The 137093-nt window shown below is 40.4% G+C and overlaps 7 protein-coding genes and 1 pseudogene across 15 annotated transcripts in view; 3 read left to right on the forward strand and 5 right to left on the reverse strand.

The window, feature by feature from the left end:
* Window positions 1–6064: 6064 nt before the first annotated feature.
* On the reverse strand, window positions 6065–19057 carry LOC124880455 (annotated as a pseudogene).
* LOC124880456 (N-acylneuraminate cytidylyltransferase-like) lies at window positions 6065–36358 on the reverse strand. Of its 2 annotated transcripts, XM_047385575.1 has the most exons (9): window positions 35913–36358; window positions 33089–33231; window positions 32826–32981; window positions 32499–32635; window positions 31127–31221; window positions 30772–30931; window positions 30524–30689; window positions 28073–28321; window positions 6065–6576 (listed from the first exon to the last, which is right to left on the reverse strand). In XM_047385575.1, the coding sequence occupies exons 1-8, from the start codon at window positions 36155–36157 to the stop codon at window positions 28107–28109; spliced, it is 1317 nt and encodes a 438-aa protein (XP_047241531.1). In that variant the 5' UTR covers window positions 36158–36358; the 3' UTR covers window positions 6065–6576; window positions 28073–28106. The 2 variants fall into 2 exon arrangements, with proteins under 2 accessions (XP_047241531.1, XP_047241530.1); XM_047385574.1 differs by lacking the exon at window positions 6065–6576 and having other exon boundaries at window positions 26186–28321; window positions 35913–36356.
* A 9701-nt stretch (window positions 36359–46059) lies between these two features.
* Window positions 46060–65702, forward strand: ovol1a (ovo-like zinc finger 1a). Of its 3 annotated transcripts, none has more exons than XM_047385578.1 (5): window positions 46060–46096; window positions 60998–61221; window positions 61533–61745; window positions 64630–64774; window positions 64856–65702. In XM_047385578.1, the coding sequence occupies exons 1-5, from the start codon at window positions 46069–46071 to the stop codon at window positions 65197–65199; spliced, it is 954 nt and encodes a 317-aa protein (XP_047241534.1). In that variant the 5' UTR covers window positions 46060–46068; the 3' UTR covers window positions 65200–65702. The 3 variants fall into 3 exon arrangements, with proteins under 3 accessions (XP_047241534.1, XP_047241532.1, XP_047241533.1); XM_047385576.1 differs by lacking the exon at window positions 46060–46096 and adding an exon at window positions 53296–53852; XM_047385577.1 differs by lacking the exon at window positions 46060–46096 and adding an exon at window positions 53931–54060.
* A 3752-nt stretch (window positions 65703–69454) lies between these two features.
* Window positions 69455–81600, forward strand: mus81 (MUS81 structure-specific endonuclease subunit). Of its 2 annotated transcripts, none has more exons than XM_047385189.1 (16): window positions 69455–69550; window positions 69780–69922; window positions 70470–70599; window positions 71276–71373; window positions 71965–72096; window positions 72182–72262; window positions 72355–72443; window positions 73471–73821; window positions 73907–74034; window positions 75999–76111; window positions 76454–76573; window positions 77213–77308; window positions 77582–77710; window positions 77816–77919; window positions 78634–78717; window positions 81308–81600. In XM_047385189.1, the coding sequence occupies exons 2-16, from the start codon at window positions 69782–69784 to the stop codon at window positions 81372–81374; spliced, it is 1863 nt and encodes a 620-aa protein (XP_047241145.1). In that variant the 5' UTR covers window positions 69455–69550; window positions 69780–69781; the 3' UTR covers window positions 81375–81600. The 2 variants fall into 2 exon arrangements, with proteins under 2 accessions (XP_047241145.1, XP_047241146.1); XM_047385190.1 differs by having other exon boundaries at window positions 71276–71361.
* A 1674-nt stretch (window positions 81601–83274) lies between these two features.
* Window positions 83275–105624, forward strand: LOC124881102 (prostaglandin D2 receptor 2-like). Of its 4 annotated transcripts, XM_047386607.1 has the most exons (5): window positions 83742–83888; window positions 87357–87475; window positions 97864–97960; window positions 99479–99565; window positions 101611–105624. In XM_047386607.1, the coding sequence occupies exon 5, from the start codon at window positions 101636–101638 to the stop codon at window positions 102770–102772; it is 1137 nt and encodes a 378-aa protein (XP_047242563.1). In that variant the 5' UTR covers window positions 83742–83888; window positions 87357–87475; window positions 97864–97960; window positions 99479–99565; window positions 101611–101635; the 3' UTR covers window positions 102773–105624. The 4 variants fall into 4 exon arrangements, with proteins under 4 accessions (XP_047242562.1, XP_047242563.1, XP_047242560.1 ...); XM_047386606.1 differs by lacking the exons at window positions 83742–83888; window positions 97864–97960 and adding an exon at window positions 83275–83711; XM_047386604.1 differs by lacking the exon at window positions 97864–97960.
* A 1601-nt stretch (window positions 105625–107225) lies between these two features.
* On the reverse strand, window positions 107226–111117 carry si:dkey-165a24.9 (G-protein coupled receptor 4). Its single transcript, XM_047386608.1, has 3 exons — window positions 110764–111117; window positions 109913–110677; window positions 107226–107832 (listed from the first exon to the last, which is right to left on the reverse strand). The coding sequence occupies exons 2-3, from the start codon at window positions 110491–110493 to the stop codon at window positions 107427–107429; spliced, it is 987 nt and encodes a 328-aa protein (XP_047242564.1). The 5' UTR covers window positions 110494–110677; window positions 110764–111117; the 3' UTR covers window positions 107226–107426.
* A 12341-nt stretch (window positions 111118–123458) lies between these two features.
* Window positions 123459–128223, reverse strand: ugt5g1 (UDP glucuronosyltransferase 5 family, polypeptide G1). Its single transcript, XM_047386104.1, has 2 exons — window positions 128166–128223; window positions 123459–125351 (listed from the first exon to the last, which is right to left on the reverse strand). The coding sequence occupies exon 2, from the start codon at window positions 125347–125349 to the stop codon at window positions 123763–123765; it is 1587 nt and encodes a 528-aa protein (XP_047242060.1). The 5' UTR covers window positions 125350–125351; window positions 128166–128223; the 3' UTR covers window positions 123459–123762.
* A 4889-nt stretch (window positions 128224–133112) lies between these two features.
* The window catches only part of LOC124880766 (UDP-glucuronosyltransferase 2C1-like), a 10760-nt gene continuing 6779 nt past the window's right edge, over window positions 133113–137093 (reverse strand). For both annotated transcript variants that reach the window (XM_047386106.1, XM_047386105.1), the window contains exon 2: window positions 133113–135370. In XM_047386106.1, coding sequence (XP_047242062.1) covers window positions 133785–135368 — 1584 coding nt within the window. In that variant the 5' untranslated portion in view covers window positions 135369–135370 and the 3' untranslated portion in view covers window positions 133113–133784. The remainder of the gene's footprint in view (window positions 135371–137093) is intronic.

Consider the following 137093-nt stretch of genomic DNA (forward strand, 5'->3'; position numbering starts at 1 on the left):
GCATGATGCATTAGACAATGCAGCCCCCTTGAAAAAGAAGGTAATCATTAATAGGAGGCTAGCTCCTTGGTTTAATTCAGAGCTGCGTACTTTAAAGCACAATGTAAGAAAATTGGAGAGAAAATGGCGCTCTACACACCTAGAGGATTCCTACTTAATCTGGAAAAATAGCCTACAGTTGTATAAAAAGACACTTCGCCAAGCTAGAACAGCTTATTTCTCATCATTAATAGAAGAGAACAAGAATAATCCTAGGTTTCTCTGTAGTACAGTTGCTAAACTTACACAGAGTCATAGCTCTGTTGAACCATCCATTCCCTTAGCTCTCAGCAGTCATGACTTTATGGGATTCTTCTTAAATAAAATTGATTCTATTAAAAAGAAAATCTTTGACATACTCCTGAAGATGATTACTTCATCCTCAGCAAGTGAGACAACATTGGAAGTAACTGTAGAAGCTGATCGGTGTTTGGACTGCTTTGATCCTGTGGAGCTTCCTGAGTTATCAGAAATATTAGCTTAATCTAAACCTTCAACTTGTATGTTAGACCCAATCCCAACCAAATTATTTAAGGAAGTGTTCCCTCTGATTACCAGCCCCATTTTAGATGTGATTAATCTATCTTTAGTAAATGGATATGTACCGCAGGCTTTTAGGGTAGCTGTAATTAAACCTTTACTTAAGAAACCTTCGCTTGATCGAGATGACTTAATAAATTACAGACCTATATCCAATCTTCCATTCTTATCTAAAATTCTTGAGAAAATTGTTGCTAATCAAATGTGTGAGCATTTATACAGCAATGACCTGTTTGAAGAGTTTCAGTCAGGTTTCAGAGCTAATCATAGCACTGAAACAGCTCTGCTGAAAGTCACTAATGATATTCTTATGGTCTCAGATAATGGACTTGTGTCTGTACTGGTTCTGTTAGATCTCAGTGCTGCATTTGATACAGTCGATCACAAAATTCTCTTAGAAAGGCTGGAATATGCTGTAGGGATCAGGGGAACAACACTAGGCTGGTTTAAATCTTATCTGTCTGACAGATTCCAGTTTGTTCATGTAAATGATAAATCATCTTTAAACTCCAGGGTTAATTGTGAAGTATCACAGGGTTCAGTACTTGGGCCAATTCTCTTTACTATATATATGCTTCCAATAGGTCAAATTATCAGGCAGCATGGGATACATTTTCACTGTTACGCTGATGATACTCAGCTTTACGTATCCATAAATCCTGATGAGCCCAACCAGTTAGATAGACTACAAGCATGTCTTGAAGATATAAAAACTTGGATGGCTTTACATTTTTTGCTTCTAAATTCAGACAAGACAGAAGTTGTCGTCTTTGGACCGGGATCTTTAAAAAAGAAACTGCTTAGTCAATCACTTAACCTGGATGGCATTAAATTGACCTCCAGTAATAAAGTAAAAAACCTTGATGTTACTTTTGACCAGGACATGTCATTTAAATCCTATATTAAACAGGTTTCTAGGATTTCCTTCTTTCACCTCCAGAACATTGCCAAAATTAGAAATATCTTATCCAGGAGTGACGCTGAAAAACTAGTCCATGCATTTGTTACTTCAAGGCTGGACTATTCTAATTCGTTACTATCAGGATGTCCACAAAATGCAGTTAAAAGCCTTCAGCTGATTCAGAATGCTGCAGCAGGAGTTCTGATGAAAATTAAAAAGAGAGATCATATTTCTCCTATTTTAGCTACCCTTCATTGGTTCCCTGTTAAATCCGGAATAGAATTTAAAATTCTCCTCCTCACATATAAAGCCCTTAATGATCTAGCTCCATCAGACATCAGAGATCTGATTGGTCCATATGTTCCTAACAGAGCACTTCGTTCTCAGACTGCAGGTTTACTGGTGGTTCCTAGAGTCTCTAGAAGTAGAATGGGAGGCAGATCCTTTAGTTATCAGGCTCCTCTCCTGTGGAACCAGCTCCCGGTTTTAGTCAGTGAGGCAGACATCCTGTCTACTTTTAAGGCTAGGCTTAAAACTTTCCTTTTTGATAAAGCTTATAGTTAGAGTGGCTTAGGCTTTTTTACTTATTTTTTACCTCCGTCTTCTTCCCTCCCTGTTGGATGGAGTAAGGGGGAGTCAGGTTTAGCCTAAACCGGCTCAGTTATGGTTGAGGTGCAAACACACTCTCCATTTCTGCTACCTGTATGACCCCTTCTCTTTTCCAATGGTTATAATCAGTCTGACAGAGAGAGGTATCCCAATCCTTGTGGTTTTTAGTGTAACAATGACCATCAGTGGGACCCTTTGTGGGGTGCCTTGAGACGACATTGTTGTAAATAAGCGCCGTTTAACTAAATAATCTGAACTGAAACTATCTGTGTAGTTATGCTGCTATAGGCTTAGGCTGCTGGAGGACATAACGACCACTTTCACCCTCTTCGCTACATTCTCACACTACTCTCCAATTTTGCATTATTTGCTGTTATTTCAGTTTTTAACTTTGTCTCTCTGTTCTCTTCCTAGAAGCTACACCTGGCCTGACTCTGTGTCTACCTGTGACACCTTTCTGGAGAGGGGAATCGTCCGAGCTTCTGCTGGCAACAACTTAATGCTCACCCGCTACCGATGATCCACATAGCCCTGTTTTTCAGTGTTTAACCCTTTCTCTCTCCTAGACATGGCAATTGACTGAGCTTTCACTGTGAGTAATTATATGTGCTCTTTTTCAGACTCTAACCTTGAAAACTGGCTCAGAGTTTATCTGTTCTTTCTTTCTAGGTGAAACGACTAAAGGAGCTACATCCATTAACATTTACTTTTCCTTCCCATAGAAAGTACTCCTGGATCAGTGCTTCTGTGTTCTCTTTGTGTCTCTGCTCTGTTCTCTCAAACCCCCAGTCGGTCGTGGCAGATGGCCGCTCACACTGAGCCTGGTTCTGCTGGAGGTTTCTTCCTGTTAAAAGGGAGTTTTTCCTCTCCACTGTTGCTACATGCATGCTCAGTATGAGGGATTGCTGCAAAGTCAACGCCAGTGACTGTCCACTGTCTCTACATGCTCATCCAGGAGGAGGGAATGCTGCAAGTCACTGACTGGATGCAATCTGCTGGGTTTCCTTAGACAGAAAAACTTTTTATCCAATTTGAATAAATAACTGAATCTGACTGCACTGTTCAATGATTAGGATTAATTGGAATGTATGTACCTGACTTTTGTGAAGTGCCTTGAGACAACATGTGTTGTGAATTGGCGCTATATAAATAAACTGAATTGAATTAATATGTCATCAACATAGCTGTGCTCACGTAACACTTGACACTCATCTTTCATGTGGCTGAATTAAGGAAGGTTAGCTTTCTCCCTCATGGCGAGTTGCACTATACAACCTGCTGGTCTGTCCCCAATGTTTACCCGCGTAATTGCATACTTTTCCAACTCCTCATCCTCTGAATCACGCCACAAGAAGCAGTGCAGATGGACCTCTCGCTCCTCAAGCCAGACAGAATTGTAAATTCTTCTGATGTCTCCCAGAGCGGCAAAAGAGCCCTGGCGGAACTTGAGGAGGACTGCTCGGATGGAATTGAGAACATCAGGACCTTTCAACAGCAGATAATTTAGACTTTGACCTTTATACTTTTGACTGCTGTTCCAGACAAGTCTCACAGGGGTTGTAACAGAGTGCGGGTTGGGAGCAATGAGATGGCTTATGTACCAGACAGGTCCTTTCCAGGTATTTAAATCCTCTTCGGTCAGCTTTTTTGCAGCCTGCCGGTCAACCATTTCATGAACTTGAGCACTGTAAGCCTTTTTCCACAGGGGTTCCTTGGCCTGTTGTCTCTCTGTTCTGAGAAAGGTCACCTCCACTGCTTTTTTATTGTTTGGCAATGTGGAGGGGTCCTTGAGCCATGGATAGCTTGCATGCCAACGGGGACTGTCGCTGTGGTCATCAGCACCAACATATGTCAGTCCACTCTTCACCACTTCTAATTCTCTTTTTTCAGCCAAGGTCATTTCTTTGCCGCCGGGCTGGCAGTTGCCACAGCGGCAGCCTCCACATTTTGGGATGCAAGCAGCACCAATGCTGTCCCACTTCCACCATTCAAGGAAATCACGAGTGGTAGCCGCGAAGCTAAAATGCTTGATGGTAGATGAGGAGCATACATGCTCTTTATACATCACTGCAGCAGTTCTCGTTGACCTGGTGAAGTGGGTTCTGGATTGGTGCGCTGTGAATGTAGCCCCTTCAAACAGCCCAGGTTGTGTTCCTCCGACTGTCTTTCTCAATGGTCCATCCCATAATACAAGATATCCAACAGCATATATTTTCTGTGGAACCAGCTGGCCTTTGTGACTTATCGACAGCTGTATCTCTTTTGGTCTCACGAGTTCACAGAGGGGGATGTCTGGGAAGAACTTTTGAAGTGCTTTTTCAGTTACATGTTGATGGATAACAGCAATGCTGTCCAAACCATAGCAGAGGAGTTGGTGGGACCTGAAGTTTCCCCTTTCTGTTCTGACCCGGATCTTTAGGAGGTACCATCTTGTGGTAACTTGAACTTTCATTCCTCTCACACCGTGGACAACCAGGGTTATGGCTTCACTTCTCAAGTTTAATCGATCGGCTGCATCATATGTTATATAGTTGGTATCTGATGCTAGATCAATTAGAGTCCCAATCTTTTTGTCCTGCATTATCTGTGACCTCTAAGAGCATCGTGATGACAGGCCACTCCACCAAACCATTCTTTGCCAAAAGGTTGGGCTGATTGGACATAGATGTCTTAGCCACTGCGTTACAGAAGACATGACGACACTTCTCTGCCTGTTCAGGTGGAAGGCCTTTAATGAAATCTTCTTGTGCTTGGGTGTAGCTACCTGCTATGTCACCTCCCACTGTAGTGTCTTTGCGCCTCTGAATAAAATGCTCTCTGGACACATCGGCTTTTGGACAGAGATAATAATGCTGCTCTGCAGTGCGTTGATCCTTACAGTCTGGCCTTCTGCACAGAAATTCAGTTTTACAGTTCTCATACTCATTATGAGTCTCCAGACATTTTTTGCAGGCCCCCAGTTTCTTAACAGCTTCCTTCTTTTCTGACAGCTTGAGCATACAAAACTTTTTACAGAAGTACAGCCTTTTCTTATGCTTCCCGTCACATCACACCACACATCCTTGAGACATGTTTGTTGACTGAATAGAAGTTCTGGTCCGGGCTTGGCTTGTTTCAGACCTCGATTTTGACTCCTTGTCCTTCAATTGATCCAGCTTTTCATAAATTCCTTCTTGACCTTGAAGAAATTTCAGGAGGTAGACAAATCATTTGTCTTGTTCAGCCTCAGTCCCTTTGCTGGCTATATGGAAAAGCCATTCCTTCTTCAGGCTGTCTGGAAGTTTACTTTCTATTGCTTTTGTTATAAGGGGGTTCTTTATAGCACCAGTTGCACCAAGCTCTTCAAGATCTATCAGAGCTTTTTCTACCGTTTGAATTAGCTCAACAATCTTCCTGGGCTGGTTGCCTTTAACTGGTGGGACCTTTTGAAGCTCCTCCACTATTTCAAGGTGTATTTTTTTTCCTTTTACACGCTTGATTTCAATAATATTAAAATGTTCAACAATCACTCAGAGTCCATATGCTGCTCCACTGAGATTCAAGAAATGAACAACAGCATTGTGAGGCTTACCGGCTGTCCTTCACTGTTTGTAGAAACTTTCGCACAGTTCTCAATTTCCATATGCTACCAGCACTGCTTGCTTCTCATGCTGTGGCACTTCTTCAGAACAGGAGTGACAGGTCAGTCACACCAAATGTACCTGCACTCTCTGATTGCTAGGAGATTGAGTCCATCTGGTTCTCATCACTAACAAGCAGAGAAGCCACAGAAAGATGCAGCAGAGGGGAGTGGCTACCTAGCAGTTCAGCCAGATCAATGGGGTTTTAAGTTTTCTGTGGATAAAACTAAAATAATGTTTTTCACACAGAAAAGAGTTGATGAAAAAATCAAGTTGAAATGATTTGGTCAAGAGTTGGAAAGAATTGAACAATGACACGGGGTTTACACATTAAGACAATAATAGATAAATGTAGGAAGGTGTAATATATATATTTATATATCTTAATAGTTCAAGTACATTCTGTTGTCCACCAGGGTACCAATTTTCTTTCCATTTTCCCAGCTTTCATCCTTATAGCCTGACTAGCTGCTTCTAAAATAGCATTACAACAGAAAAATTTAAATCATTATAACTACCATTTATATCCACTTTTTGTATTTTTATTTCACTATTATTCCTAAAGGTTTCCCAATCTGCAGATCTAAAACACAATTTCTTCATCCCATTTTTGTAGCTTTACTTGGGTCAGAATAGGGTAATGATGACTTCCTGTAGTTGTTTTATTAATTACTTTCCATAAACAAACACCTGCTAGAGAATCTGAAACTAATGTTAAATCAGTTGCTGACGCCGTTTTATCTCTAAAATTAATTAATTATTGTTCCACTCCCATCATTCAAAACTACCAAATTGTTCACATTCATTATTTCTTCAATTACACCCCCATTTTAATCATTATAATTAAATTAATTAAATTAATTTAATGTGCCCTAATGACTGTCGTTCCTGTAGGCTGCTATCAGAAGTTGTTGCGGTCGATCCGGTCCTGCTTCATCTGGGCTTTGACCTGCTCCTTCTGCAGCAGCACGTGTTCGACGAAGTCTCTCACGGCCCCCCCCCCCTCCGGCGTTCTTGCAGGTGTACTTGGCTGCTTGAGCGGCTTCTGGTGGAGCGTCTGCAGGTACTGCGCTCACACCGGCCACTTTCAGACAGCTGGCGTCTGCCGTATCGTTTCCTGGGTGAGGACATTTAGGAAAATATTTACACTGAAACACTTTACTGCTCCACCAACAAAACACAACCATGAGAGAGACTGGTTTACTGCAGCTTTAGTTCACCAAACTAAAGACTTTTCCACAAGCTAATTTCCAAAGTTCCTTTTAGCCTATTTTAGACGAATAAATATAAAAGTTCAATGTGGATCTGTGGCAAATGTTTCCACACTGGTCAGGGTTTAAATGTAGAACCTGTAAAAAAAAAAATGGGCGGATGATCTGGCAGACTGATGGATGGACGAACGGATGGATGAATGGGTGGACAAATACAACCTTTAGGCAAAGGAATAGAAAGTGAAGCCATTAAATCCAAATAATTTTCCATTCTCTATCTTTCTTTTTCCACAGTTAGTTTAAAGTATTTTTGCTGCCTTGTTGTCAGATTTTGTTACTTTGTTGTCAGTTTATAGTTTGTTGCGTTTACATTTTGCTGAACATAAAATAATCCAAGAGTATTAGAAGAAATAAAGTATTCCACCTTAATGCTGAAAAACCAACAACATGACATTTTGACCCTTGGAAGCAATACGATCTGCTCTCTGGGAAAAGGATGGTCCAACCGCAAAGTGTGCTGAGGCTCGGCTGTGCTGGTTGCTGGGAGACCGAGGGGCGGCAAATCTGTACCCGTCTGGGAGCACAGCTCTGCCTTAAATCATGCTGACTTTAAAATGTGTTTTAGTGAGAAAATATCAAAATAATGATTATGTTTTTACTGAAGAAAATGCTTTAACTGGTTTAAATAAAGTTTAAATAACACTGGAGTGGAGGTTCAGCTCCCAGCAGGACAAGGATCCTAGACATACAGCCAGAGCTACAAGGGATCGGTTAAAATCCAATATGTCAGCCACAAGGCCCACAGGCCACATTCAGCAAAGATACTTTCATATATTTATTAATGCAAGTTTTCACCGGCAGTAAGGGACGCTGTCAAGCTGAAGATGGAATCCTGTCGGCGGTGGTTGGCTTGTGGGACTCTTGAGGTGGCTGACGGGTACCGCGAGGCCAAGCGTGCCGTGGCCCGGGCTGTGGCAGAGGCAAAAACTCGGGCATGGGAGGAGTTCGGTGAGGCCATGGAGAAGGACTACCTGTTGGCCTCGAAGCGATTCTGGCAAACTGTCCAGCGCCTCAGGAGGGGGAAGCAGTGCTTCGCAAACACTGTTTACAGTGGGGGTGGGAGGCTGTTGACCTCGACTGAGGACATTATTGGGCAGTGGAAGGAGTACTTCGAAGACCTCCTCAATCCTGCCATCACGCATTCCCTGGTGGAAACAGAGGCTGGAGACTCGGGGTTGGAATCTTTCATCACCCAGTCTGAAGTCACCGAGGTGGTTAAAAAGCTCCGTGGTGGCAGGGATTCGGGGGTGGATGAGATCCGCCTTGAGTACCTCAAGTCTCCGAATGTTGTGGGGCTGTCATGGTTAACTCGCCTCTTCAACATTGCGTGGCGGTCGGAGACAGTGCCTCTGGACTGGCAGGCTGGGGTGGTTGCCCCCCTTCATAAGAAGGGTGACCGGAGGCCTGGTAAGGCCTACGCCAGGGTATTGGAGAGGAGAGTCCGGCCGATAGTTGAACCTCGGCTTCAGGAGAAGCAGTGTGGTTTTCGTCCCCACTGGACCAGCTCTGTACCCTCTACAGGGTACTCGAGGGTTCATGGGAGTTTGCCCAACCAGTCCACATGTGTTTTGTGGACCTGGAGAAAGCATTCGACTGTGTCCCTCGTGATGCCCTGTGGGGGGTGCTCCAGGAGTATGGAATCGGGGGCCCTTTACTAGGGGCCATCCGGTCTCTATACAAGCGGAGCAGGAGTTTGGTTCGCATTGCCGGCACTACGTCGGACCTGTTCCCGTTGCATGTTGGACTCCGGCAGGGTTGCCCTTTGTCACCGGTCCTGTTCATAACTTTTATGGACAGGATTTCTAGGCGCAGCCAAGGGCCGGAGGGGGTCTGGTTTGGGGACCAGTGGATTTCGTCTCTTCTTTTTGCGGATGACGTGGTCCTGCTGGCCCCCTCTAGCCAAGACCTACAGCATGCGCTGGGGCGGTTCGCAGCCGAGTGTAAAGCGGCTGGGATGAAGATCAGCTCCTCCAAGTCAGAGGCCATGGTTCTCGACCGGAAAAGGGTGGCTTGTCCTCTTCAGGTTGGAGGGGAGTTCCTGCCTCAAGTGGAGGAGTTTAAGTATCTCGGGGTCTTGTTCACGAGTGAGGGAAGAATGGAGCGGGAGATCGACAGATGGATCGGTGCGGCTGCCGCAGTAATGGGGACGCTGTGCCGGTCCGTTGTGGTGAAGAGAGAGCTGAGCCGAAAAGCGAAGCTCTCGATTTACTGGTTTGTCTACGTTCCTACTCTCACCTATGGCCATGAACTTTGGGTCATGACCGAAAGAACGAGATCCCGCATACAAGCGGCTGAAATGAGCTTCCTCCGTAGGGTGGCTGGGCACTCCCTTAGAGATAGGGTGAGGAGCTCGGCCATCCGGGAGGGGCTCAGAGTAGAGCCGCTGCTCCTCCACATCGAGAGGAGCCAGTTGAGGTGGCTCGGGCATCTATACCGGATGCCTCCTGGACGCCTTCCTCGGGAGGTGTTCCAGGCACGTCCCACCGGGAGGAGGCCCAGGGGACGGCCCAGGACACGCTGGAGGGACTATGTCTCTCGGCTGGCATGGGAACACCTTGGGCTTCCACCGGAGGAGCTGGAGGAGGTGTCTGGGGAGAGGGACGTCTGGGCGTCTCTGCTGAGTCTGCTGCCCCCGCGACCCGGTCCCGGATAAAGCGGAAGACTACAAGTACGAGTAAGTTTTCAGTCTATTACGCACATTTCTTTAGTTTTAGCACCAGCAGCTTGTTTGATAAAAGACTATAGATAAATATTTAGTTTGACAGTTCAAACATTCATTTCCTTCAAAATATCCCAACATTTTAAGTGTTTTTTTAAGAAGCAACTTGACCAAATCAGAAATACTTTAAAAGTCCAGGTTTTTACCCATGTAGGCCACATCCTTCCAGTCCAGCTTATTTTTCTCCACTATCGACTGCACATCCTTCAGTGGATCCTTTCCGACCATTATGACCTCACAGCCAGTCATCGTCTTCAGTTTTGTAATCAGAGATTTCATCAGAAGGTCCTCCTTTGAGATCATCAGCACCACCTGGAGAACAGAGAAGATGTGATGCATTATGGGACACAGGTTAAAGCTTCATTACGCCGTTGATGAAGACGACAGAGCCGACCTTCACATCGTCTTTCTGCAGCATCCTGAGCCCTGCTGTGTCTCTAGTGTGGATAGAGACCGAGTCCTCTCCAGACACGGACAGAAAGACCTTTCCATCGGTCAAACATCCGGAGACCTTACAGAACATCATGGACACTCCCCGGCCGAAGTAACCGTACCTGTTGGAAGCACAGAACCCAAAAATAAATAGTAGAAAAAAGTACAGCAGGACCTCCTGACAGAAAAATGACTGAAATATAAAATGGAGAATCTAAATCAGAAGGTCTGAAGGTATAAGCTGAAGAATCTGAAATAATAATAATTTCTTTTAGGGGTTAAATCAGTCGAACCATTAAATACAGGTCTCAATTCACCTGAGGACCCTATGCTCTGCCACGGGCCAGTCGATGTCTATGTCGATGTCCACGCTGTGCTGCGGCTCCATCTCAAAGTAGGCGACCTTACCTCCCTGAAGAGAGTCCGACACCAACATCAGAGCAGCTGAATGTTTAAAACTGATCAACACAGTTCTGGTGAAACATCCGGTCGTCACGGAAGTGATTGCCATTCATGTTGAACATAATTTTATTGAACCATTATCAGGGAATTTCAACACCTTACTGCCTGAGCCTTTATTTTTTTCTGTCAAACGGATTCAAAGTTAAATAGAGATTGTTAATTTAACCGTAACAAACATGAATTTAGGTTTTCAGTGTAAAAATTGGTGAATCAGACATAACTGGGCATAACTCTGACCACTAGATGGCGGCAAAGTGTTTATAATAGATCCTTGGCATGTGTAGAATATCTATTAAGAGGCATTAGTGGTAAATAAACACCACCCTGGCTGTGTTGTGGTTTGATGCGAATTTGCAACAATAGTCTACAGGGGATGAAAAACAAAGTTTCAGCGTAACATTTGTTACTCCATGTAGCATTAATTATAAGCACAATTGAACCTTGAATTCTGGATCAATGTGTGTCCACTTTTTGGCAGAGTTCCTTTAAATTGGTTGGTTTCTGGCACAGACGTGGCTTTTAGGCATAGTCTATAAATTTAAAATAGATATAAATATCCGAGTGTTTGGGCTCATTGTCCTGCTGGAACATCCAAATGTGTCCAAGTTTCAACCAACTGACCCCAACTTAGGTGTAAGGAAACCGGTTGGCTTGATCAGGAGCAACCAAAGATCAAGCCTGCCATGAACCTGAAGATGCTGCAACATGAGAAGATAATTTTACGTCATAGACTGAGAAGGCGCTCACTACAATAAAAGCCTCGGCTCAAACACAAGTGAAAACGTGCTGCGGTCCACGTGGACAAGCCATTTGTCCTCCAGAGAAAAGTTTCATGGTCGGACGAGACGAAGACTGAGCTATTTAGCCACATTGAGAAGATGTATGTTTGGAGGAGTCACATTGAGGCCTTAAGAGCCCAAAAAGCTGCACCACCTGATTAGCATGGATGTGGCAGTACCATGGTTCTGATGTATAGCACAAAGTGGATGACATGATGATGGAGGAAGACCAAACTTCAACTCACTAACCACTGGATGCTGGAAACTTAGAAACAACGGAACAATGATTACAAACACACAACAGGGCAGGACTTGGAATCAATGAAGGAGACTCGATTAGGCTTGGAGAATGATTGCAACCTAAAACCAGATCAGAAATGTGTGGACTGATGAAAAGCTGAGTCCATGTCAGAACAAGGCTTCTAGATTAAAATGTGAGGGGCTGAGAGTTAACCTGCATGCTTCCCTTCTTCATGATGATGTCTGTGGTGGCGAAGTAAAACGAGCCGTTCTCATAGAGCTCTCCATCCCAGTCCTGACGCCGCGGACGATTCTTAGGGTCCAGATTCTCCGGCTGAGTGCATTGGTCACCTGGAAAGAAGGAGGAGAAACATCTTAGGTTGAAGAAAAGGCGACAGCAGAAGCATTCACACAGAGAACCTCAGATGGAGAACATGTTCTGTTGTAGGTTCTTTAAAACCTACAGCAGAACCGAACCCTGAATGAGTCAAACTGGGGAGGATGAAGTTCATCCTGAAGGTCAGGAGTTTGTTTGACTCACTTCCCTCCTTGACCTCCTTCCAGCGGAACTGGTGTCTCCGGACCACAGAGACGACTGAGTCAAATCTGTCCTCAGTGATCTTCTTCAGGGCCTCCTGTAAGTGCGACGGGTGGAGACACGGAGACGTAGCCTGGATGTGACAGACCACCGTCACGTCTGTGAAAAGAAAAACCATAATCAGTAATTTTCCAACCTGAACCTTTGGGTCACACCGGGGATAAATTCAGTGACAGACATCTTGTGTCCAGGTGAGCTTCTCATACATGGGTTTTCCTCGAGAAACTCCTTTATGGTCTCCAGGGAAGAGGAACAGTCCTTGGAGACTTTTGGGCTCCTGCGGTGGACTTTGGCCCCCCAGGATTTGGCAACTTTTTCAATCTCATCGTGGTCTGTTGACACCCAGACACTGAAAACAAGACATAAAAACAACAATAAATATCATAAACTCAATTTAATTCACGTTTCTTTTCAGTCCAGAATAATTCAATAATATATAATCTCTTACAAAAGTATCCGTACACCTTGAACCTTTTCACATTTACTCATATTGCAACTTATTTGGGATTTTAGGTCATGCATAACTGTGAAATTTAAAGAAATGGACACATAGTTTGTAATATTATTATAAATAAAAATGTGAGATTTGTGGTATTTATTTACCAGCTTTGCAAATTCAGAGACTGAAATTTACCAAAACGTCTAAACTAAATACAACAAACTCAGTCAGGTTGGATCAAGAAGATCTGCAAACACTGATTTCAAGTTTTGTCAGATTTGCAATCAGACTTATTTCCGAGGATCTAATCCCCTGATAGTGAATTCAGAGAGATGAGGAGGGTTCATATTTTCACAGACACACTTTAGTGTCGGCTAGAAAGTTCAGTTTTGCTCTGATGTTCATCCATTTTTGTCGTGTCTCTACATGGTTTGTGACAGACTGCAAATAGGACTTCTTTCTTCTTGCCACTATTCTTGTGGAGTCCGTGCCTCTTTATCGCTCTACAGTGGACAGATTCTGCCAGAATAGAACAGTAAATCCTTTCAACACAGAGACAGCAGGTCTCAAAGCCAGCGAATATGGGTGGACGTGTCTTTATCTCACTAATGCAGGACACCTGGACAGCAGCCAAGGCTTTACATGCATCGTCCTCACCCAGAGGGTTAAGGGTCAATATCAGGTCAGAGGCCTTATTTAGGGAGTAAAAGCTCTGCTTCTAAAATGTTTCTTCAGCAGGACATGTCCAACATTTGGATTAATGTCTCACCGCTGCCACCCGTCAAAGCGAGGACCCAAACCCAGGTAGATCTGAGCTAACTGGGATTACAGGTCACCTCGGTGAACCACCTTAAACTGATATAAAGAGAGACCGAAATTAAATCTTTCAAAACAAGGACTGAATAAAAGCTTTGAGTCTTTCTCTCATGCAGATTTTCTTCTTGTTCCTCTTACATTATTATAAATAAAATAGATTAAAACTTTTCCTGATGGATGTAAGATAAGAAACTGATCCACTAGTTTGGAGCGTGGGGCATCTGCAAGGTTAGAGAGCTGGGGTAGAAAGAAATGATCTTACAGCTAGTTTCATTCATGTTTTATAAAATTAAAAGAAGGACAACCCTCATTAATGCCAATAAGTAAGGGTCAGACTGTCCCTCATTTCCGTTTAGATCCCTCAGAACCAGGCAAAGTTCTAGCAACCATTTAAGTGGGTCATGATCAAGAGGTCTTCAGGGTTCTGGTGATTTTTCTTTATACTTTTGCTGCTTTTTTCTATAGATTTTAAATCCTGGCAGTTCCTGACCTTTTCCACCAAACAATAAGCATCTTAATACTGAACTATGAATTACTCGGGCATAAAAGGCTCCTAAACTCAAGCCATGAATCAATGTTTGTGATTTAAAATTATACTTAGAAAAAAGAAAGGAACCAACTGACTGGCCAAAGATCAGAATCAGACAATTTCCACTTGATTGGCTCTGGTTGCTCATCAGCAGGTCAAAGACTGAAATATCAGATTTTTTCTTATTAAATGTAACAAAGGAAACAAGAAAAAACAGATTTTAATGTCATGTTCCAGTCAATATCCCTGAAAAATCCTCCATTTGTCAAAGATTTCCTGAATCTCCAGGAGAAAATAAAACCTATGTGACAAATTAAAGGAGACATGATGCCCACTATGCAAACCAAGGTAGATGTCTTAGCAATAAAGAACTGAACTAAAAGTCAGTATTAAAAAAAACAGCAAAAGTCCAAAGAACAACTATTAAACCTTTCAGAAAGCCTGGAGAAACGTTGCTCAAGAACACATGAAAAACAAGCTGCTTGGAGGCTAAATAATGAGAAAAAAGGAGAAATGTCTCATCCTCCATTTTCTTTAATTTATGGCATTAACAGCTTTGAGACAATCCTGGTCCTGGGGCCACACTGCTCTGCATGTTTAAGTCTTTTAGAAGGATTTTAAGTTAAATAGATCAATCTTCTTTAGTCACCATTTTTATTACCAGAGTGCAATTCTTTAAATGGGATTTCTGCTGGTATTAAAATAACTTCAAACCTTTATGTTTTATTGTTTTACACTGGACACATATATTTTCCTGCACTATGATTTCTGTTAACTTCTGTTAATAGTATATATATATATATATATATATATATATATATATATATATATATATATACATACACACACACGTATACATATATATCCTCGGTTGAGGAGGGTTTGCTGCTGTTGCTGTGTGAGAGAGTGACTACATCCTGAGGTGTTTCCTGTGTTGTAAACTAGACGTTGCAGAAAACGTTGAAAAGCAAAGCTGAAGTTAAGAGAAAGAGTTACAGCAAACAGGCATCGCAGCAACAATCATCAACCCCAGCAGCTGCTACTGATGCTGATGAGCAGGTGAGGCACTCTGCTGCTTTTGCTGCTGCTATTATTATTAATATTACTGCTGAGGAACTGGTGAGGCATTGTGATATTGCTACTGTTAAACTCTTTATAAGATTGCAAAATGCCACCTAAAAACAACCCTGGATTAGAGGAGGAGCTGGAAGAAATAAAGAAATCACTGAACTTCATGTCTGGTGAGATCACTAAAGCAGCAACGCAACAAGAAAAACTTTTGAATTTAATGGAAAAAGTGAGTAAATTAGAGAACATGGTCAAAGAAAAAGACAAAAAAATTGATGATCTGGAACAATATTCAAGAGTTACTGACATAATTATACAAGAACTATAAAATTTCATAAATCAATTTGCTATGTTGGACCACTTGTTTGCTGAGTATTGGACTATCTGCACGTTGTTGGACGTCACTGTGCCTCCAATGGCATCGGCCATTTTGTATCCAGGACAGTCCGCTCCTACATATCCTGTCGAACATTGCGACTGATATGACGGGACGCCCCAAGTCTGACATCACAGGGCGCTATATATGGAGGCACCTATTTTGAACACCCCGCCTTCAGCTGGAGATCGTGACCCGATCCCCAACATCTGAAGCATCACCTGGAGAAGAGTCCCAAGTGGATCTCATTTATTCTCTCTCGTTGGCCAACGAACAATTCCTAACTGAGGTTTCTGGACTAGGAAGGCCAGAAATTTCACTTTGCCGATCGAAGACGTGAGTTTAACACGTAACTAAAAACACGGAGTTTCGAGGAGACGGATCGCCACCGTGTTTCATCCTAAGTCGACTTTGATGGTCAGATCACGTTTTTCCCTTTTCGCCAAGAAGGCCAAAGGACGAAGACTGACCACTTCTTGGAGTTTAACTGCGGACGCGCAGCAACGCTTCACCCCAACGCTTCACCCCCCTTTTTCCCTCTCACTCGCTGCCCTAGAAGGAAACTTCACCAAGTAAAACCCATCCTTTATTTTAATCTTTTTATTTCTTTATTAGGAATAGTGCAGTTAGAATCTAATGTGTTCCGAATGATATGTGCATGTAACCTTGCTTATTGAACATTGATGTGCTGTGCTGATGTCTGAAGCTGCTGCGCTCCTAGCTCTGTGCGTGTTTTACCACCTGAGAGCCAGCGCAGGTGTGCTGTGAGACTGGACTGCTGAAATAACCTCATGGTGAAATTCCCCATTTTCTTTATCTTCAACCTCACTGTTGGCTAGCTTGCCGCCAAAGGTTTTATAACTCTTTGTCTGCTCAGGAGTTGGCGGAAGTTTTATGACTGAGTATCACTGAGTTACAGTTGGAGCTGCGCCCCACTCTCCACTCACCACCACCCCCCTTCGTCATATTCTCATTTTTGCCATAACTGCTGGTTGATCCTATACACACACACTGCTGTTTTCTTTATTTTTTTTGCTTAGTTAGATCATTTACCCCTTTTATGTAGAACTTTGCATGTTGAGTAGGTGATTTAATAAATATTCATGTAGATGATAACAGAAGGCGTTCTGTGTTTATTTTGTGCAAGAGTTATTCGTCAGTCAAGATAAAGTTAAAGTTTCACACGTTTCGGCAGAAACGGTCGATTAAACAGTGACATCTCTGGTAATAGTTATTAATGAGTATTTAACGGTTGTAATTGTCAAAGGCGTTGAGCCACAATTACAACACCAGAAACATCTCTGGTCTTGATTCATAAATGAGGATTTTGGTTAAGAAATTGATTTTGTCAAATTATGATTTTTAATTATAATTATTGATCAAGATTAATCAATCAATAATCATAACTCCCAACAGCTAATAGATCTTTCAAACTGCGTTTTCAAGTTCTTCTTCAAGACTGCTTATTGTGTGACATAACTAAAGAGCAAACTAAGAGAAAAATGCTTTTTTGTTTTCATGCCTGCTGCAAAATGTGTTCAATAAATCAATTTGATTTTTCAATTCTGGGGACTTCTGACAAGATGGCGGACTGAGCTTCCTGTAGCGTGTGTAATGTACCTCTAATTTATGTTGTTTTGATTTTTTGTTCACCCTTACAAAGTTTATTTTTGCTGGCCCGGTTATACCAGAACCAAACACAACAATGGAACATCTACTGAAAGCCATTTAAGCTTTACATCTAAGATTCAACACCCAAGATGAAAAGATGGCTGACATGAACACAGAACTGACCCAAAATACAGTGTTATGGATGTATGATTCTGTGGCTTTTTCTAATCTCTTTGCTGCCCTAATTAAATATCTCTGCCCTTGTTGCTTATCTGCTGCACCGCTCACTGCTACAGCTTACGCAACAAAACTGTTGATTTCACATAAGATGCAACACATAGTCAAAGATAAACTGATACAAGAGGATGACAACCTTTAGGAGGGTTAAGAACAGGCATAGATAAAAGCAGGACTTCATTCTTTGCTCCTCTCGGTTCATCCCTAAGATGGTCTGAGGGGGGCCCGGTACCGAAGGTGAATGTCACTCTGTATCTGTTCAATTATATACTCTGTACACTGATCATTTTGGCATTAATTCTTCATTTTATACTTAATCATTTGTCATTATTTCACAAGGTAAATACTTGGTTTTCCTGGTTAGGTCTCGGAACTGGAGAGAAACGGACCCGGTGGTCTACAGGGAGGAAAAAGGGCCAAAAACTCCCATTATACTACAGTGGGGACTCGTCCGACTGTCCAGGTTCCAAACGAGACCAATCCTGCAAGGAGAACCCCATATAGCGGTGGGGGGGACCGAGCCTTCAGTACAGACCGCAGTCATCTCATCAGGTAGGCAGAAATACTTGTTTTAAATATTTGTCTGCAAGGCAGCTGTTAGACAGACGCTTTTACTGCAAGGCTCGGCTCTCACGTCTCTTTTTCTGGACTTCCACTGATCCAAATTTAAGTACGGAGTGACATTCACTTAGTCTATGTTGTTGTGGAAAATGGTGAAAAAGTTAAAGAGGTAAAAAAGACGTCAGAAATAGAGAACTCATGCATGAGATAGAAAACTAATCAGTGATTTAACGAAGAAAGGTTTGAATAATATAGTGGATTTGGCTGAAGGAGCTGGGATCGGTTGACCTCAGGGTTGATTCATTGATTTAATTGGTGAATTGATCTATATGGATTTAATCTGTGGATTGGTTGATTAATGACATCTGGGTGACTCTGCTGCCCTCGCGACCCTGTCCCGGATATAGAAGAAGATGACGAGTACGAGTTCTCTGATTTGTAAAAACTCCAATAAAGGTCGATTTCGGCACTTTTTTAGTACCTAGACCACACTAGATCTGGTCCAGATAAAAAACTACAACACCTAGACGAGACTATTCTCATCTGATAGCAGAATAATTAAAACCAAGTTGGTTATTTGTGAAACCTTTCTCTGATTTGTGAAACCCCAATAAGGTGCGATTTCAGCACTTTTTTAGTACCTAGATCACAATTGCTGAAATCTCCCTTTATAGAAGTTTCACAAATCACAAACTTGGTTTTAATTATTCTGCCATCAGTTTAAAATAATCCAGTCCAGGTCTGAAGTGTCTAGGTGTTGTAGTTTTTTAACTAGAGTAGATTAAAGATGCTGAATGTAGTGAAACATTAAGTGGAATCGACCTTTAGCCATTTCCTGATTCGGAAGCTAGAATTGGAAACAAACTTCAGCTTCGTGTCCAGAAGTCGGTACATAACGTAGAACCCACCTGTCGAACTTCCCACAGTCAATAGCCGCTCTCAGCACCCAGCCGATGAGGGGGACCCCAGCCAGAGTCTTGATGTTCTTCAGCGGGATCCCTTTGCTTCCACCTCGGGCCAGAATCAGAGCAGCTACGTGTCCAGGATTCTTGGAGCTGCTGGTTCTGCTGCCACCCGGACACGACTTCTTGGAGCTGCTGGTTCCGTCCAGGAACTCATTGTCGTCGGAGGCACGACGTTTTGGTGCAGCCATTTAGACTCTAGCAGACGTGTCAAACTCCAGTCCTTGGCCGTTTTCAATTGTTTATTGTTGGAGATAAAGCTGGTTTTATTGATAACTGGAATGTGCCCGTGGACTTTGAGCCCGACACATGCAGGGCAGAGTTACAATCCCCATCTCTCAGCAGAGACAGGCTTCTGCCTTTTGTGCAGAAGTGTTATCTCTGTTCTCAGGCAGCTGCATCTCTTTGTCAAGGTCGCCTCACAGAGCTGAAAACTAACTTCTCTCAAAGAGGAAAAATCAAGAATGCGCACAATCTGAGCCAAATATGGAACCATTTCCCTGCAAAATGAATCTTTTGCATTTTATCTTGGTATTGTTGGTAGTATAACAATTAGCACCCTAAAGAGTTTTTACACCTTACAAAAGTATTCACACTTTCAAAAGTTTTCGCACCCAAACAAGTTTTCGCACTCAAAAAAGTATTAGGACTCAGAAAAGTATTAGCTTAATGGCACCAGGGAAAACTTTCAATCTAATAAATCACCAGTGATTCTGTATGCAAAACTAATTCTTCAAACTAGTTTAAACTATTTCATTAACCTTTTAATAGTAAAACACATAAATCTAAAAGTCATCCTACATCCATAAAAACATGTTATTAAGGCAACAATCACTACAAGCATTTTGATTCTATTGTCTCTTAAACAGTGTTAAAACTCAGGAAGGGAGGTGCTGAGCGTTACCATGACAACAAAGGTGTGAACCAACCTGGTAGGTGGGCGGAGTCAGGCAGAACTAACCTTTGATGGGCAGCCTATGGGCGGAACCACAGTTTCTTCATTCAAACCCATATTAGCGTAACTTAAACTGCAAAACTGTTAACATGCACCTACCTCAGAAACAAGCTGCTTCTTAACTCTCCTGAAAACTCAAAGTTTTAATCAATCTGGGATTTAGAAACATTATTCTAAACATGGATTATTGTTTCATGCAACATATAATCAAACATTCAGTCCAACAAAACAAAGACAAACATCAGAGACAGACAAATGGCCAAATCTGAAGCTTCAAGAATTCAAAGACATTTTTCACAATCTCTGTTCAGAATATGTTTTCTCAGCCATATCTTTTAATGCTATAATTGATCAATTTTGTTATGACAATCTTCAGGATCCTTTTTTAAGATGAGTGCACATAGTCCAAAGAGATCTAAAACTATTTAGAAGCACAGCAACAGTTTTCTCTTAAATGAATCCAAATTCACTGATGCTGAAACCTTTTGCCAATTATTTGTACTGTAACTCTATAATAATAACTACAATCCTGAGAGTTATTGTTATAATTTTCTTTTTGTTTTGCTCAATTTGATCGCAGCTGTATTCCAGAATTTCTCTGCTCATGTTAAATGCAAAGAAGTATTTTAAGCCGGTGTTGACATTTTTATGGTATACCCAAACAAAACAAAAACTGCAGTGTTTGATTTAATCAGAAATTAAGATAAGAAGCTTGACTCCAAACTGGACTTTTTTCCACATATTGTTTAAAGGGAAGACACACATAGTTTTCCTTAATTTGGCTATTTAAATTTTGAGACCTGGGGAGAAAATTATTACTATAACCCCTCTTTAATAATCCAAATGCTGATAAATGTTCCAATATTTTATTTCTTAGTAATCTGAAATTACTCTGTGTACCTTTCTACTCCCATATATTATTTTAATCCTTAAACCCTAAGAAATCAAACAATGAGACTGGAGTTTGAGCCGACCATCCTCTTTTAGTATTGAGAGAGCCTGTATTTCTTTTTCCTTTCCAAAAATGAACAATGATGTTAACTTTCTGCAGATTGAAGAGCGGATTGGCTAAATATTCCCAGACCTGTTAGTTTATTATTTCTGCTTGGACAATAATCAGATTTAAAAATCATTAGTTCACAGCTCCTAATTTACCTCAGATCATATTTGCTCCTAACACAGTTCATGAGAAGCTTCAGACAAACATTATGCTAAAAAGCCAAAAACAAAAACAAATACAGATCTGTTTTAAAATAAAGAAAAAGCATGCTTAAAACATTTTGTACTGTGGTGGGAAATAACTCCACAGTTCTGAAGACCTTTTCTATGCAGTCTTTTAGGAAACATGAGATTAGTTTAATTTTTGTGTGGTACCACTGTCCAATCAGAATCTTTCTTACCTTCAAAAATAACCCAATTTTTTCCCGTTCTCATTTTAAAGGTTTGTTTTGCCAAGGAAAATGTGTTTAACAAAATCAATTACTCTCAAAAAGGAAACTGCAGAACCAAGCCTTTCATAGTTTTTGTCAGGACTTGATATAAGGTACAGTGTAAATCAACACGCTGCATGAATCAGAAGAGGGAAGAAAAAGAAATAATATAACCTCTTCCCAGCAGCTGCTGTGAAAAACAATGAATTTGTACTTTCCATAAGCGTCAGTTAACACTTGCGGAGAAAAACTGCACCAAACTGTAAATACTGTGTCAGAAACTGTATGAAGACCATCTGCAATAAAACTAAGCCTGTTTTAATGAGGTCTCTACCCATTAGATTTATGGGATACAAACTCTGACAACAGAAAATAATACCTGAAGGAGAAACCCATCAGGTTTTACGCATTCGCTGGGTTTTAAAAATGCTCCTTCATGAGATCTGTCCTGAGAATAACATAGAAACACTTGGTTACTGCTGAGTTTTGGAGATGTTGTAACTTTCTCTGCTTTTTAATAACTTTTAATACTAGAATAATTTACCCTAAAGATTCCACGATGGAGAACTTGCTTCTCTAAAAGAATTAACTGGAAAGTATCAAATGAGTTAAGTTATCACCCTTTTAAAGATACTTTTCTAACCCTAAAATAATATTTTAAATCGCTATATCTGTCAACGTCAAGCAAGCGTCACATGAGCAGCGGTTAATAAGCGTTCTTCATTGCAGAAAATAGGAAAAGATTTATGCAAATGTGTGTGTGTTTGTACGTTACCTCCATCAGTTTCTAAATCGCTCCAGAGTCAGACTGTCATGACACACAGTCCTCTATCAGTCCAAAAAACAACCAGGCCCTTCCCCGGTCTGTTGGTGGGACATTCAATCCTTCCTCGTCCACTTTAACTTCTCCAGGAGTGAGAAAGAACTTTGCTCCGGCCTGTTTCTCTTCTGCCCGCCTAAGATGTGCTTTCAATATAAATCCAGTGTGTCGCTCTTCTGGCTCTGGCAAACAGCATGGATCATTGTCCATCTCCAGTGGGTTTGGGCCAGACTTCTTCTGAGTTTCGTTCTGGTGGAAACTCACACTGTCATTTGCAGCAGGCAGGCAGGCAGACCCTCTCTCTCTTTCAGGCCATGATGAAGAAGCGTCTCTGGTCGAGTGGCCATTAGAACGGCAGGTTTCTAAAGTCCAGACTCAAAAACGCAGATGTTGCACTCGAATCCCATACATATGTGTGTGTGTGTGTGTGTGAGAGGCAGATGAAAACGTTTAGTATAGGTTCAGATTTTGCACACAGAAATATTATCAGTCAGTCAGTTGTCCACCATAACATGCACTATACTCCTTTCTTTTCCGACTGATCGCAATATTTAAGACAAACGAAACTTCCTGCAGGAAAGTTTGAACTCTTTAACCCCTTAATTGGTGCACTCTGTGCTTTTTAAACTTTTTCTTATGTTTCTTATTTTTCTCATCTCCATCCATCAATTGTTTTACTTGAAACTATTTAAACTATTTAACTTATTTACCCTAAAACTTCCACTCTGTGAAAAACCAAACTTATCTTCCCAAATTAAAGCACATTTAACACAATCGCAGAGGACCTTTAACCCTTCCACTCAGCGGGACTTTTTCAATCTCTCCTGGTCCGACCGCTGTGATGCCAAACCCGGTTTGACACCTAGGAATCAACCCTCCGTTGACTCCCTGGAATTCCTTTTACTTAATCTTATTATTACAGTTTCACCATTTAAGTATCTCAACTGTCTTCCCTCACCTGCCAGTTCAGGGTCTCGGGGTCCTATCCCTGGCCACTTTGAGGTGTCCCAGTCCCTCGGGGAGGCTCTTACTAACCCCAGCCTAAACACCCCAGTCCTCGTCAGGACTGAGTTTGGATTGCCAAATCCAGAACTAATTTACTTCAACACCGTCACCATTTAAGTATCTTCAGTGAAAAGTATGTTACAGCCTCAACATTCAAGTAAAATTATCTTGTGTCAATCAACAAATATTTTTGCGCAATATATCATTTCTTTACCGTAATCCATTATTTCAACCAACAAATATTTTACCCAAAACTGATCAAGACTGTAAATTTAAGAGAAACCAGATATCTATTCCACAACACCACCTACACTATTAGCAGGCAAAAGGAGAATAAATATAGATCTCCTTACCTTTTATTTTGGGTCGACCCTGTGGTGTTGTAGAACAACGTCCGCCTCATAGTCAATTAATTATCCTTTAGTTAGAGCCAAATCCGGGTCACGGCACCAATTGTTGAGGTAGGAAAACTTTACCGGCCGTCAGTTAACTCTTACGTCACTCCTCACCTCTCCCCGACTCTTTTATTTGGCACCCAAAGGACAATCCTCAGTCAGAGATCAGTTGTACGTTTCCACAAGTTTATTAAAACCAATCTGAATTCAGAGAGGGAAACATCACACTTACACGGGTACCTGGAAACGTCTGTGTGTTGTCTCACTGGGGGGTGCGCCACATTACATTTATATACCCCACGCTGCTATGCAGTACACATACACAATCATTCTATCTGTGGATGTCTCCCCAGCAACAGTATCAAAGAAACAGAGATGCATTTCATCATTTAATTAAATAATTGTTTCCCACACGTCTTCAGGAATCTTCAGTGAGAGGAGTACCATGCCTCCCTAATCCACTGCCAGCTTCTCACGATACAGACAGAAAACACCTGCAAGCTTTAACCTTGAATAATAAACACTCATTGTGTGACCACATTAGAAGCTACTGTTTAAGGATTTTTCTAACTCTCAAAAGCATAACTAAAAACTCCTAATAATAATCTATCTATAAGCAGCAAATCCCAAATATATCTTAGCTTTAGCTACTAATGATAAGGCATTTATATTTCCACAAATGTCATGATAATTCCAGCCTCTGTGCGCAGGACTATTGGCGTACTTCCTATTTCCGGTTTAATTCAAGGCGGGAATTTGTGCAGGTAGTAATGGCACTGCCACAGCGCCCTAGGGTGCCAGATCGTCTCCCAAGTCTACTGCCGTTGTTTTGGGGGATGCAAAAGCCGGTTTTCGGCAAACGCTTTAGTTATATTGCCTATTAGTAATTTTTTGTTTTGAAACGATGATGTTATTGCTTATTAAAACGTGTAAAACCTGTAATAAAGTGACATTTACTTGATGGAAAGAAGTGGTTCACTGCTTTAGTGGCAGCTGCCACTAGCTTCCACTGCCAGTATAACCTGTGTCCACATAACTTAATAGGATGTAAAACCCAACCCTGTGGATAAGATGGCTGTGCTGTCTGCCAAACCAAAGTGTAGAGCAGTAACAGCGTTAAAGGTAAAAGCTGAATGTTTCCAATGTTTTACAGTGTGTTGCATATTTGAATTATATACATGTGGATATGCTAGTTTGTCAGTTTGGGTTGATTGAGATTAAGTGCCCAAATGTTAAAAGTTATGTTGACTGTCCATATCTCCAAATAAATTCAGGTAAATTGGAACTAAAACAAACTCATGCCTACTACTGGCAGGTAGTATATTAAATTGCTGTTCAAACACTGTATAAACTACTGGAATCATGTTTAAGAACGGTGTACATTTTTATTGAACATTTCTCCATTTTCCCAGATTAGAGGGCATGACCTCATTGTCTTTATTCAGGCTAGTCAACAGTAGAGAGACTAGCAGTGACACAGAAACCATCCAATTAAATGGATCTTATATCTTTTATTTTCCCTTGCATTTAATTGTTAATAGGAATGATTAATAAACTTTTAATTTGTTTTGTTTAACCAAATAAACAAGGCTTTCCAAATGTAGAACTCAAAAAACAAAAACCTGCTATTCATTTCCATAGTACTCTAAAGAAGCATTTTTTATTTGTTCGAATTCTCAAAAAGCAACTTATAAATCCTCATACAATACCAACAGTGGTGCATAAATACTATTTACATTTATTTAGGTACTGAACTTAATTACAAAAATATAATATATACAAAGGATTTCCACTAAGCCTATTTCATTACAAGTGTTTCCTTTAAAGCAATCTGTTTTAAATGGTATCAAATTTGGTCAATGTCAGGTTACTATAATTTGAAATAAATACCAAATGAAATAAAATACTTTCTCTACTACATTTATCTGATAGCTTCAGATTATTTACAAAATAAGTTATTGACAGATAAGTACATCTAAGAACCGACCCGAGATAAGCTGATGGATATGGATGGATTTACAGCTAAGACTGTCAATGCAAAGAACTGACCGCATTTTCAAGTTTCTTAGAGAATGCACCATTGGCTACAGTGTCAAACCTCATATCTCCATTTCTTGACCAAAGGTCCATTTTGGTAATTTGACAGGAGACAGGCAACTGTGAAAAGTTGGTTTATGCTCCCTGCAATGGAGAGAAGGATACTGGTATCAAAGAGTTTATTCTCTTTAACTCCTCTGATCAACCTCTCAACATAAACTTTGCTTTTTTCTGAATATTATACATCCTCCTCCTGATCCTCCCTCTCTCTATCTTCTAATGCTTTCATGTATTTTAGTAACAAAATCAAGATTTGGTTCAAGCCAAGTTTCCTGAATGCATATAATATCTAATTCTTCTTTAAAATCTTTAATAAATCTTTTAAACTCTTGCAATTAGACGTCCAGCATTCCAGTCTAAGACTGAACTTTTCCTGGCACATCTTTAGGCTTCTTCACTCTCTTTGCAGCTTCTGCATAACTTATATTAATAATGACTTTGACTTGTTCAGTTTCCACTGCTTTTCTCCTTACTTCACATCCTCCATAAGTCACCCTGAGTTGCCCTCCACAGTTACAAGTATCCTTTTCATTTTTACATTCATCATATCCATGCTGCCCTCCACACTTTGGACATCTCTTGTAGCGACCATCAGGTTCCATTCTTTTGGTCGCTTGTGGGTTTGGGCGGATCCAGGTTCCAACGCGCTTACAAACAATATCCAGACTGCCAAATATGTTGGGGAATGCTCCCATTTATTGAACAGCTTGTGATGTTTGATTACTTAATCTACTGAGCTCTAACACAACACAAGACCACCAATAAAAGCTAGGCTTGGCCAACAGAGCGGTAAAAACCGTAGGACCATCCCTCACCCAAACCTTCTGCCTTCTCACCTCTGCACCTATATAACTTTCACCCCACACCGCCACCAGTGGTAGAATGAAATATAGATCAGTGTGTAAACCAGCGTGAAAACACCACCCAAAACAAACCAAGTAAAATAAATCCAACTATAACCCAACACCAAGAACATAAATGGCTCCTACATCTTTGTTTCCCTTACATGCTGCTGTGATAAGTCCATATCTCTGGCACTTATAACATCTTAGAGGAGGAGGGATAAGTGGCCTAACAGGAAAACACATACATCCTACTTTTATCCTTTCAGGAAGAACAGCTGCTTGAAACTCCAACATCACTGAAAGTTTTTCCAATGTTTTGCCTGTTTTGCTTTTAACTGCGTAAAGCGTTTACAAAATCCAAAGAGATCTAGGGTGCGAAACATTAATTAGTGTTCAATCATGTCGAAGGCTTTCAAGAAATCTGAAAATAGAACGAAGCCATCATCTTCTATTAGGTCGTAAACAAGTTATTCAAATACAAGTCGTATGTTGTGAATTGAACATCCCTTAATGAAACCCGATTGTGTGTCTGAGATAATATCAGTGATACCACTTTTTAATTTATTTACATATATATGGGTTAAATATTTTGTAATCATTGTTTGGTGGAGTTATGGGGCGAAGATTGTCAATTATTTTTGGATCCTTTCCAGGTTTGTGAATCAGAGATGTGACTCCTTGCTTCATTGTGGTTGGTAGAATAAACATTGTAGAGATTTCTTTAAGCATTTTGAACATTAGATCTTTTAGATTAATCTAGAAGTGTCTTTAAAGTTACTCATTAGGCCATCTGAACCTGGAGATTTGTCTAAAGCTAAACATTTCAATGCTTTTTCTACTTCCTCCATTGAGATTTCTGCATCACATAAATCTTAAAACACTCATCGACAGTAAGGATTTGTTCTCTAATAGACTCAAAGAGTTTCTCTGCATCTGCATTAGAATAAGAAGAGGAGTTCAGTTGGCTATAAAATCTGAAAACTTTCTTTGAGATCCTAACTGGATCAGTGCATTCCTGATTATCAATGATCAGTTTCTTAATTGTATGACGTTCCTGTCTTCCTTTTTCTAGCCTGCAGAAATATGCTGAACTTCTTTCTCCCTCCTCCCTCCATTTTGCTTTAGACTGGATCTAGGTTTCCCTTGGTTTTATTAATATAAATATTGTCTAATGAGAAGTAAAAGGATTCATTTTTGTCGTCTTTATTTAGTAGTAGTTTTATTACTAATATTGTGTGTTTCTCTTACAATGCCTGCTTCCTTTTGTTTATTATATTACCTTAAGACTTTACTATAAGAGATGGAAATTTGACGTATTTTATATTTTAAGTATTCCCATTTATCCCTGTGATTAGGTAGTGATCAGTCTTCGTTTGTCATCAATTGGTTTTTATATCCTGACACAAAAGGGTCATGTTTAAGGAAATTTGAATTGTTCAGCTTTTAGTGATAAGAATAAGCAGCAAAGACAAGATGATGTTCAGCTTTTAGTGTTAAGAATCAGCAGCAAAGACAAGATGATGTTCAGCTTTTAGTGTTAAGAATAAGCAGCAAAGACAAGATGATGTTCAGCTTTTAGTGATAAGAATCAGCAGCAAAGACAAGATGATGTTCTCTGTAACGACACGTCTGACTCTGAACACTGTATGTTTTCTAAGCCACTGTGATTCTGCAGAGCTGCTCATGGTGATCATTGTCCCTGAGCTTCCTATAAATGTGCCCTAATGACTGTCGTTCCTGTAGGCTGCTATCAGAAGTTGTTGCGGTCGATCCGGTCCTGCTTCATCTGGGCTTTGACCTGCTCCTTCTGCAGCAACACGTGTTCAACGAAGTCTCTCACGGCTCCCCCCCCTCCGGCGTTCTTGCAGGTGTACTTGGCAGCTTGAGCGGCTTCTGGTGGAGCGTCTGCAGGTACTGCGCTCAGACCGGCCAGTTTCAGACAGCTGGCGTCTGCCGCATCGTTTCCTGGGTGAGGACATTTAGGAAAATATTTACACTGAAACACTTTACTGCTCCACCAACAAAACACACCCATTAGAGAGACTGGTTTACTGCAGCTTTAGTTCACCAAACTACAGACTTTTCCAAATGCTAATTTCCAAAGTTCCTTTTAGCCCATTTTAGAAGAATAAATATAAAAGTTCAATGTGGATCTGTGGCAAATGTTTCTACAATGGTCAGGGTTTAAATGTAGAACCTGTAAAAATCAAATGGGCGGATGATCTGGCAGACTGATGGATGGATGAATGAGTGGACAAATACAACCTTTAGGAAAAGGAATAGAAAATGAAGCCATTAAATCAAAATCATTTTCCATTCTCTATCTTTCTTTATCCACAGTTAGTTTAAAATATTTTTGCTGCCTTGTTGTCAGATTTAGTTACTTTGTTGTCAGTTTATAGTTTGTTGCGTTTACATTTTGCTGAACATAAAATAATCCAAGAGTATTGGAAGAAATAAAGTATTCCACCTTAATGCTGAAAAACCAACAACATGACATTTTGACCCTTGGAAGCAATACGCTCTGCTCTCTGGGAAAAGGATGGTCCAATAACAAAGTGTGCTGAGGCTCAGTTGTGCTGGTTGCTGGGAGACCGACGGGCGACAAATCTGTACCTGTCTGGGAGCATAGCTCTGCCTTAAATCATGCTGACTTTAAAATGTGTTTTAGTGAGAAAATATCAAAATAATGATCATGTTTTACTGAAGAAAATGTTTTAACTGGTTTAAATAAAGTTTAAATAACAGCCCAAAATGTTAGAGGCTTCAGTAAACTCTAGACTGGGGTGGAGGTTCAGCTCCCAGCAGGACAAGGATCCTAGACATACAGCCAGAGCTACAAGGGATCGGTTAAAATCCAATATGTCAGCCACAAGGCCCACAGGCCACATTCAGCAAAGATACTTTCATATATTTATAATGCAAGTTTTCACCAGCAGTAAGGGACGCTGTCAAGCTGAAGATGGAATCCTGTCGGCGGTGGTTGGCTTGTGGGACTCCTGAGGTGGCTGACAGGTACCGCGAGGCCAAGCGTGCCGTGGCCCGGGCTGTGGCAGAGGCAAAAACTCGGGCATGGGAGGAGTTCGGTGAGGCCATGGAGAAGGACTACCTGTTGGCCTCGAAGCGATTCTGGTGGAAGGAGTACTTCGAAGATCTCCTCAATCCTGCCATCACGCATTCCCTGGTGGAAACAGAGGCTGGGGACTCGGGGTTGGACTCTTTCATCACCCAGGCGGAAGTCACCGAGGTGGTTAAAAAGTTCCGTGGTGGCAGGGATTCGGGGGTGGATGAGATCCGCCCTGAGTACCTCAAGTCTCTGGATGTTGTGGGGCTGTCATGGTTAACTCGCCTCTTCAACATTGCATGGCGGTCGGGGACAGTGCCTCTGGACTGGCAGACTGGGGTGGTTAAGAAGGGTGACTGGAGGCCTGGTAAGGCCTACGTCAGGGTATTGGAGAGGAGAGTCCGGCCGATAGTTGAACCTCGGCTTCAGGAGCAGCGTGGTTTTCGTCCACACTGGACCAGCTCTATACCATCTACAGGGTACTTGAGGGTTCATGGGCCGGAGGGGGTCTGGTTTGGGGACCAGAGGTTTTCGTCTCTTCTTTTTGCAGATGACGTGGTCCTGCTTGCCCCCTCTAGCCAAGACCTACAGCATGCACTGGGTAGGTTCGCAGCCGAGTGTGAAGCGGCTGGGATGAGGATCAGCTCCTCCAAGTACGAGGCCATGGTTCTCGACCGGAAAAGGGTGGCTTGTCCTCTTCAGGTTGGAGGGGAGTTCCTGCCTCAAGTGGAGGAGTTTAAGTATCTCGGGGTCTTGTTCACGAGTGAGGGAAGAATGGAGCGGGAGATCGACAGACGGATCGGCTTCCACCGGAGGAGCTGGAGGAGGTGTCTGGGGAGAAGGACGTCTGGGCGTCTCTGCTGAGGCTGCTGCCCCCGCGACCCGGTCCCGGATAAAGCGGAAGACTACGAGTACGAGTAAGTTTTCAGTCTATTACGCACATTTCTTTAGTTTTAGCACCAGCAGCTTGTTTGATAAAAGACTATAAATACATATTTAGTTTGACAGTTCAAACATTAATTTCCTTCAAAATATCCCAAAATTGTTTTTTTTAAGCATCAACTTGACCAAATCAGAAATACTTTAAAAGTCCAGGTTTTTACCCATGTAGGCCACATCCTTCCAGTCTAGCTTATTTTTCTCCACTACCGACTGCACATCCTTCAGTGGATCCTCTCCGACCGTCATGACCTTACAGCCAGTCATCTTCTCCAGTTTTGTAATCAGCGATTTCATCAGAAGCTCCTCCTTTGAGATCATCACCACCACCTGGAGAACAGAGAAGATGTGATGCATTATGGGACACAGGTTAAAGCTTCATTACGCCATTGATGAAGACGACAGAGCTGACCTTCACATCGTCTTTCTGCAGCATCCTGAGCCCTGCTGTGTCTCTAGTGTGGATAGAGACCGAGTCCTCTCCAGACACGGACAGAAAGACCTTTCCATCGGTCAAACATCCGGAGACCTTACAGAACATCATGGACACTCCCCGGCCGAAGTAACCGTACCTGTTGGAAGCACAGAACCCAAAAATAAATAGTAGAAAAAAGTACAGCAGGACCTCCTGACAGAAAAATTACTGAAATATAAAATGGAGAATCTAAATCAGAAGGTCTGAAGGTATAAGTTGAAGAATCTGAAATAATAATAATTTCTTTTAGGGGTTAAATCAGTCGAACCATTAAATACAGGTCTCAATTCACCTGAGGACCCTATGCTCTGCCACGGGCCAGTCGATGTCTATGTCGATGTCCACGCTGTGCTGCGGCTCCATCTCAAAGTAGGCGACCTTACCGCCCTGAAGAGAGTCCGACACCAACATCAGAGCAGCTGAATGTTTAAAACTGATCAACACAGTTCTGGTGAAACATCCGGTCGTCATGGAAGTGATTGCCATTCATGTTGAACATAATTTTATTGAACCATTATCAGGGAATTTCAACACCTTACTGCCTGAGCCTTTATTTTTTTCTGTCAAACAGATTTTAAGTTAAATAGAGATTGTTAATTTAACCGTAACAAACATTAATTTAGGTTTTCAGTGTAAAAATTGGTGAATCAGACAAAACTGGGTATAACTCTGACCACTAGATGGCGGCAAAGTGTTTACAATAGATCCTTGGCATGTGTAGAATATCTATTAAGAGGCATTAGTGGTAAATAAACACCACCCTGTGTTGTGGTGTGATGCGAATTTGCAACAATAGTCTACAGGGGATAAAAAACAAGGTTTCAGCGTAACATTTGTTACTCCATGTAGCATTAATTATAAGCACAATTGAACCTTGAATTCTGGATCAATGTGTGTCCACTTTTTGGCAGAGTTCCTTTAAATTGGTTGGTTTCTGGCACAGACGTGGCTTTTAGGCATAGTCTATAAATTTAAAATAGATATAAATATCCGAGTGTTTGGGCTCATTGTCCTGCTGGAACATCCACATGTGTCTAATTTTGACCAACTGACCCCAACTTAGATGTAAGGAAACCGGTTGGCTTTATCAGGAGCCACCAAAGATCAAGCCTGCCATGAACCTAAAGATGCTGCAACATGAGAAGATAATTTTATGTCATAGACTGAGAAGGCGCTCACTACGATAAAAGCCTCGGCTCAAGCACAAGTGAAAACGTGCAGCGGCCCACGTGGACAAGCCATATGTCCTCCAGAGAAAAGTTTCATGGTCGGACGAGACGAAGACTGAGCTATTTTGCCACATTCAGAAGATGTATGTTTGGAGGAGTCACATTGAGGCCTTAAGAGCCCAAAAAGCTGCACCACCTGATTAGCATGGAGGTGGCAGTACCATGGTTCTGATGTATAGCTTAAAGTGGATGACATGATGATGGAGGAAGACCAAACTTCAACTCACTAACCATTGGATGCTGGAAACTTAGAAACAACGGGACAATGATTACAAACACACATCAGGGCAGGACTTGGAATCAATGAAGGAGACTCGATTAGGATTGGAGAATGATCGCAACCTAAACCAGACCAGAAATGTGTGGACTGATGAAAAGCTGAGTCAATGCCAGAAAAAGGCTTCTAGATTAAAATGTGAGGGGCTGAGAGTTAACCTGCATGCTTCCCTTCTTCATGATGATGTCTGTGGTGGCGAAGTAAAACGAGCCGTTCTCATAGAGCTCTCCATCCCAGTCCTGACGCCGCGGACGATTCTTAGGGTCCAGATTCTCCGGCTGAGTGCATTGGTCACCTGGAAAGAAGGAGGACAAACATCTTAGGTTGAAGAAAAGGCGACAGCAGAAGCATTCACACAGAGAACCTCAGATGGAGAACATGTTCTGTTGTAGGTTCTTTAAAACCTACAGCAGAACCGAAACCTGAATGAGTCAAACTGGGGAGGATGAAGTTCATCCTGAAGGTCAGGAGTTTGTTTGACTCACTTCCCTCCTTGACCTCCTTCCAGCGGAACTGGTGTCTCCGGACCACAGAGACGACTGAGTCAAATCTGTCCTCAGTGATCTTCTTCAGGGCCTCCTGTAAGTGCGATGGGTGGAGACACGGAGACGTAGCCTGGATGTTACAGACCACCGTCACGTCTGTGAAAAGAAAAACCATAATCAGTAATTTTCCAACCTGAACCTTTGGGTCACACCGGGGATAAATTCAGTGACAAACATCTTGTGTCCAGGTGAGCTTCTCATACATGGGTTTTTCTCGATAAACTCGTTTATGGTCTCCAGGGAAGAGGAACAGTCCCTGGAGACTTTTGGGCTCCTGCGGTGGACTTTGGCCCCCCAGGATTTGGCAACTTTTTCAATCTCATCGTGGTCTGTTGACACCCAGACACTGAAAACAAGACATAAAAACAACAATAAATATCATAAAGTCAATTTAATTCATGTTTCTTCTCAGTCCAGAATAATTCAATAATATATAATCTCTTACAAAAGCATTCGTACACCTTGAACCTTTTCACATTTACTCATATTGCAACTTGTTTGGGATTTTAGGTCATGTATAACTGTGAAATTGAAAGAAATGGACACATAGTTTGTAATATTATTATAAATAAAAATGTGAGATTTGTGGTATTTATTTACCAGCTTTGCAAATTCAGAGACTGAAATTTACCAAAACGTCTAAACTAAATACAACAAACTCAGTCAGGTTGGATCAAGAAGATCTGCAAACACTGATTTCAAGTTTTGCCAGATTTGCAATCAGACTTATTTCCGAGGATCTAATCCCCTGATAGTGAATTCAGAGAGATGAGGAGGGTTAATATTTTCACAGACACACTTTAGTGTCGGCTAGAAGGTTCAGTTTTGCTCTGATGTTCATCCATTTTTGTCGTGTCTCTACATGGTTTGTGACAGACAACAAATAGAACTTCTTTCTTCTTGCCACTATTCTTGTGGAGTCCGTGCCTCTTTATCGCTCTACAGTGGACAGATTCTGCCACCTGAGCTGGGGATTGTTGCAGAAAACAGTAATTGAAGATGGTGGCTCTTTTTTGTTCTTCTGACCTGCTGTGAGCTGCATACAGTGTACATGAGGCACTAATTATTGCTTCATCATTTGACATCAAGCAGCCAGACCTTGTTCTTTATTTTAAAGTAGTCTGGACCAAGAGTTCTCCAGGATTTCTGCAGGTTTTCTCCCTCAGCTTTAGTGCAGTAACCAGATTTTGTTTGGTTAGGCCTCTTAACACTGGCCTATGAGTCATTCAGACATAAGGAAACTTGAGCAGCATTTTGTTGACACATAAAGGACAACTTGGCAAAGAAACGACATCTTTTCTAGTGATGAAACTATAAAGTTTATTTAATGGATATGAAATGTGTCAGAAAATTCTCTGTATTTTGAATTTAATAAAAAATGTGTTTATTAATAGATTTTGGAAATATATAAAAAAGAGGGAGAGAGAGGGAGGGAGGAGACCAGAGATCCTGTCAAACTTGTCACTCTGACTTTGAATAGAACAGTAAATCCTTTCAACACAGAGACAGCAGGTCTCAAAGCCGGCGAATATGGGTGGACGTGTCTTTATCTCAATAATGCAGGACACCTGGACAGCAGCCAAGGCTTTACATGCATCGTCCTCACCCAGAGGGTTAAGGGTCAATATCAGGTCAGAGGCCTTATTTAGGGAGTAAAAGCTCTGCTTCTAAAATGTTTCTTCAGCAGGACATGTCCAACATTTGGATTAATGTCTCACCGCTGCCACCCGTCAAAGCGAGGACCCAAACCCAGGTAGATCTGAGCTAACTGGGATTACAGGTCACCTCGGTGAACCACCTTAAACTGATATAAAGAGAGACCGAAGTTAAATCTTTCAAAACAAGGACTGAATAAAAGCTTTGAGTCTTTCTCTCATGCAGATTTTATTCTTGTTCCTCTTACTTTATTATAAATAAAATAGAATGAAGCTTTACAATGGAACATCTACTGAAAGCCATTTAAGCTTTACATCTAAGATTCAACACCCAAGATGAAAAGATGGCTGACATGAACACAGAACTGACCCAAAATACAGTGTTATGGATGTATGATTCTGTGGCTTTTTCTAATCTCTTTGCTGCCCTAATTAAATATCTCTGCCCTTGTTGCTTATCTGCTGCACCGCTCACTGCTACAGCTTACACAACATAACTGTTGATTTCACATAAGATGCAACACATAGTCAAAGATAAACTGATACAAGAGGATGACAACCTTTAGGAGGGTTAAGAACAGGCATAGATAAAAGCAGGACTTCATTCTTTGCTCCTCTCGGTTCATCCCTAAGATGGGCTGAGGGGGGCCCGGTACCGAAGGTGAATGTCACTCTGTATCTGTTCAATTATATACTCTGTACACTGATCATTTTGGCATTAATTCTTGATTTTATACTTAATCATTTCTCATTATTTCACAAGGTAAATACTTGGTTTTACTGGTTAGGTCTCGGAACTGGAGAGAAACGGACCCGGTGGTCTACAGGGAGGAAAGAGGGCCAAAAACTCCCATTATATTACAGTGGGGACTCGTCCGACTGTCCAGGATCCAAACGAGACCAACCCTGCAAGGAGAACCCCATATAGCGGCGGGGAACCGAGCCTTCAGTACAGACCGCAGTCATCTCATCAGGTAGGCAGAAATACTTGTTTTAAATATTTGTCTGCAAGGCAGCTGTTAGACAGACGCTTTTACTGTAAGGCTCGGCTCTCACGTCTCTTTTTCTGGACTTCCACTGATCCAAATTTAAGTACGGAGTGACATTCACTTAGTCTATGTTGTTGTGGAAAATGGTGAAAAAGATGAAGAGGTAAAAAGACGTCAGAAATACAGAAATAATGCATGAGATAGAAAATAATCTAGTCCAGGTTTGAAGTGTCTAGGTGTTTTTAACTAGAGTAGATTAAAGATGCTGAATGTAGTGAAACATTAAGTGGAATCGACCTTTAGCCATTTCCTGATTCGGAAGTTAGAATTGGAAACAAACTTCAGCTTCGTGTCCAGAAGTCGGTACATAACGTAGAACCCACCTGTCGAACTTCCCACAGTCAATAGCCGCTCTCAGCACCCAGCCGATGAGGGGGACCCCAGCCAGAGTCTTGATGTTCTTCAGCGGGATCCCTTTGCTTCCACCTCGGGCCAGAATCAGAGCAGCTACGTGTCCAGGATTCTTGGAGCTGCTGGTTCTGCTGCCACCCGGACACGACTTCTTGAAGCTGCTGGTTCCGTCCAGGAACTCATTGTCGTCGGAGGCACAACGTTTTGGTGCAGCCATTTAGACTCTAGCAGACGTGTCAAACTCCAGTCCTTGGCCGTTTTACATTGTTTATTGTTGGAGATAAAACTGGTTATTGATAACTGGAATGTCATGATAATTACAGCCTCTGTGCGCAGGATTATTGGCGTACTTCCTATTTCCGGTGTAATTCAAGCAGGTAATTTGTGCAGGTAGCACTGCCACAGCGCCCTAGGGTGCCACATCGTCTCCCAAGTCTACTGCCGCTGTTTTGGGGGATGCAAAAGCCGGTTTTCGGCAAACGCTTTAGTTATATTGCCTATTGGTAAATTTTTGTTTTGAAACGATGATGTTATTGCTTATTAAAACGTGTAAAACCTGTATTAAAGTGACATTTACTTGATGGAAAGAAGTGGTTCACTGCTTTAGTGACACCTGCCAATAAGTGGCCAGTGGCAACTCCCACTAGCTTCCAGTGCCAGTATAACCTGTGTGTCCACATAACTTAATAGGGTGTAAAACCCAACCCTGTGGATAAGATGGCTGTGCTGTCTGCCAAACCAAATTGTAGAGCAGTAACAGAGGGTTAAAGGTAAAAGCTGAATGTTTCCAATGTTTTACAGTGTGTTGCATATTTGAATTATATACAGGTCCTTCTCAAAATATTAGCATATTGTGATAAAGTTCATTATTTTCCATAATGTAATGATGAAAATTTAACATTAATATATTTTAGATTCATTGCACACTAACTGAAATATTTCAGGTCTTTTATTGTCTTAATACGGATGATTTTGGCATACAGCTCATGAAAACCCAAAATTCCTATCTCACAAAATTAGCATATCATTAAAAGGGTCTCTAAACGAGCTATGAACCTAATCATCTGAATCAACGAGTTAACTCTAAACACCTGCAAAAGATTCCTGAGGCCTTTAAAACTCCCAGCCTGGTTCGTCACTCAAAACCCCAATCATGAGTAAGACTGCCGACCTGACTGCTGTCCAGAAGGCCACTATTGACACCCTCAAGCAAGAGGGTAAGACACAGAAAGAAATTTCTGAACGAATAGGCTGTTCCCAGAGTGCTGTATCAAGGCACCTCAGTGGGAAGTCTGTGGGAAGGAAAAAGTGTGGCAGAAAACGCTGCACAACGAAAAGAGGTGACCGGACCCTGAGGAAGATTGTGGAGAAGGGCCGATTCCAGACCTTGGGGGACCTGCGGAAGCAGTGGACTGAGTCTGGAGTAGAAACATCCAGAGCCACCATGCACAGGCGTGTGCAGGAAATGGGCTACAGGTGCCGCATTCCCCAGGTCAAGCCACTTTTGAACCAGTTTACTGTAAGTGACACTGAATGAGGAACTTTCAGTGTGAGCGGGTGGCACAACACAATTTCAGCTGTCTGCCTCACGGCTTCTGCTGCTGCGATGCAGCTCTGCGGACAATTTGGAAATCCAGATGCCACAGAGTCCAATGTTTTAGAATAAAATGCTAAAGGTCTGTTTTTGGAGCCAAATGGTTGGGTTAATACAGCTTTCATATAACCCTTACATGCATCTACAAAAAGTGTGAAAGGCTGGCTATAATCCGGCAGAGCTAAGGTGACTGTTGTTTGAAGCAGATTTTTTAGCTCTGTGAATGCTACTTCTCCTTCCTTAGTCCATATGATTTTGTCTTTTAATGTCATGTCTTTGCCATAGATCATAGATTGCAAGGGTTGTACAATGGCTGCATAGTCTGGTAGCCATTCTCTGCAAAAATTACACAGTCCCAGAAAGGACATCATTTGTTGTTTAGTTCGTGGTTTTGGGGCTTCTTGTATGGCTGTTTTTCTACTACTTAGGAGGGAACGACCATGTTGTGATAACATATGTCCCAAATAAATCACTTTCTCCTTGCAATACTGCAGTTTATCCCTAGAGGCTTTGTGCCCCGTCTGGTAGAGATGTTTCAAAACTGTTATAGTAGCTTCCTCACAGTGTTGTTGAGTGTCTGAAGCCATAAGAATATCATCTACATACAACAAGACTTGACTATGTTCAGGTACCTCACAGGTGCTCATAGAGTATCTTAAGGCTTGTGTATATACATGTGGACTTTCACTGAAACCTTGTGGTAGTCTGGTGTAAGTGTATTTTTTCCCTTTAAACTGAAAGCCAAATAAATGCTGTGACTCTTCATGCAGTGGTACTGTAAAGAAAGCATTGCTAAGATCTACCACTGAGAAATATTTTTTATCTGGAGTTAATGAATGCAGTAATGTATGTGGATTCGGGACGTTTGGACTCGCATGTCACACTATTTTATTTATCGGTCTAAGATCCTGGACCATCCTCCACTTTCCAGTGCTGGCTTTCTGCACTGGAAAGTTAGGTGTGTTGCATGTAGCATCAGGTGCTTCCCTTAATATTCCTGATTTCAGCATGTCCTGTATTACTGGCTTAATACCCTCTTCAGCTTCTGGTTTTAAGGGGTACTGGCGAACTACTGGCCGTTCTTCAGATATTAATTTAACCTTATATGGTGGAAACCCCTTTATAAGTCCTACATCAGTCAATGATTGGGACCACAGTTCAGGTGGGACAGCAGCTAGGGCAGGATGCATGTTGCTCTCTTTGCTTTCAGCTAGGCCCTGTATCTGTCATTTTGCCTCATCCAAATGTGTCTTTGGATGAACTTTGACTATCCACCCTAGAGTGAGTTTCCAGATTCCTGTGTTAGGATCTACTTTCCAGTCAGAGCTTGTTAATGCCTCATATCTCCCTCTTTCAGCACGCTGTATAAAGTTTTCTAATTCTTTCCACTGACCCCCCACGGGTTTAGTTAATGACAGATGAGGTGTACTGCCTTTAAACTGTTGAAGCTGTCTTCCTGACAGTATGATTGAGGTGGAGGATTTCCCTGTTTTGGGGTCAACATACAGGTGCTGTATGGTAACAGTCTGATTATTTTCTCTGTGAAAAACAGTATCATACTGATAATCTGGCCCTGCAGTATTTTTATATCTCATGGTTACATGGAGCTCAGTATTTGGCATGTACTGTGCCTCCTGGGAAGTTTGTTTTTCTCTGGTTCTCCTCAGCAGTTCTTGAGCTGTTGGTGTGGGGCCTAGATCGAGGGACCAGTAATAATGCGGCTGTGAGAGTTCATTTAGGACTAGGGCATCTTCTTCTACTACAGCTTTCATACCTGTTTCTGTTGATACTATATTTATATGCAACTTTTGCATAAGATCTCTTCCCAACAGGTTTACTGGACCTTTTTGACTTATTAGAACAGGAGCCTGACAAGTAAGTTTTGTCTCAGGTTCTGTTATTGTTACTGGTGCACTTAGGTAATGTACCTCTGATGTGCCAGCTGCTGATCTAACATGCACTGCGGTGCTAGAATATTTTATTCCGGGTGGAGGTTTAGTTAGCACAGTTCTACATGCCCCTGTATCACACAAACAGCTATATACTTTGCTATTTATTATGATGTTTTTATATGGCAAATCTTGCGTCCTACTTAGTGCTATAAGTTCTAATGCTGCTTGTATATCAACCTCTTCCATTTCACTACTGTTTCTCTCTGCTAGTGGGGGAGGAGGTTGGGGCTGTGGCTGTAATTGTCAATTCTGGGTAGAATTGGGGTTATACACCCGCTTTTCATTACATTCTCTTGCAAAATGTCCTGGCTCATTGCAGATCCAGCAGTTTTCATCTCTTGCGCCAGGGTTTTGTAAAATTGTCCTACATTCTCTAGCATAATACCCTATTTTCCCACACCTCAGACACACATTGCTCTGTGTGTAACTGTGTCGTGGCCCTTCTCCTCCTCTGTGACATCTAAATCCCCTCCGTCCTCTTTGCCCGCTTGCCCCTGAGCGATGCAAAGCCATTAAACTGTCTTGCATTCCAAACGTATCTGTCTTCCTATCTCTCTGTGTTTTATGAGCGTGCTCCGTGTACTCTAAAGCTTGGGTAACAGTTCCTGTATTTTGATGAACCCAGTGTTTATCTATATACCGTCTGAGTTCAATTTTAAGGCCTTGCAAAAAGACTCTCTTCAACTGTTGCTGATAGACTCCTGCCTCTGCTTCATCATATGGTATAGCAGAGTTTGCTCTAAAAACATGTCTCATCCTATCCAAGAAATCTTGTGGGTCCTCTTCCTCCTTCTGTTTGCATTGTGAGATTTTACCATAATGTGCTGTCTGTTTATAAACTCTTCGAATTCTTTCAAAGAGTAAGCGTAAGGCGTCCCTTAAATCTGGTGAATTATGTGCTAATGTGTCACCATTATCATTGCATCCAGTGAAACCTCCTGCTACTCTGCACCAGCGATGACCAAACAGCTGGGTAAAACACTGGAGCATCTCTCTGCCATTAAGATGAAAACTTCCTCTGAGTTCTGTAATAGCGTCTAGAAATTCTTCCACGCCTTCTTTTATCGATGGGATACCTTTTAAAGCAGCAGTTCTGTCTTCCTGTGTCCATGGTCTATATACTAGAATGTGCAGCTTGCGCTGCGTGGGTGTTGCTTCGTCGGCCTTTCAGGGATGAAGCTCTCCTGCGGCTCGCCCTGGGGCTTCTGCACTGTGGCTGCTGGGTGGTTCCCCTGGGATTCTCCCCTGCTCCTCTCCTGGAGGGTTATGGTAGTCCCGGCGGTGATTCTCCTGGTGTTCCTGTGCTCTGGGGGGCCTTTGGATGTCTGTGGCTCGGATCCCCTCCTTATCTGTCCCGGGTCCAGGGGGGCAGGTCTGTGGCTCCTCACACTCACTATTGCATATTTTAATGGAGAAACCTTGTATACACAAGCGCTCACACTCAGACCCACAGGTGTTTAGATTCAGGTGTTAACAGATACACAAATGTTCTATACTGAGCCGCATTTACCTCTAAATACATCTTGCACCTTTTAGAAAGAATGCTGGTAATACGAACATTTCTGCTGGTGTAGAAGCAAGCAGGGTGTTATCTTGTATTCTCTTCATCCTTCTTTCTTTCCTCCATTCTATTCCCCTTTTCCTTTTTGCCCCTTTTCTCTCTTTCGAGCTTCTTTTTTCCTTTTCATTTCTGTCTCCATGTCCGTAACAATTGAAATAATCCCAAAGCAGTTTCTAATAAAGTTTCTTTTGGACTGGTTCTGATTGCTCCTGTACAAATTCTTCAAGCTTAAAGTTGTATATTGTCTAATTTTATAAGATGTGTGTTTGCTGCTGATCCATAAATTATACTTCAATAATCAATATTTGATCAAATGAATCCTGTATAAATTCTTTTTAATGCTGTTCGATCTGCTCCCGAGTCAATACCAGCCATACATCTCATAATGTTTAATATTTCTTTGCATTTATCTGACTTTCTCTATATGTGCTTTGTATATTATTTTTTCATCAAACCTAAAAACCTTACACTTTGTACTTGTTCTCAAACTTGATTGTATAATTTTATTTTTATATTTTCTCTATTCTTTTTCTGTGTAAACACTATTGCTTTTGTTTTTTCCACTGAGAATTTAAATCCCCATTGATTTGCCCATTGTTGTATTCTAATAATCTCATCCTGTATTTTCTTTTCAATAAGATTGATATTACGACCCCTTTTCCATATAGTTCCATCATCTGCAAATATTGAGCAACCAATTTCTTTACCAATAATTTTTAAATAGATCATTTATCATTATAGAAAACAATAATGGACCTATAATACTTTCTTGAGGAGAACCATTTTCTATTATATATTTACCTGACAATTCTTGACAAATTCTTACTTGCATTGTTCTATTTGATGACATTTGTTAATCCATTTAAAAATTTTTCCATTAATACCCATTTTACTTAATTTAATTAATAATCCTTCAACCCACATCATATCATAAGATTTTTCTACATCGAAAAATACAGCTACTACATTTTCTTTGTTTATTTGTTCTCTCCTTATTTCATTTTCTAAACATAATGCAGAGTCATTAGAGCTTCTCCCTTTTCGAAAACCATATTTAAAATCTAGATATTTACCCATTAATATTTAAATAATATGTTTATCTATTCTGAATCATTCTTTCCATTATTTTACATATATTTGATGTTAATGCTATTGGTCTATAATTTTCTGGTTTTATGTTATCTTTTCCTGGTTTAACTATTGGAATAATTATTACTTCCCTCCAGCTCTGTGGCAGCTCTCCCTCGTCCCAGACTTTATTGTATAATTCTAATATTTTGTCTTTTTCTTTGTCATCGAGATGTTCTATCATTGCATAATAAATAAGGGGATTATTTTTTTGTTTTTGTGGTTACAAGTTTTAACTCTCCTTTTGTAAATGGCTCATTTATGAAATTATTTGTATCTTTATATTTCAGTTTTGTGACTTCCCTACCCTTCCGTCCCTCATCAGTAATATTACTTGAACTATGAATTTTACTAAATGTTTCAGCTTTTTCTTTATCTTCTATTATAGTTGTATTATCTATTTTTAATATAGGATATCCATATTCTTTTTTGATAACATTCATTCTCTTAATTGTTTTCCAAATTTTGATGATTTTTATTTCTTTCCCTGCGGTATTACAAACGTTTCTCTAATATTCTCTTTTTGCATTCTTAATGATCTTCCTCCCCTTTGCTTGCTTTCTTTTTTACTCAAATAGATTCTGATAAACTGGATTACTTTTTAATGCCTTAAATGCTTTTTTTTGTAGTTTTATTACTTCACTACATTTTTTTGTCCACCATGGCACAATTTCTTTATCGTTGTCTTCCTCCTTTCTTTATTGATTCTTCTGCAGCTTGTAAGATTGTTTTACAGATATTTATATTTAAACTATTTATATCTATTGGCATATCTATTTTTTCCAATTTCTCAGGAGTCTCCTTTTTCTTCCTGTAGGATTTTATGGTGGTTGGCAAACAACGATAGAAGTATTTTGTATGGAGTGTGGACTGGAACGACGAAATAAAATAGATATTGAATTTCTCTGCAATAATTCAAAGGAATTCAATCTTTTTTTCCATTTTGGAAAGATTGTTAATCAGCTGAACTCTTTCAACACTATATTTCTGACAGTATAACAAGATATGTTCAACAGTTTAATCTTTTCCACAATAATCACATTTATCTGTATTATGTTTTTTTATGAATAAGGTGTTCCCAAATCTCCAGGAGTCTCATCGGAAAACATATTCTAATTTGTTGAACATAACTGTAGTTAGGCCCAAAATAATTTATACCCTCTGCAAATTTGGTTAAATTGTTTTGTTTCAAGTAAGAAATTAGTTTTTCAATGTAAACAAAATAAGCATCTTCTGAAAAGTATCAACAAAATATAGAAGTTCTTCTTTTTTTAATAATCAATGAAAAAGCTGTTATATCTTATATTTTCTTACCAGCTGTTTACATGTCTTCACTGGTATTTCTGACTGTTCATCTTTAGTGATGAGCTCCAGGTTTTTGAAGCCTCCTCTCCATCACCCAAATCTTTACCTCTCCATAGTCCATCAGATTCAAGTCAGGACTCAGGCCAAGCTCCTTAAAAACATTAAAATGTGTTCCAGTCATAAGAGATATAATAAAATAAAAAGATTACTTTAAAATTTGGGATGGGTATAATTAATTTTGGACTTACATATGTCCGAGCTACCGCACCCTGTTGGCGGTCAGACGTCTCGGAGTTCCTGTCGTCCTTGGTCCCCAGAAGTGATCACACACTCTATCTAACACTGACTCTTAAACGAACGACTCTCAAACAGTTTCTAACTTTCAGCTCCTTTCATGATGATTACAGAGATCAGCGCCGAGGCTCTCGTCACGGACCGCCGCCGTCTGTTAGAAGATGACGAAGAGCCTTGATAGAAGGTCACATGTAGTTTTATATCTGCCACTCCAATGCAATGGATGTGAACTCCCTCAGTGATTATCAGTAGACTATGTTTCACCATTGTGGTGTCTATCTGTTAGATTGTGTAATAGCGGGTGTCCATCCTTTGGACACCTGTGTTGCTGGGTCGTTCTAATCAAACCAGTTACCATCTGCTCCACTATCAAACCCAGTGCACTAAGCCACAGGTCATTCATGACAAACCTTGGGCCATAGAATCCTCCACAGATTCTACATCAGATCCAAGTCAGGACTCTGGCAGGACTACCCTAAAATGACAAAATTGCTTCAATCAGGAGAAACATGTTGGTAAAATGAAAAGATGAACAATGTTAGGCATGCAATGCAACATATTGTTCCTCTAATAAAGTATCATTTGGGGTTGTTTCTCATCCAAGGCAGTGGGTCTTCTCACAATTTGCCCAAGTGTACCAAAAGTGGTATAAAAAAAATCCTCCAAGACCAACATACTCCCCACAATGCAGAAAAGATTTGATGTGTGGATTTTATAAGGGAAAACTCTCAAGATCCTAATGTGTTCTGTCTGAAAAGCAACCTGGAAAACAATAAACACAACATTTTTGTCACAATAAAAAACAATTCATTATAACTGGATAAAATTTGGATTTTGGAAAGACTGAACCTTCCAACAAGACAATAACTGCAAAACAGACAGATGTTCACTCAAAGTCGACAGTTGAACCAGAAAGAAACTGAAAACCATCCTAAAATAGATTTTTATTTAATGGAAAGTTAATAACTTTTTCTCTGGATCAGAACAAACCCCTACAGACAGAAACGGCCCAAGGTTATTTGGAGACTAAAGCTGATTTTTTTGAGCATCACCCACCTACCACAATAGCACGTCCTTTAAATTTGCCAGGCCTAATAGTTTTCACACCGTGCATTCAGCCTGGATTAGCCATTGATTCCTTAAACCCACCGTATGACATTCATTTCACATTATGTATTAAATAAACAGAAGCCGGAATAAAAATGGGTGGAAAATATTTTTTAGGGTTCATTTGCTCCGGAAGTTTGTCTAGATGACAGCAGTTAAACCAAATAAGGGGATGCTAGGTTAGTTTTTTCAAGCTCAGTTTGAGTTTCTGCTCAGTTTACTTGCGCCTTGGGCCGACTCTGCCCATGGACATAAATTTGGTGTGCCTAATCATTGACAGCCAGGAAAGTTAGCTAAATAATTAATGAAATAAATAATTAGTGTATGATAATTTTCATAAAACTGTAATATATACTATAAATGAAAAGATATCACATATACATATATATTAAAGTATTAATAATTTATTATTTCATTATTTTAATAAAATTTATTCAATTTATTATTCAATAAAACACATGTAATTACTTACATGTTACAATTACCTGATATTCTGGATGGATGGATGGATGGACTAACATCTTATTGATTGGCTGACCTGGAAACACGTTTAACTGCAGACCAATCACCTTGTCTACGGCAGTGTTAGCCCCGCCCACTGGCTCCGAGGCTGACAGATAAAGGAAACTGATGAAAAGCTGCAACACAAGACTGAAATAATTAGATAAATTATATGTATTTAAATAATTATTTTCGAATATATAAATTTAATGGATTCATTTCACTTATGAAGATTTATTTATTTATTTAATATGTTATGGAAATTTAAAAATCTATACTTATTTATTTCGTGTATATATTTGTAATTTTATTTACGTGATCATGCATACAAATATTTTTTAAATTAGTTTCTGCTGCCCCCCGGGGGCTGAAACGTGTAGCTTTTTTCTTGACTTTTTACAGTGAAGTTGAAGTTAAAACAGAAACATACTAGACATGGAGGAAGGAAAACAGACTGTAAAACTGTTTTGGCATTTTCTGTTTTGTTGGTATGAAGGTTTGTGTGGCAACTGCATTAAATTGCAAAATATTTTATTTATACAATGACTAAAAACAACAACCTTGGCTACAGATTTCCCAATATGTTTGCACATCCATTAATCAACAGTTTAACACCTATAGGTGGCAGGCAACTCATCCACGTTTTTTTTTTGTTCTTTTTTTAGAGACGTGTCGATCTGTGGTTGATGTTTATGATTCACAGCTCAGTTTCAGGTAAGTTAAATGTCCATCCTTCAACCTGTGCAGAAGTCTAAAATAACAGACACACACACAGCTATAGGTATGTTACCTGACCAGTACTGTCACCCACTGCTGAGGAAACAAAGATTGTAAAACCATAAGTATGCAGGTGGAGTGAGACGCAGCAGCATAAGTATAGAAAATGAAACCGTTTTAAAGATAGACAAGAGTTATTAACACCAAGGTACTAACCCCCAGCAGAGTAGTTGTAGTTGTATTGATGTTTTAAGCTTTCAGTTTTACAGTTTAGTCTTACTGAGTTTCAGTTGGCTCGTTGGGTCACAGGGAAAGATGCTTCTCATTCCAAATTAATGGTGTCAGACTGTGCTGTTTGACTCTTAATGGCTTAAATGCATCTATAATCTGACAGTTAACTGCTTCCATTAATCACTCCAATTACAGACCCATTTTCTGTTTAATACTCGGCCACCAGATCTAAAAATCAGCACTGAAGATTCAAATTTTGTGCTTCATATCTAGTTTATAAAGCTTCTTTACTGTATCCTGCTCTTTATCTTTTTTTACATCACTTATACATCGGATGTCTAAATACTGAAAAGGCATAGAAAACAAAACAACTGGTCTGCGTCCTTTTAGCACACAGGTTAGTAGATCATATGGCGAGGCTTTCTAACAATGATCGCTGTTGAGGCTCAGCTTAAAGGGTTAAATGACGTGTCACAAAACCCTAAAACACATCTCCGCAATGAGAGACACAATCAGTCATCCAGTAAAGTTGTTGTTTGGTGCTTGTCTTTTTCTTACTGTCAACATTATATTAAATATTTACTTTGCTATTGCTTATTTCATCTGTATTTCAGCATTTAATAATCTACACTCCTCTGGTGCTCCTCGTCTGTGTGGAGTGCCACACGGCTCCATTGTTGGTCTCCTTTTCTTTTCTGTCTGTGCTGCCAGTCGGGGAAATTAAAACTGCACACCAACTGTCCTTCCACAGTAATGCTCTTCTCTCTCTCCTGGACTGTATAACTGCTGTCAAACAGTGGCTGAGTAAAAACGTTCTATTCGTAAGTGAACAAAAGCTCGAATGTATTTTATTTGGTGGCAATGCCACCATAGTTGTCAGTGCTTTGCTTTTTAAATTAAATAACACTGTTGGAAGGTTAGGAGGTAATATTTGATCTGGAGTTTAAATTCAATAAACAAATCAACTGTGTGGTCAAATCAAGTTTTTTTTTGAAATTATCTACGTCTTCTGTTTAAACCAGTTTTGAATCAACTTGGGTTGGAGAAGGCCATTCATCCTTTTATTAGCTCTAGACTTGAATATTGCTGAAAGTCACTAATAATATTCTGATGGCCTCAGATAATGGACTTGTGTCTGTTCTGGTTCTGTTGGATCTCAGTGCTGCATTTGATACAGTCGACCATAATATTCTCTTAGAAAGGCTGGAATATGCTGTAGGGATGAGGGTAACAGCACTAGGCTGGTTTAAATCTTATCTGTCTGACAGATTCCAGTTTGTTCATGTAAATGATAAATCATCTTTAATCTCCAGGGTTAATTGTGGAGTACCACAGGGTTCAGTACTTGGGCCAATTCTCTTTACTATATAAATGCTTCCAATAGGTAATATTATCAGGCAGCATGGGATACATTTTCACTGTTACGCTGATGATACTCAGCTTTACGTATCCATAAATCCTGATGAGTCCAACCAGTTAGATAGATTGCAAGCATGTCTTGAAATAAAAACTTGGATGACTTTACATTTTTTGCTTCTAAATTCAGACAAGACAGAAGTTGTCGTCTTTGAACTGGAGTCTTTAAAAAAGAAACTGCTTAGTCAATCACTTAACCTGGATGGCATTAAATTGACCTCCAGTAATAAAGTAAAAAACCTTGGTGTTATTTTTGACCAGGACATGTCATTTAAATCCTATATTAAACAGGTTTCTAGGATTTCCTTCTTTCATCTCCGGAACATTGCCAAAATTAGAAATATCTTATCCAGGAGTGACGCTGAAAACTAGTCCATGCATTTGTTACTTCAAGGCTGGACTATTGTAATTCTTTACTATCAGGATGTCCACAAAATGCAGTTAAAAGCCTTCAGCTGATTCAAAATGCTGCAGCAAGAGTTCTGAGGAAAATTAAAAAGAGAGATCATATTTCTCCTATTTTAGCTTCCCTTCATTGGCTCCCTGTTAAATAGAATTTAAAATTCTCCTCCTCACATATAAAGCCCTTAATGATCTAGCTCCATCATACATCAGAAATCTGATTGTTCCATATATTCCTAACAGAGCACTTCGTTCTCAGACTGCAGGTTTACTGGTGGTTCCTAGAGTCTCTAGAAGTAGAATGGGAGGCAGATCCTTTAGTTATCAGGCTCCTCTCCTGTGGAACCAGCTCCCAGCTTTAGTCCGTGAGGCAGACATCCTGTCTACTTTTAAGGCTAGGCTTAAAACTTTCCTTTTTGATAAAGCTTATAGTTAGAGTGGCTTAGGGAGCCTTCCTCCCTCCCTGTTGGATGGAGTAAGGGGGAGTCAGGTTTAGCCTAAACCGGCTCAGTTATGGTTGAGGTGCAAACACACCCTCCATTTCTGCAACCTGTACGACCCCTTCTCTTTTCCAATGGTTATAATCAGTCTGACAGAGAGAGGTGTCCCAATCATTGTGGTTTTTAGTATAACAATGACCATCAGTGGGCTCTAGATGGACAAATTTATCAGTTTATTATTTTACTTTCACGTGGCCCGTTCTGGGCTGGCCGGGCTCTGGCACTCGGTGGTTTGGTCTGGCCTCCCCGGCGGCCCCGCGCCGTGGGGTGCCTTGAGACAACATTGTTGTAAATAAGCGCTATATAAATAAATAAACTGAAACTGAAACTATCTCTGTAGTTATGCTGCTATAGGCTTAGGCTGCTGGAGGATGTAATGACAACTTTCACCCTCTTCGCTACATTCTCACACTACTCTCCAATTTTGCATTATTTGCTGTTATTTCAGTTTTTAACTTTATGTTGTCTCTCTTTTCTCTTCCTAGAAGCTACACCTGGCCTGACTCTGTGTGCCTGTGACACCTTCATGGAGGGGGGCATCGTCCAAGCTTCTGCTGCCAACAACTTAATGCTCACCCTCTACCGATGATCCACATAGCCCTGTCTTTCAGTGTTTAACGCTTTCTCTCTCCTACACATAGCTACTGACTGAGCTTTTACTGTTACTAACTCTATGTGCTCTCTCTCATACTCTAAACTTGAAAATTGTCTCAGAGTTTATCTGTTCTTTCTTTCTAGGTTAAATGACTAAAGGAGCTACATCCATTAACATTTTATTTTCCTTCCCATAGAAAGGACTCAGTCCAGGATCAGTGTTTCTGTGTTTTTTGTGTGTCTCTGCTCTGTTCTCTCAAACCCCCAGTCGGTCGTGGCAGATGGCCGCTCACACTGAGCCTGGTTCTACTGGAGGTTTCTTCCTGTTAAAAAGGAGTTTTTCCTCTCCACTGTCGCTACATGCATGCTCAGTATGAGGGATTTCTGCAAAGTCAGCGCCAGGGACTGTCCACTGTCTCTACATGCTCATCCGAGAGGAGGGAATGCTGCAAGTCACTGACTGGATGCAATCTGCTGGGTTTCCTTAGACAGAAAAACCTTTTAACCAATTTGAATAAATAACTGAATCTGACTGGAATGTATGTATCTGACGTGAAATCTGTATGATTCTTTGTGAAGTGCTTTGAGACATGTGCTGTGAATTGGCGCTATATAAATAAACTTCATCCAACTTTTAAATCAACTTTTATTATATGTTCCTATGATCAGACTTAATTGACCGGACATTTTTAGTGGCAGCACCCTGACTTTGGAACTAACTTCCTTCAGAACTTCGCTCCACCACTGACCCAGGCATCTTTAAATCTCAGCTCTTTCATACAGGCTTTATATGATAAGTATCATGTTGTCATCTTAGCTCTGATTTTTATTTTCCTGTTGTCTGCCTTTATGTTTGTATGTTTATTTTGTTTTCTGTTTTTTGATTTTGTGATCTTACAGTTAATAAATTAATGAATGAATAAATACTTTTTCTGTCCCTTTATAAATGGTTTTCCATTTTGTGATCATTTTTGATTCAGTTTTTTTGTGCCATTTTGAGATATTTTTTCTTCTTTTGTTAATTTTTTTTGTGTTACTTGTATATTTAATTTCCTTTTATATCAGCTTTTGCTTTTGCAAATAATTTGCACGTCTCTTCATGGCGGCTTTTGACTTTTTGTAGATCTTTTGTATCTATTTTTATTGCTTTTTATCTCATTTTATGTTCTTTTTTCCCTCTTCATTTGTTTTGTTCCTCTCCGTGGTAATTCATCCACACAGTTTCCACATAAACAAATCACTTCATAAGAAACGAGAACCTTTGGATCATAATTCCAAACGGTATGTTTTGTTCAGATGTAACTGTGGTTTTTTGTCAACATGGATTAAATGAACAGTTCTGATAACTGGTCAGTTTTAGCCCAAAACCTTCAGGTGTCTGCTATAAATCTGGAGATAAAAGTGGGAATCCAAGCATACAGATCAGCTAAAGACTGACTTAATGAGAGAAGGTGAACTATTGGACTGGCCTTGCCAAAGTTCAGATCTAAATCTGTAGGCTCACCTGTAGGATAGAGGATACATTAAATATCTTCTGTGAAAAAATAGGGGATTTTATAGGTGTTTTTAGGTCATTTTATGCCTTTTTTGTAGATATGTTTTTATCCTCTTTCATTTTCTAAGTGATTCCTTGTGTCTCAGGCTGCATTTTGTGTATCTCTAAATACACTTCCTCTCTGTATTTGTATTAGCACCTCACCTGTAAGTATGTACCTTTCTCTTTTGGTGTTTTGCATATTTTTCTGGTTCCAAATAGTTATCAAAAAGCACCTCCATCCTGGGCACTCTCTTGGCCTGTAGCTTGCAGACACCACCTCTAACCCCTCCACTTGTAACAGTATGAACAGCAAGAAGGAGGAAAGAGAGCGAGGGCATTAGACGTCTGCCCAGACTGCTTCAACAGCCCTGGCAGCATACCTTCTACCTGCACCACTCCTCTGCCTCTTCAGAGAAACTCCGACACCCCTTCCTTCTCTGTTCCATCACACATTCCCTGATAACAAACTGTTGTGTTTGTCTGCATGGCTTTATTTTGGCATCCAGATTCTGTTCATCTTACATCAAACCTCAAAGGAGCTGATAGACAGGAGCAGAAAGAAGTGTCATGATTAACCAGAAACAAAAATACAATTATCGTTAAATAAAATACTGGAATTTGGCCAACAAAAACAACACATGTACTCCATTTACCAGCAGCTAATACTTATTTCACTCACTGACTGCAAATCTATGTTTATTTATTTATCAAGATCAGAAGGTGAATATACACACTCGCAAATTCCAGCATTCCAATGCTATTATACATATTAATTTAGTATTTTATTTAAAAAGACAACAATTCCCCTTCCAGGACAAGCAAAGTTGTTTCATTCAATCATTTAAACTTGTATGGATGTAATCTGATAGGAACCTTGGGTCTAAACAAGGCTGCTGTGGATTGAAATAAAATAATGGAAGCAAAATACTAAAACTGAAAGTTGGCCCACTTCATAAGAGGAAAATCATGTCTATTCACCAAAAAATTGGAGGGTAATACATTTACAGATAAATATAAAATGTGAGTCATGTTTCATTTGGGTATTTATTAACTGGAGAACAGAGCAGAATTTTATAGTATCCTAGAATAATCACATGAGCTATTGGCACCAAAATTATTCAAATGGTAGACTGAGATGCAGAGAGAGCCTTTTATGATGCCGTATTTAAATATTAGAGGAAAAACGCGTTGCACACTGCAGCTCCACTTATATTTCCCAAGCAATTCCTCTCTATGATTATCTCAACATTTTGATCTAATTGGAAAGATTATCTGAGATTTCAGTAAGATTGAGTTATGTTTATATTTTACAGGATTTTTCAGCAAATTTTATACTTAAATTGGCCCTGCGCTCAAACTACAAGTACTACCTTTTCCTCTGATGAAGTATTTAACAACCAACGTTTGCTGATATACAAATATGACAGAACATTACATGCGTGAGTACACACACGATGTTGCAGGTTTGGAAAAGTTAAATCGAGCTCAAACTAACTGTGAAATGCAGCTGAACTGCAACAAAGCATCTTCTCAGGCTGCAGGCGAGCTGAGGTGATTTAAAGTCATGCAACACTTATCTTGCCTTTCCTCTACATGGTGTCAATAAGTGTAAACTATGTCAGAAATCCAACTAGGCGATTGAAAAGCCGCCTCTACAGTACAGTTTTGACACCTAGATAACTTTTTTAATTTAGTCAGATTACAAATGCAAACTTTAACGCAGTATATCTGTTTTTTGTTTTTTTATTAATAAAAATCTGTAAAGTGTGGGCTGCCACCCATTTGTTGATACTTCGATTCAGTTTTATTTTATGCAACCAATTCCTCCGATGTGTGTGTAATTTAATCTCAGTGTAAATCCAGCTTTTCTGTGAAGATGTCAAAGGTTTGTTAGAGAACATTAGAGAACAAACAGCATCATGAAAACTCAGGGAACACAGCAGACAGCTCAGGGAAAACGTTCTGGAGAGGTTTGCTGTGTAGATTTAGCAGAAATCCAAATCCACATGGATAAAAGCAATACAGAACCTTTACAGGGTGTAAATAACCAAAAAATATGTTATTTTTTAAAAATATGATGCTTGTGCACCATGTGTCTAGTGCCGCCCTGGGCAACTGCCCATTTGACCCATACCAGAAAGCGCCAGTGTGCGCCAGAGTAAATACATTTGCTGTTTTATTAAGTTTATGATCTATTTTATCAAAAATCTCATGTCAGCCTGACATATATTCTCATAACGGCTCTCGACAGATTTCTAACCGTCTGAAAACGTGACGGTGTTGTAGGCCTTGTTGGTGAATCCATCTTATCTTTCTCGTGTTTCTCACGGCTCCCCACCTTAAAGGGGAATGGTGAAGAGGTGGAGATAGAGAGCGAAAAAGAAAGACAGAGACTAGGAGAGGGAGAGGAGGGGTAAACCGGTTCAGCAGGTATACTGAGGCCTAACCCAAGCTCCCTCCAGCCTGTTGTCACCGTTATTTCTGCAGCGCATGCGCGCTGGCGCCTGTTTCCTGCTTTTTTTTTTTTTTTTAATGAGTACCTGAGCTGCTGTTTGACCCACCTCTGTCGGCTCTGACTCAGATGTGTGTGTGATCGAGGATCTCTACCGTTTTGTTTTTTTTTTCTTCACCCACTCTCCCGTTATTTGAGAGCGCTGCGGAGTCCGCTCTGACTTTACCTGCCTCACCTGAGCAGACTCACCTGTCCGGACATTTTCTTCCGTCCTCAAATCTGAAAGCCTGACTTTGACAGCAAGAAAAGTGTGAAGACTTTTAGAAGATAAAGCTAACGCAACAAGAAGAAAAGGCGCAAGGAGTAAAGAAGAAGAAGAGGATCGATCCTTTCCATTTTCCCCCTCAGCTTCCTGCTTTTAAACTGTTACCTGTTCTGACGTCGCTTCTTTTTTTAAACTTCCGTGCGCTAAATAAAAAAAAAAAGACTTTTTTACAAGGACCGGTTGGTTTTGACCGAGCATGCCGCGGGCCTTTCTGGTGAAAAAGGCGAACGTTTCGCCTGGAAAGCGGAACTGGAGTGAGCTCCCCGACCATGAGAGAGGGGACGTCTACATCCCAGGTGAGTCCGCTGCTGCAGTAATGAGCCATGTTTGCTGTTTGCTGAGAACTGAACACAAACGGAGACACTGAGGGGGCCACAAATCAGAGGGCGGCAGATGCGCGTTTCCTGGCGTTTTACGCACAGATTGGAGGATATTTTACGCGGGGGGTTTGGATCAGGCCAGGAATGCTGGTGTCGGTGTCGGTGTGGCAGGTGGTGCATGGAGGTAGGGAGGGTGGGGGGTTCGGCGTGTGGTTGTAACGGGGCAACTGCGAATAACGGGAAACCCGGCGGAGCCCCAGAGAGGCTGCGGGATGCGAATCTGCTGTTTCATTTATGTTTGCATAAAAATCCGGTCCAGTTCGTTTTAATTTACTGCTCCAGTATAAACCCTTTAATTAAAATTTAAATAAACAAAATATGTCGTGACTACAAGCAGGCACGAGTCCTTTCACATAGACCTTTCTTTAATCAGAGAGGCCCGTTGCTTTCCACATCGACCTTCAACCCCTGATTGCTCTCCTTCCTTGTTCAGCCGCTCCGAGTTATAAAACTCCTCATGTAGGCCCGCTCCCTGAACAGATTGCTCTCTGAAAACAGGTCCCTCTTGTTTTCTGTTGCTCACTCCTCAAAATAAACAGAAAACACCTCAAATGAAGAGGCAACATGATGTGGATTTCTGAAGTGACGTTCTTACTGTCAAATCCTAACATCTGCCATCAGCTCTCCATGACAATCTGAATCTGGGGACTATGCCTCTTTCGACCTCGGCCCCCCCCCCCCCTCTCTTTCTTGAGAACAATCCCCATTGTTGCCTTCGGCGGAGTTTTTATTGTAAAAGGCCGTCGGTATCAGATAACAAGTAACGGACTACACCCTAAACCTCTCTCCTGACACTGTCACCCTTCCCCCGCTCCTTCTTCACTGAGTCTGTGTGCGTCTTCCTCTCCTCGCCCCTTTTAAATCATTGATTTCTACAGCAAGAAAACTGATTTCAGCTCAATAAAAAATTGAGTACTGGAAGATATATCTATCTATATATAAATATATATATAGATAACTTTTCTGCCCCTGCTGAGGAAAAGAAAATAATCCCCACAGCATGATGCTCCCAGCACTCTGTATCACCATAAGGGTTGTTGTGTTCAGGTTGTTGCACAGCGTTGGTTGTCTTCCACTTGTTTGTGGGAGAACTACCAACGGAGCTTCTTATTGCTTTCATCCAACAAACTTCTTGCCGCTCTCCCATAAAGGCAAAATATGCGGAGAGTGAATCTGATAGTTGTCCTGTCCACAGACTCTCCCACCTGAGCTGTAGACCTCTGCAGCTCCTCCAGAGAGAAGCCTCTGCTTGCTTAGCCTGTTAGTTTAGGTGGATGGTAGTTTTGCAGTTGTGTCTCATTCTTTCTCTTCTTAGAAGGTGGATTGAACAGAGCTCTGGTAGATCTTTAAAGTTTGTTATTTTGGAACCTAGCCCAGGTTTAAACTTTTCCATAACTTTATCATGATGCTATTTAGTCACTGGTCTTCTCTGACAAACTTGCGACCTCCACAGAACAGCTAGATTTATGCTGAGACTGATTAACATACAGGTTAACTCTATTTACCAATTAAGTGACTTATGAAGGCATTTGATTGCATTGGATTTTATTTTGGGGTATGAGATTAAAAGGGGCTGAGCACACATGCACACCACACTTTATAGATAAATCTCACGCTGTTTCAGAAGATTCTCTGTTTATTGTAGGATAACCCAGTTCAAGGTTGGGAATTATTTTAGATTTTGAATTTGCACTGATTTCTAAAAAACAGTGAACTAGCCCTTTAAGTTCCAAATAACAGTCGGGAAACAGGTGCCAGCTTCTCCACCAGCCATATTTTCTTACAGTGCTTGAAACTGGACAACACAGGGGGTGTGCCCATTTCTTTTTAATTGCTCATGTCTCTCTCTGACACAGTTACGCCCTGGGCAGAGAGCCATATTACCCACATCAACACCCACCACTATATATTTGTAAGACATTCTCATGCTGCAATATACAGACTGATTTTTAGCAATAAGTGAAGTACATCACTTGGTTATAGAAAGTCCTGTTATACAATTTAATTTAAATAATTATAGATTAAAAATAAACCTGGATCACCTGTGCATAATGACGCATCGTCAACACCTTTTAACAATACCCAGCAACGGTCTTTGCTAAAGTTTCAGGTATGTGCCGTTACTTGATGTACCTGCCTGGAGTGCGTTGGCGTGCACACACACACAATATAAAAGAAGGAAGCAGACAAAATGGAAACACACACTCACACACAGAGCTATGATAATTACCTTAGAGAGAAATGGAGTGAAAGGCGTGTTGAATACTTTATTATGAGCCAGAAGATGCCGTCAGTTTGGACAGTTTTCCAGACGGTGTGGAGGCCTACGTTTGTGTGTGTTGGAGTTTTATTTTTATCTCCTAATCCACAAACATGTGTCAGGGCCTGTTTCTGATGGATCATCAAGGTGAATGCAGTCTGCTTTGGCCCTCCTCTGAGATTAAATACACCCGATGACATTTTAGTTGAGTAACAGAAGTCTTAATATTGCAAATGGCACAAACATGCAGTTTTTCTTGACATAAATGGTAACAGTAAGCTTCTCCACTTGTCTTTTTAATGTTTCATTAAAGAAAAGCTTTATTCAGGCAGAATGTTTTAAATGTTCAGGAGTTAAACACAATTACATAAGAAAAAAATCATACATTTGCCTTTCTAGAGAAGTCGGCAATAGCCGGCTGAACAGGTTATTCCACATTTAGTTTCTTTATGCAAGAATACTTACATTGTTTTGGTTGATGTGAATTTAGGATGGATTTCTCTACAAGGTGTGAGATAATTAAAATATCATCAGTTTAAATTATTGTGCCTTGGTAAACTGTTTCATTGGTCAAAACTGTCAAATGCTAATTTTAATGGTAGCAATATATGGTCAAAGATGGCAGTCTTTAGGGAAATCCATATTCTTGTTCTGGATTTTCCACTTGCAAAAAGAAAATATACGGTACTTATAGCTATAACTGTAAGTTCTGCCTCATTAGCAGAACTACAAATTTATGAACAGCCTTTTATACTAAACCTTGCTAACCTATGTTAACTACATGCCCATTTATATTTACAAAGCAAACATGAAACTGGTACAAATGACAAATGATGGCTCTGAAATGTCCAACTGTTAAATCAGTGGGACTTCAAAGATGTCAGTGGATTTGGGCATTTGCTTTCAGTGCCGGTGCTAAAGCTGCCTGAAGGTTAATGTTTATTGAATGGAGGAAAATGTAACGGACCCTACGAACAGCCGGTTGCTGCAGACAATACACCTTTAGCAAACACACACTGACTCACACCCAATGTTTGATAAAGTTATCTACTGAATGTTGACTCTTTCTCTCAGCTGAGGGAGGATATAAATAAAAAAATAAAACTTGCAAACAGCACTGGTGTTCTTTCTTAGACTTTGTCTTGAATTAAAAACACTTTGGGTATTTGGAACCCCTTCGTCCAGACAGACACACACATCTCATTCATTGGGGATGGGGGGGAAGGAGGGGTGAGCAAACAATACAAGTTCAGATTAAATGTCCACAAGCAGCAGTCACCACAGAGACCATCAATGCACAGAGGTAATTAAGACAATGTTTAGGCCATTACAAGCAGATTCTATTAACTTTTCTGCACATGGTATTGATTAGGAAAACAAATGTTCTTTTGTAAGATTTTGTGTTTCTAAGACCTGTGTGTGGCACATGGGGATGGTGGTCCTAGAAAGGGCATAGAGAACGTTTTCCAGCTATCAAGGGATCGCTCTTCTCGGAATCCCTGGAAAATCTAACTTCAGCAAAGGAGTTTTAGACCGATAGTCATTCCTCAGATTTACGAGGAGCAACTTAGCTTTCGTCCGGGCCGTGGCATGGTGGGCCAGATCTTTATCGAGGGTATCATGGTGTCTGATTTTCTGGTCTACATGTGTTTTGTGGATCTTGAGAAGGCTTACAACCGTGTCCAATGAAGCACTGTGAGGAGGGTGCTACGAGATTGAGGTGTACCATGGAGGCTTTAAAAAGCCTATCCGATTCTTTTACAGGCAAAACGAGCTTTGCCAATATTCTTCACACACAGTCGAGTCCCACCAAGGCTGTCCATTGTCTCAGATTGTGTTTGTGGTGTTTATAGACAGGATCTTTAGGCATAGTTGTGGAAAGTATGGTGTCTGGTTTGGGAATCTTTGCGTCTCATCCTGGCTTTTTTTGGTGGGGTTCTGTTAGGGTTCTAAACTGGCAATAGATGGACTGGTCCTTCTGGGTTGTGGTTTTGTCTTTGCAACAAGTGCCGAAATTCAAGTATCTTGGTATTTTAAGCATGAGTGATGAAAGGCTGTTGCAAAAAAATTAATAGATGGATTGGGGTATGGTCTGCTGTAATGAAGGCATTGTTACGGTGTGTTATGATAATTAAATAACTTATCAAAAAAGTGAAGCTCCCATTAAACATGAATAAGATCCCAGATACAAGAGGCTGAAAATGTAGGGTGGCTGGGCTCATTGTTGGAATTGGTTGTTGTGCTAAGTCATCCAGGTGGAGCTGGTAACAGAGCCACTGCTCTTCTGCATCGGCAGGAGTCTGATGAGGTGAGTCAGGCATCTAATCAGGATGCCTCTTGGATCCCTCCCTTTGGAGATTTTGCAGGCTTGCTGGAGGTACTATGTATCCAGTTGGGCATGGTTTGGGTTTACCCAGGATGAGTTGGAGAGTCTCGCTGAGAAGAGGGATTTCCATTCTAGATCTGTTACCACATGGATGGATGGATAGATGGATGGCTTTTTGCCAAATCTGTTAGAGCAACAAAACTTTTATATGGTAGGTTTTAAGAAACATAACACAGACTCATGGAGAGATCAAATATTTTTATTTTTATTTACAAGAAATTTGGGCTGTCAATTAGTGAGGCCAGTGCAACAATTCAGAATCTATTTTAGTTTTTGACCGCACATCATAACAACCTGCTGGTTTCTCTGTAAACCCAGTCCCGAGGTCCCCCGAAGCTCTGTCAGTGACATTTCATTACCAAATATGCAGCTAAGGCTGCACAGAGCCCTCACTGTGTCACAGTGTACCGTTAACTCTATAAAGTTATAGATCAGCTTTTGTGTCCTCTCATTTTTAAAGTTAGCTGTGAGGCCTCATTTGCATTTACATTTGGGTTTTATCAGATTCAGGTCTGACAAACTAAACTGATTCCTTGTTTTCACTAAGGCAGGCCACACCTGCCAATGGGCTAACACGCACAAACAAAAGCATGCATTTATAATGTGCCGTTGGTTTTCTCTGTCAATCGCCGTTTTTTTTGTTATGTTCTGCTTGTGTACACCTTTGCCACATGGAGCGCACGCACGCACAAACCCTGACATTCAGCCTGCGGAGGTGGATTGTTTGAGGAAGGTAAAGTGCTGGTGCTGCAAGACCGTCTGGTTCAGCAAGTCTAACTGTAACGGGGATGTCTTTGTATACGTTGGTGCGTGTGCGTGTTTTTAGGCATGTGTCTACGTGCAAACTGCCCAAACAATAGGCGAAACAGGAGCACACCCACACATACGAACTTATTTAATTCTCTATGTTTGCTAGTAGAGCAGTTGTGTAAATATGAAACGGTGGAGCATGGCTGCCTATTGTGAAACCCAGTAATGGAATAATTTCTTTACTTTTACCTGTTTGTCTTTCCCTCCCTTGGTCAACAATATTCTAATTTACCAGTTTGAAAATATGTTTTAAAACCAGATTTACAAATTTTAAAAAAGTATAAATTGCTAGGTTTTGCAATATCATGAACTAGATTCTTACATTAAGTTTTAAGACTGAAGGTGATTTAGTGATACGAATGGCAAAACAATCAAGATATACTCCCAGTGATTCCATAAAGCATCTTCAAAAGGTTTTGATAAAGATCACGTGTGAAAAACATTAACATGTTTTCATTCTGTGGAAACTCTTTAACTCCAGTTCAACTGGACTGAATATGAATGCCATCTCCCACTAAAAAGGTGCACTGTTTGCCTTTTTTAGTAGAAAAAAAAACATAACACACATTTGTGGTAAAAGGGAGGAACTCTTCCTTTAAATCCTAAGATTTTACATTTGTTCTGGGAATTTGAGGGGTGCTCAGTGTTTCACCGTAATTTTCTCTTCAGCTTGATCTTAGTGGTGAATCAGTAAAGTGTAGATTTGTATGGATGCTGGTCATTTTGTCCCTTTCGCCATTACCTAGCTTTGCCAATATGGTAATTTTATACCTGTCTTATTTGGTTACAAAATGATGCCGTCTGCCACATGACGGTTTGTACCCACCATTAGTCAGGTCGTACCCCCTTTGACAACCAGCAATTTAAATAAAATGTCCATATTCTACAAGTGGTTATGTTGAACAATTATTGAACAATTGTTGAACAATATCTACAGGGATAATCACCTTCGCCAATTTATACCCGCACGTAATCATTTAGTTTATTCCTACCACCATTTCAGACCCATAAATAAACTATTTTGTCCCCATATGCCTACAGTTTCTTCCGGACATGTTTACAGTGTTTTATGCATGTATTATGCATCTATATATTATAGATGTATTTTGGGGGGGTTGGTCACATCGTTAATGGAGATAAATATTTGTCTAATATCATATTTTTGCTCAACCAGAATATTTGCCTCTCTCACATGCAGCAGAATTTCCAGTTTTATTTGTATTTTGTTTACCGATATGCCAAAAAGTTTCAACTGCAGAGTTGGGTTTTTTTGTATGTCATTTGAAGATTTGTGTGTTTATAGACCATTTTATTTTATTATAACAAAACTGGGAAACCATAATTATTAATTACGACGATAAAGAAAAAAATGCACATTTCTTTAGTAGCCTACATCAATAGTGATACATTCTGCCCTGGATACCTTTCCCTTGAAAGTTTCTGGAGTACCCATTTCCTGTTTGAAAATTGACACTACTGTTTTAAATGGTTGGGGCCAAATTAAAGCTAACTGGACTTTTTTGTCCATAAGATGGACAAAACTTGCATTGTTTGGTTTATATGTCTGTAAGTGGTGATCATTTATTGTCCCTGTTTTCCTCCCAGTCTCCATCTTCCCGCCATCGGTCCTGACTACGGAAGCTGAGGCCAGCCCCGCGGAGATTGTGCCTCTCTGCCTCAGCAAACACACTCCATCGGACAGTCTTGCTGAGCTGCCGTCCAGCACGGTGCTTGGACAACCGTGGAGTCCGACCGGTTCACCGGAGGGGAGGTCGGACATCAGACGGAGCTTACATGGCGGGTCGTTGTATGTTCGATCCAAAATTAAGGTGAGAAACGAGAAAAAGCTGTAGAACTCTGCTGGCAGGGTCTGAAACATTTTAAAGTATAGGTTTATTGGTAAATCCTTAAAGATATTCTTTAAAAATGTGAAACAGATTATCATAAATTAGGCACTGGAGAAGCAAGATGTTTTACTAATATTTTGTAGATGTTATAATTTTTGAATAAAGTTATGTTCAAAATAAAACTGTTGGATTGCCAAACATTTCTCTTCAAGACAAGTTGTTAAAGCTGAAACATAACTGGCCAGGCCTTGTTCATTTCTACCTGAACAGCATCTTTTCTCTCTCTCTGGCAGGTAACTACAGGCGAGTTGCCTCCTGATCCCTCTCCTCTTCCTCAAGCTCATCCCTCCATTTCCAATCCACAACCTTTACCTCCACAAGCCACTGTGATGCCACCTGCCCCCAAGCAAAACCCTGTGCTTTCAGAGGTGGCATCGATGGTGAGCAGATCACTGGGTCAAACTCAGAACACTCCCTCAACCACAGCAGGAGGCTTTGTGTGCCAGGTATGTAGTAGTTATACGTATATGTTTGAAGGGATTGCTCTCAGTATTTGTTTCATAGATTTATTTATTTACCTGCTAAACCTTTAATTTACAAAAAATAACCTGTAAGCTCTGAGAACGTAATCTCTAATTTTTGGAAGATAACCTTACTTCCAAAAAAGCAACTTATAAGGTCCAAGGAAATAACCTTCCAGATCCACTAAAATAACCTTTAGGTTCTGGGAAACATGTACAGGTCCTTCTCAAAATATTAGCATATTGTGATAAAGTTCATTATTTTCCATAATGTAATGATGAAAATTTAACATTCATATATTTTAGATTCATTGCACACTAACTGAAATATTTCAGGTCTTTTATTGTCTTAATACGGATGATTTTGGCATACAGCTCATGAAAACCCAAAATTCCTATCTCACAAAATTAGCATATTTCATCCGACCAATAAAAGAAAAGTGTTTTTAATACAAAAAACGTCAACCTTCAAATAATCACAGTTATGCACTCAATACTTGGTCGGGAATCCTTTTGCAGAAATGACTGCTTCAATACGGCGTGGCATGGAGGCAATCAGCCTGTGGCACTGCTGAGGTCTTATGGAGGCCCAGGATGCTTCGATAGCGGCCTTTAGCTCATCCAGAGTGTTGGGTCTTGAGTCTCTCAACGTTCTCTTCACAATATCCCACAGATTCTCTATGGGGTTCAGGTCAGGAGAGTTGGCAGGCCAATTGAGCAAAGTGATACCATGGTCAGTAAACCATTTACCAGTGGTTTTGGCACTGTGAGCAGGTGCCAGGTCAATGAAATCTTCATCTCCATAAAGATTTTCAGCAGATGGAAGCATGAAGTGCTCCAAAATCTCCTGATAGCTAGCTGCATTGACCCTGCCCTTGATAAAACACAGTGGACCAACACCAGCAGCTGACACGGCACCCCAGACCATCACTGACTGTGGGTACTTGACACTGGACTTCTGGCATTTTGGCATTTCCTTCTCCCCAGTCTTCCTCCAGACTCTGGCACATTGATTTCCGAATGACATGCAGAATTTGCTTTCATCCGAAAAAAATACTTTGGACCACTGAGCAACAGCCCAGTGCTGCTTCTCTGTAGCCCAGGTCAGGCGCTTCTGCCGCTGTTTCTGGTTCAAAAGTGGCTTGACCTGGGGAATGCGGCACCTGTAGCCCATTTCCTGCACACGCCTGTGCACGGTGGTTCTGGATGTTTCTACTCCAGACTCAGTCCACTGCTTCCGCAGGTCCCCCAAGGTCTGGAATCGGCCCTTCTCCACAATCTTCCTCAGGGTCCGGTCACCTCTTCTCGTTGTGCAGCATTTTCTGCCACACTTTTTCCTTCCCACAGACTTCCCACTGAGGTGCCTTGATACAGCACTCTGGGAACAGCCTATTCGTTCAGAAATTTCTTTCTGTGTCTTACCCTCTTGCTTGAGGGTGTCAATAGTGGCCTTCTGGACAGCAGTCAGGTCGGCAGTCTTACCCATGATTGGGGTTTTGAGTGATGAACCAGGCTGGGAGTTTTAAAGGCCTCAGGAATCTTTTGCAGGTGTTTAGAGTTAACTCGTTGATTCAGATGATTAGGTTCATAGCTCGTTTAGAGACCCTTTTAATGATATGCTAATTTTGTGAGATAGGAATTTTGGGTTTTCATGAGCTGTATGCCAAAATCATCCGTATTAAGACAATAAAAGACCTGAAATATTTCAGTTAGTGTGCAATGAATCTAAAATATATGAATGTTAAATTTTCATCATGACATTATGGAAAATAATGAACTCTATCACAATATGCTAATATTTTGAGAAGGACCTGTACATTATGGAATGAAGAGAATCCTGCATGTTCAAGAAAGTAACCTGTAAAATAAATGAAAGAAAATAAATTTTAATGTTGAAAAACATGACCTGTAAATCCTGGAAGGTAACCAGTAAATTATCTCTAAACTCCACAAATTGTTCACGTAAAGTAACCTATAACCTCCAGGAAGGTATTCTGTAAGTTCAAGGAAACCTTTAAGTCCTTGGAAAAAATGAAAATTCTGGAAGATATTTTGTGGGTTCAAGGAAAGTAACCTGTAAGCCCCAGGAAGGCATTTTATAGTTTCCAGTGGCCCTTTTCCATTGGTACCTACTCTTCTGAACTTGGGTCGGGTCGGCTCTACTCTACAAGGTTTGGTTCATTTTCCATTACAATTGAGAAGCTCTCAATAATTGTCAATAGCAGGGCGGCCCCAAAGATGTCAGACTCGAAGTAAAAAGAGGGAGAGAAGGCAAGAGGAAGCACTCTGGATAAGGACAGAGAGAGAGAGGGAATCCATGGAGCGGTATCGAACCGAAGGGTACAAGTTAGAGGACCTGTGAGGGTAAACTAACGCCACCTTATGCTAGCTAACTATACTGGTCATATGCACAATAAGCCCCGCGTACAACGATTAAGCGGTTGAAGATATTAGTTATTTAAATATGCTTTAACTAGTGTAGCCGCCCCCCACCCAATCAGTGACCCACAGTCTTCTATCATCGCGTTTTCAGCACAGGTGGGCCTGGGTTGGAACTGCATCCAACCTACTACTAAGAATAGTAACAGTTCAATGTAACCGTAATTAATGGAAAAGCCTGAAAAGCGAGTAGAGCTGCGCTGAGTAGGGACTAGTGGAAAAGGGCCACAAGTAAACAACCTGGAAGCTCAGATATTATTTTTGTTGTTTTCTGCACACACAAATCAGTAGTGTCAACTTGACAACATTGTTCTGTTGATGTGTGTCACCACGGCTAGATCACACCCTCAAACTCTGAAACTCAGATTAGTCTTTGTCATATCGTACATTCAGTAGAAATGATATGCCGGTATATTGTTGCCGGTTTCAGGTTTGCCAGAAGACCTTCCAGTATCAGCGCATGTTAAACAGACACATCAAGTGCCACAGTGACACCAAGAGACACCTGTGCACCTTCTGCGGCAAAGGCTTCAACGACACCTTCGACCTCAAGAGACACGTCCGCACACACACAGGTAGCTGCGCGCTTTGATTTTTCATGCAGTCTCCCAGTGCAGGCAGGCTTTTAACATTTTTACATCTTTTCAATAATCCAGGCGTCCGTCCATACAAGTGCTCGCTGTGCGACAAGGCCTTCACCCAGCGCTGCTCCCTGGAGTCCCACATGAAGAAGATCCACAGCGTCACCCTGAAGTACGCCTACAAGGAGCGCCGCAACAAGCTGTACGTCTGTGAGGAGTGTGGCCACACAGCGGGTGCTCAGGACGAGCTGCTCCTCCACCTGCATTCGCTGCACCCAGACAGCGCCCTCCTGAAGGGGAAGGCCGCGAGGAGGGCGGGAGGTCTGGGAGCAGCAGGTACCGACTCTGTCGGAGGATCCTCTCCAGGTTCTCCGCGGGAAGCCGACAGCGATGACACTAACGGATCGGCTGGGCAGTAGATCACCAGAATAAACTCAGAAAGGATGGATGAAGGAGGAATGTGTTAACTCATGGACTTACAGAGTTTACTGTTTATATATTTATGAAAGGGCTGGGATTTGGGTTTTCTCTTGTATGAAAAACGCCAATGATATGATGCAGCAAGAGTAAGTTTGACTAGAATGGGCCAAAACATTATGACCACATTCAAACATGTATCATCAGGGATTATTTCATGAGCAGCAGATGTAGCTTATCAACCAACAATCAGATTTTATCTCCCAAACAGAACCTTAGAAGAACCTGAAACAAGGTAGAAACTTTTTAGAAGACGCTCGAGATCAGCCGCATACGCTTTCGTCCCACATCCACCCAACCTTTGTGCAGGAACGCCTCATTATGTTTTGGCTCATCTTTATATTTTCTATGGGACTGTATTACCAGTGGGCTTCTCTGTGAAACAGAAGAGATACATTTTTCTAATGGAAAACATTATTATTAAAGTAAATAATATATTACATAACACTGACTTAATTGATGTCATTTGTTGTCTGTTACCTTTAGCTCAGGAGTTAAATGAACTTGGGGAAAAAGCTGCTGCATAATGAGTATTTTTATAAGAATAAAAATCAGAACTGCTTTCTGATCAAAACTATGAAACAATAAATTAGACAATAAACTTTTATATATATATATATATATATATATATATATATATATATATATATATATATATATATATATGGAAAGACAATGTTAAAAGATTACAGGAAAGTCTGACTGATCTGAAGCAAACGCTACAGAAAATGGAGCCATACAGTCCTTGTCAGAAGTTTACATACACCCAATAACGAGCACCAATGATATATTCAGTTTGGGCTTTTAACATTAGCATTTGAAACGTTTTTTTTCTCAGGGTGTAATAACTATGCATTCCACTCCAACCCAGCTTTATTTGTGTAATCTTAGTTGTAAACAACACTGCTGGCCAAAGTGCTGTATACAAGTATAAAATAAAATTATTCAACATAACCGCATAAAAATAAAATACTGACAAACAAAAGTTGTGTTAAAAGTCAACAACTCAAACTGAAATTAAAGCTAAGAGGAAAATATGTGTTTTAAGAGAGGTCTTAAAAACCTTAACTGGGTCAGCCTGCTTGATGTTCAAGGGTAATTTAATGCACGGCTTGAAGGTATTGTAATGAATTGGATGAAAACGTGTTCTAATTATTGTGAATTTTCATAAAATCAAACTGGGTCACATTTACCAGCTCAAATATATTCATACGTGTGCTGAATTATCAGACAAGTAATCAGGGAGAGAAAGTAAGGCTGTCTGGTGAATTAAACAACGCCCATCATCTAAAAACATTTTCACAACAAGTTCACAGCACAGCAAAGATGTAAAACCACATTACAACATTTAATGCTAGCTGATGAATAAAAGGCAAGTCCAATTACATTTTAAAACAGCGAAGAATCTACAGAGAGGGTTCATTAGGCACTGAAGATGCTAAGGCATTATATTATGATGTAGAGTTGAAGAGAGAAGCCTCAGGAGCATGACTCAGATGGTACCATCAGAAAGAAAAAGTTTCAACATCCTGGCTGTTCTTCAGCTCTGAGTTAGACCAGGATTAACTCTGGAACACACAGTCCTGGTTTAGCCCATGTTTAGACATAATTACATGTTTAAAGAGGATGCAGGATAATAAGACCACTAACTGAAGAATTTCACACCCGTCAAATGTTTCCGTCCAAGCAGTTGCTAAAAGAAACGGCTTCTTAAGTTTCATAACATTTTTTAATGTTGTGTGTTTAAAAAGACTTAGAATGTTATCTAAACATTATGAAGAAACGCAGCAGATCGGTCGGGGATAAAGATGTGGAGGGGTTTCAAGCAGGGTTAGGTTCTTAAATAATATTCCAATAATATTCCTTTCTGGCGGCGGCATCATGCTGTTGAGATGTCGGCAGGGACGGTGAAGCTGGTCAGAGTTGATGGAAGATAGATCAGGCTATCAGTCAGCTATCTGGAGTGCTTTAGCTCAAAGCTTATTTATGTGTGAGAATGACCTAATCAAAGTCTAGATCTAAATCCAGCTGAAAATCTGACTGAGCTTCAGCTATTTTGCAACAAATTGGCAACATTTTAAGCTCTAGGTGTGCAAAGGTGGTAGAGACACACCCCAAAAGATTTTCAGGTGTTATTGCAGTAAAAAGTGGTTCTACAAAACATTGGCTCCTGCCTCCCTGGATCCTTTTCTCATGGGTGACGCAACTGCAGAGATAAAACAGACAAAGGCTATAATGATTTTAAAGTGACTTTTAAAGTGACAGAGAAACCTTTTTTCTTCTTTGATTGGGTGGTCCGGTATCAGTGAACGTAAACTATGAATGATTCTGGAGGTTTAACAGTTTTACAGATTGTTGAAGAGTTCACCCTTTATGTTGCCTCTTTCTTCTTGCTTCCCAAAACATGTCTCCTCTTTCTCTCACCCCCTCCTGTGCTTCTTCACCTCATTCTGCTGCCTTTCACCGAGCTTTGGACTGACTGTGTGTTTAGGAGAGACAGCGGCTGGGAGGGAGAGGTTAGATTCCTGATCCCTGTCGAGTCTTGTCACAGGATTCCAGCTTCTGTCAGCCCGGGGATACATGGAGAAAAACTGAGGCGGATAACGGTCTTTAAAGGTAACAGACACTGACTGTGTCAGAAAACAATCCGCAGAGTCAGCAGAACTGTGAAGGTTTTGTTGGGGTTTTTAGATCATTTAGAGTGAGTTACAGATACTAAATATCTACATGGGCATTATTTCTATCTAGCCGTGAAATAAATCAGCACAATCCACATTTTTTAGCCTCAATGGTAAAGATGATTAAAAGCTCTTAAAATCTTTCATTGCAGTGACATAAACTCACACTGAAAATTTTAGAAAAACACAACTTTTAATATGACTTTATTTATTCAGTGAGATAAAAACAAATTCCACATTAATAAATAATTTAAAAAGAGGGGCTCGTCCCCCCGTTTTTACTGGCTGGGCAGCATTTATCACTTGGTGAGAAAATTGTTGTACTGGTTCAGATTCACTACAATGAGATGATAAAAATGCTCTCCTAAGTACTAAATAAACTTTTCGATTCAACAGATTATGATACATTATGAGCTGCACATTAGTCAGCACGTCATTTTTGGTAGATTATATTTTATGATTGCACATTAACATTGTGACCATCACTAATTAATGATATAATAAACTAAAATCACTTCTGGGAGGGAAACACTTTGGTCTCCATTTAAGCAGAAAACTCCTCCCACATCAGCTCATCATTTCTTTTTCCTCTTAATCCACCAGTTGAACGTTAGGGAACACACCCACTAACTACAACCTGGTTTTCTGCCAACAAGACACCACTGAGCCTTCTCTTCTAACATTTAGCTAACCTGGAAGAGACAAGGAGAGGCATCATTCCTCTGAATCTAGGTTGCAGAATCATTATCTTGAGGAAAGACTCAGTGATGATGCACTTTTTGTTTGCTGTCAGAGACCACCTGAATTCAACATACAGTATATTGCAGCATGGTATTTGCATGGTATTTCCCAAGGTATTTGCAAGAGAAACATACCCACAGCATCTCAGATCCTGCACCTTACTTAACAGTAGGCATGAGGTGCAGGATAAACACAAGTTCGCGTCCAGCCTTGTTTGTCACATTTCCCTTTGTTTTAAACTTTTCACTTATTGCTCTGACTGTAGATATGCATATGCAGTTTTAATTAAGTTTTCTTGTTGACATTTTCTGACAAATCATTAGAATGTCATGTTTTCTTGCCCTTCCTATATTTGAAGAGTAGCTAAGACCAATGAACCACTGTGTCTTGTCATATTTATAAACCTGGTAATAAAGAAATTGGATTACTGAATACAATTTTCCAACTCTGGTGAATTTACTACATTAAACTTTGAATCACAATATTTATTGCTGGAAGTGAGAGGCATAATAAGTGCCCTGTTGTTCTGTTAAAAAAACTATTTTGGATTTTTTCCACACTGCATAGACTTAAATTAAAGATTGATTATTTTATACAGTTTCCAGCGTATGATTATGCTAAAATTCAGATGAAACAATGAACAAACAAACAAAAACACAAAATAAAACAACAAAACAACCACAGCAACATCTGCCATAAAGAAATAGAAAAGCTTTACTTTCTTGGCAGCAGCAGATCTTTCTCGCCGCTTGGTGTCGCTGTTCAGGTCCACGCTCTGCGGCGCTCTGGATCACGTGACCGATGTCAATAAGGAAGTGTTCCGGTACGTTTAAAAACAAGGCGCCAGCAGTTAATCAATAAAGAAAATAATCCGGTGAGCAACATTAACGGACACAGAAACTATCTCTTTTTTGCTGCTTTCTTGTTCAAACATTTTATTTTAAATTGTCTTTAACTTCTTTCTTATTTGTTTTGTGAAAACATTCAGATAAACATTATGCTAATGTTAGCATGTCTTATATGAATTCCTGCTCAGTTTCCTACTCTCTTCTCGCGTGATTCTGCGGGTTTACCAACTAATCCGTGTCCTGTCCGGTTCTCAGGGATGCCCGGTTCGGATCAGGTTCGGTTCGGTCGGAAACGCGCCCTGCCGTCCTGTCCTAACCCGCTTTTCCTCCAGTGGCTCACAGAGCTCCGGGACGAGGCGAAGGAGAAAGGCCTGAAGATCCAGTACACCTACCAGAAGGTACCCAGCTCTCTGGAGCCTCTGCAACGGCTTCATCCTGGTGGATGGGATTAAGATCCATCTCTCAGTTCTTGTGTCAGTTCTTCGATAGGTTCCGGTCCATATTTTCTTCAAGGCACGACTTTCAGATAGGTGTCATCTGTGGAGATTTTCTTGTGCTTGTTTGAGTAGAAACTATGCAGAGCGCCATATGGTGCAAGGATTGGACCGAAATTGAATGAAAAGGCAGCCGTGAACCTCTGTAGATCAAAAACACTTTGCAAGATTACAACCAGATGTTTGTTTTAAAGGATGAGTGGTTTAAAAGTTTTGCACCTTACTGTACATCTGTGATCAGCGCTACAAGAAAAGAAAAACAAGCAGAAACAAGGAACAAAAAAACAGGAAGTTTGGTAGACATGCAAGAAAGGTTTATTGTTAAATATCAAATTTATCAATTCAACACTTTTCAAGCATCGCATACTTTTATTTTAGCAAAAAAGGTTTTTGTTAATCAGCTGTGAACTATATTTAATCCAAATAATTTTAATTTGTCTAATTCTTTCAGGCTATCAATTCTCTGAATAAATATCCACTTCCACTAAAAAACGCAAAAGAGGCAAAAATCCTTCAAAACTTTGGAGACGGAATCTGCAAAATACTGGATGACAAACTGCAGCGATATTACAGAGAAAACGGTAAGAAACAGATAGGGAGGGGAGGCTCTATGGATGAACGGACTGACAAGTGACTGGATGGATGGATGGATGGATGGATGGATGGATGGATGGATGGACAGACAGACAGACCAGTTTATGCATGGAGATCGGATGGAATAATGGCCAAAGAGTTCGATAGTTGGACATGAAGGTAGATGAAGGGGTGAAAAGATGGATTGAAGTAGATTGACAGTTGAATGGATGGACAGATGGATGAATGCATGAATTGATAGATATATGGTTGGCTCAGACAGATGTTTGGCAAACAAATAGATTAATGGATGGAGGGTTGGGTGGATTTTTACAGCCAAGCTTGTAGGTTTAACTGAAAGTTCACATTACTTAAAAAATCATACAATTAAAGAATATTCCTTTAAATGCCCCCATTTAAGAAAATATTAAATGTTTAATAAAACAATTTTTTTTGCCTGTTTTAATAAAATTTATAATTTTATGAACACAACAAATGGGGAAATTGATTAAAAAAATAGTATTAACAATGTTTAAAATAAGGACTCTTACTAAACATTAATATAGAAAGATGTAAAAATAGTACCTGAATAAAAATGTACAAAATATTATTCTGTTTAAAATGTTTAATGAAATAAAACTGCAACACTTGCTCAGTTCTCCCTGTTCACTTCTATTGTTTCAGGTTCCAACGCTTCAATTCACTGCTTGCCCAAAGGGGCGCCCCCTCCTGGTCATAAAGACAACAACAACAGTCTGGGTCCTAGGAAGGTGGATAAAACGGTGTTTCCATTATTGTCTCCCTGTTTAGACTAAGGTGTAGAATAGGATAAACTGTGCAATGATTATTTGTTTAAACTTTTAAACAAATAAACATAAAATGGTGTTCTTGGGATGATGAACAATGAAATTGTGTGTTAAAGCACACAGAATATTGTGCACACACAGACAGACAACACGTAATCCTCATTTATGTCATAACATGTCTGAAGTATAAATTTGCAGTGAAATCAATTAAATTATTTGTTTCATTAGTTATAGTATTTATGAATTTACTCAATTTTATCGGGGTGTATGTCCTCTGCCTTCCACCAGAGGGTGCTGTATGACCATCCTCTCTTTTGACCTCAGATAAATGAATAAAAGGTTAGAAGCAATTGTCCTAAAATTTCATCTTCTGGTTGAGATGAGGGGAAAAGGAGGGGATCTTTGCTCATTTATTTGCTTTTTTTTTTTTTGCTCTGATATTAAAAGGCATTTTAGTAATACATATAGGTATGTCAAATATTAAATCCGGTGTGAAAACTGTTTCAATCATAGTTTAAATGCTATAGTTTGAGCCAAAACTGTCATTGTGTAATCATTCTGTTCTAGAGGAATGATGCAGGTGGTGAAGAGAAGGACAGAGGAGGAGGTGGAGGGACAAAGAAGAAAAAGAGGGAGTATGTACCCCAGAAGAGGTCTGGAGGATACGCTGTTCTACTCAGTCTTTACAGAGAGTCACAGGTACTCTTCTGGTGCTGAGTTTAAGTTTAAAATATCATGGGCTTGGATCAGGATCAAATGTTTCTTCATATTTATCACCCTGTAGATACCGGGCAGTAAAGGCTACATGTTTAAGATGGAGCTACAGTCAGAAGCTCAGCCTCTCTGTGACAAATCTTTCACAGTGGTGAGTGTTTTCATGTGAACCCCTGCTATTACTCCTGCTGTCAGTATTTTTTCCCTAAAACTGTTTCTCACCCTCTTTGTGTTTGCGGGCAGCCCGATCTTGGCAGCAAGTACACCGCCTGGTCCTCAGTCAGCACTCTGATCCAGAAAAACCTGCTGATAAAGACTCACAATCCTGCCAGGTGAATATTCATTATTCTTAATGTTCAGGTTATACAAAAGTATTCATAGCCCTTGAACGTTTATACATTTTATTATGTTAAAACATCAAAACTTTGTGTTTTATTGATATTTTATGTGAAAGACCAAAAGAAAGTTGTGCTTAGCTGATTAAAAATGTTTTACAAATCTGAAAAGTGTGGCATATTCTTCCCTTTTGAGTCAGAACTTTGTTGTACCACTTCTAGAGGCAATCACAGTTGCAAGTCTCTATCATCTGGATACTGTAATTTTTGCTCATTCCACTTTGCAAAATAGCTAAAGTTCAGTCAGATTCTCTGTTGGATTTAGGTCTGGACTTTGACTGGGCCCTTCTAGCACATGAATGTGCTTTGCTCTAAACCATTCCACTGTAGCTCTGGATGCAACTCAGATTATCTTCCCCGACACTGCTGAAGAAAAGCACCCCACATCATGATGCTGCCACCACCATATTTCACCATGGGGTTCATGGTGTTTAGATTTGGTTTAATCAGAGCAGAGCAGCATCTTTCCTATGTTTGGGGTATTCTGCTTCTTTACAGCAAACTTTTAAAGCCTTTACAGAACAGCTGTTTTTAGACTGGGTTTATGTCACATAAAGGTGTACCTAATTTAATCATTAGCTGACTTCTTAAGGCAGCCGGTTACACTGGATCTTTTTAGGGTTATCAAAGCTGAATACAAAATTATGCCACACTTTGTAAAATAATTTGAAACCATGTATCACATTCTCTTGGTCATTCAGAATTTTTACTACTTTATGCTGGTCTATCAAATACCTCCTTAATGAAATACATCGAACTTTACGGCTGGGATATGTTAAAATGTAGACAGGTTACAGGAGATGTGAATACTTTTTCAACGCAATGTTGTCATGTTGAGACAGTTGAGTCAATCAACTTAAACATTTATTTTCCCTACAACAGTCACATTTGATTTTGCACTTTGCTCAGAGATGTCTTTGCCACAGGCTTAGGGTCTCTATATTTCACTTACTCTCTGTTTCAGATATTCTCTGACTGGTGAGGGTCTCGCTTTGGCCGAGCGACTGGAATCGGTGGAAAAGGAAACGAGAAACCTCCCAGGGAAAGACGGGAGTGAAGGAGATGGACTAGAGGACGAAAAGGAAGAAGGGGTGGTTGATCTTACTGAGAGTGGTGATGACGAAGAGGAGGAGAAAGCTGACAGCCTTTCAAAAAGAGCTACCAGTGTCATTCAGTCAAGGAGTGAAGCAGGGGGGAATTCTTTACCAGAAAAACCACAAAATACCCTGAAAACGAGCCGAAAGCCAAATGGAGAATGTCTTCTACCTGGAACCTATGATATCATCTTGTGTGTTGACTTCATCGAGACCACTGGGTAAGAACCATTTCTGCATGTCTGTGCAAATCAACAAAGACGGTGAATAAAAAATATTTATATTTAAAAATGATTGTTTGTGCAGCGGCAGCCACCACCGTAAGCAGGAGCTCGTCAAAGAGCTACAAAGGAACGGAGTCAACTTCGATGTAAGGAAACTGAATGTTGGAGACTTCCTGTGGGTGGCTCGGGAAAAGGTCACACCAGTTCCAGGTAACTCATACAAGACCAGAACAAAAATATAGTCAAAATACACTTTAAAAAATCCTCTGGACATTATAGAAAAAACACAATGCCTCTAAGAGGAAAATAGCACAGCTCAACTGTCTTTGCAGTAGATAAATCAATAGGGAAAAACCAAACTAATATAGATCACAATTACCTTCAACACACTTTTTATTGGCACTCCAGACAAAATCCCTGAGGGTAGTTAACAGTCAGCCTGCAGGTTGTCAATGAGTGTAAATCATGTTGTTGTGGAGGAGTAAGGAAGACGACACAGGAGCGAAGTTTGATCACCTCAATTATTCAACTCTAACTGAGAAAAACAGAGTCACAGAAAGTGGCAAAAACAAACATATCTGTAAATCTTAACATCCTGTGGTCTGGGTGTAAGTAGAGCCCCATAGTGGTCTGCCACAGTGACTCCTAAAGCTCGTTTTACTTTTATGCCATTCCCCTTTGTATGTTTAGGGCTGTAGAGGCTAACATGGTCCATCTGACCAGCTTGTAACCCAATTTTAGCAGGTTTCGTTCTCAAAATGACAGTTGATTTGTTTTTAAATAGGGCTTTCTGGAGTAGTTAGGAGCCGTCCATGTTGTACCTGCAGTACACAGTTGACATGATCTTAGTTTTACATATCATTTAGAAATTCTCATGAGTGAGTCAGGATAACACTTAATCAATGTTGATCTAAAGGCTACTCAGATCTATTAAGCTAACTGATATCTGCTACTCACAGCACAACTTTTGTAAGGGCAAAGTTTCACAACTAAAGAAAATGTCTGTCTTGTTTAAGCTAATGATTTCCACAAGTCAAGCATTTACATTTTTACTGTTTTCTAAACTGAACGTTTTTGTTGCTACGTACAATTGCATTCACAGAGGCTGCTGTGGCACTATCTTCCCATAAATTTAAAAATTAAATTAAATTAAAATTAAGTTAAATCGTCTTTATTGGTCATTGCACATGTACATTACAACAAAATTAGTCCTCTGCATTTAACCCATCCCTTATAGGGAGCAGTGGGCTGCCTTTGTGCGGCGCTCGGGGAGCATTCTGGGGCTAAGGGTCTTGCTCAGGGACCCAGAGTGACAACCTGTGGGATACGAACCCGGCTTGTGTCCCCTCCGGAACGCAAACCTCCTGTTCTAACCACTAGGCCACCACTGCCAAAATGACATAACTCTATCAGCTTGACCTTGTTAGCTGTTTTGAGTAGCTTTTAGCTTGCGTTTGTTAGCTAATAGTTTTAATGTGACTAGATGTTAGCTTGACTATGTTTGCTATTATCTTGATATGAATTAGTTTGACTCTGTAAACGATTAACCCAACTAGCTGTTAGCTTGATCCTGTTAGTTTGACTTTGTTAGCTTTTATCCTGACTTTAACTAGCCACTAGCTTGACCCTGTTAGCTGTTAGTTTGACTTTGTAGCTGTTAGCTTGACCCTGTTAGCTGTTAGTTTGACTTTGTAGCTGTTAGCTTGACACTGTTAGTAGTGTTTTTTTTTTTACTTTGTTAGATTTTAGTCTGACTTAAAGTAGCTTTTAGCTTGACTGTGTTAGCTCTTAGCTGGACTTTGAATAGTGGTTAGCTTGACTTCGTTAGATATTTCTTCCAGGTTCTGTAAGCTGGGATCACTGACTGTTGTCTACTGCAGGTTAGATACTGAAGCAGATCAGTTACTTCACAGATCCACATCAAGAACTGAAGTATCCTTTGAACCTAACTCAGAAAATCCAGATTTCCAATATAAAGACAACGCACCATCTGACCTAGCAGCTAGAAAGTCCTTAAGAGCTTTTCTAAGAACTATACTTTAATTAGCGGCCCCCTTTAAACACAATTGTAATGATAAATTCATAACAGTGCATGAAAGTGTTCAACACATTCTCACTTAGCACAACAAACTGCAACTTGTATTTATGCTGTATATACAAATGATTATTTCCAGGTCAGCTGCGAGCTCCTGCAGGCAGAGAGCTTGTCCTCGACTATATAATTGAGAGGAAGAGGATGGACGACCTGTGTGGGAGCATCATCGACGGACGCTTCAGGGAACAGAAGGTGAGCGTGTTTGCAGAGTTGTTCCAGCAAAACGTTTTGTTTAATCTCCTTTTGTACATTTGTTCGGATCCCCCACATCTTAATCTTCAAGGAGTCTTTTTCTATTGAAACTGCGTTACTCTGAAAAAAAGGGGAAATAATAGAATTATTTAGTGCCCAAAGTAATCGGTGTATCTTTTTTCTTTTCATTTTAGTCTGTTCGAATATCATGTCACACTGCATGCATTTGCCTCAAAGGTCTGACATTGTTTACCAAAAAGGCTTCAAGTGAAAGGAAAAATATAATAAGCAATAAAAAAGGAAAAACTAGGCTTAATGCTATAATTTTCCTCTGTTCTATAGTTTCGACTGAAGCGGTGTGGTCTTCATAGGCCCATCTACTTGGTAGAGGGCAGCAGCTCGTCCGCTGCTCACCTTAGTTTACCTGAAATGACTCTACAGCAGGCCATCATCAATACACAGGTAAGAATATACCGTATATATACTCTGAAGAAAGTACCTGATACTGAAGGTTCTGTGTTAGCATATACTGACTGTTTAAAAGGAGTTTGGCAAATAGTTATTTTTAATTTGGGCAAACATTGCTTTGAGTTTTAATTATTTTGATTTCGAATTATATGGATATTAAGACTTGTTTAAACATTACTATCATAAATACAAATTATTGTTACGTTTAGGACCTTTGGAAGAGAAACAGACCCACAGCATCACACATTCTCCACCATACTGAACAGTGGGCAGTGCACATAGGTGTTTTTCCCCAAATATTCGTCCTTTGTTTCATGTTTGTTCCTGAAATGCTCAGTAGTCTAATCTGACCGAACACATAGGTCCTCGTTTGGCGAGTTAGGAACGTAACAACGGCGGGCTGACTTCTATCCCCCTCGCCGCATCTGTCCGTTCACAAAACAAAAGGAGACGACCTAGAGGCACCTTAATCCTTCCTTTAAGTGTTTTGTGGCAGCAGTAAAAGCTTTTTACACATCTTGACCTCAAGTGTAGAGCACTATGTGGTTGGCTTATAGCAACAAATGTTGAAAATCTGCATCAAAGATTGATTATTTATAGTTTTCTGCTGTCATTTTTGGATTTTTGTTCTAGGTGGTCGACGGCTTCTTTGTAAAAAGGGTCCAGGATGTTCGGGAGTCTGCCGCCTACCTCACAGTCATGACCCGTTACCTGACCAAACTGTATCAGGTACAGATAAAAACTGTTTTATGTTTTACATTCGCTTAAAATTTGTGTTTGTGTGTTTCTCTTTTAATTCTTGTTTCACTTTTGTTTTTGTTTTTTTGCATTGGAGGCCTTTTTGTAGCAATCCACCATTTTAACAACAAATACATGTGCATGTATTGAAGAATTTAAAACTCAATGCAACATATTTCTGACGTTTTTATAAACAGCAAAGAAAAATAATGAAATACCGTACTGATGACTTGGAAATATGTCCTTTTTTTCTGTGTGTTTCAGAACCGAACGCTGATCTGTCGCTCCAGAGAGCTGGAGGGGGATGTAACAAGTGATGAAGAGGAGAGAGGGATCCCTTCCCGCTCTCTTATTTCTTTTGCAGAGTTCAACCATGGTGCTGTCAAGAACAAGGTAATATCTTCCCGTTGGTGTTCTCAAGAAGGCACGGTGGAGGTAAAATCTGTCTTGTTTTTTGAGAACGCACAGATCTTATGTCTATTTCCTCTTTGTCTTCAGTGTCAGACGGTGAGAGAAGTGTTTGCAAGGCAGCTGATGCAAATTAGTGGTTTATCCGGTGACAAAGCAGCTGCTATACTGGGGCAGTACAGCACTCCGTACAGGTAAATCATCTTGTGCCATATAAAGATATCTCCGATAAAATCTTTTCAGTAAGATGAGTGTTGAAATTCTCTTTTTAAGATGAGAAATGTTCTCTAGATTTACATGCAAGCGGACAGAAGCATTAGTAGAGATGGACATTTCAGCCATGCAGAAAGACAAAACGAGAGTCTGGTCAAAGTTAACAAAGTATAACGTGACTTGAGACCATAAAGTGATATAGAAAGTCTATATGTCCAGAATTTCAATGCACTCCAAATTGTGTTCATATTCAATTTTAAACCTGAACTTGCTGCAGTGAAGTTGTCATGAGAAGTAAATCTACATTAGAAATCCAGCCTGGTGCAAGTGTAGAGAACAACTATTGTGTTGAAGCGAAGTGAAACTATAGAGGAAGAACATGTGAACATTGGATAACAGAAAGGAAGTAGAAAAATTTAAAACCGATTGGATGGTGACTTCCCGTTAGTTTAGATGAATCAAATTGACCAATCAGAAGGCAGATTATTTGGTTGCCTTTAGACAAGGGTTGAACTCTGCAGGCCTGCATGTTACCTCACTAGGTTACTCATGCTCTCAGCCAGTTTGAGTCCATATTTTAAGGCAATTTTTTCCATTTGAAACCTAACTGGAAACATACTCTTATCCCCTTAATTTACTGCATGAAAAGTTTGAACATGTCATCTGTTTATGACTTTTATGATTTCTCTTCTCAGTCTGCTGGCAGCCTATGAGAGGTGTGGAAGTGAAGCAGAGAAAGAGAAACTCCTCTCCTGCATTCGATACGGGAAGCTGAAAAGGTTTGCATCACATCATGATTTTCTGATTTTACTGAAACCGTCTTTAAGGGCCGAACGTCATAAAAAATTACACTTCAACATTATGAAGTGCTTGCTGATGCCGTCGTAGGTAAAAGAAACTGCACCTTTTTTCATTCCCGGGTTTTTGCATATGTGGCCTAAAATAAATTAATCAGATTTTTACTGGGTTATAAAATCTTTTAAAGATAACCTTAAGGGTAAAAAAACACAACAGATTGCATAATTTATTAAGCAAAGATTAAGATCTAATGGAAAAGCTTTGTGTTTAAAAACTACGTACATCCCATGGTGCAGTAGCTTATAGAACCACCTTTAGCAGGGGTAACTCTCAGTAGTTTCAGCCTCTGGCCCACTCTTCTTTACACCATTGCTTCACTTCATTGAAGTCTCTGTACAGCTGTCTTAAGGTCCTGCACCATGGATGTCCTGCAGCATTTCAGGTTGGGGTTTGGAGCTTGACTGAGCCACCGGGACTCCTTGATTCTTTTCTTTTTCAAACATTTTTGGTCAGGCTGCAGCTCTCCTTTGACTTTGGAAAACAAAGAAGATCGTGGTTGAATTATAAACATCGAGGTGTACAGGTCGTCTTGTTGCAAAACAAATTATCATGCCTCTACTACCGTGCCTGGCAGTTGGGATTTGGTGTTTGGTGATATGCTTTTTTTTGGTTTCCTGCAAATATGAATAACGGCCAAACATCTCTACGTTGTTCTCATCTGTCCAAAGGACATTGTTCAAGAAGTCTTAAGGTTTATTCAGATACAGCTTTGAAAACCTGAGTCGTGCTGCCATATTCTTGTTAGAGTCCTGGTATGAACGTTTCCATGAAACATGCTAACTGAGGCACACAGAGTCATTTTCCTGACAGTTTTCATTCTTTTACCATTTTAAAATGTCCCCACCCTTCCCCATGTCTCTCATCATCTCCGCCACTGAGGAATTACATCAGCTGTGAGCATTAATGGCAGTTGTACTCCACCCAGTGGACCAAATACATTATTTATTTGCAAGAGACACTTGAAATGTAATATCCTACCAAATATTGCATCTAAGTAACCCTTTATAATTGCAGTGTTACACACAATGATGTTGGATTGATGGCTGCAATTTGATAAACTATGCAGCTTTGATATTAAATCTTTTTAGAGCCTGATTAAGATCATCTTGTTTTACTATGTCTTGAAAGCCTAAAATACCTAAAAATAAAACGGAGATGGTCTTTCTTTTCACCACAAGTGGATGTGGACATTTATTTGAGCTTTCTCACAAGACTTATTCTTCAAAGAGACTAATTGTATGCCAAAGGTGGTTAAACAAATGATCGGGACAGAATGCATGATTTAGAAGTAGAAATAACCTTTATTGTCCCTCAGTGGGGAAATTCAGGTGTACCAGCAGCAAAGTGAAAGCTAAATCAGAGCATTCATATTCACAATAGGAATATAAAAACAGAATAAGGGACTGTACAGTGAGGGCAAATTTACAGCATAAGAATGAATCCTGTTCAGTTATTAAAGCTAGCAGACTCGGATTCAAAGAAATGTGTTACTGAGTAAGATGATGCACATTTTATACATTTATTACATGTATATTTGTGCATAAAAACAACAACCCACTATTTACAAGAAATGGAAAAACTGCAAATAACAGCAAAGATGTAAACAGTTTTTGAGATTGTTGGGAGCATTAATGCTAATAAAGTCTGACAGCTGCTGAGAGGAACGATCTGCTTCTAGGATGCAGCTGTCTGTTACTGAAGATATTTTTCAGTTCTCCAACAGCTTAATGCATGGGGTGGGAGACATTGTCCAAGAGTGATGTTATTTTTGCACTTTATTGTTCAAGTAACAACCCAGGTGCTCATAAGAGTCCGCTATCTCAATATCAGTCCCTTGGATGTTCACTGGTGTCAGTGTGGGTGGTCTGTGGCTGCGGAAATGCACCACCAGCTCCTTAGTTTTCCCCGCGTTGATCAGGAGATCGTTCTGCAGGCACCAGTCCATAAAAATCTGAGTCCACTGTCTGTCTGAGGATGTCTGAGTCATCACTACATCTATCATGCACAAACACAGTCAGATCACTTTTTCTCTTCTTGTGGTCCGTAGTAAATGTAAACCGTTCGTGTTTATGTGTGTATCTGGAGTTAGCGTGGTTAGCACTGTCTCAGTCAGGATAATTAAGCTGCTCTCTCTGTAGCCTCTCTGAAGCTGGGTAAGGGTTGCTAATTCATGCACTTTGTTGGGAAGAGATCTCACATTAACCATTGTTAATGGACGGAATAACGGGTCTGTACCTTTTCCTCCCGTTGCAACACCCATTGCTGAATTGGGTCTTGCCACCACCCACCGAGTGACATATTGGGTCACTCTGTGGGTGGTGGCACAGCGGAGCTACTGAGGCTAGCAGCTAATCTCTGTAATAAACATTGGGAGCGTGGCCGCTCATGCAGTCAACACAAATGCCATGAAAAAAGAAAATAAAAACAAAGGTATCCACAAAACGGTTAGCTCCATAATGTGTACCAGCAAAATGGAACTTTCTCTAATTCATTATTTTCTCTGTTTTTCAGAAATTTGGGTCCAGCTCTTAGCAGAACGGTTTATCAACTATATTGTACTCCAGGAGCCCTTACATGATCTCACTGACAAATCATTTTACCTACATAGATTCCTGATTTGTCTCAGATATGCCTGTCATCCTGCAGCAGCAGGTAATGTTTTGCCTCATGTGTTTACATTAAATCACTAATTTTAAACATGCTGCTCTGTTTTAAAAAGTGTAAAACATTCATTTTGTGAACTTGTATGAAGAATTTCAGATTTGTTTTCTGGTATTGTCACCAATAAAGTTTATTTTGTTGCACTCTGATGTTTAAATAATTTCTGTCTTGTTCAGAGAAAAGTTGTCACAAACAGTGTAAATATTTTTTTGATTTCTATGTCTTTGTCTAATGGGGGGAAAAGTGCGTAAATATGGCATAGAAAGGCTTTTTAGATTTTAAGGCATTACTGCACAATTCAGGTGGCCTCTTCTAATTAAATTACTTTTCACTTAGTGATATATTTTGCAGCCCTTTTAAAAGGTAAATAATTGGTTAGGTGGCAAAGTCATTCGGTTCAATGCAAATAGTAAGTATTGAACATGTCTTTAAAACATGTAAGAAACATTTGTTGACCACATGGGTCTAAATATGAAGAACACCTGTTGAATAAGACAACAGCATCCATCCAGTCGTCTGGACCTGCTTATGCAGGGTCAGGGGATTGCTGACGGCAACCAATGACCAATAAAATCATGCAGTGATATCAAATTTCAGTGTGAATATGTACAGAAACCAAGGTTTGTTTTGAGGAATTGTGAGTGAAACCAAATTAACTCTGAAAGCTAAATAAGAGCAATAGCTGCGAACGAACACAGACGGTGTGACAGCTCGGTTAATAGCAAAGAAAATAGCAGCTGCAGAGCTATTTAGCAACCCTTCTAAGTCTCACATGTACCTTTTAATATGAAGCACTGCTAGTACACATATTAAAGAGTAGAGTCCCTAAAGTCCCTAATAAACTTTTGTTTTACAGATAAACTGTATAAATTGCACCTTAAGGGTGCTATCTGCAAATTTTGACATTTTCGTGTCACTCTGCTCACCCTCCATGTTTTTAATATGTCAAACTAAGCTAGCTAGCTTTTCCTCCTTCCTGACCACATCCCTGCTTAACCCCCTCCCTTTATGCCCACAGTTGGCCGTGCCCCTCGGTGTCTCTTGGCACTGCCCACTTTGGTTGCATTTTTCAAACTTTGTCTGAGGACAGGGTTATGCTTCTACATCGGGTTTAGCGCCACTTTGATGTGTGTATGAGCGCTGGCGGTGCGCTATGGGCGTTTGCAGCACAACCAGACTGAGCGGTGTCATAAACACAGTAGAACTAATGGTGGCTACCGATTTAGCCTTAGCAGGGTTATAGCTTTAGCATCAGGGATAACTGTGACACAATTTAGCACTTTAAGGGGATTATGCAGACATATTTTATGCCGTGTCTTCAGTAATATCCGATAAGTCATCGACTGTATTAATAGACGTGTGACAAGCGACATATATACTCAATTCACAACGTTTTTGGTCAACACACCTCGGTGTGGCTTAGTTGAATACTTGACCACATTTGCCGTTTTTACAATTGACATTGGCCAATACCGTTTCACAGTAACACTTGATTAACCAATGACAACTACTGATTGATTACGTCTGGTTCAACTGATTCGATACATTTCAAAATAAATGAACTGAAGTGCAAGAACACAATATTTTATAGAAATATTTACGTTTTTTAGTTTTCTGTCACACAATTATTTTGATAGAATTTTCCTATAAATACTTTATAAAAACTTGCCAAATGTTCGGAAAACCAGCCCAAATCTAGGAACCTGCCAAACGCTATTTTTTTTACAGACTAAATAAACCCAATGGACGGAAACCCGCTCTCATAAAATTTGGTTCATATTGTGCATTCTGGAAATCAGAGTTTTTACCAATCTCTTTTGTTCCCTGTGTGTAGTTCAGTCTATGTTCCTTCCTACAGCTGGGCTCAACACTGGATTCTGGGTTTCCGGACTGAGAGACCACAGTCATTCCACATTGGGAAAACCATCTCCAACTCCCAACACACTGATAACTGGGACACCTCAAGGTCGTGTGCTCAGCCCATCACTTTTCACACAGTAGTGCATTCACACATAAAACCTAATGATTTATTTTATGGATGATACCACAGTAGCAGGACTCGTTTATTGGATTGGCGAATCAATGTACAGGGAGGAGGTCCAACAGCAAGATTATTTCACAATAATGGTTTGAAGATCCAATTGTCTCATGTTTTTATTTAACGGTCTCATTTTCTTGTACACTATAAGTAAAAAAAATCTTTAATATGTAAATGAAAAATGCCTTTTTTCCAAACCGTCAACTAAGCAGAAAAGTGAGTATTTTATAATGTGTTTCTGTTAAATGCACTAGATGGACTCAAGCTTTCTCAGACATGTTTTAGGGAACTGAAACTCTAGAGAAGATATAGATGGTTCACTAATCAAGTTGAAAGGAAATCAGTAGATGGAGGGTTTTGCTTATGCTGAGGAATAAGCTCACACTGCTGAAGGTAAAAACTACTTTTTTTAAGCTTTGCACATAAATATTTAAAAATTCTTTATTGCATTTTATAGCTTATATTAATCTATCAAATTCAAGTCGCTCTGGAACTGCTGCCTTGTAACTGTAGTTTAGTCTTAGGGTAAGTCCCTGTCTGACATTTATTACATTCTGGATTACAAGGATTCATCTCTTGGAAATGAGCAATCACAGATGAATTTAATTATGTTAATTAGTTTGTTATAGATGTATGTGAGTTGATGCTTCACAGGTAGCCCCTAGCTTTACATATCTCTGGTAGACTAATGTACTGCTGGTTTAATGTTGATGGTCCGGCTAGTGAAGCTGCACAACATAAAAAATTATGCAATCATCTTGGAACCTTCACTAATGGAAGAATTCCCATCAGGAAAGCTGACTGTTTAGTTAGACTGTTTAGCACGTGTGCAGCATGGCTTATTTATGGTGATGTGAAATTGAAATAAAGAGCAACAACGCAATGTTGTTTAAATCAGTTAAACAACTTGTTGACATTAGCTGGAGAGTGGACTGGCTCTGACTCCACACAAAGATACAGGGGTTGGACAATGAAACTGAAACACCTGTCATTTTAGTGTGGGAGGTTTCATGGCTAAATTGGACCAGCCTGGTAGCCAGTCTTCATTGATTGCACATTGCACCAGTAACAGCAGAGTGTGAAGGTTCAATTAGCAGGGTAAGAGCACAGTTTTGCTCAAAATATTGAAATGCACACAACATTATGGGTGACATACCAGAGTTCAAAAGAGGACAAATTGTTGGTGCACGTCTTGCTGGCGCATCTGTGACCAAGACAGCAAGTCTTTGTGATGTATCAAGAGCCACGGTATCCAGGGTAATGTCAGCATACCACCAAGAAGGACGAACCACATCCAACAGGATTAACTGTGGACGCAAGAGGAAGCTGTCTGAAAGGGATGTTCGGGTGCTAACCCGGATTGTATCCAAAAAACATAAAACCACGGCTGCCCAAATCACGGCAGAATTAAATGTGCACCTCAACTCTCCTGTTTCCACCAGAACTGTCCGTTGGGAGCTCCACAGGGTCAATATACACGGCCGGGCTGCTATAGCCAAACCTTTGGTCACTCATGCCAATGCCAAACGTCGGTTTCAATGGTGCAAGGAGCACAAATCTTGGGCTGTGGACAATGTAAAACATGTATTGTTCTCTGATGAGTCCACCTTTACTGTTTTCCCCACATCCAGGAGAGTTACGGTGTGGAGAAGCCCCAAAGAAGCGTACCACCCAGACTGTTGCATGCCCAGAGTGAAGCATGGGGGTGGATCAGTGATGGTTTGGGCTGCCATATCATGGCATTCCCTTGGCCCAATACTTGTGCTAGATGGGCGCGTCACTGCCAAGGACTACCGAACCATTCTTGAGGACCATGTGCATCCAATGGTTCAAACATTGTATCTTGAAGGCGGTGCCGTGTATCAGGATGACAATGCACCAATACACACAGCAAGACTGGTGAAAGATTGGTTTGATGAACATGAAAGTGAAGTTGAACATCTCCCATGGCCTGCACAGTCACCAGATCTAAATATTATTGAGCCACTTTGGGGTGTTTTGGAGGAGCGAGTCAGGAAACGTTTTCCTCCACCAGTATCACGTAGTGACCCGGCCACTATCCTGCAAGAAGAATGGCTTAAAATCCCTCTGACCACTGTGCAGGACTTGTATATGTCATTCCCAAGAAGAATTGATGCTGTATTGGCCGCAAAAGGAGGCCCTACACCATACTAATAAATTATTGTGGTCTAAAACCAGGTGTTTCAGTTTTATTGTCCAACCCCTGTATAGCTGTGTAATTACTTAAACTAGGACGCTAAATTAAAAATTTGAAGAACATCACGTTTACACTGTCAGAAATGAATAAATGCAGGTCCTACCATAACTACCTTTTATTCAGTTTAAAGGTAAAGGTTTAATTTTTTCACCACTTTCATTGAGTTTGAAAGAAACAATCAAATGAACATTTCATATTTTGCTTCCTTGGCTTAAAGTTCAGTGTGTGAGGGTTTCATCAAAGCACCAGACGATACTTCGTAGTTCACTGGAACAGGAAATATTGCAGCTAACTTGATTGCTCAAGAACAAGACAAGAAAGAGAACTGAAAATGGAAAAGTAGGTTTTTTCTAAATCCTTTCTAACTTCATAACTCTAATTCTGGAAAACTGTTTCTGGGTTAAAAAAAACGTGACTGCTTCTAATCCAGAAACAGACACACGTCTGCCAAGCTTCATTGTTCTAATTTTATTTTCTATCTCCTCAGCCTGTTGTGCCATTTGGAGGTCAAGTGAATTAACTATAAACTGTAGATGTTGTCACTGTTTTCAAAAGTTTTATGTTGTGACATTTGGAAATGTGTTTTTCTACTGCCTACATGTTTTATTCTGTAATGATGTGATTTATTTGTATTCATTTTGCAATTCTATTATTCAAAGTATCTGATTTAGACAAGTAATTTGTCTAAATCAGATTAAACAGTTCTACTCAAGTACTCGCTACTACAGCCTATCAAATATGTTCTTTGCTTCTACTTGAGTAAAAATATAAACTACCCACCTCTGCAATAATCCAACAAATATTTTAAGAAACTCTATCAACACTCTCAGACACTTTGCACAGATGCTGCTAAAGTCACCTTTTACAGCGATTTCAATAGCTGAAAAAGAGGTGAAACGTGCTTATTTTTCCTGTTTTAGGTCCCGTTTGGGTTGCAAGTTCATTGTTTTTGTTTCGGTTGCTCTTCTTTCGGAATTGCTTTGCATCCATTAACATGCATTTTTCCCTTTAGTTATGCATACTCATTGCCACATGCAAGAAGGGTTTAAATAAAGAGATCTGAAGATGTTCAGATTATGATTTTCTCGTGAATTCGGTGATGGGAGTCCTTTAACTCTAACATAGGAGCTTGAATTAAGGATCTTTGGTAAGACTCCTTTTTTTTTTTTTTCCTCACTTAGTCATTGAGGAACATGGACATGAATCTTACTTTCTGTTTACAGGAGGAGGCACTCCCTAAATACCCTGGATGCATATTTTAATAATCTTGTATGTTATTCCAAAGATGCATTTATGATAAAGCTGTAAGTTCCTGTTAAATGCAGATAATGAAGTTTCCTCTAGGTGACAAAACCACTCGGACTGATTTTACTATGGGAAAGTAAAGTAGAAAAACAGAAGATACTGACACGCAGCTGTGTTGGGGTCTGGAGCCAGAGCAGAAAGAATATTTTCCACAGAAAGCTTTTGGTGCCAGAGTCTGACCCAGTTTACACTAACCGTGTCTTCGAGGACAGCAATGAGTTTTCTGCAGCAATCTCTCCTGGCCTTCCTCATACCTCTGCAAGACTGCGTCTTATCTCAGAATGAGGTGTCTAGATAACTTTCATTTCATAGTTTTTTTGGGTTTTTTTTTCCTCCAGAACTTTTTTATTTGTTGGTCGATCCTCAAGTTTTGAGCGGAAACGCCCGTTTTCGCATGAACGCGAACCGAGCCTGCAGCGGAAAACCGGAATCCACCCGGGACCATCACAGACGTTCAGTAAGTAACTAACCTGCGAGGGAAGAGTTGGAGCTTTTAATTAAATGTTTTCATGCCAAATAACTTATATTTACAGCAGTTTTTTTTTTATACTTTTGTTTGTTTATTCTGCTTGATGATATTCTCGTCGTCATAAAGTGAAGTCAGATAGTTGGAATAAGAGGTGTTTGATATTAGCGTGGGTGTGTGTGCGTAGCTTTCTGCAGGGGCGGTTCTTGGATGAATGGGGGCCAAAGGGAGGTCCACCTTCTGTTATGCCGTCAGCAGCCCCCGTCTCTCCCTTACCACCCTGAAACAAATGCCCATCCTTCCACAGAACAACTCTATGGAAAGCCGTTTCATTCAAAATAGAATAAGTACATAAATACTGCTATTGATAAATTATTAATAAATATCCCCATGAAATAAAACAAAAATAATTATGTTAAAAGAAAATTTGATCTTATTTTATTTAATACATTTCAAGATTGATTTAATTTGCTTATTTTATTATTATTTATTTATGTCATAATGCAGTTTTGTTTTGTGACACTTTTATTTTGTAAAGCTACTTTACGTATTTCAGTGACTTTTACTTTTTAACTCCGCTTTTTATTTTAAGTTCTTTTTATTTCATTCTCTTATATCTAAATGAGGGGGCAGAGTTTTATCTGTTGGGCGGCGCTGGGACAGCAGGGCCGAGCTCAATTCGTGGCAGTGGCCAGCAATTGGCTGGAGGTGCCGCCAGTGCCACAGCATGGGGAGCTGCTGCCGCCAGTGCCACGGCATGCCCGGGGGAGCCAGGGGATTCTGCGTGGAAGCCCCTGGCTTCCCTGGTGCCAGACCGGCCGTAAAAGCCTGCCATGGCGGTTGCTGCTGTTTTTGTCGAAGCTGTTTGTGCAATAAGTCTTTGTCATCTTTTCAGCACGTCATACACACACATAGTGCTATTTTTTCCCCATCTCAAGTAAATACAGCCACCTTATGTTATGGGTCTAACGCTGTTTATTAAATAGAAACCAATAAAGACATCATCATTTAAAAGTAACAGGCTATAACAATAATGACATCCCGTTTGCTGATAATCAGCATTGGTTTCCACAAAAACAGCGGCAATCACCGTGGCAGGCTTTTACGGCCGGAGCCAGGGGAGGGACCCAGGGGATACCTCGCAGAATCTGGCATGTTGTCTTCTGGCAGGCAGTGTCATGCTTCTACGGCTGGTCTGGCACCTTCTGTCATCCTCGCTGAATCCCCTGGCACCCGCCGGCATGCTGTGGCAGCTCCAGCCAATTCTGCCGCTCACAGCCACAAATTGAGCTCGGCCCACAGATAAAACTCCGCCCCTCATTGTCTTTTAACATAAGTATTTTGTTTTATTTCATGGGAATATTTATTTATTTCACGGAATATTTATTAATAATTTATCAATAGCAGTATTTATTTATTTAATTTTGAATTAAACGGCTCTCCATACAAACCCAAATTAAGACAACCTAATAAAAAGCAGTAACCTTTTATTAGGTTGTCTTTATGAGGTAGTTTTATCCCAATGTGTCATGTTAGAATTAACTGTTCAATGTCCTTTTATTGTTGTAAACTAAGTGAACAAAATGCACACACTCACATCTATGTAATTACCTGTGAAAATGTATTTGCTCCCCTTTAAGATTTCTTCTGTTTTGCTTTTTTGTCCCGCTTTAATGTTTCAGATCATTGAAAAAAATGTAGCAGACAAACATGACCTAAGTAAATGTAAAACATCGTTTTTAAGTAATTATTTCATTTATTAACAGGGAATGAAGCTATACAAAAACACATTTGGCAGCAACAACTGCCATCAAGAGTACATCACTGTAGACTCTTTGGGTCTATTTTCACCAGAAAATCACCAAAAACAGGTATATTGTAATACAGGAGATGTTCTGTGGATGTCGGTGAGAGTTACTATGTGAAAATATACTGTAACAAGTATATCAACATTTTGAGTCCAAACAATCAATCAAAAATATTCAGTTTTACAAATTAGTTACACATATTAGCTTTAAACATATAAATATCTTTTTCAAACCTTGAATTATTAATGTCTGATCTATAAAAGTATGGTTACTACTTTATCACTTCTTTATAATATACATATCATATATATACATATAATAAACAATCAGGAAGACAAATGAAAAGTAAGTAATTTTCTTCTTAACAGAAATAGAGAAATAACTGAAAAAAAGGAAATACATACTCTATTGGTCTTTTTTTAAACTAAAACTATACTTGACCCTTGTTTTTCTGGTTTGTTGAGATCAGGAAGGGCTGGAAAATGCTGTTCCTCTGAAGGAGGCTCGACCTAAAAGGTTTGAGAACCCCTCCTGTTGAGGATTGTTTTAATTGAGCAACAATGATGGGTTGAATTTGAGCCCAAACTTTCATATTTACACACAGAGTCAGATTCTTTTTAATTTCAGAAGAATAAATCTGTAAGAGGGGTAATTTAATTGAGTTGGTGGTTTAACTCTGCAATATGTCACATGTTGATGTTAAAGTCTTACAGTATTCTTTACATACATGGAAACTGTAAAAAAATCCTTAAATCTCTGCAGACATGGAGCGGATAACTGTGTGGTTCATGGAATTAGAGTTAGTTTAACTGCTTCACTCTGCTGCAGAGAAGACAAAAGTTCAACGGCCTTCCGGCAGCTACACTTTACCGAGTAGAAAAATGAAAGGGCAGTGGCTAATTTCTGTCCTGCATTGTGTAAGAGCACTTAGTCATGATGTCTCTTAGAATACCCAAATACAGACTTTCTTTCTCTCTTTTACCTAAATAATATGTTTGACATTTACTCAATAGATAAAATAATGTGTAATACCATCATGTATTGGCTGCACGGTGGCGCAGTTGGTAGCACTGTTGCCTTGCAGCAAGATGGTCCTGGGTTCGATTCCCAGCCAGGGGTCTTTCTGCATGGAGTTTGCATGTTCTCCCTGTGCATGCGTGGGTTCTCACCGGGTACTCTGGCTTCCTCCCACAGTCCAAAGACATGTCTGTTAGGTTAATTGGTAACTCTAAATTGCCCTTAGGTGTATGAACGAGTGTGTGTATGGTTGTATGTGTGTTGCCCTGCGATGGACTGATGACCTGTCCAGGGTGTAACCTGCCTCTCGCCCATAGACTGCTGGAGATAGGCACCAGCTCCCCTGTGACCCACTATGGAATAAGTGGTAGAAACTGACTGACCATCATGTATTGAAAATGAGCAGGAAGAGTTACGTATAAAATATTATATATAAACCTTTATTTAAAGTACATATAATCCATCCATCCATTGTCTATACCCGCTTGTCCTTGCGCTATCAGCTGTCATTGGGCGAAAGGCGGGTTACACTCTGGACGGGTCATCAGCCCAATCACAGGTCAACATAATGCGCAACCATGCATGCACACACTCATAACTAACAGACCAATTAATCCAACAGCCATGTTTTTTGGACTGTGGGGGGGATGCTAGAAAACCCGGAGGAGAACATGTAAACTCCATGCGGATACGAACCTGTGATCTTGTTGCTGCAAGGCAACAGTGCTACCAACTGAAGATATGAGCCCTGGGGTGTCAATACACCAATCAAACAGCAGGGGTCAGTGCGATCCATACCACATGTATGTAGTATGATTTCATACAGCCTGACAAAGATAACAAGAAACAAGCATCTCTTGGTGATTTACCAGCAGTTCTATTGGTGTCTATTGGATAGACCACATGAACACCTTGCCTGTCCTCAGGTTTGGCAACTTCTGCTTTGCTTCTTGCTTTCTACTGACTTGAGGTCCTGAAAGTTGAAAGTTGTGACACATTCCAACATGCCATCAGCAGAGACGCCTTCAACATCTTTATTTTTAAAACGTCAGTTGTAAACCGTGTAAATGGTAGAAATCGCTGTGGTGTTTTCAGACCACAAACACCACATAAATGTAGCCTAACTGGGCCTCATATCCTCTAGCTGAAATCCCCCAAATCCCAGTCCCTCAGACTAAACTCACACTGTTTCTCAACAGAGGCTAGCCTTTGTGGGTATTTCTGTTGCCTGTGCTGTGTTTTGACATTGAGGGAGGTCGATAATCATCAGTTTTATTTCGCCAATATATCTTCTTGAGTCATTCATATTTTCTTTAATGGTGATAAAATCTTTGAAGCTTTCTCTGCCTTTAAATGACTGTAGCAGTAGGCGTATAGACCCGGTTTGATGCAGTATCAATACTTATCTGGGGGTGAAGACATTTAAGGTGATTTTTTTCCAGCTCTCGTTATTACAACATACCCTGTCACAGTACAGGTCATTTTCAGTGAGAATATGTTTACATGTAAGTTTGACATTTTTCTCTTAGTCATTTTTTTTTTTTCTGTTAGTACAGCTTGTAGCTTGCATGTGTAAACACTACATAACTACAGAGAGGAGATGATGATGAAACCGCGTATTTGCATACAACTGAAACCAGATATTTGCTTGCTTGCTTACTTTGTTTAAAAAGACACAAAACCTTTTGCTCTGACTGTCTGAACCTAAATAATGAATATTGAGAGATTTGTTTTTAAACTTTCTTCAAATTCAAAAGTTTATATACATTTCCTTAGTATTTGGCAAAATTGTTAAACTTAAACTGTATGGTCTAATGATCTAATGTGGTTGTGTTGTCCTTTTCAATTTCCTTCTTATTCTGATAATCTCACATGCCTATATGTGGCTTTCAGTTTATTTATTTTATGCATATTGTGAGTCAAGATTAACAGTTAAAGTATATGTGCCCCTCCATTTTTGTTTTGCCACAATTTTTTCCATGTTTGCTCCAAACTTGTTTAATAAACATTACAACAGTGTAATCTATAATGCATGTTTTCGTGCTCTTGAATATGAATTTAAATAACTGGATGACCTGGTAAATGTCAGATCATTTATTAGTTAACTCTAGATTTGACAGAGGGTGTTTTCTTTTTTTACTGTCAGCAGACACTTTTATGAAAAGTAACTTCTAAGTGTGAAACATTATTCATGCATCAGTGCAGTGAAGAAACCTGATGCAAGCATGAATGCAAAGCAGGTGGTTAGGAGGTGTTAAAGATGTTTTCCTAAAAGCACTTCTTATAAAATTCATCATTTTAGTTGATCCTGCTGCAACCAAGCATTCAAATGTTAATGCTACATCATGTGTATTTTGTTGCACAGAAAGCAGAACTCTGAAATTAACCAAATTAATACTTATACCTCTTCTGTGCTGGATTGCATTGGCTTCTGCATGGACAATGTCACCACAGAAAGAGTCTGAACAATATTGTGCATACAGCACAGACACTGGAAGAAGCCCATACCAAGTGCATTGGTGCTAAAATGCAAATCTGCTTCAGTAGTGTTGTTTTGATACGTGAACCGTTTAAAATAAAAAATAAATAAATATTTTTTTACCTACATAACAACAAACTAAAGATACAATATTGTAACTAACCAAACAAAGCAGTGTGATTTTTGTAGAAAAGAGATCTGCAGATAAACTATGTTGCTAAAGTACTCACTCACCCACCTTGACTTGCACATGAACTTAAATTACATCCCATTCTTAATCCATAAGGTTTACTACGACGTTGGTCCACACTTTGCAGCTATAACAACTTCAGCCCTTCTGGGAAGGCTGTCCACAAGGTTTAGGAGTGTGTTCATGAGGATTTATGACCATTCTTCCAGAAACACGTATGTGAGGTCATACACTGATATTTGGCCACAAGGCCTGGATCTCAGTCTCTACCCTAATTCATCCAAACGGAGTTCTTTTGAGTTGAGGTCAGGACTCTGTGCAGGCCAGTCTTCATGGACCTTGCTTTGTGCCCTGATGCACATTCATGTTGGAAACATTCATGTTGGAAACATTCATGTTGGAACATTCATGTTGGAAACATTCAAGAGGAAACTGTTCGCACAAAGTTGGGAGCGTGGAATTGTCCAAAATGTCTTGTTGAGCTGAAACATTCAGAGTTCCTTTCCCTGGAACTAAAGGGCCAACCCCATCTCATGAAAATCAACCCAACAGCATAATTCCCTCTCCGCCAAACTTTACACTTGGCACAATACAGCCAGACAAGTACCATTCTCCTGGCAACCGTCAAACCCAGACTCGTCCACGAGATTGCCAGATGAAGAAGCTTGATTCTTCACTCCAGAGAATGTGCTGCCACTGCTGTAGAGTCCAGTGGCAGCGTCCTTTACACCACTGCATCAGACACTTTGCTGAAAACTGAAAATGAGAAATTGAAAATTAAGGCAAAAATGTAGTCTTTAAAAGACTAATGCTTTGTATTTTACATAATGTTTACCAATGTAAAAACATTTTGCTGGTAGCGTGACTCTGGTTAGCTGTTAGCTTCAGTCTGATTAGCTGTTAGCTTGACTTTGATTAGCTGTTAGCTTGAAAGTGGAATGTGCCTAAATAATCTTAATTATATTTTGTTATTTACAGTATCACCTGTAGACATAATTTCAATTCAATTACTCGTACTCGTACTCGTCGTCTTCCGCTTATCCGGGACCGGGTCGCGGGGGCAGCAGACTCAACAGAGACGCCCAGACGTCCCTCTCTCCAGACACCTCCTCCAGTTCCTCCAGGGGGAGCCCAAGGCGTTCCCAGGCCAGCCGAGAGACATAGTCCCTCCAGCGTGTCCTGGGCCGTCCCCTGGGCCTCCTCCCGGTGGGACGTGCCTGGAACACCTCCCGAGGAAGGCGTCCAGGAGGCATCCGGTATAGATGCCCGAGACACCTCAACTGGCTCCTCTCGATGTGGAGGAGCAGCGGCTCTACTCCGAGCCCCTGCCGGATGGCCGAGCTCCTCACCCTATCTCTAAGGGAGTACCCGGCCACCCTACGGAGGAAGCTCATTTCAGCCGCTTGTATCCGGGATCTCGTTCTTTTGGTCATGACCCAAAGTTCATGGCCATAGGTGAAGGTAGGAACGTAGACCGACCGGTAAATTGAGAGCTTTGCTTTTCGGCTCAGCTCTCACTTCACCACAACGGACCGGCACAGCGACCCCATTACTGTGGCAGCCGCACCGATCCGTCTGTCGATCTCCCGCTCCATTCTTCCCTCACTCATGAACAAGACCCTGAGATACATAAACTTCTCCACTTGAGGCAGGAACTCCCCTCCAACCTGAAGAGGACAAGCCACCCTTTTCCGGTCGAGTACCCTGGCCTCGGACTTGGAGGAGTTGATCCTCATCCCAGCCGCTTCACACTCGGCTGCGAACCGCCACAGCGCATGCTGTAGGTCTTGGCTAGAGGGGGCCAGCAGGACCACGTCATCTGCAAAAAGAAGAGACGAAATCCACTGGTCCCCATACCCGACCCCCTCCGGCCCTTGGCTGCGTCTAGAAATCCTGTCCATAAAAGTTATGAACAGGACCGGTGACAAAGGGCAGCCCTGCCGGAGTCCAACATGCACTGGGAACAGGTCCGACTTAGTGCCGGCAATGCGGACCAAACTCCTGCTCCGCTCGTACAGGGACCGGATGGCCCCTAATAAAGGGCCGCCGATTCCATACTCCTGGAGCACCCCCCACAGGGCATCACGAGGGACACAGTCGAATGCCTTCTCCAGGTCCACAAAACACATGTGAACCGGTTGGGCAAACTCCCTTGAACCCTCGAGCACCCTGTAGAGGGTATAGAGCTGGTCCAGTGTTCCACGGCCGGGACAAAAACCACACTGCTCCTCCTGAAGCCGAGGTTTGACTATCGGTCGGACTCTCCTCTCCAATACCCTGGCGTAGGCCTTACCAGGGAGGCTGAGGAGTGTGATCCCCCTGTAGTTGGAACACACCCTCCTTCTTATGAAGGGGGACCACCACCCCAGTCTGCCAGTCCAGAGGCACTGTCCCCGACCGCCACGCAATGTTGAAGAGACGTGTCAACTATGACAGCCCTACAACATCCAGAGACTTGAGGTACTCAGGGTGGATCTCATCCACCCCTGAAGCCTTGCCACCGCGGAGCTTTTTAACCAACTCGGTAACTTCAGCCTGGGTGATGAAAGAGTCCAACCCCGAGTCCCCAGCCTCTGTTTCCACTACAGAATGCGTGATGGCAGGATTGAGGAGATCCTCGAAGTACTCCTTCCACCGCCCGATAATGTCCTCAGTCGAGGTCAGCAGTCTCCCGCCCCCACTATAAACAGTGTTGGCGAAGCACTGCTTCCCCCTCCTGAGGCGCCGGACGGTTTGCCAGAATCGCTTCGAGGCCAACCGGTAGTCCTTCTCCATGGCCTCACCAAACTCCTCCCAGGCCCGAGTTTTTGCCTCTGCCACAGCCCGGGCCGCAGCACGCTTGGCCTCACGGTACCCGTCAGCCGCCTCAGGAGTCCCACAAGCCAATCACAGCCGACAGGACTCCTTCTTCAGCTTAACAGCATCCCTTACTGCCGGTGTCCACCACCGGGTTCTGGGATTGCCGCCGCGACAGGCACCGCAGACCTTACGGCCACAGCTACGGGCAGCAGCATCGACAATAGATGCGGAGAACATGGTCCACTCGGACTCTATGTCTCCAACATCCCCCGGGATCTGGTCGAAGCTCTCCCGGAGGTGGGAGTTGAATACATCCCTGGCTGAGGGCTCTGCCAGGCGTTCCCAGCAGACCCTCACTATGCGCTTGGGCCTGCCAAGTCTGTCTGGCTTTCTCCTCCCCCAGCGGATCCAACTCACCACCAGGTGGTGATCAGTGGACAGCTCAGCCCCTCTCTTCACCCGAGTGTCCAAAACATGCGGCCAAAGGTCTGATGATACGACAACAAAGTCGATCATCGACCTCCTGCCTAGGGTGTCCTGGTGCCAAGTCAATTCAATTAAATTCAATTTATTTATATAGCGCCAATTCACAGCACATCTCGTCTCAAGGCACTTTACAAAGTCAATCCCATCAAATCATACAGATTTCAAGTCAAGTACATACATTCCAGTTGATCTTAATTATCAAACAGTGGAGTCAAATTCAGTCAGTGATTTGCAGCATTCACTCCTCCTGGATGAGCATGTAGTCACAGATGCAAATTCAATTATTTTGCACAATCTTAGCTGTGAGTACTTTTACAAGAAAAATAACTTTATTCTATTTGGACACACACATACACCCCAATCCAGAGTGGAGTTCAGTGTCATGCCCCCCAAGGGCACATTCACACTGCTGGGCAGGTTCAGATATTGGTAAAAGTTAAAAAAATTCACACCTTCAGTTGGCACCGTTTGCTTTCACACAGAGATACTGTACTGATTGCTAATAGCTATTCAATATTGCAAAACAAAAGCTTTCAAAATCTATTAACCAAAACTTTAAGGCTATAAAGCAGAAGATAAACAGAAGTGCAATGAACTGAGCAGTGCACCTTCGAGAAAGCACTGAGATGAGGAGCATGATGGATTTCAGGGACTTTTTAAAAGCTGGGATGCCTCAGTTTAGTCCTGAAGAGCTGCTATCCTGCAACCTTTAGATGCATCCCTTCTGCAGCACCCCTGAATCAAACAGCTGAATTCGCTCATCGGCATTTCATTCAGCTCTTGGGCACCTCTGTTTAAAGTAATACAGGTGCAATTTAAAAAGTAGCTTATTAATGTTAAGATATAAAAATACCAAAATCTGGTACTGACAGCAAAAACCTGTCAGTCTTACTGACTTGTTGAATAAAAAATGATGCAGATCTTATTACTTGCTGGCTGTTTCTTCAACCCGAAAGTTAAGATGCTCATTTAGTTTTCTGAAAACAGAAATATACCAAATGGCAGCAGAAAGCTTGCAATATTGAACAATCACAAGTATAGCAACACCTTTGGTGATGCATCATTTGCCCCTTTGGTAAACATGTTTCAGCAGTTTAATACTTTGTGAGATCATTATTAATGTAATGTTGTTTTTCGGCTTGTTGATCATCTTGTTGGGCCTTTTTTTCAACAGTCAAGAACTGGATCCGGCACCAGAACTGGAACCACTTTGGTGGAAAAGCTCCACTTAAATCAAACCAACAAGGCCGGGTCCATTCTCTTACTGCACCAGTCCAACCAGTTTTTAAATGAATCCTTGTAAAGGTTCTCATGGCTGACCTTGGCTGACAGTGGTTTTGTTAGAAGCTCATGAGATGACCTTTTGACCATGTAAAAAGTTTTTTATTAAGTTTCTAATGCAGGAGCAAAACTTTGAGACCAGTATCAACAAGAAGTGGAAGTATTGTAAAACAGTAACTTGTATTTGCATAATATTCTTTGCTTGCATCTATGTGTAAGTTTCTTTAAACAATTTTTACAACCATTAACTGTTTGAACAGTTCAATTTTATGCTATATGTGTTTTACACCTCTTCTGTGACGATTTTGTTCCTCTTGAGGTTTCAGACTTCCTATTGCTTTACTTAAACACACCCAAAGCTTGTGCTCTTTGGTGTATGACTCTGTAGCAGGGACTACACCAAACAAAGTTGTCCGGTGAGTGATTTTAATTCAATATTTACCCTAAATCCCTTGAGCAAGTTTAAATACAAAATGGTTTAACAGCTAAATCTTCATCCTTGTGTTGTTATTTGACCTGAAAGTGAATAAATGCATCATGGAAGTTAGGTTAAAGCTTATTTATGTCAATTAACCTGTGAAAATTAGTCCAGACTTGCCGTTTTCATGCTTTCACCTGGTTTGCACAATCTACATGACAATAGCAACCTAACAAGCAGTCTGATCTAATCTGGACTGTTTTTCACAAGCTTATTTTAACAAGTGTATGTTTTCACAAATAACCTTTTTTCTTAATAGCTCCTCCTTGATATTTAGTTGTGCATTAACAAGACATCTTGGAGACAACCTTTAAAATAGGATGCAGTTATACCACTTATGTTTATTAATTTGTAAGGTGTCTGATATAGTGAGATTATACAGACTGGTTATGCGGTGAGGTTTCAAAATAATTACAGTTCTCAGTGGATGTGGGTAGTATGATGATAAAGCTGTAAAGACATTCAGAGGCAGCACATTAGCTGCTAATGGACTTATTAATCCCCTTTCAGCTGCAGATTTATTGCAGACTAGAGTAAAACTCAATGCAACCACTTAACTTTATAAGTTACCTAATTAGTAAATAAAGTCAGCCTGTGTTTAATTGAATTTCAGTGTAAATCTACATGTTCTGTGAACGCCCTCGAGGTTTGTTAGAGAACATTAGTGAACAAACAACATCTTGAAGACAGAGGAACCAAGGTGTGGCTAGGAAAGTATTAATCATAGGAGAAGCCAAGAGGGCCTTGGTAGCTCTGGGGGACCTGCAGAGCTTAGACGAAGTTGACAGGACAACTATTAATCATGGGAATCTGTTGAAAGCAAGAAAAATGAATCTCCACCCAATCTGACTGAGTTTAAGCAGTTATTTATTTTTTGGCACTAGTGGCCTTTATTTTTCAACTTTTTTTTGACACTAAGCTGACAGGAAAGGGACGGAGAAAGGGGGAAGACATGCAGCAAAGGTCCCCTAGGTCGGGAGTCAAACCCATGTCGGCTGTGTCGAGGGCTGAAGCCTCTGAACACGGGTTTCCCCTTGCACCACCGTCACATGGAGCTAAGCAAAGACTTCAGCAAAGTTGGCAGAGACATGAACGGAAAGAGCTGTAATGTCTTGAGTTGGAGGGGCTGAATAGAAATAAAAAAAGAAATAAAATTGAAACCGTGAACCATTTTTCTTCTGCTTCACAATTATGCACTCCTTTGTGTTGGTCAATCAAATAAAATCCTTAAACACATTGAGGCTTGTGGTTGTAAACTGACAGAATGTGGAAAAGTCCAACAGATATGTGAATGTTTGCATGGCACTGTACATATTTTTGAAAAGAGACAGTATCCAACAGTTGAGCAATGTCAGACATACAAAGCAAAACGTGGTCTGAAGAGATACTGGTTAGCCAAAGGCAGTAAGATTTACCTCTGAGCTGACATTATGGCTGGTATGTTTTATCCTTACAGCGTTTGTATCAGCCAGTTCTTCAAACAGGCCTCCATCGGCCCAACCCAGAGGAGCATTTCTGAGACGACGCAGTTCATTTTTAGTATGTAAGTATAACTAGTAAGTTAAATAAATGGGTTTTCTGAGAACGCACCATTAACAACCAATCGGCATCTGTTTGTACGTGCAGTTTTTTTTATTTGCATGAACATTATTTTTATTATTATTTCTTTGATTTAAAGTTATTTTAGACCTCTAGAACATGCTCTTCTTAAACTGTGACCTCACGTGTCACATTGACCCCAAACTACTCTTCTACAACAGCGACCATGTTGTTTTGGCTGACAGTATTTCCTGTTCATATTTTGTTTATGCAAAGTTGGAATCTGCTTATGAAATATCCAAGTTGGAGGTCACAAATGATAGAATAGAAAAGAATATCTTTATTGTCATTATACAAATTAGCAATGAGATTAAAGCCTGCTACTTTGCAGTGTGGAAATGTCTGGACATAGAGTGTAAAACTCTGGAAGGTTACAGGTCAAAGAGTCCAAAGTCAGGGTCTGAGCTGTCCTTGGGGATCTTGTGTGCTCTGCTGAGGCAGCAGGGGGTGAAGATGTCTGTCAGGGAGGAAAGAGGGCAGCCAACAACTTTTAAAACACATATTATATAAAATAAAGTGAAGCAATGTGACAAAAAACAGAAAAGTGGAAAGCAACACACACATTTTTTTTTACACCTCTGAATGTTTGTTTTCTTTAGCAACAACTTTCACACTCATGAGGAGCTCAAACTTTTACATTGTTAAAGCAATCTGAGATGATTTTTATCTACTACTTTTTCTTTTTATACCAATTATTTTTTAAATTTCTAAATTACCCCGATATTGGAATTAGATACAGTCATGGCAAAAAAGAAAGTACACCCTCTTTCAGTTCTAGAGTTTAACATATCCAGACATAAACAATGATCTAGTTCTTTCCATGTTTAATATGAACTAAATCAGATTAGACACTGTAATAATTTATCAAGCCAAAATGGAAAAGCTGTGTGTGGGAAAAACTAAGTACACCCTTGCTTCTTCAGTAGAAATAAAGAGTAGAAGCAGCAGCAGCAGGAGCTGCTAATCATAAACACTTAATGAGCTGATCATTATGACCACATCTAGAATAGCAGAAGTGTGGAACGTTTGCTAGTCTGGACCAGATAGGTTTGCGTTAACACATATAATGCGTTAACACATATAATGAGAAAAAGATTTTCACAAGTAGAAAACATTAGAGATAACTGAAAATGTATCCTGGAGTGAACTTTCCAACAGATGTGCACCAAGATCAAGCTGTACAATGCTCAAACAAAATTACAAAACACCTTAAAGATCCATCTCAGACTTTACATGCATCTGTTATGTCTTATTACAGCAAAAAGTAAGTTTGCAAAGTTACATCAGAATAACTACAAGATATACAAATAAACTGAAACCCCTCACAACCCAGGTTTGCAGCAACAGAGCTTTGGTACCTTGCAGTCACTGAGTCGACCATATTGCCACTAAAGGTGATTTGACAAGCTATTTGAGTATTGGGTGTGCTTAGTTTTTTTGGCTTTAAATTAGGACATTGTGGAATCTCTTGTGTGTTTTTCTGAATTGCTTGTTAGATTTTAATTATTTTAAACCACAAAAAAATGAATGGCCAGGCTCAGCCTTGGAGATGGGTCGAGGAACTTAAAGTAGGAGTCAGTTTAGGTGTTTTGGGTATTTGATCATTGATGCCTCCTGGGCATCTTCCTTTGGAGGTTTTTCCAGGCCCCGTCCCACTGGGCGGAGATTCCAGGACAGAACCAGAACCTGCTGGAGGGATTATATATCCCTTGTGGCCTGGGAAAGCCTTGAGATCCCCAAAGCAAGACTAGAGTGTGTTGCTAGCAGAGGGATGTCTAGGTTTCTTCCAATCTGGGATAGGCAGAAGACAGTGGATCGAAGGTTTAACCTTGGAATTAAAAGAGGGTATACTAACTTTTTCCCTTGTTTGGACTGAGTTCATAAGTAATACAAACATATTTTTGTCTCAGATTCTGTCACTCTAGGAAGCCATGTGAGCTATGTGAATAATTCTCATTATAAATGTTTTGTGTTGTCATTTTATTTTAGATTTCTCCGGTAACCTCCTTCCAAGATGAGCCTGGACTGTCGTGCTCCCAACTTCTCCATGATAATAAACCAAACATTTGTTGCTGACAAGCTGAGCTCACTTAACATTTTTAACATCTCCCTCCTTGGAATCGTGTCTACTATCGGGATCATAGAAAACCTTCTCATCCTGGGAGTAGTAGGCTTCCGTGTCAATCGCTCTATCATCAGCATCTGGATCCTGAACCTGGCAGCGTCGGACCTGCTGGCCACATCCACCCTGCCCTTCTTCACCCTCTACTTAGCCCGTGGAGGCACCTGGATATTGGGCTCGACTTTCTGCCGCATCTATTCCTCCATCTTTTTCCTCAACATGTTTGTCAGTGCCTTTCTGCTGGCGGCCATTTCCCTGGACCGCTGCCTGGTGGTGGTGCAACCCGTCTTGGCTCAGAACTACCGAAGCTTACAGTTGGTGGGCAAGATTTGTGTTGGGATTTGGGCCTTTGCTGTGATCTGCACTATCCCCTTTTTCATGTTCCGTGATGCCATCCCCCTTAGTGACGGCAAATTTCTGTGCTACTACCATTACTCCTTGTATCTCCCAAGCAAGCCCTTTGACCTGAAAGCTCTATGTAGGCAACGCAAAGAGGGTTTGGCTTTTATGAAGCTCTTTTTTGCTTTTCTTATTCCTCTTATAATCATCATTCTCAGCTATGTGGCTGTGAATGCCAGCTTAGCACGCAGAGGCTGTCGGAGACCTTTTCGTTTTGTTCGACTCGTGATAGCTGTGGTGGTGACCTTTGTCCTCTGCTGGTCTCCATACCACCTCTTTATCATCATAGAGGTGATGGCTTCCAGCGGGAGTCCTGCTCAGAAGGTTGCAACCAAAGCCCTTCCAATTTCAACAGCGATTGGCTTCCTCAATAGCGTCCTCAACCCCATCCTGTACGTCTTCAGCTGCCCCGACCTGTGCCGTAAAATCAGACATTCACTCGGGGCGGTTATGGAGAGCGTCCTGGCTGAAGATCTGGCTGAATTCTCTCGGCGTCGCAGCACCGCTCGCAGCTCCATCAGCAACTCAGAGTATGCCATGAAGAATAAATTTTCAACTAAAATGTTCAGTCTGAAACCAGAGGATTCGAAACTGGTTGACTCAACTGAGACCTGCATTATGACTTCTTAAAGACTTCTTAAAGATAAAAAGAAGGCTTTGATTTTAGTTCAGCGAGAAAAGCCACTGAGGTCTATACAACATACTGTAAAATAAGTTTCATTTTTCAATTAGCTTTTAAACCTATTGATTTTTGCTTCATCATTGCCCTTTTCGATCTGTAAATCTTTCTGCCATTAGGATACTTGTGTTTCATGGTGCCTCTTGCTGGATTGAATGAAGGTCAAACTCACTGGGAAGAACAACAATTCAGAACTAAGGTTTCAATTCTAGGTTTCAGGTTTGTTTATTGTTCATCTCAGCACCTATTTCAGAAAAAAACAGTAAAGTACAAAAGACTTAAGTCACCCCTTTCTGTCATTAAAGATTTCTGAAGGTCTTTCAAAGTCTTTATCCTTTTGGCTTTGCATCGGGAGCGTTCCAGGGAGGACTGTAGGTTGGTGTTTTCTCATTTACATCAGCAATCTGTTTCTTGGTTGTGCTGGTTAGCTGTCTGTCCGTCTTATCAATGTTTAGGGTCATCAGTAGGGTCGTTTCATGTCAGCACCCAGCATTAACCTCCACATTCACTTCAAGCCTATGAATTTTCATTTGCATCGGTGCTTTTTTCCTGGAGAAGTTTTTTGTATCTTTTTTGTAGTTTTGACTGAGATAAGAAGTAAAGAGTAAAAGAATCCAAGCTAACAAAGCAAGTGGAGAAAGGATACTGTTGACCATAACAGTTTACTGAATTGGCAGAAGATTCTGGCTCTGAAAGATATCAGGACTGACAGGTTCTCCTCTGGTGCGTTCGGGCTGACTGCGAATGATGTGACAGGAGGGAGTGATTTACATGTTAACCCTATGTAGAGGCGCGTTCAGTACCGAAGTGATGCCAAGGACATGATTCAAGTTTCGCAATTAGGGCGAATAAAGCAAACGTGAAAGCAAAGTGAAACCCGCGATGTACGCGAAGCAAATTTCGATGGAGTTGAAAAATCTGAACTTTTCTGTCAATTCGTGTTGCGTCTATAGCCCTCTTTTCCGCACAAAAGTTGCCATACAAGTATAAAACTCACAGCAGTTGCTCAGGGTATATCTATGTTCATCAAGGAAATTATATTTTATTCATAAGTATTTAATTTTCAGATGCATATCTCAAGCTCCTCCTATTTGATGACGGGGTGGAGCGTTGTTGTCCGTTGGCCACGCTAATTGGTGGCAAAATGTCAGGCGAGCGACAGCACGCGAATGAGGTGAAAAATTGGCTGGAATCGTGGTCGGTCTGAACGCACCATTGGTCTGCCTCTCTAACCACTGGGGTTCCACAAGGTTCAGTTTTGGGTCTATTATGATTTTCCTTTTATATCCGTGAGCTCACCATTCAGTCTTTCTCTGACACCTATCACTTACGCTGATGATATTTAGTTAGATATCTCTTTTAAGCCCCACCAACTGAGTAGTCCTTCCACCATGGTCCAATGTTAACCCAGATCAGTGAATGGTCCTCTGTCAAGTTTATTTTCTAAAATGCAAACAAGACAGTGATTCTGATAATACCTCCTTCTGAATTACACTGTAATATCAATAAATCTGTTATTTCTTTCTGCTTGGAAAAGGAGGCTATTATTTCCTCTCAGGTCGCTATTTTCTCCCTTTTAAAAATAAGATAATTTGAAAAACTGCCTTTTGTATTTACGATATCCTTGTTTGTTATTAAAGTTTGTATGACTTAAAATATTCAAGTGACAAAAAAAACAAAAACAAAAAAAAAACCTTTTTGCATGCTCTGTAAGTTTTTAACCAAACAGGTTTTGATCACAGGCTCAGAAGCTGCTGATTGTCCCTCATACAAAGTTAAGAACTAAGGTGGACGAGTCCTTTCAGTCAGTGTATCCAGAACTGTGGGATCATCTGCCTCAAACATTTCCTTGTGAAGTGGAAACCAGTTGAACCCTGTTTTTTACTCTGGCTTGCATTTAATGATCTTCCTGTGTTAAACTTTTTACTCTGTTTTACATTGTTTGTAATTAGATTTTATCTGTGCTGTAGAGCATTTTGTGGGAGTGGGGCTTTATGAATAAACTTTACTTGCAAGATTGTAAGATTGCAAGTAAAATACATTGTAACCCCAAATAAAATGTAGCTGAAAATAGGGGATTAGCTGAAGGATACTGCATCTCTTAGGCCCCATATATTTCTTATAAGAAGCAGCCTTCATATACTGGTCAAAATAAAACCTCAGAAACAATTAAGAACGATTCATAAGGACCTCTTTAAAAGATTGAAAGAAAGGCTGGTTCATTGGTAACTATTTAGAGTTACACATTCTCACAGCTCTGTGTGGAGTACTTTACTTTTGTTGATTGTGTTTACTGTGGTGTATTTAGTATGACATTAATAACTGTAACAGAAAAAAAGTTGTTTTTGAGGCTCAAGGGTGCCTCTAAAGCAGCAAACGTGTTTGACCGGCTGGTCGCCGAACACTTTTGCAGATGAAACGGTGCAGTTGCGTACTGGATGTTCTAAAACCTTTTACTATCTCTTTGCTGAAGATTACAAAACATCATGTTATTTCCTCATTTTGGTTTAGGTGTTTACCAGTAATGGTTTGCTGAGTCAAACCTACACTGTTTTTCAATAAGTACAATTTTCGGCAGATCACAGATGCCTGAGATGTTGTGTCTCATTGTAGATGTTATCAGTGTCTGCAGGTGTTTATGCAACCAGGCTGCTTTGCAGACAGTTTTTCTCAAATAGATTGACTTCCTCTTAAACTTGTATTATTCAAGACTCAGGATATTCTTGTGAATCTTCATTGTTTTATAATCACTGTTTTCATGGTTGAAAATGACATTAATAAATCTATGTTATAGAAATAAGAAGAAAATGTTGATTTGTTTCAATGCAGCACACTCATTACAATTGTACAACCAGTAATAATTTATTTTCTACACCTTCTTCATGGCAATGACCCTAATATGGATATTTTTTCACTGTTAGAGTGAAAACAGATGTCTGCAGAGCCAAGACTCTTACTGGAGGACGTTTTGCTACAAGGTGACACAACTAACTGCCTAACCACTGTCCAACCATCATGTCCGCAGTCAAAGTTGTTTTTGCAGTGATTCACAACAGTTCTGTCTTTATAAAAAACTGACAGCAAATATGCAAATATTAAAAATGTATGTGTCCTAAACATATCAATTTAAACAATGTATTTCATTCTATAAAACAATATTGAAATTATAATAAATTTTTTATAATATGTTTTTCACACCTTTAACAATGTGTGTGGATATTTTAGTTTAAATTTTGTAGTTTTTGGTCATTTTCCTAATTTTTAATCCGAGGGCCGCGTCGGGGACTAAAGCCTCCGTACATGGGTTGTGCGGTTGACCCCTGCACCACCGCCGCACCCATTAGAATATTTTTTAATTTGTTATTGAATCTGATGTATAGTACTTATGTATATATAGTACTATACGTATATGCATATATAGTCCAAGCTTTATTGTATGTGTCCTCTTCACCCTCCTATGGAAAACATGAATTAACTGTGAATTTACTATTCTATTTATTCAGTTTCACTAGTCACACACATGTGTGATTGCAGGCAGACCTGTAAAGTTGTGAAATAACTTAAATATAACCTGTCTGACAACATGAAGTAGGTTAAACGATGTCAAAGAGCAACACTTGTTGCACCAATGTAAATAAATTTAAGAACAGTTGAGAAATAAAGTCACTGACATCTACCAGTCTGGAAAGGGTTACAAAGCCGTTTCTAAAGCTTTGGGACTCAATTAAATCACAGTGAGAGCCATTAGCGGCAAATAGAGAGAAAACATGGAACGGTTGTAGGCTGAACCTGGAGTGTTCAGCCTTACGAAAATAATCCAAGAGCACATCGATGACGGATCCAGGAGGTCACAAAGAGCTCAGCACATCATTGAGGCTCTGATTATTCAATCATGAATAAGTCTGGGCACAAAATGGCCTCCACAGGAGTAACAAGGCAATATTTACTGCCAACGAAAAAAAAAAAAAACCCCACAATGGCTCATTTGACATTTCTCAAAAAACATATTGATAATCCCCCAAGAGCGTTGCGACCATATTCTTTGGACTGACAAGACAAAAGAGGAACTTTTTGAAAAGTAAAACTCACACTATCAGAAAAAGAACATCATACTAACAGTCAAGCTTAGTGATCGCAGGGTGATTTTTAGGTCTCCTTTGCAGCTTCAGGACAATTTGCTGTAGCTGATGGAGCCATGAATTCTGCTCTCCTCCAGAAAATCCTTAAGGAGAATATCCAGTCATCAGTTTCTGACTTTAAGCTCTGACAGGGGGGCCTGGGTTATGCAGCAGAACAATGAAAAGAAGCACACCAGTAACTCCACCTCTATGGCATGACCTTTCTATCATGAGCAGGTCGTTCATGATAGATAACCCTCCAATGTGGTGGAATTAAAAACAGTTCTGGAGTCTAAATACATTTATTGGAGGCACACATTTTTACAGTCTTTTAAAAGTCTTCTGTACTTTGCAGAAGCATATCTGTGTTTTTTTTTGGAAATTGAAATAGCAATTAAGTAATTAAAAAGCCAAACTAAAACAAAATATTTCACTAGATGGCGCCATTGCTCTGACTCAAAATCCCATTACATCTGTTTAATCCAGTTTATATTGTTACAAAGTTCTCCTTCTGGTTGTCCAGGTGATATCTGGTACTCATGGTTATGTTTTTATGGTTGTTTTGTCCTCTTCTCAAACAGGGTAGGGACCTCTGCAGCTCAAGCCGAGCATCAGGGCAGAGAAAGATATAAAAGAGGGGATCCAATAAGGTGTTGAGGCTGGTCAGTCCATAGCACATGCGGTAGACGTAGAACATAGACTGCTCAAACAGACACGGCTCATCGGTCCGCAGCAGATAGACAAACCTGTATCCGCCTACCAGGTGGTAGGGCCCGAAGACTACAATGAAGTTGAAAGTTATCACGACCAGGATTCCTACGATTTTGTAGCGCTCATGGTTGGAGAGTGACGGAGATCGTCGTAGTGTCAGCCCGATATGTGCTGAGGTGTACCTGGTAGTAGAAGAAAACGTTTACATCAGACATGAGCCTGTTCGCTTGAATATACAGAACAGCTGAGGCCTTCTAGAGACAACAATAAAACCTTTGTTCATTTTATTTTTATATTTTTGATTTTTGTTGTTTCTACTCCTCATTACTCATCACTGTGTCTAATGTGTTTTTTTTTATCTGTTATATACTGATTTTCGTTGAATTAATTCAAAATTTTTGTTTCAGGAGATTGAAAGCAAGATGGAAATTGTATACACTCTGCTTCTACACTTTAGATCAGTGCTGAATTTAAAAGGATAGTTTCTCCTCTGATATTTTTAGAAAAGGGCCTATGTGAAGTAGTTGTGGATTCTTAGCATTATACCTGTAGTAAACAGCACTGATAATTATCTCAGTTATGAGAATCAGGAAGAAATTCTCATGGTGGAGTCAGGATAACAACTACTCAGAGCATGGACACCCACCTAAAACCAACAAACATTTAAACTTTCTAAATTACATTAACCTCAATTATAGTCATCACACTCCCTTGAAACAGATGTTTCAATTGTCACAATTGTCCTAATTCAACAAAAGCCATATTGCTGCTCTAGCTGCATGCCCTGCAGCTATTCAATATATTTTACCATGGTCTGAAATGACTTGCTGCAGATTCTGCTGACAATACCATTAAGCCATTAAGTAAGTAAAGACTATATGGCTTTCTCAGGAGAGATAAAAGACTTGGGATATCAGCCATGTTATACAGAGAAAAGGCTGTGAAAAGGGAAACAGAAACATTTCTGGTGGATTTAGTTAAACAGCCTTGTATTAATAAGTACAGTGTGTAGCTACAATGCAGTACATAAGATGTAAATAAAAACATATATATAATTTGCTTAAATGCCTATAGATTTCAGATTGTGTTTGTACACATTAGATATTTGAATTTTCCCAGGCCATACAGTGAGTGACTGTTTGCTGAGTTTGGACAGCTTTTTGCTGATTTCTAAGTAGCTGTTAACTCTGAGCAGCTGTTAGCTTTACCATAGGTAGCTGTTAGCTTGTCTAGGAGTAGCTCATAGCTTAAATCTGAGCAGGTGTTACCTTGGCTCTGGATAGCTCTCGTTTGACTGTTTAACAATTAGCTTGAACATAAGTTGCTGTTAGTTTAACTCTGAGTAGCTGTTAGCTGAATCTGAGCAGTTGTTAGCTTGTTTTTGAGTTGCAATTAGCCCCTAAGCAGATGTTAGCTAGCATCTGAGCAGGTGTTAACTTGACTCTAGGCTTGATTTTGATTATCAGTTAGCTTCACTCTGACTATAGTACACATGGAGGTCGGTAGCTGTTTGATTTCGAATTTTCATGCGGGCTATTCAGAGACATCTAAATGGCCCAATGTGGTCTACACATAGACATTAATACGTAGACGCCGCTTTGACTGGGTTGGCCCGCTGCTGAGACATAACCGTGTGTCCGCCATATTGCTGGAGGCGAGGCTGGGATGTGAACTTATACAAATAAAGGGATTTTATTTCACATAAACACATTTTAACAGAGATTTACGTTAATGCCTCACCTTATTTATTCAAACACACACTTGTGTTCGTAGGTACGATGGAGAATCAGGGCCAGTAATTTTTTTGAAATTACAAGAATAAAGTCAGATAACTCTTACAAAAAAGCACAGCTCTCCTTGATTTGGTATGGACACCTAAACGGTTCGACAATACTATGCTGCACATGTAAGACGCATTTTGGCTCTCCAACTTGACTCCACAAAAATGACGGTGACGTCGGAACGCCATTCAGTGTTCGATAGGGCGTCTACTCTTTGATGTCTATTGGTCTACAGACCATAAAATACCCAGAGCTGCTCTTGAGTATTTTTCCTTTATTCTCAAAAGTGAGATCACTCTTAGTGTTGTCTGCTGCATGTAAGATACTGACTTGTCATAACTACTCTACACAATTCCAAGAACAAACCTAAGAATCAAAGAATCAGAAAACGAAAAAGCACTTATTGTTTAGGTAAAAACTCATTGTTATTAAAAGAACAAAATATAGAGTTTTAATATTTTGGCTCATGGAGCTAACTTACCCTAGAATAGAACATGGCAGCAGAAAGCCCAAAACCACAGTAATGATCTTAAAGTGAGCATATCTGGGGCTGACCGGATACTTCTCCAGACACAACAGCCTGTCAGAGTCAAACACAGACGGCAGCAGCCCACTCAGGCAGAAGAGGAAGGTTAGGATCCACACAGCTACACCCAACACAGCTGCCACCTTCACTGTCCGCACCCTACGGCTGCTGAGTGGGTAGACAATGGCTAGGCAGCGGTCCATTGCGATTAGGCAAAGAAACATGACGCTGGCATAGACGTTCACGTAAAACACATAGCTGACGAGCTCGCAGGTCAGTCGGCCATAGGGCCAACAGTGAGGGCCCTGCAGGTAAATGATCCACAGTGGCAGGGTGAGCAGCTGGAGGAGGTCTGACAGCAGCAAGTTGAGGATGTAGACGAGCTGACACCCGCCTCCACCTGAGCGACCAAGGTGGTACAAGCCCCAGAGAGACAGCAGGTTGCTGGGCAGGCCCAATGAGAAGATGACACCATAGACACAGGTCAGCCCAAAGATGTCCGTGTCCAGAGGGAGATTGCATGTGTCATTAGACATGTCTCTGTTGGTTAAGCACCTGACATAGGACACGTGAGATGATGTCTTAGCTTAGAGACAGCCATTTGCTCACCAAATCCAAATGGGTGCTTTATGCATCCATGTTGTACTTTTCATAAATCCATCCAGAAGTAAAAAAAAAACAATTTTAAAACATCCTGGATCCATCCATGAAAATAAAAACCTGCAAAGCAGACAGTGTGAGCATGAACAGATAGTTTGACACCAGCAGGTGCATGAAGAAAAAAATAATCAAGGGTTTCCACTCACCTTTCAAAGCTTTGAGACAGAGTTTGAGTCTACAAAAGTGTCACGTTACACTCTGCAGATGGGTGACCTGAGCTCAAGAAATGTTGGGAACACGGTGTCTCGGCCAGGCCATGTCCATTCTATGATTGTTTCCTCCACAGGAAGCTCACTTCTTCAGCTTTAAAGGCAACATCCTGAGGCAGGAGAACGCCTTTCTGCCACAGAACAAAAACATACGCTCCCTCTATTTTTCTCTGCCACCCTGTAGTAACACTCACCAAAGATGGACTGTTGAGACATCCTGACCTATTAAGCACTTTCACCTAAAAAAACCATATTTTTTCAATACCAAGCAGGGTTATAATTAATTTCAAACAGTACCCCAACTTTGCAAAGATTTGCAGGGGAGTTCATTGAACAGAGTCCATATTTCCCTCTTATCTTGTGATCTTCACTGCAGGGAAAGTGTGATAGCTTGTGCAATGTAAATATAATGTATTGGTCAAGGAGACACACAGTGGCTCTAACTAATAAAATGCCTTTTTAGTTTTTGCATTCATAAATAATTTCCAAACTACTCAACTAAAACCAAACAAATTTGTTAAAAGTCAAGAAATAAAAAGCGAAAAACTTGCATAACTTGGCTACATATGAGTGCACACCTTTAAACTAAAACATTGTTGAAGAAGCTTTTGATTTACTTTCACTATTTCAATTCAATTCAGTTTATTTATACAGCGCCAATTCACAACACATGTTGTCTCAAGGCACTTCACAAAAGTCAGGTACATACATTCCAATTAATCCTAACCATTGAACCAGATTCAGTTATTTATTCAAATTGGATAAAAGGTTTTTCTATCTAAGGAAAACCCAGCAGATTGCATTGAGTCAGAGATTTGTAGCAGTCACTCCTCCTGGATGAGCATGTAGCAACAGTGGACAGTCACTGGCGTTGACTTTGCAGCAATCCCTCATACTGAGCATGCATGTAGTGACAGTGGAGAGGAAAAACTTCTAATATTTTTAACAGGAAAAAACCTCCAGCAGAACCAGGCTCAGTGTGAGCGGCCATCTGCCACGACCGACTGGGGTTTTGAGAGAACAGAGCAGAGACACAAAGAGAACACAGAAGCACTGATCCAGGAGTACTTTCTATGGGAAGGAAAAGTAAATGTTAATGGATGTAGCTCCTTTAGTCGTTTCATCTAGAAATAAAGAACAGATAAACTTTGAGCCAGTTTTCAAGGATAGTCTGAAAGAGAGCACATATAATTAGTTACAGTAAAAGCTCAGTCAATTGCTATATCTAGGAAAGAGAAATGGTTAAACACTGAAAGACAGAGCCAAGTGGATCATCTGTAGAAGGTGAGCATTAAGTTGTTGCCAGCAGAAGCTTGGACAATGCCCCTCTCCAGAAAGGTGTCACAGGTAGACATAGAGTCAGGCCAGGTGTAGCTTCTAGGAAGAGAAAAGAGAGAGAACATAAAGTTAAAAGCTGAAATCACAGCAAATAATGCAAAATTGGAGAGTAGTATGAGAATGTAGCAGAGAGAGTAAAGTGGTCATTATGTCCTCCAGCAGCCCAAGCCTATAGCAGCATAACTACAGAGATAGTTTCAGTTTATTTATTTATATAGCGCTTATTTACAACAATGTCGTCTCAAGGCACCCCACGGCGCGGGGCCGCCAGGGAGGCCAGACCAAACCACCGAGTGCCAGAGCCCGGCCACCCCAGAACGGGCCACGTGTAGGGGCACTAAGTAAAATAATAAACTGATAAAGTTTGTCCATCTAGAGCCCACTGATGGTCATTGTTATACTAAAAACCACAAGGATCGGGATACCTCTCTCTGTCAGACTGATTATAACCATTGGAAAAGAGAAGGGGTCATAGAGGTAGCAGAAATGGAGGGTGTGTTTGCACTTCAACCATAACTGAGGCGGTTTAGGCTAAATCTGACTCCCCCTTACTCCATCCAACAGGGAGGGAGGCGGAGGTAAAAGATAAGGAAGATAGCCTAAGCCACTCTAACTATAAACTTCATCAAAAAGGTAAGTTTTAAGCCTAGCCTTAAAAGTAGACAGGGTGTCTGCCTCATGGACTAAAGCTGGGAGCTGGTTCCACAGGAGAGGAGCCTGATAACTAAAGGATCTGCATCCCATTCTACTTCTAGAGACTCTAGGAACCACCAGTAAACCTGCAGTCTGAGAACGAAGTGCTCTGTTAGGAACATATGAAACAATCAGATCTCTGATGTATGATGGATCTAGATCATTAAGGGCTTTATATGTGAGGAGGAGAATTTTAAATTCTATTCTGGATTTAACAGGGAGCCAATGAAGGGAAGCTAAAATAGGAGAAATATGATCTCTCTTTTTAACTTTCATCAGAACTCTTGCTGCAGCATTTTGAATCAGCTGGAGGCTTTTAACTGCATTTTGTGGACATCCTGATAGTAAAGAATTACAATAGTCCAGCCTTGAAGTAACAAATGCATGGACTAGTTTTTCAGCGTCACTCCTGGATAAGATATTTCTAATTTTGGCAATGTTCCGGAGATGAAAGAAGGAAATCCTAGAAACCTGTTTAATATGGGATTTAAATGACATGTCCTGGTCAAAAATAACACCAAGGTGTTTTACTTTATTACCAGAGGTCAATTTAATGCCATCCAGGTTAAGTGATTGACTAAGCAGTTTCTTTTTTAAAGACTCCGGTCCAAAGATGACAACTTGTGTCTTGTCTGAATTTAGAAGAAGAAAATTTAAAGACTCTGACTCTGGACACTTCTGATCCACAGTCCTCTTGAAGAGACCCCATATCTGTTGATTTTAGTTCTGGACTCTGGCTTGGCCTTTCTCAAAAATATGAGTCACTCTTTTCTTGATTTGGAAAAATGCCTTGACTCTCAGTGATGTTGAAAAATAAAATCTGTCTTTATCTTCAGCTTTCCAAGGAGGTCACTCTGTTGGGTCAAAACAGTGACCAGCATTTAGAACTGTTCATATCTACACACACCTCGACAAAAATAAACAAAGCAAAACTCTTCCATCTAATGGAAAATAACCCCATATCATGATACTGCCACCACCATGTTTCACTGTGGTTATTGTGTAATGTTTAAAATACCGATCACTGTCTTAAATATACCATGGAACATAAACAACATTGTGAATTTCTTGTTGCCTTCTCCTGACTGATACATTTGTGCAAGATAATTTTGTTCCTGTGTTGGTCTGAAATGCACAAATCATGGCTTCAGCTAAAGGATGAAAAAGAGCAAATGTTAGAAAGATTATCTCTGAAAGGTTAAGCTTTATTTCAATTTATTCTGATTTACTATGAGTGACGTTAAGTGTGTACCCTATAAAACAGAATCCCTGAAATGAATTTAATAAAGTTTTAATTTAAGGTTGTGCACAATTTTGCAACAAGTATATTTGTTACCGTTTTTTTCTCCTTTGTTTTTACTTGAATTGAGCAGGATATTAAAGGTGGGAAAAGTTTTGAAAATTTTTCCATCATCATCCCAAAAATCAAGCATTTTAACAATATTGTGTACACTGTTGAGAGCCTCTGTTAAACATTTAATTTTTCAGATTTTGGGAAGTCAAATCATTTAAAAAAAGAGCCAACTGTATGGATTTTCCTGTAGTTTTGAGGGTTTAATATTTGAAGTAGTGATTATAAAATGTATTTTGTTAGTTACTTTTAAGGAAAAGGACAAACAGAAGCTCACAAGTTAACAGTGCAGTCCTCCGCCTCACAGTGGATCACCGGCTTCCTTCCCGACAGGCAACAATAAGTGAGACTGGGGAGCATCTTCTCCTGCACAAGAACCACCGTCATCGGCACCCCCCAGAGGTGTGTTTTCTCCCCACTCCTCTTGTCTCTAATCAGGTGTACAAATAAGTACACCTGATTAGACCCATCTGTGAAACTCATGAAATTTACCACTGTTATTGTTCCGATCTAGCCATCCGATCTAGGATAGTGCTGGTCCACTGGTGTGGTCAGAACTACCTGGAGCTTACCCTGCTTAAGACAGTGGAAATGATGGTGGAGTTTTGGAGAACCCCTCCCCACCCGTCCCATACACACACACACTGCCTCCCCTCACTATCAACAATGTGTCTACTGTGGATCGTTTGCGGTTCCCAGGAATCACCTTTCTCAGGACCTGAGGTGTTCCTCACACAGACCATGCTTGTAAGAAGGCCCAGCGGAGTGTGAACTTCCTGCAACAACTTAAGAAGTACAACCTTCCACAGGAGTTGCTGATCATCTTCTACACTACAGTTATTCAGTATGTCCTGTGTTTGTCCATCACTGTGTGGTTTGGGCCACCCACAAAAAAGGAAATGTCCAAACTGCGATGAACAATAAGGTCTGCAGAGGGGATCATCAGAGCTGACCTTCCCTACATTCAGGACTTGTACAGGTCTAGGGTCAGAAAAGGGGCAGCTAACACATCCTGAACACAATCTGTTTAGAGTTTTACCCTCAGGGTGGCACTACAGAGCACTAATGGCCAAAACCAGCCACGACAGAGGCAGTTTATTCCCTCAGGTTGTTTATCTGATCAACACTTGACAGTCAGAGTACCCAGATCGATACTACGCACATTTGCACAAATTTATCCTTGTCTCCCTCATGTTTATATACATATTTACAGAAAAATAATTTTTTATTTCCCCTTTTTATGTATTGATATTTAAAACATTTTCACTGAGAGTAAAGTGGAACCGAAGTCAAATCTCTTGTTTGTTTCATAAACTTGGTGAATAAAGCTGATTTTGAAATTAAAACTATAAATTATTTCAAAGGTAAAACACACACCGCAAAGATAAAAAGTTGTTGGGTGTTTGTGTATCTGATTTACAAGTAGGACTTGGCAATGTTTAAAACTCAGAAATAGATAGAAGTTAAACCTGCTTTACAACAAATTAGTTAAACAAGCCTCAGCAAAAGTAAAAATTTATGCTAATATTTTTTTTACCCAAAACAGAACTGAGCTTTAGCTCATAGACACTGGCTCAGCAAAACTTTTGTCCTGGACAATTTTTCTCGCCAAGTGGAGGAAAAAAATCCCAAACAATTGAAATTGTTTGAGTAAAGAATGGATTTATTGAGACAATAAGTGCCGGGCTGTATTTTTACCACACAATTTCAAAGGGAACAGGGTCATTCAGTTTGTTTCCTTTTAAATGTCACAGATCTCTGATTTATTGAATAACCCAAGTTGGTACCTAGTAAGCTGAAAGTCCCTCGAGACTTTTCCACCTCTGTGCACTCTCCACCTTGCTCTGTGCCCCTGCCTGAACCTCACTGAGCCTGTAGACTGATAAAAACATACTCAAACAGGATGCCACCTGAATGTGACCTTGTTCTTGAGTCCATCCCAGTACGGCGACAGCAGCATAAACCGTTTTTCTGCCAGAATGTATTGTTTATTTAATTGTTTAATTTGTGTTGCGTACACCACAACACTACAGGCTAAGCTGTTTCTGGCATATTATATTTTATTTATAATTATTCTATATATGTCTCTCTGCCCCTTTCTAGACTGTACATGGGCTGAATGACTGTTAACAAATTGTCATTTAAATGATTAATAAAGTTCTCCTGACCTGACTAGACTTGAATTGGTGCCATGTCTAAAAGCTGTGCAAACTGAGGTCAGAAAGACAAACAGTCTACGTTTCTGGAATATTAGGGACAAAAATGGATCCCAATCACTTCTTTATAATTAAGCATGTCCAGTATGTACCACCAAAAACACTAATCATTGCATGGACAATAAACCACTGAGGATGTCCCGGAGTGTCCGGTAACAGGACATCAGTGATAACCTTTTGGGTTCTGTAGATTGATAGTCTCTCTTTGGACTAAGCTTACTTTGTTCTGGTACTATGAGATCAGATTGGTATCTCAGGAGTTTGGATGATGGGTAAGCCCTTCAAATCTTTTTATTAATTTGAATTTTATCGAATTTTTTATCGCCCATAGACTGCTGGAGATAGGCACCAGCTCCCCCGTGACCCACTATGGAATAAGCGGTAGAAAATGACTGACTGACTGACTGACTATCACTTGGCCATTGGCCACTTGGCCTATCACTTGGCCATTTAAATACATAACTATCAGAATAACCATGATCATGCGTAGTTCCTATGGCCGGTATGAGTTTAAGAACTTATAATAAAATGCTGAACATTAGTGCTTTAATGTTATTACTGTTGTAAAATCATTTAGTTAAATTAACAAGCTGATGTTAATCAGATGCCGTGACACTACAATAAGCTGTTGATTTTACTCTAAGTCACTATAACTTGTAGCATGTTGCAAATGTTTGATTCAAAACAGCATTAGTTTAAAACTTCACACCCCTGGCAACAGAGAATCAACAGGTAATCAACTCTCGTGACCATCTTTGTGATCAGTCAACACTGCCAGCACTAGTAAGATGCCACAGTAGAGAGGATAGAGTGCCTTACCTGAGGTCTGTATCGTCACTTTTTCAACTTGACCTAAACAGATGTACCATTAGCCTGTCAGAAATGTATCTGACTTTTGATTTTTCAGCATTACATTTTATGTTTATTTTTTTGTGCAGGCAAAAATACATACTTTTCAGTGGCAATGTTCTTCAACTTTTGGCTACCATGTGACTTCATGTTGGTCTCTAAATTGGTTACTTAAATATTTTCCTCTGGGTGCAGCTCTGATCTGGTGGCAAATCAATGCTTTTTGTGTCATTCTTCATCCCATCTACTAAATACATGACACCTGTCAATTAACGTCCAACCACTGGCAGCTTAAAGGCGCAGGCGCCAATCTCACTCAGACATACAGATGCAAATGGCGGATTCAAGCAACGGCAAGATAGGAGAAAATGGTGCAGCGGAAACAAATGAGGTTTTCTCTGGAGAAAAAAAAACTGATAAAGGAATTTGGACCAGACCGACCAGACTTAAAAATCCAGCAGTGGAGCATGCAACCAATGTATGGAGACCTTGGTTCTCGAAGCGGCTGTCCTGGGTTCAAGTCCCGGTCCTGTGGCCCAGTTTTATTACCAGCCACCACTGGTAAAAGCTAATCCACTATCCATGCATTGTCTATTTTTTGCTACTCTTAAATGGTCATGGGGGGCTGCTGGTGTTGATCTCCAGTGGTCATTGAGCTAATAGCTTGTCAGAGTTAAGCTAATAGCTTCTTACAGCCATGCTAATAGGGTTTGAACATGGACGTCACACTGCATTATATTATATGGAGGTTGGCTGTATCTGGATTTTTGCAGATAGGGATATTTTGGTTCTGATTTGTGAAGTAAAGTTTTATAGGAGGAAAAGAGAGGAACTCTGAATCCCTCTCGAATTACCAAGTAATGTGGGTGAAAGAATCACCACGCTCAAAAGAGGATTTTTAAAGTCAAAATCTTTATTCAGTTGTGCACAAAAAATCTCAAGTTGAATCGAGAAGCATTCAACAAGACAGAAAAATGCCCTAGTATTTAGGCAAAATGAAAACCCCCTTCATGTGTAATAGATTATCATTTACCATGTCTCAAAACATTACAGGAGATCTCTTCCCTCTCTTTAACTCATTTTAGGTGAAAGGTGTAACTCAAGGTTGTGAGGAACTGAAGCCTGGGACAATACTCCCTGAAAGTTTGATGCTTGAGGATCCTGTACAAGATCACACAGTTTGATGTGATTCTAATTTGTGTTCCAATGGCATTCCTCTGTCAGCTGTCTTTGTCGCATAATAAAAATGGGAAAATGGAATCTCTCGCTCAGCAATGCATTAATGTTCAAGATCAGATACTTAAAATTTAAATATCCAGATCTGACAAGACAGCAATAGCAAAATCTTGTTTGTTTTCTAAAGTCAATGTGTCTAGAAATAACATTTTAATGAACCTGTATATATATTGGATATACAGGGGGGGTTGGACAATGAAACTGAAACACCTGGTTTTAGACCACAATAATTTATTAGTATGGTGTAGGTCCTCCTTTTGCAGCCAATACAGCATCAATTCATCTTGGGAATGACATATACAAGTCCTGCACAGTGGTCAGAGGGATTTTAAGCCATTCTTCTTGCAGGATAGTGGCCAGGTCACTACGTGATACTGGTAGAGGAAAACATTTCCTGACTCGCTCCTCCAAAACACCCCAAAGTGGCTCAATAATATTTAGATCTGGTGACTGTGCAGGCCATGGAAGATGTTCAACTTCACTTTCATGTTCATCAAACCAATCTTTCACCAGTCTTGCTGTGTGTATTGGTGCATTGTCATCCTGATACACGGCACCGCCTTCAGGATACAATGTTTGAACCATTGGATGCACATGGTCCTCAAGAATGGTTCGGTAGTCCTTGGCAGTGACATGTCCATCTAGCACAAGTATTGGGCCAAGGGAATGCCATGATATGGCAGCCCAAACCATCACTGATCCACCCCCATGCTTCACTCTGGGCATGCAACAGTCTGGGTGGTACGCTATATATTATTCTGAAAACTTAGACACCATCTTTTTTTCTTTCCAAACTCTTTAGACACTTCTGTACTTCCAGATTTGATCAATGACCACAAACCTTTGGTGCCTGCTTAGTATAGGCCAGTGGTTCACATCTGCCACTGCTTGAGTGTTTAGGTTTTGTTTTATTTTTACAACAAGTTTGTTGTCTGTAGTATTGACTTTCCCTACTTCTTTTCATATTTTCTTTTCATATAAACCAGGTGTTGCTGAACAAATTGTGGCAGTAAAAGTTAAAAATGAAAACAAGATTGTTACGGAATATGTTGTAGTACATGACAGCTAAACAGAAAAAGACTGAACAAGTATGACTTTTTAAAAGGGTTTATAGGAGAAAGTCATCTTTCTCTAAAAAATATTGCTCCATGACTTTAGTTTACAGAGTTTAATTTGAATTAACCAGAACATTTGTGGAGCGTTGAACTTGTGGCAGATCAGACCAATGTAGAAATATGGCATCTTCTACAATATCAAGACCAACCACAAAATAAACAAAAATCATAGGTTGTATATATTTTGCAAAATTTTACATAGCAAATATACAGAAATACTTTCTCAAAGGCTTATTGCTCTTAACTGTGATCAAGCGGTTTATTCTAAATACTTAACCATATCTGCATGGATTTAGATGCTAGTTTCTCCAAGTACCCATAATCTACATTTTTGTTAAGTGGTTTTAGATTGTTTTTAATCAACCCATATTATACATATTTTATTTAAGACCTGGATTAAAGGCTTTTGCTAATTGTTCGATTGATGTTTATTTATGTTTGTGGTTACTAAACCAAAGTAAAAGACAAAGAATAGTGTAAAAAAATACATTTCCTTTACTTTTAGTTAGAACAATACACACCAGAGGCATCTGACTGTCCCCCTATGCTCTACTGCAGGGCAACCAGCAGTCCTTTTAAGCACTGTTCTTTTTTCAAGCATCACCACTTTGTGGAAACTACCACTCGCTAAAAGCTATACTCTACCAATGTGTTTTATCGCTAAACTCCCTAATAACATAAAATGGTGTGTCATTTGACTCACCATGGTATTTCCAGAGGCTTCAGATCCACATTAACAGTGATTCTAAGTTTGTCAAGGATGGTGTGGTGGAGGGCAAGCATCGTGGAAGCATCATGATGTAAAAGAAGATTTAATAAATGAGACTCACTCTAGCAGGTGGTGGCAAAAACAAGCATGGACAGGCAGGCAAGACAGGCTTGGCATGAACAGAGTGATCACATAGTGAATGTTTCCGCGAGGAGTAAACAGAACAATAGTGTATATATGGAGTGTGGTAAAGGTGAACCGAGAAGACTGATTACATGACACATGTGGACCGAATAAAGCTGATTGCTATGTTTGACAGAGGCAGGGAGAAACAAAATGTAACTGGGCAACACAGAAATCCAAAGATGCTAATAAGGAAAACATAACGTATAGAACATGAACAATACTAAGAAACTAAAGCACAGCCAGGAAAACAGAAGATCCAAAAACATAAACTGGAAAAAAGAATTACTAAAACCCAAACAAAAACCAAAACACCCTCGAATCATGACAAAGTGGGCTAATAGCTAATTAGGGTCAAACTAACAGCTAATCAGAGTGAACCCAATAGCCTATATGAGTCTGGCAAATAGCTATCCAGGGACAAGTTAATAACTATTTATAAAAACTAAGAAGACTTAAGCAAATAGCTTTTCAGACTCAAACTAATAAGTGTCAAGTCAAGATCGAATCAGAATAAAGCTAATAGGGATTTACTGTCAAACTAGCAGCTACAGGGAGACAAGGTAATAGCTACTCAGAGCCAAAAACAAATCAGGGTCATGCTAACAGCAAATGAGTCAAGCTAGTAGCAAATCTAAGTCAAGCTAACAGACAATTAGGGTCAAGCTAATATCTAACCAGAGTTGTCTCTGGGCTTCTTTTTTGTTTTTTTGTGTTATAAGATACAGGGCTTGGACAGTGAAACTGAAACACCTGGTTTTAGACCACAATAATTTATTAGTATGGTGTAGGGCCTCCTTTTGCTGCCAATACTGCGTCAATTCATCTTGGGAATGACATATACAAGTCCTGCACAGTGGTCAGAGGGATTTTAAGCCATTCTTCTAGCAGGATAGTGGCCAGGTCACTACGTGATACTGGTGGAGGAAAACGTTTCCTGACTCGCTCTTCTAAAACACCCCAAAGTGGCTCAATAATATTTAGATCTGGTGACTGTGCAGGCCATGGGAGATGTTCAACTTCACTTTCATGTTCATCAAACCAATCTTTCACCAGTCTTACTGTGTGTGTATTGGTGCATTGTCATCCTGATACACGGCACCGCCTTCAGGATACAATGTTTGAACCATTGGATGCACATGGTCCTCAAGAATGGTTCGGTAGTCCTTGGCAGTCCTGTACCACAAGTATTGGGCCAAGGGAATGTCATGATATGGCAGCCCAAACCATCGCTGATCCACCCCCATGCTTCACTCTGGGCATGCAACAATCTGGGTGGTACGCTTCTTTGGGGCTTCTCCACACCGTAACTCTCCTGGATGTGGGGAAAACAGTAAAGGTGGACTCATCAGAGAACAATACATGTTTCACATTGTCCACAGCCCAAGATGTGCGCTCCTTGCACCATTGGAACCGACGTTTGGCATTGGCATGAGTGACCAAAGGTTTGGCTCTAGCAGCCCGGCCATGTATATTGACCCTGTGGAGCTCCCAACGGACAGTTCTGGTGGAAACAGGAGAGTTGAGGTGCACATTTAATTCTGCCGTGATTTGGGCAGCCGTGGTTTTATGTTTTTTGGATACAAACCGGGTTAGCACCCGAACATTCATTCAGACAGCTTCCTCTTGCGTCCACAGTTAATCCTGTTGGATGTGGTTTGTCCATCTTGGTGGTATGCTGACATTACCCTGGATACCGTGGCTCTTGATACATCACAAAGACTTGCTGCCTTGGTCACAGATGCGCCAGCAAGACGTGCACCAACAATTTGTCCTCTTTTGAACTCTGATATGTCACCCATAATGTTGTGTGCATTTCAATATTTTGGTACTTTATTAAATGTTCATCAGAAAAACAGCTTGGGGGAAGAAACTGTCTCTGTGGCGGCAGGTTTTTGTAAACAGTGCTCTCTAACGACAGGCTGAGGGTAGTACTCTAAGCAGTTTATGTGCAGGGTGTGTGAGGTCGGCAGAGATTTTTCCAGCTCTTTTCCTGACCCTTGACCTGTATAAGTCCTGGATGGAGGGAAGGTCAGCCCTGATTATTCTCTCCGCATTCCTGATTATTTGTTGCAGTCTGGATCTGTCCTGTTTGGTGGATGAACCAAACCACACTGAGATGGATGAAGACAGGACAGACTGAATGATGGCAGTGTAGAAGATGACCAGCAGCTCCTGTGGAAGGTTGAACTTCTTGAGTTGCCTCAGGAAGTACTGTCTCTGCTGGGCCTTCTTCCGAACATTGTCTATCTGTGAGGACCATCTCAGGTTCTCAGAGATGATGGTTCCTAGGAACCTGAAGTGGTCCACAGCCGACATGGTCTTGTTGAAGATGGTGAGGGGTGTGTATGGGGGTGGTGTTCTCCGAAAGTCCACCACCATTTCCAAAGTCTTGAGTGGGTTGAGTTCAAGGTAGTTCTGACAACACCAGTGTATCAGCCGATCCACCTCCTGTCTGTATGCAGACTCATCACCGTCCTGGATCAGACCAATGACAGTGGTGTCGTCTGCAAACTTCAGGAGTTTCATGGACGAGTCCGATGAGGTCATTTGTATAGAGGGAGAAGAGGAGTGGGGATAGAACTCACCCCTGGGGGGCACCAGTACTTATTGATCTGCTGCGGGAGAAGATGCTCCCCAGTCTCACCTGCTGCTATCTGTCTGTCAGGAAGCTGTTGATCCACTGACAAGTGGAGGCCGGAACGTTGAGCTGGGTGAGCTTCTGGTGGAGGATGTCTGGTATGATGGTGTTGAAGGCCGAGCTGAAGTCTATAAACAGGATCCTGGCGTACGTCCCTGGGTGGTCGAGGTGTTGCAGGATGAAGTGTAGACCTAAGTTAACAGCATCATCTGCCGACCTGTTTGCTTGGCAGGCAAACTGCAGGGGGTCCAGCAGGAGGCCTGTGATGTCTTTCAGGTGCTTCAACATTAGCCACTTAAAGGATTTCATGACCACAGACGTCAGGGCTACAGGCCTGTAGTCATTTAATCCTAGGATGGTGGGTTTCTTGGGCACCGGGATGATGGTGGATCGTTTGAAGCAGGAGGGGACCTCACACGTCTCCAGTAACTTGTTGAAGATCAGGGTGAAGATAGGGACGAGTTGATGTGCACAGGCTTTCAGGCATGATGGGGAGACATTATCAGGTCCACCAGCTTTCTTTTGTTTTCATGTGCTGAAAGATCCTATTTAAGGATAATAAGTACTTGTAGTTCATCAAGAAATTGAACAGTTTTTACAAAGGGTTATTCTGTTTTCCTTTTCTTGCTGGATCTTCTGCAGCAGAGCACCCTACAGGCAAAGACAGAGCTGCAGATGGAAGCTCCAGTTATGGCTAAAAAAAAGACTGCTACATCTAGGCAGAAGTAGGAATACCAAGGCAGACTAAAACCTGCGGACTGCAGATGGGCAGCTCCTTTGTTTCTGATGACGTACTCTATCCAGAAGATGGCAGTGTCCATTGGAGGCATTGGTCGGTCACGGTGTAGCTGAGAAAGACGTTGGATATTTTTACGGTAAAACGGATTCTCTAAAACGTCCTTTAGAGCCTCCAGGAAATTGTCTTTGGTCAAAGATCGGGCCTCCACAACCCGGACTGCACCGCGCACCTTCATTCTTAATAAGTTGTCAAACTGATCAAATAGGAGGGGCAAACCCAGAACAGGAACACCATGATAGATGGCCTCATACAAACCATTAGTGCCTCCATGGGCTATAAAGACACGAGTCTTGGGGTGGCCCAGGAGATCATTCTGGGGAAACCATTTTACCAGCCGGGTGTTATTTCCCAGAGATGAAGGTTTGTCACCTCCAAACCTCCAAATCACTTTCTGAGGGAGCTGAGCAAATGCAGCGGCAATGGCCTCTGTGATCTCAGGAGGCAGAGCTGACACCAGTGTTCCCAGAGACATGACCACCACCCCATGTTTCCCGGAACTCTGCATGAATTCCTCCAAATCATCAGGGAGAGGATGGGCCTTTTTGCACTGGAACCCTCCTACGTACACCACATTGGGCATAGTGGGCCGTGGAAATTCAAAAACAAAATCTGCCCTGAAAAGCCAGATATCAGCTGAGAGCTCCAAAGACACCAGGTCAGTCCCAGGAGGGAAGTGTTTCTGGAATAGATCTGAGTAGGCTGGGTTAATGATGAAGTATTGGTCATAAACACTGTAGAGAAAATGTAACATATTCTTTATCCTCTCTAGAAAATCCATCTGATTGTGAAGCTCACTTCCTGGTACAGGGAGATAGGAGACAGGAGAGGGAGCTATTGTTAAGTGTCCCTCCCCTGTATTAATCCAACGAACATTAAAAACCATTGGCAGCTTGAGGTAAGCGCCCAGTATAACCCCTAAAGTAAGGGCAGGGTCTGTCAACATTATGTCATATTTAGTATCCTGTAACTTATTTACTAACATTGCGTCCTCTAAAATTTTAGCAGCACATCTAGCCAGCATCTTATGACCATCTCCTATTGCAGATGTGAGCAAGTGCTGTTGGTAGAACGTGCTTATAAAAGTGGAAAAGCTGCGGCGATTCATGACATCTTGGAGCATTTTGATTGAAAAGTCTCTGTCTGAATCATCTTCCAACATTGGGACATTGATGGAGGTATAAATGGAGGAGTTACTGGGGATGTACCAGCTCTTGGCAGAGCGCAGAACTGTGATTTCATGTCCCCGAGAGTGAAGCTCTTCAAGGATTATCTTCATGTTGATCCAGTGGCTGCCATCAACAGGTACCACCAGGATCCTACTGCCGCTACAGGATGAGGACTGGAGCAGCAGATAGCAGAGGAGTGCCAAGAATACAGAGACCGTGTTGGACATTTCTGTGGAAAAAAACACATAACGAAATGACAAACATATTTAGCTAATCTTTAAAGTAAATTTAGTAACTTGGAATTTTTTCAATTTATTCTGCTTACTCTGATTTAAATGTATGATTAAAAAATTTATAATCAACCTTTGTCTTAAAGTGACCTGGTACTAAGCAAACTTATGAACAACCTTGTGCCTAAACATGGTGCTACTAAAGAACAGTCAAGAGCAGAAGTGCCAAAACAAAATATCACTCAGATTCACTTTCAGAGTGATTGGGCCCAAGCTGTGTTGGATAATAAGTCCAAATACAGTATACCTAATTCAACCTCACACACCAGTCGCAGCTCCTTAACCACTAGTGATGTGATGGTGCATGTCCCTAAGGTCACATTGTGATACCAGGAATTGGGGTGCTGAGTTCCCGACCCTCGCCTTGCCCATTGCCATTATACTCCCATACCACCTAACCTTGATGTCTCTCAGTTTATGTGGTACACCCACATAAACTGTACTTCCTGTAGCTTTTTTTGACCTAAGCCTGTCTGAGCCCTAGGAGCCAAAGCTTGACCACGCAAGGCTTAGCTTTAGGGGTTGTCCCAGTCTCCCTAATCCAGGTGAGGTTTACCTTTTTCTGTGGTTTGCCACCAAAGTTTTTGAATCAGTCTTTGTCTTACACCTACTCTGAGGACAATTTACCATGGGAGACCCTACCATGGGCTAAAGCCCCTGACAACATAGACCCCTGAATCAAAATGGTACCTTGTCAGTACGTTAAGGTGGCAATTCTGTGGAGAGGGATTGACATTAGAGATTACAATAAAATAATGCAAACACTTGGGGAGATCTTTGGAAATAAATTACCAATTTTAACTTAATGGTGCCTATCTCCGGTGGTCATTGGGCAAGAGGCAGGGTACACCCTGGACAAGTTACCAGTCCATCACAGGGCAACGCAGAGACACACAAGACAAACAGCCAAGCACACACTCATACCAAACAGCAATTTAGAGAGCCCAATAACCCAGTCATGTTTTTGGACTTTGGAAGAAAGCTGGAGTGCCCAGACAGAAGCATTCACACATGTGATTTGTTTCTGATGTCAGAACTATCAAATTACAAGTATTTTGTAGAGATATGATGTGTTAGCAAATTGGCAGAGCTCCACAAACAGAGGGACCATACATAATGTCATAAAACTGAAATGGATGTGAATTGTCTTGTCTAATCACAACTGTTAAAATAAAGAAAAACATTCATACTAGTTTTTCCAAAGACATGTCAATGTTTAAAAAGCTGTGCAGTGACTCAGAAAGCTTATCAGTTAATCTCAGCTTTACCATCACTTGGGACAGTCCCTGTCACCAGCATGGGTTCATAAAGGTGCACTGTGGTTTGTCTGTGTGTAACTCAAAAGAATTATTCAGGTTGTTACAATGTTATTTTAACACTTGATGTAGTTGATTAACCTAAAAGTAACATTATAAATGATGTGATTTATTTATATACATATTTAGTGTGAACAGCATTTTTCTTGGAAGTCAGTTTTTGCTGCCAGTAAAACAATATATACAGTCCTTTGCAAATGTATTCATTTCCCTTGAGCTTTTTAAGATTTTGTCACATTGGATCAGTGTTTTTCAACCCTCGTCCTCAAGGCACACTGCCCTGCATGTTTTAGATGTATCTCTGCTTTCACAAACCTGATTCAGATGATTGTACTTCAGCAAAAGCCAGCTATTAATTTAATTCAGGTTTGTGAAAGAAGAGACACATCTCAAACATGCAGGGCATTGTGCCTTAAGGATCAGGGTTAAAAAACACTGCATTAGATCCATAAACCATATTGCATTTTGTGTGCAACAATAACACAAAGCAGTACATCATTGTGAAGCAAAAGAAAAATGACATATAGTTTTAATTATTTTCTTATTCTTACAAATAAAAATCTGAAAAATGTGTCATTCATTTGTATTCATCCTCCTTGAGTTAATATCATGTAGAACCACCTGTTGTTGTATTTACAGCTGCAGTTTTGCACATCGACAGAATAAAAATGTTTGCCAATTCAACTTTGCAGGATAAATCGAGCTCTGAAAGTCTGTAAATGTAAATTTTTCCTGCCTCAGATTTCCAACTAGGTTAAGATATGAACTTTAACTCTGCCATTGTAATGCATCAGTATGCTATAATCTCAGTCTTATATCTCAGGCCATATATTTGGGGTAGCTGTCCTCATGTTTGCTGTTTCATAGCTTGGAACATTGTTATATTACTTAATACTTCTTTACACTTCTCCACATTATCCCTGACCTGTGTTCCTTAGTCATCATGTTGGTGTTTGTTCACTAATGTTCACTAACAAACCTCTTCAGAATATCTGAATATATATTAAAGTCAAGCTGCACACACTATTAGCAAAAAGCTTATAATTACCAGAAATATAGGCTTGAAAACATCAGTCTGCATGTAATTAATCTAAATAATGTTTTTAACTGAGTGAATGAAATTACTGAAATAAATAAACCTTTCTGCCTTTTATGCTGCTCCTAGTCATGGGTCCTCAGTAGGCTGCAAAAACCAGTATGTATGTGTGGATTTTTGTTTCCAATATTCTGGTTGTTGATTACACTGTAATTGTTAAATGTCTAAAATTGACTACAAGGACACATGCCACACAATGAACACAGCAGTGACTACGGAAGGAAAAGATAAGCTTCAAACCACATTTTATCCAGACTGAAATTGATTCTGCATCTTGCCAGCTTCTGTAATCTGTTGATTGTTAGTGGTTGTTTATATAAGGCGTTTGTTAATTATCTCACCTGATTGTTGTTGAACCCGATTCCCAGGGAATAATTTGTGCTGTCCTCAGTGAGCCAGGATAATATTTGACATGTAATCGCACACAACAGAACTTTTGTACACAGATTCCCTCAGTTTGTGGTGCAAAGTCCACAACGTAGATTAAAGATTAGGTCACAGGAGTTCATGGGATATGTTTGAAATCAATGTGTATGTTACTCATATATTAGTGCAAAAAATGTAGGCTCTAATTTAGCTTTGAGTTAATCAGAGGTAACAGTTTTTGTGAGTTATTAGTTATTGTATTTTTTTAAATCATGTCTGCTCTTTCAGCATAAACTCAAGTAATCAGATGTTTATTGCTCATGCTTCAGGTACTTTTATCAGTGACTGCACTTTGCCATACTGAATGTATTTGCACCCAGCTCAGTTTTTACATAGTGACACCTTGACAGTAAGAGTCATAGTCCAGTCTTTGGGTTAAAGGTAAGTCATGAAAGTTTATCTTGAAAAGGACATTAGTTATATGATGCAGTATGATATAATCATTTAGCACTGTATGGTAGAAAATGTACTTTTGGTCAGTTTCTACTTTGTTGTAACAATGCTTATTCTGCTCTTTTTATTTTGTTTGTGATGGTGGCATGTTTGTTAAAAAATTGCGTTTATAGGTTCAGCAGCAGAGGCAAGTATGTGGGTTGCACCAAAGAAAAACGTATCAAATCCTCTCTCCTAAAGCTATGGGTGGAGAAAGTGTGATGGTGTGGTGTGGTCTCTCCCCACTGTTAAAATAAAGCATGTTCTCATTGGAGGTAATCTCAATACAGAGATATGCAATCATAAGATTAGGCAACAGTCCTACATCTCCACTCATAGGGAGTGAACTCCTCCCCCCCAGAGCGGGGTTACCCAGAACCTAGCTTCAGAATTTGGGAGGGAAGAAGATGGATCGGCTTGCTAGTCCTGACCTCAACACCTGTGGGTTTAGCTTGGACGTGCTGTTTGTGCTGAAATTACCAACACAACCATGTGGGCTGAGTTAGGACAAATGGTGGTTAAGGGTTGGGATGCCATGCCACAGCAGTGTGTGACCAAGCTGGTGACCAGCATGATAAGAAGGTGTCAGGCTGTCATCATTTTACACAGTTCACACTACTGAGTCCCTGTTTGTTCAATGAAATAGTTGAATTATCAATCTGTATCTTGTTTCTTCAAGATCAATCATCCAATCAAATAAACAATCAAAGAAGTAGCAGAATAACCCAGGGTCCAGACCAGGAAGCAGGTGTTGTAGTTTAACACACCTCTTTGAGGCTTTTGTACTGCTACCCACCCATTACCACGTTAAGACAGTGTCTTGCCCATGGCCAAAATCAAATAAATTAAACAATTATTTATAAGGAACAAACCATGAAAATTGAATAAAAATAAACACAACTCAGACTGAACAGCAAAGTAAAACAATTAAATGTGGCTTACTGAACATAAGATCTTTCTCTTCAAAGACTTTGTTAGTTAATAACTTGATTTTTGACAATCAGACTGATTTATTGTGTCTCACAGAAACCTGGCTGCAGCAAAAGGATTATGTTACTGTAAATGAGTCAACTCCTTCTAATTATTTAAATTTTCCAATACCTCGAAATACTGGGCGAGGAGGAGAAGTAGCAACCATCTTTCAGTCCGATTTATTGATTAGTCCCAGACCCATTAATGTCTACAACTCTTTTGAATATGTATTCCTTAGTTTTTCTCATCCATATTGCAAAGCACTAAAACTACTTCTGTTTGTTATTTTGTCTCATCCACCGGGCCCTTACCCTCAATTTTATATCAGTTCTCAGACTTATTTGATTTAGTGTTAAATACAGATAAGGCCTTTATAGTGGGTGATTTTAACATTTATGTTGACTCGATTGACTTTATTCAAAACATCTGCAAACCTACCCACTTTTGTTTTCATTCTCTGGACCTTGTGCTGACATTAAAAACCTTTTAGTTTAATTTAAATGAGTACTCCACACTTGAAATGGAATTTCAATAGAGTAGATCATTATCAGACAATGCTGTAACAACCTTTAAATAATGTGTTCCATTTTTAATTCCCTCATTATCACAGAAAAGCACAATTGAGGGCAGTAATTGTTTTTTTCCCTTTCATAAATTGATTTTCTGGTTATAGTGTTCTATCGTCCTCACTGCGTGGTACATTAGACAATGTAGCCCCCTTGAAAAAGAAGGTAATTATTCATAGGAGGCTCGATCCCTGGTTTAATTAAGAGATACTTACTTTAAAGCACAATGTTAGAAAATTGGAGAGAAAATTGGTGCTTTACACACCTAGAGGACTCCTACTGGAAAAATAGCCTACTGCTGTAAAAAAGACACTTAGCCAAGGCAGAACAGCTTATTTCTCATCACTAATAGAAGAGGTTTCTTTTTAATACAGTAGCTAAACTTACACAGTCATAGCTCTGTTGACCCATCAATTTTCTTAGCTTTCAGTAGTAACTTTAGGGGATTCTTTTTATAAATAAAATGTATTCTATTAAAAATAGAATCATTAGCATACTCCCAAAAACAATTACTTCTATGTCCTCAGTAAGTGAGACAGCATTGGAGGTAACTGTAAAATCTGATCTGTTTGGACTGTTTTGATCCAGTTGGAGCTTTCTAAATTATCAAAAATATTAGCTTCATCTAAACCTTCAACTTGTATGTTACGCCCAATCCCAACCAAATTATTTGAAGAAGTGTTTCATTTGATTACCACCCCCATTGTAGATATGATTAATACATCCTTAGTAAACAGACATGTATCTTAAAGCATATAAGGTAGCTGTAATTAAACCTTTACTTAAGGAACCTTCGCTTGATAAAGATGACTTCATAAATTACAGAGCTGTATCCAATTTTTCATTCTTATCTAAAGTTCTTGAGAAAATAGTTGCTATTCAAGTGTATGAGCATTTACGCAGTAGTTATCTGAAGAGTTTCAGCCATGTTTCAGAACTCATCATAGCACTGAAACAGCTCTGCTGAAAGTCACTAATGGTTTTCTCACGGCCTCAGATAATGGACCATTTGATACAGTCTATAACAATATTCTCTCAGAAGGGCTGGAACATGGTGTAGGGATCAGGGGAGCAGCACTAGGCTGGTTTAAATCTTATTTGTCTGACAGATTCCAGTTTGTTTATGTAAATGATAAATCATCTTCAAACTCCAGGGTTACTTGTGTAGTACCAAATGGTTCAGTGCTTAGGCCAATTCTCTTTGCTAAATATATGCTTCCAATAGGTAAAATTATCAGGCAGCATGGGATACATTTTCACTGTTACGCTGATGATACTCAGCTTTACTTATCCACAAATCCTGATGAGCCCAACCAGTTAGATAGACTACAAGCATGTCTTGAAGATATAAAAACTTGGATGACTTTAAATGTTCTGCTTCTAAATTCAGAAAAGACAGAAGTTGTTGTCTTTGGAGCAGAGTCTTTGAAAAATAAACTTAGTCAATCAATTAATCTAGATAGTATTAAACTGACCTTGGATAATAAAGTAAAAAACCTTGGTGTTATTTTGGAATGGGACATGTCATTTAAATCCCACATTAAACAGGTTTCTAGGATTTTCTTGAAATTAGAAATATTCTTTCTAGGAGTGATGCTGAAAAACTAGTCAGGCTGGACTGTTGTCATTCTTCACTCTCAGGATGTCCACAAAATGCAGTTAAAAGCCTTCAGCTGATCCAAAATGCTGCAGCAAGATTTTGGATGAAAAAGAAAAAGAAAAAGAGAGATCACAATTTTCCTATTTTAGTTTCCCTTCACTGGCTCCCTGATAAATCCAGAATAGAATTTAAAATTCTCCTCCTCACATATGAAGCCCTTAATGATCTAGCTCCATCATACATCAGAGATCTGGTTGTTCCATATGTTCCTAACAGAGCACTTTGTTCTCAGACTGCAGGTTTACTGGTGGTTCCTAGAGTCTCTAGAAGTAGAATGGGAGGCAGATCCTTTAGTTATCAGGCTCCTCTCCTGTGGAACCAGCTCCCAGTTTTTGTCCGTGAGGCAGACACCCTGTCTACTTTTAAGGCTAGGCTTAAAACTTTCCTTTTTGATAAAGCTTATAGTTATAGTGGCTTAGGTTATCCTGAGCTATCGCTGTAGTTATGCTACTATAGATTTAGGCTGCTGGAGGACATAATGATCATTTTCCCTCACTCTGCTACATTCTCATACTACTCTCCAATTTTGCATTATTTGCTGTTATTTCAGCTTTTAACTTTATGTTCTCTCTGTTTTTTATCTCTTTAGAAGCTACATCTGACCTGGCTCTGTCTTTAGCTGTGACACCTTCCTGGAGGGGAGGGGGGGGGGGGAGGGGGGCACCGGCTGGGCTACTGCTGCCAACACCTTAACATTCTCCTTCTACAGATGATACACTTGGCCCTGTCTTTCAGTGTTTAACTCTGTCTCTCTCATAGACATAGCTACTGGCAGAGCATTTATTGTGACTAACTGTATGTGCTCTCTTTCATACTCCAGAATTGAAAATTGTGTCAGAGTTCATCTGCTTTGCTGTATTTAACTCCAAGATTAAGCCATTAAGGAGCTACTACTGGATCAGTGCTTCTGTGTTCTTTTTCTGTCTCTATCTCCTCATCCAGGAGGAGTGAATGCTGCAAGTCACTGACTCTTTGCAATCATTAACCAATTTGAATAATGAACTGAATCTGACTGCACTATTTGATGATTAGGATCAAATGGAATGTATGTACTTGACTTGAAATCTGTATGATTCAGTTGAGTTTGCTTTATAAAGTGCCCGTGAGATGACATGTGTTGTGAACTTGCGTTATACAGACATTTTCAATAAATTAAAATATTATTTAAAAATGTATTTCAGTTTCTCAGTTCACCAAGTGAAATGCATTATATAGATGAATTACACATCGACTGATGTTTTCAAGCCTTTATTTCCGGTAATTGTGATGGTTTTAAACTTACAGCTAATGAAAACACAACATTTAAAAAAATTAAAATACATAATTTTTTATACTGAAATGTGGACTTAATAAAAATTATGTTTAATACCTAGTTAAAGGTTGTTTATCTTTAAAGGTACTTTTAATCTGACAAATGAGCCTCATCAGAATACATATTCTAACTTATTAATTATGACTGTATAAATAAACTGAATTGAATTAAAGTCATGTTGACATTGGAAGAGAGGATTTGACAAGATTATTATGGATGCAACCCACATAATTAGCTTTGCTGCTAAACCCACAAATGCATTTTCCTAACAAAGGAGCCACCATTTCAGGACAAATAATCAGGCTTTCAAAAAGGGTTAGATTTATTCCCAAGAAGCATTGCTAAAACAAAGAAAGAAAAAAACAACTCAAAATAGATTTTCCTACTGTTTCTGCTAAGCCTACATTTGTGCATTTACAAAACAACTTTGCTGTAAAACATCCACTTTTTATATTGTGTAAATATGACCTAAGACAGTTGACACTCCAGTTTACATAACTACTTGTTAAACACAATCTCAGGTCATCAGATATTCTTAATTAAGGGCTATACGGTTATTATTTGTTAAGGTTATTCAATACTTTTTGGTGAACTACTCTGCCTTCATCTTCTTGCCGTTCCTGCAACAAAGTAACCTACAGACCAAGACAGATACCCAAATGGAGGTTCCAATTAGGGCTAATACAACGACTGCTACGTCTAGGCAGAAGTAGGAATACCAAGGCAGACTAAAACCTGCAGACTGCAAATGGGCAGCTCCTTTGTTCCTGATGACGTACTCTATCCAGAAGATGGCAGTGTCCATTGGAGGCATTGGTCGGTCACGGTGTAGCTGAGAAAGACGTTGGATATTTTTACGGTAAAACGGATTCTCTAAAACGTCCTTTAGAGCCTCCAGGAAATTGTCTTTGGTCAAAGATCGGGCCTCCACAACCTGGACTGCACCGCGCACCTTCATTCTTAATAAGTTGTCAAACTGATCAAATAGGAGGGGCAAACCCAGAACAGGAACACCATGATAGATGGCCTCATACAAACCATTAGTGCCTCCATGAGCTATAAAGACACGAGTCTTGGGGTGGCCCAGGAGATCATTCTGGGGAAGCCATTTTACCAGCCGGGTGTTATTTCCCAGAGATGAAGGTTTGTCACCTCCAAACCTCCAAATCACCTTCTGAGGGAGCTGAGCAAATGCAGCGGCAATGGCCTCTGTGATCTCAGGAGGCAGAGCTGACACCAGTGTTCCCAGAGACATGACCACCACCCCATGTTTCCCGGAACTCTGCATGAATTCCTCCAAATCATCAGGGAGAGGATGGGCCTTTTTGCACTGGAACCCTCCTACGTACACCACATTGGGCATAGTGGGCCGTGGAAATTCAAAAACAAAATCTGCCCTGAAAAGCCAGATATCAGCTGAGAGCTCCAAAGACACCAAGTCAGTCCCAGGAGGGAAGTGTTTCTGGAATAGATCTGAGTACGCTGGATTGATGATGAAGTACTGTTCATAAACACGGTTGAGATAATGCAACATATTCTTTGTCCTCTCTAGAAAATTCATTTGATCGTGAAGTTCACTACCTGATACAGGGACATAGGAGACAGGAGAGGGAGCTACAGTTTGATGACCCTCTCCATTATTAATCCACCGCACATTAAAAACCTTTGGCAGCTTTAGATAAGCACCCAGAATGACCCCTAAAGAGAAAGCAGGGTCTGTTAACATTAGGTCAAACTTGGTGTCCTTCAACTTTTTCATTAACACTGCGTCCTCTAAAATTTTAGCAGCAGATCTAGCCAGCATCTTATGACAATCTCCTATTTTGGATGTAAGCAAGTGCTGTTGGTAAAATGTCCGTATAAAAGTGGGATAGCTGCGGCGATCCATGACATCCTGGAGCATTTTGATGTAAAAGTCTCTGTCTGCCTCGTCCTCAAACATTGGGACATTAATGGAGGTATAAATGGAGGAGTTACTGGGGATGTACCAGCTCTTGGCAGAGCGCAGAACTGTGATTTCATGTCCCCGAGAGTGAAGCTCTTCAAGAATTATCTTCATGTTGATCCAGTGGCTGCCATCAACAGGTACCACCAGGATCCTACTACCGCTACAGGATAAGGACTGGAGCAACAGATAGCAGAGGAGTGCCAAGAATACAGAGACTGTGTTGGACATTTCTGTGGAAATAAACACATAACGAAATAAGAAACATTTTTAGCTAATCTTTAAAGTCCATTTAGTAACTTATATTTTTTTGAATTTATTCTGCTTACTCTGATTTAAATATATGATTACAAAATTAATCACCAACCTTTGTCTTAAAGTGATCTGGTAATAAGCAAACTTATGAACAACCATGTGCCTTACAATGCTGTTTCTTACCAATAGTCAAGAGCAGAAGTACAAAAACAGATTCACTTTCAGAAGGGTTTGGCCCAAGCTGTGTGGGATAATAAGTCCAACTACAGTATATCTAGTTCAACCTCACACACCAGTTGAGGCTCCTTACCCACCAGTAAAGTGATGGTGCATGTCCCTTAGGCCCCGTGCATGTGTGTGTTCTCTCCGGGTACTCCGGCTTCCTCCCACAGGCCAAAAACATGACTGTTAGGTTAATTGGCTTCTCAAAAGTTGCCCTTAGGCGTGAATAAGTGTGCGCTTAGTTGTTAGTCCTTTGTGTGTCTGTGTTGCCCTGCGATGGACTGGTGACCTGTCCAGGGTTTACCCCACCTCCCGCCCATAGACTGCTGGAGATAGGCACCAGCATCCCAACGACCCACTATGGATGAAGCATTAGAAAATGACTGACTGACCTTATTTTTGTGTTATAGTTTTTCACCCTGCTATACCAAAACCAAAAAATCAATCGGTTCTTATGTTATTTCTATATTAAGTACCATTCATCTCTTTTTAATTTGCATAACAACCACATCAAGTCATATTTTCTCCCACTGATGGAAGTTTTTTGCTTCTACTATTCATAGCAACATCAGTTTCAGCTAGGCTTTTGCTCAGAGCTTAGCTGTTTCACCTGATTTCAGTAAATTCACTCAGCACTCTGGATCATCACTGAGCTGCTGTTACATAAAAAGTAATTTGTTCATGATATCAGAACTATCAAATTTCAAGTATTTTGTAGAGATATGATGTGTTAGCAAATTGGCAGAGCTCCACAAACAGAGGGACCATACATAATGTCATAAAACTGAAATGGATGTGAATTGTCTTGTCTAATCACAACTGTTAAAATAAAGAAAAACATTCATACTAGTTTTTCCAAAGACATGTCAATGTTTATAAAGCTGTGCAGTGACTCAGAATGCTTTCAACCTACCCATCTATCTATCTATCTATCTATCTATCTATCTATCTATCTATCTATCTATCTATCTATCTATCTATCTATCTATCTATCTATCTATCTATCTATCTATCTATCTATCTATCTATCTATCTATCTATCTATCTATCTATCTATCTATCTATCTATCTATCTATCTATCTATCTATCTATCTATCTATCTATCTATCTATCTATCTATCTATCTATCTATCTATCTATCTATCTATCTATCTATCTATCTATCTATCTATCTATCTATCTATCTATCTATCTATCTATCTATCTATCTATCTATCTATCTATCTATCTATCTATCTATGTGCTTTAATATATATGCTTTTCACACTAATTGTATATATATATATATATATATATATATATATATATATACAGCACAGACCAAAGGTTTGGACACACCTTCTCATTCATTTCACAAGTGTGCCCTGTCAGGTTTAATAAGTGGGATTTCAAGCCTTATAAATGGGGTTGGGACCATTAGTTGTGTTGTGCAGGAGGTGGATACAGTACACAGCTGATAGTCCAACTGAAAAGACTGT

The sequence above is a fragment of the Girardinichthys multiradiatus genome, chromosome 14, assembly GCF_021462225.1.
Source record: "Girardinichthys multiradiatus isolate DD_20200921_A chromosome 14, DD_fGirMul_XY1, whole genome shotgun sequence".
NCBI lineage: Eukaryota > Metazoa > Chordata > Actinopteri > Cyprinodontiformes > Goodeidae > Girardinichthys > Girardinichthys multiradiatus.

Excerpts from the sequence above, each read along its gene's own strand:
- LOC124880456 (XM_047385575.1), bottom strand. The coding sequence starts at position 36,157 with ATGGCTGCACCAAAACGTTGTGCCTCCGACGACAATGAGTTCCTGGAC. Across the intron at positions 30,932-31,126 it reads GCAGAGCATAGGGTCCTCAG|GTACGGTTACTTCGGCCGGG; the intron begins GTGAATTGAGAC and ends TGCTTCCAACAG. Across the intron at positions 30,690-30,771 it reads TGCAGAAAGACGATGTGAAG|GTGGTGGTGATGATCTCAAA; the intron begins GTCAGCTCTGTC and ends TCTGTTCTCCAG.
- ovol1a (XM_047385576.1), top strand. The coding sequence starts at position 53,753 with ATGCCGCGGGCCTTTCTGGTGAAAAAGGCGAACGTTTCGCCTGGAAAG. Across the intron at positions 61,222-61,532 it reads ATGTTCGATCCAAAATTAAG|GTAACTACAGGCGAGTTGCC; the intron begins GTGAGAAACGAG and ends TCTCTCTGGCAG. Across the intron at positions 61,746-64,629 it reads CAGGAGGCTTTGTGTGCCAG|GTTTGCCAGAAGACCTTCCA; the intron begins GTATGTAGTAGT and ends TGCCGGTTTCAG.
- mus81 (XM_047385189.1), top strand. The coding sequence starts at position 69,782 with ATGCCCGGTTCGGATCAGGTTCGGTTCGGTCGGAAACGCGCCCTGCCG. Across the intron at positions 76,574-77,212 it reads AGGCCATCATCAATACACAG|GTGGTCGACGGCTTCTTTGT; the intron begins GTAAGAATATAC and ends TTTTTGTTCTAG. Across the intron at positions 78,718-81,307 it reads CGATACGGGAAGCTGAAAAG|AAATTTGGGTCCAGCTCTTA; the intron begins GTTTGCATCACA and ends TCTGTTTTTCAG.
- LOC124881102 (XM_047386606.1), top strand. The coding sequence starts at position 101,636 with ATGAGCCTGGACTGTCGTGCTCCCAACTTCTCCATGATAATAAACCAA.
- si:dkey-165a24.9 (XM_047386608.1), bottom strand. The coding sequence starts at position 110,493 with ATGTCTAATGACACATGCAATCTCCCTCTGGACACGGACATCTTTGGG. Across the intron at positions 107,833-109,912 it reads CTGCCATGTTCTATTCTAGG|GTACACCTCAGCACATATCG; the intron begins GTAAGTTAGCTC and ends TTCTACTACCAG.
- ugt5g1 (XM_047386104.1), bottom strand. The coding sequence starts at position 125,349 with ATGTCCAACACGGTCTCTGTATTCTTGGCACTCCTCTGCTATCTGCTG.